We start from the raw sequence: 121896 nt of genomic DNA, 5'->3' as shown, positions 1-121896 counted from the left end.
GGGAAGGCAAGCAAATTAATTCAGTTGCTTTAACAGCAGCTATGTGGCATTGTGAGTTTGTGTTCAAGTCAGCTTCTGTTTGCCTTGATATATTTATCTTTGTGCTCTTTGAAATACGTGATGCTGAACTAATCTACATAGGAAGGTTATGTAATCTCCACGGCCCATGAAACTCCACTTTTAGAAAAAGTGATCACATAATTAACACTTACTATTTGTCTCATTGGTGGATTACTCCTTACTCTTCTTCCCTCTCATTAATCATTTCATCACCATTTGTGTCTCCTGAATTGGATTTTTTGATTGATCAAGACATCTCAGACCCCTGCATAGCACCTAGTTGTTTTCAAATCCTTCAAGGTGCCGCAGCTTGAAAAGAACTGTAGAAACCAGTCCATCAATCACTGTTGTAAAGTGCTCAAAGTGTCTCCCTGATTTGGCAACTCAACCTGTGTTTTAGGGAAAGACATGCCTTGGGAACAAAAGGTAAAAGATTCTCACCAACTTAGCCCACTCAGAGCGCAGGGAAGAATCAAGTGTACTATCCATTGCATTACCCAGTGATCCTCCTAGGAAAAAGAAGCGAAGGTGATTACTAGATTTTATAAAAATATGTCTCCATTTCCTTGTACTGGGTTTATTTTCTTCTCTCCCCATGCTCTGTTTTTGTTTTTCTGCCTTCCAGAGAGGCCTTCTCTCTACTTTACATCTTGCCATTCTCGCCACAATAAAACGAATTCCCTCTTTCTCTAGTTCCCTCTGTTACTCTCAAGGGTTTTCCTAGTGTAGTCTCCTACTGTACTGTACCATAGGCTAAATAATTGTTTGTTATTTTTTATAATGAGATGATGATGGCATTGTCTGGAGGCCCAACTTTTGTGAAACAAGGTGAGACTGGCTCAGGATAACACATTTGTGTCTTTTAAAGTGATTTTCTTCTAATATCCAAAGAGCTAAATATGACCAGAATAAAGAACTATTTGCCAACATACCATTTTTATTGGAGACTCAAAACATTAAAAAAAAATCAGAACTGAGCTTTGCCAGGAGAGGTCAGACTTGCCATAGGACAGACTTTCTGGGTTTCATGTGAAACGTCTACAGACAGAAGCATGTCCTATGTTCATGGCCTTTCTGGATGTAAACTGGAGTCTCTGACATAAACTACAGTGCTTTTCCAAGCTCACCTCTCTAGTCTGTGATGAACACTATCAAATACACTAAGTGAAACACCAAAGCTTAGAGGGTGCTGGGCAACAGAAAATGGTGTCAGTTGGTCCAGCATTTGGACCTTATATTGATGGTTCTCCCCGTCCTTGCCTCCTCCCTACTTCACCTTTGCTGCCCTTATGCTTGGTACCTCTCATTCTGGCTCTGCCCCTCTGGAAGATCCTCTCTGTATCCTCATCGCCTGATGGGTGGTGGCAATGTGTGCCCTGAGCCCTATGCTGAGGTGAGTGGTTTATTTCAGTGTTCTCAGCTTTTCCGCAGCTCAGTCCTCCCTCCTTCTCTGCAGCTTGGTCCTGGTTTCTTCTTGCCGACGTCTCCAAGCAGCAATGATGGCTTCATCGTCCATTTCTTCCTCTTCCTCTCTGTCAGTGCTTCTTCGATACTGGGACTGCCGTCCAGATGCAAACCTCCCTTCTTCTCTGTTTTCTGTCCTCTCTTTCTCTCCCTCTTCTTCAGACCTCATAAAGCTCTGGGTGAATTTCCTCTTGGCTCCAAATTCAGAGAAGTCTGACTTGGATGACTCTTCCACATCTTCCCAGTCCCTAGACCTGGCCCAATTTGGGCGCTGTGACTCTGGGGACTCTTCCCTTTCTGAGGGCTCTGGGGTCCGGCGGAAGAAGTAGGGCTCTGGGCTGCTCTCCTCTCGGGAACTTGAGGTCTCGCTGTACGTGGACCTGGAGAACTTGTGCATCTCTCTGCCCTCCCTGTTGGAGGAAGACGAGAACCGTGAAGTGCTTCTTATAGAGTTGCCATTTGCCTCGTGGTAGGAGGAGGTGTCCTGTTCCTCTGACTGGGATTTGGAAAACTTATAACTGGAGGATTTAGACTCTGTCTCCCTGAGCAGGGACGATCTGGAGTACTTCCCCCTGGAACTTCCAGACCAGTCACTTTGGAAAGGAGGTTTTTCCTCTGTCCTGAGGCCACTGAGCCACTTATTAATACTGCTATCCATCTCTTTGCCAACTCTGCTGTCACTTGCGTAGTGATCACAGATAGCCAGGGAGGAGGATGTGTCTGTTTCAGGTTTCTGGGAATTACTGCGGGAAGAATATCGGAAGCTCCCTATGGCATTGTCAGTGTCCTCATCCCCATCACCTACACCATCATCCTCATCTTCCTTGACCTTCTTCTTCTTGAAGAGGGAGCTGCGTTTGTTGTCTGAGGCCAGCTTTTCCATTTTGTACTCAGACATCTTCTCCCTAAGCTCCATCTGCATCTCCTTTTCCTTCCGGCCAAGTTCCTTTAGGTCCACATTGTCAGCAAAGAGGCTGTAGATGGGCTTGCTGGTCCCCCTCACTTTGCTCCTGGAAGTTTCAGCGGGCGAGCTCAGTGTGGTGTTGCAGGACAGCACAGACTGCATGTCAGAGCTGAGTCTTGCCTGGCTCTGAGGCAACAGGCAGCCACCCAAGGAGGAGCTGCTCTGTCCACTGAGCATGGAGACTTGGTCATCCACCAGGCAACTGGCCGCTGGTACTGCCTTCATGCCTGCAACAGACGGGGAGCGGGACAACAGCAGCATTTCATTTTGCTTCTGAGCAAGGGTCTCGCTGACTACGTTGGCAATCCAGGTCTGGATACTGGCAATAGAAATGGTGTCTCCAGGCCCCACTGGCAGGTTAGGCAGGGGTGTGGTGGGATTGGAGGTTGAACACCCCGCTATGTTGCTTGCAGCCTGAGACAGGTGGGAGCGGTGGCTCTGGGTGCTCAGTACTGACGCGGTGTCCCCATCAGCACTGACTGAGGGGGCTGCAGACCAGAACGCAGACAGGGGAATGCTCCCGCTGGCTGTGGAGCTGTCCGCCTCCCAGCTTGCCATAGACTGGCTCTCCTCCAGCGTCTGCCGGCTTCTCTCCAGCAGCTCCAGCCTCCGTTGCCTCTTCTTAGCCAAGGCCGAGTCCTCCCCCTTGCTGAGCTCCACCACCTCCTCCCTGTTCTCACTGCCCACCTTCTTCTGGTGTTTCAGCTTCCAGGCCTGGTAGGCTGTCAGGCTGACATCCGAGGGATTATTCTTCTCCCCCACTGCCTCCTCTGCACCGGGCTCACTGCTGCTGTCTCCTGCTTCCAAGTCTTTCTTGTGAAATCCAAATTGGATTCTCTTGATCTTCCATCTTTCCAGGGCAGTGAGCTTGTCCTTGTTCCTGCTGCAGAAGTTGTAGAAGGAGCTGGCCTCAGAGCCCAAGCTCTCCTCGTCATCCTCCCGCACCCTGCTCCCTGCCTCTGAGCTCCTGTCCGCGGCCTCCTCTCTCTTGCTCTTGGCATGGTACCGCCGGGATGCCTCCTTCTCAATCTCCAGCAGCCTCTCGTTCCACGCGTCCCAGGTGCTATCCGAGGACATCGAGTCTGAGCGGCGCCTCCCGCTGTGGTCCGGCCGGTTCAGCTCCAGCTGCTGCTTCAGGACCCAGATGTCGTGGCTGCTCACGCTCTCCCAGGCGCTGCTCTCGCTCAGGGTGCGCCGCCGCCTCCCTACGGAGGAGCCAGCGTCGCTCTCCTCCTCCTCTTCCTCCTCCCTTCCCCACCTCCGGTGCCCTTCTGCTTGGTACCTCTCGTTTCGGCTCTGCCACTCCTGGATGATCCTCTCCACGTCCTCGTCCTCGTCCTCGAGCTGCTCCCCACCCTGGCCAGAGGAGGCTGAGCGCTGGCCACCTCCACCCTGGGGGACCTTGCCCGAGGGGAGGCCCTGCCCCTTCTTCCACTCCTCGTACAGTTTCTCCTCCTCCTCGTTGTCAATGAGGGTGAGGGGCTTGGAGGCCTGGCTGGCTTTCCCCAGGGAGGAGCCACTCAGGTGGCTGGCGCTGTCGTCCTCCTCCTCCACCGTCAGGGCGTGCACTCTGGCCCCGAGCGTGCTCCCCATGCCCTCGCCCTCCTCAGCCTCAGCTGATCCCCCCTCCCTGCCATAGTCCTCTTCTCTCTCCTCCATCAGCTTCTCGTTGAGCTCCCGCAGCTGCTTCAGGAAGCCGTCGTTGGGGTAGATGGCCCGCTTCTTACGCACAGTCATCAACGCCTCCAGGATGGCCATGTTGTGGAAGATCATCAGGTAGGCGACCACTAGAACTGCTGACCGGCTGATGCCCATTTCGCTGCTGACCAGGACTTTCCCTGGAAAGAAAACACAAGAGAAAATGATGTGATGACAGTGGCTTCCTTGTAGCGTTCTTGTTTGTTTTCTTTGGTAAGTGCGTTTTAATGTGCTGCACTTAAGGTGTTTACTTTGCCTCTGATGTTCATGGCGGTTCAAGACACAGGAGGGCTCAGCATCACTGACCCCATATTACAGATGGGGTCATCACATCTGTATGACACCACAGTCCCCACTGGCCCTGTATTAGAAACACTGGAGTGCATTTCTACTTTCTTCTCACAAACTGAGCATCAGAGGGAAGAGAAATAGAGGAACAGGGGGAAGGGTGATAAAGCAGAAAAGGAATGAGAGGCTAAGATAAATGAATCACAGAGAAATAGAATCTCGGTGTCGGGAAGCATCATAAGTCACATCCTAAACTTGAGAATTCCCTTTACAACATCCCTGATGCTGGATCACCTGTCATACCTGTCATCCAGCCACTGCTGAGTGCTTCCAGTGACGGGGAGTTCATTAGCTCACATGGGCACATAGACACAAGTCAATGCATTTTTGGATCACTCTAGTGATTCAAAATTTATTTCATATGTTAGGGAAAAGTATAAAATTCTGTAACAAGCATCTAATATTCCTGCTCTGACATTATAAAGTCAACAATGAATACATTGTATGAAACAGGGCCTTTATACAAAAATCCTTAAGAAGATTGCTATCATATTCTTCCATATATATATTTATTTATTTTCCTGGCTATTCTGAGTCCTTCAAACATTATTTGAACATCTTCTCATGTTCTCTTACTATTCTAGCTACTTTCTTCCAGGTCAAAACTTGAATTTATCAGGATTTTTTTTTCTTTTTCTTTTTTCTTTTTGTTTTCTTTCTTTCTTTCTTTCTTTCTTTCTTTCTTTCTTTCTTTCTTTCTTTCTTTCTTTCTTTCTTTCTTTCTTTCTTTCTTTTTTCCTTTTTTTTTTTTTAGGAGTTTTTATTGAGGATGGAGCAAGATATTTCAGGTTTGGACTGACTCACTCACACAGAGTAGAGTGGGCCCTTCCCCACCCTTGTTTGGGTCATTGGGGCTTTACTGATGCCATACAAGCTTGCAATATGGGTAGATATGCCACACGGTGAACTCAAGTTATCTTTTACATCCGTCAGCTGAAACTTGTAAAACGTTTTTTAAAAACTCCAATTAAGTCATGTTCTTTTTAATGTGCAGTCATTTTTAAACTTAAGGATAATTTCACAAATTCCTACTAACATCTTTTGGTGGGTGTCTGTTTTTATAGCCTACAGGAGCTTTTGCAAGTCTTGACTCTACCATTCAACAGATCAGTTACCTGCTTCTAGCCTCCCTTTGGGCTTTGCATCCTTCATGAACGTGACAAATATGCCTCCTATGCCTTCCTCATAATAGCTGTTTAAAATGCAGACTGGGACCACTGGAGACCTTCCTCCCTGCTCTCATCAGTCTAACTTGCCAACAGTCTTTGGGGATGTTTGCTAAATCAGTTAAAAATCCTCTCTAACAATATGAGAGGGGAGGTGACTTCTTATTATATCTTTGCGGCAGTTAAGGTCATGTCTTTGTCACACAGGAGGTCAGGGACAGAAAATTCAGAGGACTTGAGGCCCAGTAATGATGAAAGGTGTTACTGCCAAGAGCCAGCAGCCACTAGAGGGAGGTAAATCAGCAGAGTCAAAGCCACAGGCCAGGACGTGGTGGCTCATATGTGTAATCCCAGCAGTTTGGGAGGACAAGTTGGAGGATCGCTTGAGGCTAGGAGTTTGAGACCGGCCTGGCAACATAGCGAAACCTCATCTCTGAAAAACAAAAACAAAAAACCATGGCAAGCGCCTGTAGTCTCAGCTACTTGGGAGGCTGAGGTGGGAGGATCACATGAGCCCAGGAGGTTGAGAGTGCAGTGAGTGGTGATTGTCCCACTGCATTCCAGCTCAGGCAACAGAATGAGACCCTGTCTCAAAAAGAAACAAACAAGGGTGTGGTGGCTCACATCTGTAATCGCAGCACTTTGGGAGGCCGAGGTGGGTGGATCACTTGAGGCCAGGAGTTCAAGACCAGCCTGACCAACATGACAAAACCCTGCCTCTATTAAAAGTACAAAAATTAGCCGGGCGTGGTGGTGGGTGCCTGTAATTCCAGCTATTCGGGAGGCTGAGGCAGGAGTATCACTTAAACCCAGGAGGCAAAGGCTGCAGTGAGCTGAGATCGCACGACTCCACTCCAGCCTGGGCAACAGACTGAGACTCTGTCTCCAAAACAAAACAAACAAACAAACAAAAAAACAAACAAACAAACAAAACAAGCAAAAGCCTTATATGGAGCATCTACAGAAGCATTTGTCTTTTTTCTCCTCTCACCCTCAGCTCAGGGCTTAGCTGTCCCTTACAAGGACCTCCCCTTCACCATCTGACCAGGCTACCATATACTGTGACTAGTCTCAAAGTCTCACTGGTTTTCTTTGGAGGTGGAATCACCAGACCAGCTTACTTCAGGACGCTTCAGGACATGACCAGCCAGTCTTCTTCACAGGGGCATCAAATACTACTTAGACTCAGTCTGGTGGAGACCAGGTTGGGGGGGCCACGTTTTTCCTGCTATTTTCCTAGCACACTGGGACTCCTCCGAGGAGCCTAAAGGGCAGCCAGAAGGACAAGAGAGAGGCTGGGTGGAGGAGACTCAGGGATTTTTACCCACTTCATCCAGAGCAGCAACAGGATTTTCTGTCTTCTCTGTTAGAGGTAGGCTGATGCTGTATAGATTCTTCTCTGCACAACTCTAGGGGGGCTCTTCACATCGAAATAAAAATATCAAAGTATACTTGGGTTATGGTGAAAATTTTCCAACAGTAAAATGGTTTGAGGAAGGTAGTGTTTTTCTAATTTGCAGAGTTACCATTTTGATTACCAGCAGGGCTGATTGTGAAGAGGGTCCCTGTTTTAAAAATTTGAAAAGTACAGGCCGGGCACGGTGGCTCACACTTGTAATCCCAGCACCATGGAAGGCCGAGGTGGTGGATCACTTGAAGTCAGGAGTTTGAGACTGGCCTGGCCAACATGGTGAAACCTTGTCAATACTAAAAATACAAAAATTAGCTGAGCAGTAGTGGCACGTGCCTGCAATTGCAGCTGATCAGGAGGCTGAGGCATGAGAATCGCTTGAATCTGGGAGGCGGAGGTAGTGAGCCAAGATCACATCACTGCACTCCATCCTAGGTGACAGAGTGAGACTCTGTCTCAAAAAAAGGCCTTTCAAAAAAAAAATTTTTTTTTTAAGAGTACAGCTACTGGGGAAGAGCGTCAGACTTGAGCAAGACTGGATTTGGATTCTCTACACTCTCAGTATGCCTTTATATGGCAGGCAATTGTACTATACTCTCCCAATTCAAAATTCCCTCTTTCCTCAGAACGTACCCCTCTCCACACCTGTATTTGCCCAGAAGCCACCCCTTGCCACTGTTGATGGAACTCGGGGTACACAAAAGGATCAGTATCTGACACATTCTCCAGGAAATTTGGAAATGGGACTGAGGCAGGAAATTAGCTAGTTTGATGTCAGGCCTGTGGACAGCCATTTGCTGTCTGAAGTAGAGAGAGAAAGAAGAGGGAAACCACGAGTCCTGAGATTGTCCAGTCCTTGTTCCAGGCCTGCCCGGCGTGCCAGGCTCCTGTCTTTGGCTTCTTTCCTGCATCTTCAGAATTAATGCCTTTGCTACTTGTAAGGGAGTTTGAGATGGTTTCCACCCACTAGCAACCAAGAGAATCTTGATTATTACACCGTGCACCATACAAAGTCAGCAGTTAATCTTCCATGGATCTCAACTTCCCAGCGTGTACAATGTAAATAACAACACCCCCTTATAGGCTCTTTGTGATTATCACGTAAAAAGCCGGCGCCAGGTGTTTCTTTCGCTGTTCTGGAGAACTGACTCCCAAGCATCCTAGAGTAGAGGAAACCACAGGACCTAAGGCTCAGGGAGTAATTATAGGGATGCCAAGACCTCTCTCCGGTGGAGTAGGAACGACCCACAAAAGCAACAAGCACAGCAACAATAAGGGCCTTTCGCTGCCTGGCAGGGAGAGTGAGGCTGAATAGGGAGGAGATGCCTGCAGGGCACACTGGCCCCTGCAAGGGATCTGGACACCCCGCGCTCAGACCTAGGCTCTCAGGCCGGGTGTAGCTGACAAGCTGGCTCCTGGCCAGCATGACCCAGCCCGCCTTGGGTATGCTGCAGGAGAAGGCCGCGCCTGGGTTGCACCAGCGACAGGAAACTTCCTGCGGAGCCCGCGAGGCTCCTGGCACCGACTCCGCCTCCACGTTTGGGCGCGTTCTTCCTCCCTCCATCCCCATCGCTGGCTATCGCTTCTGGGATGCGTTCCACATTCTGGGATCTGTCTCACCCGCCCTGGGATACTGCTGGGGACCGCCGGCTTGTGGCCGTGTCCACATGCTGGAGCTACCGCGCGCGTCCCCGCTCCGCCTCGAGGTCGGCCGGTGCGCGCCAGGGCCAGCGAGCAAGGTGGGACACACTCCCTAGGCCGCCGACGACCGACAGACCCTTTCAATCCCACATTGGTCAAATGTCCTACATTTTAAAAAGAACGAGTTGTTTTGGCCGGACGCGGTGGCTCATTGTAATCCCAGCACTTTTGGAGGCCGAGGCGGGCGGATCACCTGAGGTTGGGAGTTCGAGACCACTCTGGCCAACATGGCGAAATCCCGTCTCTACTACAAATACAAAAATTAGCTGGGCGTGGTAGCGGGCGTCTGTAATCCCAGCTACTCGGGATGCTAAGGCAGAAGACTCGCTTGAACCCAGGAGACAGAGGTTGCAGTGAGCCGTAGATGGCACCATTGCACTCCAGACCGGGCGACAAGAGTGAGACTCCGCCTCAAAAAAAAAAAAAAAAAAAAAAAAAAAGGAGTTTTTAAGCATTGAAAAGAGGAGAAAACTGAAAACTGTTTATATGTGTGTATGTATATATGTGTGTATATATGTATATGTGTATACGTGTGTATACATACACATACACACCTCGCTCTATATATATAATTTACACACACACACACAAACACATATATCAAATATGTGTATTTGGCCAGGCATGGTGGCTCACGCCTGTAATCTCAGCACTTTGGGAGGCCAAGGTGGGAGGATAGCTTGAGCCCAGGAGGTCAGGGCTATAGTGAGCACTCCAACAGCCTGGGCAACAGAGCTGCATCCTGTCTCTAAAAATAAAAAGTAAAAATAATAAAAAAAGAAAATATGTGTGCTTGTATTTTCCATTAGAAGTTACCTAACCTGGCCATTGGTGGTGACAGGAAATGCCCTTTCCAGGAAATTATTAACAGTATTACTATAGCAATGGCTATAATTTTTAAAGCATTTATTGTGCCAAGTGTTGTCCCAAGGGAGTTACTTCATATGCATTTTTAAAACGTTATTCCTCACAGCAACTTTAGGATTTGATATTTTTGTCTTTGTTCTCTATGTAAGGAAACTGCAGTTCCCAGGGCTAAAGGAAATGGCCCAAGGTCACGTTGTATATACAGTGTAGCAAATCCTGGACTCAAACCCAGGTTTCTGGACACCAAATTCTGAACTCTTCCCAGTCAGGCTGTCGGCCCCATTGCATGGGCTCTACTCCTCCTCCCTGAGATCTGTGACCTCTGCAGACTAGTCTCATGTTGCCTTTCACTTGGATATAGCAATAGCAGCCCCTCTCTATTAAAGCATATAAAGCACTACTCTCTACTTTTCCAACTGGGTCTGTTCTCCAAGGTGGAGGGAGGGAGTTTTCTAAAACATAAATCAGATCAAGGTGCTGCTCCAATTTCTTACCCTGGCTTTTAGCTTCCTGTTTGATGGGGGGCCCCTGCCACTCCAATCTTCATCCACCATGCTCATCCACACTGGCCTTTGATTCCTGAACACACCAAGCTTTCCACCTTTGGATCTTTGCACTACTAGTTCTCTTCTGCAGGAATGCTCTTCTTCCAGTTTTCCCATGGCTAGCTCTTTGTCACTTGGCTTAAATGTCCCATTGTCAGAAGGCCTCCTCCACCATGCTCTCCAAGGAGCTAGTCGGTTGTTCTAGCACATTGTCCTAGCTAGTCTCTGCCTCACGCTTATCACCATCTGACATTTTTCTCTCTTTTTTTCATTTTCTGTCCCCTTTTACAGTATAAGAGTCAAAGGCTGGAAGCCTGTATCTTTCACCACAGTGCCTAGAATGGTACTTGGTACATGCTAGGCACTCAGTAATTACTTACTGGATAAATGATTATCCTGTCTTTTCTCCTTTTCTTAGAGAAAAAGGCGTTCTTAAGACAGATACCCTCCAGACACGCCAACTAATCAGGTTTTCTTAACATTCCCCACGTTGCTCTTCCCCCTGTGGAATTCCAGCAGCCTGGAGCAGGCAGACCCCTCTCACCTCTGTAAGTGAGCAGCGCCTCATCGAGGAACTCAGCCGCCTTCCGGAAATGCTGGGAAATGTCCACCTCAGGAAAGTCATCCACCTCCACACCCAGGTACTGGATCTCCAGGCCAGTGTAGAATTCGGGGCCAGTGTAAACGCCAGTGCCATGTGCAGCATTCAGAATGTGGGTGATTCCCAGCCTCTTCAGCCTCCCCTTGTTCACAGCCACACTCCTGGGGGAAGAGGCAGGGACCTGTTTGCCAGAGTCGGAACTAGAAAGGTGTGTCACCACTGCCATGGCGAGCCTGCCTCAGCCGGTCTGGGGCCGCAGCTGGGCAAGTACCTCCTTTTCTGCCCTGGTTGTCTGGGGATCACTGCAAATACCATTATAGAAAGAGTCGATGACTTGGCCTCAGCAAAAGGGAGAAAAGACAGGGAGTTAGGCAAGGAAGGACGAGATGAAGAGGCCAACAAAGTGACGTGAAAGGAAACATTTGAATGATCCAGAGACTTGTAGTTTAAAACCCCATGCCTTGGGAATAGACATTCATCAAGGCACAAAAGTGGCAGGCACAAATAATAAAATTAAGTGTATTCTACATTGATGTGGCATGCTTGTAACTTTCAAAATCCTTTCACATGCATTAGTTCATGTTATCCTAACAACAAATTTAAGAAGTAGACAGGGACGCTAGTTTTATTCCCATTTGAAGATTATAAAACTCAATCTGAGAGCTCTTACAACTTTCCAAGATTGTGAAGGGAGTAAAAGACAACAAGAACTAGTGTTTTAGATTTCTAGTTCAGAGCTCTTTTTGCTGTAGCTGTATAAGTGCAGCTTCGTTTGAAGAGGCCCTGAGGACAGGTTGTCCAAGAAGGACCAAAAGCTTTTAGCTAAGGATACCTGGCGATGGCTGGGTTCTTAGTGACCATGAGATGAATGCTCCTGGATCTGAAGATCTATTTAAAGATCATGTAGGACTTGGTGCCCAGCACTGAGGATCAAGTTCTAGGCAACCGATGACTCCTTGGTGAAGATGAGACCCACTGTCCAATGCTGTTTTCCCTATTCCCTCCCCTGAGGCCAAACTTCCTCCTTTGCTTCTGGATATCCAGATAATTACATTGGGAAAACATCTCATTAAGTATTTGATGAATCGGCAAAATATTTGTTTCACTAATTAACCTAGTGGTAGCAATTATGCACTGGCATCTAAAGAAATAGGATGTGAGTGAGTTGTTTTTGTTCTGGAAGCCCCTGATAAACTTTTAGAAAATAATAGTTTTGGGATTATAAAAACAATGTCTACTTTAGGAAACCTGTACAAGTCAAAGGAAATCTAAAGAGAAAATAAAAACCACTTGTAAAAACATCTCCTAGAGAGAAACATTGTTATCATTTTCTCACATTTCCTTCTGTTGTCTATACAAAAACATGCACGCACATACACACACATCTATTGCTCAATTAGCAGCACACTTACTTACATGTCTTCTCTTGTAATCTAATTCTTTCTTACGGTATTGTGAACATTTTCCTACGTTGGTAATTACATATGCATGTCAATATTATTGTCAATGGCTCCTAGTGTTCGGTTCTGTGGTAGCTACAGATGTCATGAGATGGTGAAGTTGGCAAGACTCTGTGGCAGGAAAGGAGGCCCAGAGAAGGCCTTCTTGAGGGACAAGAGAGTCCTGGCAAGAGGGCAAAGGATAAGCAGTCATGGTGGCATCTTGCCTGGAGACCTCTGAATGCAGGTGAATGAAGGGGCCTTTCTCTGGACTGGGGCAGGGTAAGTGGCTAGGCAGCCTCATTGTGCTGGATGGACCTATGGGTGCCATTGGTGAAAGTTGGGGGAGTTTCGTCTGTCTCAGGCACTAACCAGAGGGGTAGGACAAAGGGTCATGAAGAGCAGTCAGACTCACTTCTCAGCTATGAAGACACTGGGCCAGACCTCATCCACCTCATTCCAGGGAGCCTCTTGGCGATCCTGAACCAGGGCCCGCTGTAGGTCTAGGACGCAGGGCGTATTATAGAGGCTGGTGTCGTCCATCTTCTCCCTGACGCGGTTGTACAGGTCCTCCACCAGCAGCTGTTCAGCAGACTCCAGCATGCCTGGACACTCTGCGTCTGCTCTGACCCCCCGTGGCTTGAGTTCTAGAGAAGACAGGCAGCATTCTCATCAGAGAGTTAGGAATATCACGGCCTTCCTTGTTCCTGGGGGGAACATGCTCTTGGCCAGTTTGCTGCCAAGATTTTGGCCATGAACTGAATGCCAGCAGGATCTCCCAGGAAGGATTTTAATTGGGCCCAGGGTACCTGCTGCAGTGGCCCAGACACTTGTAATCAGGGTCAGCAAGAGGACTGTATAGATGTGGGTAAAGGGGATCCAATTTCTTTTACTCCCTCCCATGCTTCTCAGAAGCTGGTCGATAATTTTTTAGACCAAGTTCCTTAAGTACTAGGTGTACTTTGATTCATACTTAATAACTCCCACAGTGCCCAGTACAAAGTGGATGCTCAGAAGTATTTACTGGCCAGGCGCAGTGGCTCACGTCTGTAACCCCAGTACTTTGGGAGGCCGAGGTGGGCGGATGACCTGAGGTCAGGAGTTCAAGACTAACCTGGCCAACATGGTGAAACACTGTCTCTACAAAAAATACAAAATTAGCCAAGCGTGGTCGTGAGCACCTATAATCCCAGCTACTTGGGAGGCTGAGGCAGGAGAATCACTTGAACCTGGGAAGTGGAGGTTGCAGTGAGCTGAGAGCGCGCCATTGCATTCCAGCCTGGTCAAAAAGAACAAACAACTCTGTCTCCAAAAAGAAAAAAACAAAAGGGTAGGAGTGTTTACCAAACGAGTGAATGGCATTCATTCATAGTATAATTCACTCTGTTAGTTTGACTCTTTTACATATGGATTGCAAATAACCCTGGGAAAAGTAAAACTTTCAGCAGTGATTTATGCAATATTACCTTCTAATATACATCTAATTTACTGATTTATTTCTTATTTTGTCTCCTTCCCCCTACTAGAATGTAAGGACCTATGATCCTCAGCCTCCCAGCCCACAGATAGGTAGCAAAGATCGGACATGAGCTCTCATTCTAATCTCAAAACGTGACTCAGGGCCTTTCTGACAACAGGTCCGAAAAGTTCAAACTCCAAATGAACTCAAATCCCAGTTCACTCACATCTGGGGTGAATCTTTATCTTCTTCTAATAATATATTTGCTCACAGTTTATCGAATTTGGGGAAATGTAAGATGTTTTCTTTCTTTAAGTTAGACAAAAATAAGAAAGAACAAAATCGTTCCTCTGATATGGTAGCCAAAAATACTGAATAGAGAGAGAGAGAGAGAAAAGAAGCTGGAAAGATGTGTCCTCTGTGTTCCCCATAGCCTCTTGCTGGCACCATCTCTTTCCCTAATGGGCAGTCTCTGGGTGGGGGCTGCAGAGAGAGTCCAGCCACATTTGGAAGGTAGACTTGGCCCAGCCCCTCATGGAATCTGCTCCTCCCAGGAGTCTGTAAGCAGGGCTTGTTGCTCATGGATTGCAAATCCTGGGAGCCTTGGGTTCTGCCTGGGGCTCAGGATTTCATTTCCCTCCTCTCTTCCCTCCTCTAACCCCCCTGAGGGGCCCCCACGTCCCTACATCAGGGCTCAGCTCTAAACGTTCTCTGATCTTCATTTCAAATGCAGAAAGAAGAAAACTCCTGCAATCCCAGAGCTCTATTTTGTTTAAAAATAGATGAAGTGTTCCTATTTTCTCCACTATGCAGTTTTCTCCCCTGGCTCTCCTGGGGTCTTTCATAGCAAATGCAGCCCCCTCTCCTTCCCTTGTCTACTTAGATGTCTTTCCCTTACTACATATAAAAAATGGGACTCCTGACACCTCATTAAAATACACAGTATTGTCTTCCTCGGCTATTTATCTAGCAGGTGTTGTTTCCATTTCTTTTCTTTTCAGTTTAAAAACCAGTGTCCCAGCCCTTCACCCCTGATGGCAACTCCTGTTTTCCCTAGGTCTCTGGTTCACACTTCAGCCTCTGTAGAGTTTGCCTCCCTCCCTGCATCAATTTCTTTCTATTACCTGACATTTCTTCAGCAGAAAGTAAAGCCCACACATTTCTCCCCTACACTCTTGGATGTGTGGCATATGCAGACTTTCATGAAAACGGAAGGTTTTCAACACACATTTTTACCCCTGTGATCACTAGTGAGCATGGCGGTGTTTTGAAATATCACCTGATACATTTTCGTTTCTCTCTAATATATTGTTTTTTCTCCCCCTACAGCCCTTCAGCCTCTAAGGCTAATGAAACTTAGATTTGATGCCCCCAGAGAAGGGAAGAATAAAGAGCCAGGATAAAAAAAGGCATTGCACATCTTTTGGTTTCAAACTAGACTGAATGTCTATAGCATTCCATAGACTTGAAAGTGAAGCTTTCAAAGAGAGAAAAAGTTTTTTATTTTTTTTTCTCCCCACAATTCCTAAAGCTGGACTTTTACTTATTAAGAACCAAAGCCTGGAAAATGATCCATAGAATGAAGCACAAAGCAGAGACGATGCAGAATGGAAAGTTAGGGAAACTTCCAACCACAAAAGAGGAAGAAAAGACTTTCCAGAGCTACGGTGGTGCTGGTAGCAATTCAGAGAGAACTGGACCAGGGTGAAGACACTGCCTGGGTTTGGGGACAAGATATGTTGGAGCAAGATATCTTGGGATAAGATATGTTGGAGCAAGATATCTTGGGATAAGATATGTTGGAGCAAGATATCTTGGGATAAGATATCTTGGAGCAAGATATCTTGGGATAAGATATCTTGGAGCAAGATATCTTGGGATAAGATATCTTGGAGCAAGATATCTTGGGATAAGATATCTTGGAGCAAGATATCTTGGGATAAGATATCTTGGAGCAAGATATCTTGGGATAAGATATCTTGGAGCAAGATATCTTGGGATAAGATATCTTGGAGCAAGATAACAGAGACCCTAGATATGGAAGAAAAAGAAAAACAAAATCCCCTCAAGCAGATGGGTCTTTGAGAAGATGGGGCCTCCTAGAATGCCCAGAACAGTCAGCAACAGCAAGTCAAATTTCTGGTTCTATGTGAAGTGTGCAAGAGGTCCAGATGTCCTTAGAGATCCTGGTGGAGACCCAAATGGGTCAGGGGACAAAGAAAGGACCAGAGTAAGAATGGACAAAGAGTAGCAGGTGATTCTCATAATGAAAGACCAAGGAAAGGATTGTGGCCACCAGCGGTGGTTGCAAGATTAAGTCCAAAGGCCAGCTGGGCCTTGCTTCATCAGTGTGCACCTTATCCCACTCCACCCCATCTCACCAGAGTTGTGAGGCTACCCAGGGAGAAGGGAGAAGAAAGGGGAAGAAAGAATTTGCAAAAGATTATTTACCTGAAATTGATTAGAAAAAAATTCATCTAATCTAGATAAGTACCTTTGAATGAAATATAATAATATGTTGTCTGCTTCAAAATTTTACTGTGTAAATATTAACATATTTAATATTGGGTGCTCCCCACCCAAGCCTTTCCCTCCTTCCCATGCACCCTTCAGTTTGAAGCATCTTTAAGCACTGGTAGAAGTGCAGGTCTAAGTCTGGGCTTCCTTGGAAGAGAACCCTCTGGATGCTTCTGGCCATTTCTTGGGCTCTCAGGTCTGTGCCTCTGCCATAAGCCACCTCAGGACCCCTGACATAACCAAAAATTGAGCAGGAGGCCCTAGGAACAGATTGGTGCTGACTCTCTGGTTGTCCCTGTTCACACTGATGCATAATTATTTCCACTTCCTTCCTATCAAAGTTGAGGAGGTGGAGTTGGCAGAACTACCTTCTGCAGATCTGCTCTTCCTAACGTGATGGGCAGCACCTGAGAGGCACATTGACCTCTTCCAATGGTCCCCCTCTAAGGGTCTCCAGATGACCACTGGACTTTGCTTCCACCCAGCTTTTGATTGCATTACCTTCATTGATGATCTGTTTGGCTGCAATGGCTGAGGAGAGGTGAATGGGTTCCATGAAAATGCTTTCTGTTTCTGCATCTGAGACCATCGAACACCTAAGGGAAGAGGATATTCATGTGAGATAAGCCTGCAGCATCTGAATTAAAGGTATTCTTTTAGATGAGAAACCTGGTTCTGATTTTAGCAACAAGTAGGAAACAACGAATGATCAAGGCAAAGCCTTCCTAAGTTTAAGGACCCAAGAATACAGAACACTGGGCATCCTGTGACTCAGATGCCCACCTGTTTTCAGATCACAGTTGGCACTGATGCTGTGTGATGTTTAATGACATGGTGGTCTATGTTGGGGAGGCAAGAGTGTATGTCTGTGCTTGGAGTAACCCACCCTGATGTGGTTTCACTTTCTTGGATGTCCTGCTGCTCATGTAAAAAATTTTGTCTCCTTTTCCTCTGCTATCAATCTATAGGATGTCCTTAATTGTGCCTCTGCCAGTCTTCTGCTGGACTGCTGGACTGAATAGGTTGCCGCCACTCTTTCTGTTCCCTCTGTTCTCCATTCCTTCTCCCAGTTTGTAAGGGAATGGGCTAATGATGAAGGACTGGCATAGCACCAAGTGAAATGCCAAAGATGAACTCAAATGCACAGGTACTGATTCTGAGCACATGAAATCAAGAGTCAGGCTGAGCCCAGGGATGCAAAGAAAGTAACTTGGGTAAATGTCAAGGCAATTTCCCAAAAATAATTCAGTGCAGTTGTCAAAAGAGACCTTTAGGAACGTGGAGAGTCTAGAGCAGAGACAAGACTTGGGACTGCACTATGGTGGTGGGGATGGGACCACCTCGTAGTTCACTAGTAAACACCTTTCTAGCGAGTTGTCCTGTTTTTCAGGTGTTCAGATGAGCTTTGGGTCATTTTCTTTTGTCTGCTTAGTCTTTCCTTTAGGCCTAGAGAGGGAGGATTTAATGGATACCATTTGTGAGTGCCTTCTATGAATTTAATTCTGACAAACCCTCCACAAATGTATTATTTTTATTCCTGCATTACAGATGAGAAAACTGTGGCTCAGAAAGATTAAGAAAATTGTCCAAGGCAGTAAGTAAATGGCAGAGCTAAGTTGAGAACATAGGGGAGTCCTGCTGTAGGTCAAGTATTCTCTACACAATACACAGATACCATTTAGATTAGAACAGGGAGGTGGATTGGTTGGTGGAAGCAACCCCAGCTGGATTCCCAGACTCAATGCAGACTTTGACAGCTAAGAAATGCTTATTGGAAGCCTAGATGCATGGATGAATTACGCTGAGTAAAGTTGAGTTGAGCAGAATCCAGATGAGCTGGACAAAGCTGACTTGAGCTGAGACAAGTTGAGATTGAATTAAGTTGAACTGATTAGCAGAACAATTCTCTCGTGCATCCACAGCACGAGTCCACCCTAGGGAGAATGGTGTACTCAGTGTCAGCAAGGCCAATGCTCTTGCCAGGAGAAAGAAGTAGGCTGGAACTCTACCCAGGACATGGCCAGAACTGCCTATGCCACCTCAAGGACAGCATGATGTGGCATCGTCATTCATAGTATCTGAGAGTTTTCTGATAGCAGTTGTTCCGGCTTATTCCTATTTGAGCACCAAGTACTCCTGTGACCAAAAATGCATTTTCAAATATGCATGACTGGGGAATGGAAGTGGATTAAGGGTGAGCTTTGTTCACTAGAGGCTGCATGGGCAGGTCTGGCCATATCCTGAGTAGATTCACAGGCTACTCCTTACTCCTGGCAAGGTTATTTCCTTCTCCATGGCCTGGCTGACACTGGGCACAGCATTCTCCTGAAGTTAGACAACAATTTGTGGATGGTTACTACAAAATAATTGTTCTGCTAATCAACTCATTTTTTTATATTTCAATAGGTTTTTGGGGAACAGGTGGTGTCTGGTTACATGGACATGCTCTTTAGTGGTGATTTCTGAGAGTTTCGTGCACCGATCACCAGAGCAGTGTACACTGCATCCAATGTGTAATTTTCTATCCCTCACCCCCTCCCATCCTTCCCCCCAAGTCCCCAAAGTCCTTTGTATCATTCTTATGCCTTTGCCTCCTCATACCTTAGTCCCTACTTATAAGTGAAAACATACAATATTTGGTTTTCCATTCCTGAGTTACTTCACTTACAATAATGGTCTCCAATTCTATCCAGGTTGCTGCAAATGTCATTATTTTAGATCATTTTTTGCCTGAGTATTATTCCATAGCATATATATGTGTGTGTGTGTGTGTATATATATGTATGTATATGTGTATGTGTGTATGTGTGTGTATGTGTGTGTATATATATGAACCACATGTTCTTTATCCACTTGTCAATCGATGGGCATTTGGGCTGGTTCCATGTTTTCACAATTGCGAATTGTGCTGCTATAAACATACGCATGCAAGTCTTTTTCACATAATGACTTCTTTTCCTCTGGGTAGATAGTCAGGAGTGGGATTGCTACCAAATGGTAGATCTACTTTAGTTCTTAAGGAACCTCCCTACTGTTTTCAATAGTGGTTGTACTAGTTTACATTCCCACAAGCAGTGTAAAGTGTTCCCTTTATACCACATCCATGCCAACATCTACTATCTTTTGATTTTTAAATTATGGCCATTCTTGCAGGAGTCAGGTAGTATCACGTTGTGGTTTGATTTGCATTTCCCCGATAATTAGTGATGTTGAGCATTTTTAAATATGTTTGTTGTTAACTACAGTGTATCTTCTTTTGAGAATTGTCTATTCATGTCCTTAACCCACTTTTTGACGGAATTATTTTTTTTTTTTTTCCTTGTTGATTTGTTTGAGTTCCTTGTAAAATCTGGATATTAGCCCTTTGTTGGATGCATGGTTTGCAAAGATTTTCTCCCACTCTGTGGGTTGTCTGTTGACTCTGCTGATTATTTCTTTTGCTGTGCAGAAGCTTTTTAGTTTAATTAAGTCCCATTTATTTATCTTTGTTTTTGTTGCATTTGCTTTTGGGTTATTGATCATGAAGTCTTTGCCTAAGCCAATGCCTAGAAGGGTTTTTCTGATGTAATCTTCTAGAATTTTTATGGTTTCAAGTCTTAGATTTAAGTCTTTGATCCATCTTGAGTTAAATTTTGTATAAGGTGAGAGATGAGGATCCAGTTTCATTCTTCTACATGTAGCTTGCCAACTGTCCCAGCACCATTTGTTGAATATGGTGTCCTTTCCCCACTTTATGTTCTTATTTGCTGTGTTGAAGGTCAGTTGGCTGTAAGTATTTGACTTTATTTCTGGGTTCTCTATTCTGTTCCATTGGTCTATGTGCCTATTTTTATACCAGTACCATGCTGTTTTGGTGACTATAGTCTTATAATATAGTTTGAAGTCAGGTAATGTGATACCTCCAGATTTGTTCTTTTTGCTTAGTTTTGCTCTGGCTATGTAGGCTCTTTTTTGGTTCCATATTAATTTTAGAATTTTTTTTTCCAGTTCTGTGAAGAATGATGATGGTATTTTGATGGGAATTTCACTGAATTTGTAGATTGGTTTTGGCAGTATGCTCATTTTTCACAATATTGATTCTACCCATCCATGCGCATGGGATGTGTTTCCATTGGTTTGTGTCATGTATGATTTCTTTCAACAGTGTTTTGTAACTTTACTTGTAGAGGTCTTTCACCTTCTTGGTAAGGCATCTTCCTAAGCATTTTTTTTTCCAGCTATTTAAAAAACGGTTGAGTTCTTGATTTGATTCTCAGCTTGTTCGCTGTTGGCGTATAGCAGTGCTACTGATTTGTGTACATTGATTTTGTATCCTGAAACTTTACCGAATTCATTTATCAGATGTAGGAGCTTTTTGGATGAATCTTTAGGTTTTTCTAGGTATATGACCATATAATCAGTGAACAGTGACAGTTTGACTTCTTCTTTACAGATTTGCATTCCCTTATTTCTTTCTTTTGTCTGATTGCTCTGACTGGGACTTCCAGTACTATGTTGAATAGAAGAGGTGAAAGTGGGCATCTTTGTCTTGTTCCAGTTCTCAGGGGGGGATGCTTTCAACTTTTCCTTGCTTAGTATAATGTTGGTTGTGGGTTTGTCATAGATGACTTTTATTACCTTAAGGTATGTCCCCTCTATGCCAATTTTGCTGAGGGTTTTAAGCATAAAGCAATGCTGAATTTTGTTAAATGCCTTTTCTGCATCTATTGAGATGATCATGTGATTTTTGTTTTTAATTCTGTTTATGCGGTGTATCACATTTATTGACTTGCAGATGTTAAACCATCCCTGCATCCCTGGTATAAAAGCTACTTAATCATGGTGGATTATCTTTTTAATATGCTGTTGGATTCAGTTAGATAGTATTTTGTTGAGGATTTTTGCCTCTATGTTCATCAGAGATGTTGGTCTGTAGTTTTCCTTTTTTGTTATGTCCTTTCCTGGTTTTGATATTTAGAGTGATACTGGCTTCATAGAATGATATAAGGAGGATTCCCTCTATCTTTTGGGATAGTTTCAATAAGATTAGTACCAATTCTTCTTTGAATGTTTGGTAGAATTTAGCTGTGAACCCATTTGGGCCTGTACTTTTTATGTGTGTATGTGCAATGTTTTAATTACCAGTTTAATCTTGCTGCTTGTTATTGGTCTGTTTCAGAGTTTCTATCTCTTCCTAGTTTAATCTAGGAGGGCTTTGTATTTCCAGGAATTTATCCATCTCCTCTAAGTTTTCTAGTTAGTACATGTAAGGGTGTTCATAGTAGCCTTGAACAATCTTTTGTATTTCTGTGGTATCGGTTGTACTATCTCCCATTTCATTCTAATTGAGTTTATTTGGCCCTTCTCTCTTCTTTTCTTGGTTAACCTCACTAATGATCTATCAATTTTGGTTTATCTTTTCAAATAACCAGTTTTTTGTTGCATTTATGTTTTGTATTTTTGTTTGTTGGTTGGTTTCAATTTCATTTAGTTCTGCTCTGGTCTTTGTTATTTCTTTTCTTCTGCTGGGTTTGGATTTGGTTTGTCTTGTTTCTCTAGTTCCTTAAGGTGTGACGTTTGATTGTCTATTTGTACTCATTCAGACTTGTTGATGAAGGCATTCATTGCTATGAACTATCCTCTTAGCCCTGCTTTTGCTGTATCCTAGAGGCTTTGATAGGTTGTGTTACTATTATCATTCACTTCAAGTAATTTTTAAATTTTCATCTTGATTTCATTGTTGACCCAACGATCATTCAGGAACAGGTTATTTAATTTGCATGTATTTGCATGGTTCTGAGGGTTCCTTTTGGAGTTGATTTCCAACTTCATTCCGCTGTGGTCTGAGAAAGTACTTGATATAATTTCAATTTTCTTAAATTTGTTGATACTTGTTTTGTGGCCTATCATACAGTCTATCTTTGTGAATGTTCCATGTGTTGATGAATAAAATGTATATTCTGCAGTTGGTGGGTAGAATGTTCTGAAAATATCTAAGTCCATTTGATCTAGGGTATAGTTTAAGTGCATTGTTTCTTTGTTGACTTTCTGTCTTCATGATCTGTCTAGGGCTGTCAGTGGAGTACTGAAGTTCCCCACTATTATTGTGTTGCAGTCTATCTCATTTCTTAGGTCTATTAGTAATTGTTTTATAAACTTGGGAGTGCCAGTGTCAGGTGCATATATATTTAGGATTGTGATATTTTTCTGTTGGACTAGTTATTTTATCATTATATAATGTCCCTCTTTGTCTTTTTCAACTGTTGTTGTTTTAAGGTCTGTTTTGTCTGATATAAGAATAGCTACTGCTGCTTGCTTTTGGTGTCCAGTTGCATGGAACATCTTTTTCCACTCCTTTGCCTTAAGTTTATGTGAGTCCTTATGTGTTACATGAGTCTCCTGAAGACAGAAGATACTTGGTTGGTGAATTCTTATCCATTCTGCCATTCTCTGTCTTTTAAGTGGAGCATTTAGGTCAGTTACATTCAACGTTCCTGTTGAGATGTGAGATACTATTCTATTCATCATGCTGATTGCTGCCCGAATACCTTTTTTTTTAATTGTGTTATTGTGTTATAGGCCTTGTGAGATTTATGCTTTAAATAAGTTCATTTTGGTGTATTTTGAGGTTTTGTTTCAAGATTTAGAACCCCTTATAACAGTTCTTATAGTGCTGGCTTGGTAGTGGCAAATTATCTCAGCATTTGTTTGTCTGAAAAATACTATCTCTCCTTCATTTATGAAGCTTAGTTTTGCTGGATACAAAATTCTTGTCTAATAATTATTTTATTTAAGGACATTAAAGATAGGAACCCTATCCATTCTAGATTGTAGTGTTTCAGCTGAGAAATCTGCTGTTACTCTCATAGATTTTCCTTTATAATTTATTTGATGCTTTTGCCTCACATCTCTTAATATTCTTTCCTTTGTCTTGACTTTAGATAACCAGATGACTATATACCTAGATGATAATCTTTTTGCAATGAATTTCCTGGGAGTTCTTTGAGCTTCTTGTATTTGAATGTCTAGATCTCTAGCAAGGCCAGGGAAGTTCTCCTTGATTATTCCCTCAAATAAGCTTTCCAAACTTTTAGATTTCTCTTCTTCCTCAGGAACGCCAATTATTCTCAGGTTTGGTCATTTAACATAACTCTAAACTTCTTGGAGGCTTTGTTCATCTTTCAAAAATTCTTTTTTCTTTGTCTTTGTTGGATTGGGTTAATTTGAAAACCTTGTGTTAGGAAACATAAAGGAAGAGAGCAATGGAGAGAAAGCAACTCAATGGCCAAACAGGTTTATTCACAGGAATAAGCCTGCAAGGTGTCTCAGTCAGGAGTCTGGTTGAGACCCTGATAGCTTAAAGCTGAGGTTTTTATAATAAAGTTTCTGCAGGAGAGGGGTTGGGGAAGTGCTGGCAGGTTGGAACTGTAAGGGGCTGGGGAAGGATGTGGTAAGGGCCAGTCAGACTTTGTTGTGGTCAGGGTTGTTATGCTCTGTTAAAGGTATGGGTGAGGTTGACATTTACTTTGCTTCTGGGAACACTGTCACCAAGGCAGAAAACACAATCATCAAGGTAGAAAAATGGCATCACTATTGTTAATTCTCTCACCTTGTCTTTGAGCCCTTAAGGTCTTTCTTCTACTTGTTTGATTCTATTGTTGAAATATTCCAGTGTATTTTGTATTTCCCTAGGTGTGTCTTTCATTTCCAGAAGTTGTGATTTTTTTTTTTTTTTATTGATGCTATCTATTTTTTCTGGAGTTTGTTTTGTTCATATCTTGTATTATTTTTAAAATTTCTTTAAGTTGATTTTCACCTTTCTCTGGTGCCTCCTTGAGTTGTTTAATAATCGACCCTCTGAATTCTTTTTCTGGCAATACAGAGATTTCTTCTTGGTTTGGATTCATTTCTGGTGAGCTAATGTGATCTTTTGGGGGTGTTAAAGAACTTTGCTTTGTCATATCGCCAGAATTGTTTTTCTGGTTCCTTCTCATTTGGCTAGACTATGTCAGAGGAAAGACCTGGAGCTCAAGGGCTACTATTCAAGATTCTTTTGTCTCATGTGATGCTCTCTTGATGTGGTGCTCTCCTCCTTCCACTAGAGATGGGGCTTCCTGAGAGCTGGACTACAGTGACTGTTATTGCTCTTCTGGGTCTAGCCACCCAGTGGAGCTACCAGGGCTTCAGGTTTGTACTGGGGAGTGTCTACAAAGAATCCTGTAATGTGATCCGCCTTCCAGTCTCTCAGTCATGGATACCAGTACCTGCTCCGGTTGAGGTAGCAGAGGAGTGAAATGGACTCTGTGAGGGTCCTTGGTTATAGTTTTGTTTAGTGCACTGGTTTTCTCAAATGCTGGTTATGGTAGCAGTAAAGTTGTCATGTGTACAGACTCAGGACCTCTGGTTAGCCAGGATGTTACAGGTGGTAGAATTAGCTGTTGTTTTCTCCTTTCTTGGAGCAGCATTGTTCTTTTATGAGTTGTTGTAATGGCTTGAGCTGGTTGACCTCCAGCCAGGAGGTGGCACCTTCAGGAAAGCAACAGCTGCAGGGGGGAAACAAACTTGTCCTAAGGTCTCCTGGATAAATATTCAGGTTTCTCAGGTGAAGGGTGAGGCCATAGAGCTTTCAAGAAATTATGTCTTTTGTCTTTGGCTACCAGGGCATGTGGAGAAAGACCATAAAGTGGGGGTAGGTTTAGGTGTGTCTGAGCTCAGACTCTCCTCAGACGGGGCTTGCTGTGGCTGCTGTCGGGGTGTGGTTCTTAGACCAATGGAATTATGTTCCCAGGGGGATTGTGGTTGCCTCCGCTGCATCATACAGGTTGCCAGGGAAGTGGGGGTAAACCTGGCAGTGGGCACCTCACCCAGTTCCCACACAGCCAGCAAGGCCAGTCTCATTTTCACTATGCCCCACCAACAGCACTGAGTTTATATTTAGGCAGCCGGTAAGCAGGGATGAGATTTTGCCCCAGGCTACAAACCTCCCTAAGGAAAAAGCAAGCAGAGCTTTTAGGCCCCGCCACTATTCCCCTGTGGTGGCTTCTGTGCTCTTGTTTGCACTTCCTGTTTGCCATTCCCCCATCCCCATTCTGCCTTGGATAATTTACACTTGTTTGAAATTATTACAAAGTTCAGCTGGAAGTTTCCTTTTCCCTGTGGTCCTTCCCCAATACCCCTGGCTGCCCTCCCCAAGGACGCCTGTGAGATAAAGTCAAAAATGGCTTCCCTGGGGACTGGGAGTGTTTACAGGGCTCTTCCTGCTGCTGCTTCTACTTTTATGTTTCTCAGCTCTCTAAATTCATTTCACCTCTAGGAATGGTTGAATCCTTCTCCTGTGATCTGGATTTTCAGGTTCTTCAGTGAGGATGTGTGTTTGGAGGCAGACTTTCCCCCTCTCACTCTTTGGGCATTCACAGTTTTTTGGCTATCTCACGATGTTTGCAGCAGCAAACTGCTTCTTTGAAAGGGTCTGTGAATCGTTTCAGTTTTCCTGGTATGTTCCTGTGGCAGTTCTTGGAGCAAAGGTTCATGATGTGAGTCTCTACATGCTGTTCTGTTCATCCAAGTGGGAGCTGCAAGTTAGTCCTGCCTCCTATCTGCCTTTCTTTTCCCCCATAACTCTAATCGACTCAATTTAATTCAGTTCCAAATTATCTTGGACGTTAAAACTAGAGAGGTCTTTAGAGATCTCATTGCTTGGTGAAGATAGTAGAGTTTTACGATAGCAGTTGTGTTGGCTCATTTCCATTCTAGCACCAAGTACTTTCTGTGACCAAAAGATGCATTTTCAAATAAGCATTACTGGAGAGTGGGGGTGGATTAAGGGTAAAGTTCGTGGGATATTATCTTTGGATGTTAAAACTAGAGAGATCTTTGGAATCTCATTACTTGGTGAAGATAGTAAAGACTTAAACACCTAGTTGGGGTGGCAGTGAGCTCTATAAAGGTACAGATTAGGTGGATTAGGTGGTCTTATTTACCTGTGTCTCTAGCAGATGGAAGGTGATCAGTCAGGGTTTGATGACTGACTGAGTGGCTGTACAGACAGATGGGCAGATGGATGAAGAGCTGGATGTCTGGATGAATGGATGGACTATGATAAGGCTGAGTCAGGTGTCCACTTACCACCTGGGGGATCAAACCTGATGATTTCCAAGGCCCTGTGGTCTCTGGCCCCTTCCTCCTCTTCAACCTCAACTTGCACTGGGTTCTCTTTGGCTCACCCTTTCCAGTACACTGGTCTTCTTTTGGCTGTCATTCTTACCAAGTTCCTCTCTGCCTACAGACTTTGTAGAAGTCCATTTCTGCAGCCTGATGGTTAGTCCTCTCCTGCTTCCCCCATTTTTCAGATTTTAGTTCAATCATCCCTTCTTTAGGGAAGTCTTCCTTGATCTTGCACCATACATCTGTTTTTATGGCACTTCTATCAGATGCAATTTTACACTTATTTATGAAATCATTTGATAAATATTGGTCTCCTATACTAGATCATACCCTCTATGAGGGCAAGGACCATGACTGGGTATTTTGTTGACCATTGTGTTCCTAGCACCTAGGAGAATGTCTGGCAAACAGTAAATGTTTAATAGATAAATTCTGACTCACTGACTAAATTTGTCTTCAACAGTACTATGTTTAAGGGAATGTGGCAGTTACAACAATCAGCAATAAGATCTATCAAGTGTTTGCTGCATGCTCATCATTTTACTGGGACACCAGTAACAAGCCTCAAGGCAAAAGCAGGATCTTGGCTGTGTCCTCTCCATGCCTACTCTCTGCCCTTCAGAGGCCAAGATGTATATAATATCTGAGGCCTATGTTAGTAATTAGCAATTTTTTCTTATGGTAGAGTAATGGTCACCCCAGATCTGTGGTACTCCTTGCATAGAGAGGTGGGGTCTATGTCTACTGCCCTAGAATCTGGGTAGTCTCTGTGACTGCTCTGAACAATAGAATATGGTAGAAGTGATAACTGGTCAGTTTTTTGAGCCTATGTCTTGAGGGAAGCTTCCCTTCTCTGGGTCTTGGCACTCTCTCTGGGAACTCCTGAGCTGCCTTATAAGAAGTCCGACTACCCCCAGAACACCAAGCTAGAAAGGCCACTAATCAACAGTCCCTGCTGAGCTCTCAGCCAACAGCCAACCATGTAAATGATCCTCTTAGAAATGGACCTTGCAGCCCATCAGGCCACTCCAGCTGATGCCATATGAAACAGATAAACTGCCCAGTCAAGTCCTGTCCAAATTCCTGACCCACAAAAAGGGGAGCAAAATAAAATTATTGTCTTTAGTCATTAAGTTTTGGGATAATTTGTTAAGTCCCAGTAGATCACAGGAACAGTGCTATTCCAAGGGCCAAGAAGCAAGTTTTAAGCAAATGCGTAGGCACTCTTCTCCTCAATAGTGATACACAACCTAATAAATATCAGTGACTGAGCCAAATATTTTGTGGATGGGAAGCAACAACAAAATCATGCCAATATGGGAGAGCAAACCCTGCCTCTATACCAGACCTGGTGGACATTCTGAGCTGCAGGGGTTCAGGACAGCTAGCTTTCATATATCAACATTTCATAAAACTAGAATCAAAGCCCCAGATTTGACATAAATGTGAGCAGTCATATTTTCCATTTCAATAATATTTATTAAGGGAGTTTCATTATTTTTCAGTAATTAACACTATACTCATTAATAAAACATTAATCATTTTATTTATTGAGGGTCAGTATTATGTAAAATGAGGTTTGGGGCAAAACCAAACCAAACAGATCCATGCTGAGAATTATTGTATTACTGTAGGGATTACAAGGGCTTCTTACTTGCACAGCACCACATTTCTTCTACTTGGTCAGTTTTCTTTGTTCCTTTACATCCCAAAGAGGCTTTCTCACATTGTAATCAGTATTCCAAGCAACTGACACAGACTGAAAGTAGACATAGGAGGTGCCCTCACCTGTCAGGTGTGCAGAAAGGCCTTGCAAGGAACTCAGCAGGTGGGATTGCCAGGATCCTGGCCTGGGATTATCCATCCGGGAGCCCTCCATCCTGCCATTTTCCCTAAACAACGTTGACTTTAAATTGTGAGCATTTGGTTTTAAATAACAAATACTGAGAATCAAGAATCCGTCCTAAATATACCTACACTCTGAGACTGTGGGTTTGATAGGTGAAATTTTGAAAAGAGAAATCACTGTGAAACATCTTTCCTTTTTATGGGTGGTGAAGATTGAAGTTCGGCTAATGAGTCGGCAAGCCTGAGAAATCATACGTGAAGAGCCTACCCGGTACGCTCTTGAGAAGCTGGCAGCTTTGTAATTGAGAAAAGAGAGGGGATTCAGAACAGATTTCCTCCCCAGCCCCACAATGTTTCTCTCTTTGGCTGCTGTTGCTAAAATGTGAGCAACTTTCACCTCTGCTCCGTATTACCCAGTGTGGAATGTAGGATGTAGATTACAAATGCTTTTATGAGTCAGCCGCTGTGAGGGGAGATGTAAACCTAATAGTCATAAAACTGTTTGCCACAGACACAATTTATTAAGTCTAATAAAGAAAGGTGTGGCGGCAATACCTAAAACGGGTGCTTGTTTTCCACAGAGAAGGAGGACTGCAGAAACAGAAAAGAAGAAGGAGGGAGAGACCTGAACAACTGGCCCTGTTTATATTTGCAAGGTCAGTGAGATGGCAGCCCTAGAGGTTTTGATTTATGACTATGTCTGTGTCCCAACCGGCATACCTGAGATGGAGTGAGATGACACTCACACCCTGATTAGAAAGCAGTGAGGGCTGGCTGTTCAAGAAAGACAGGCGGGGAAAGAAAGGATCTAGGATCAATACATACCTCATCATAGGATCAGGAAGCAGCTGCTAAAAAGCCTTGAGGCTGAATTGAAAGAGGAACAATAAAGGGGAGTTTGATGGACTTCCTAACCAAGAGCAGGAGAGTGGTGCAGCTTGCTTTAGACCTGCACTTTTCAAAATTGCAGACTGACCAATCTGTGTATCATAAAATCAATTCAATGGGTTGTGCTCAGCATCTGGGACAGAAAGAAAAAAGGAAACAGAAAAAGGAAGGAAGGAAGGAAGGAAAGAAGGAAGGAAGGGAGGGAAGGAAGGAAGGAAAAGAGGAAGAAAGGGAGGGAGGGGAAAGAAAGGGAATAGCACCACCCATTGTAAGGATAAGTGTAGTTTTGTGAACTTTTTAAAATTTATATATACATGTATGTATCTCTGAGTTGAGCTGTAAATGGTATTGTCATACTGCAGATTGCAGTCAGCAAAATTTGAAAGCCATTGCTTTAAACTAGTTGCCTGATATCCAGACATGGAATGCAGTGGAACTGGGGTCCTTCAGTCACGACTTCCCTATAGCTGATCACTTCCTGTCAAGGAGTCCCTCAGAAGTGAAATGGAGGTAGAGGCCCAGGAGGAGGCGTCTTTCTTGATTTGGCTTTTGCAAAAAAGGACAAGGTTTCTGTAAGTGTTCAGTGACTTCAGAGAAAATGACCACGCACAGGCAAAATTCAGGCTCTAAGGAAGAAAAGAAGTCAGTAAACTAAAGAAAATCAATTTTTAGAAAGCCGCTTCCAACAGGCTTAGTGAAAGAGCCGAGGTGGAGAAATTTTCACTGAAAAGGACATGTAAAGGAGAAAGGATGGACAGGAGGAGCCATTTCCCAAAGAAACACGATGAAAACACCGAGAAATTACACTTCATGCCCCTATCTCCTACCCTACACATCACAGATGCTTGCTCACCACAGGAAGGGAAAGGAGAGCACAGTTAAGGAAATTCACTGAAGGTCAAGGGAACCATTGCCACCGTGAGAGGAAGCCTGATCAGGCCTTACCAAACAGTTCTAAAAAACTGCAAAGTCTCGAAAAGTTCAGCTCTAAAAGCCAAAGCAAGAAATGGATTTTGACTTGGAAAGATATAAAGTAAAGTCGAAAAACATTCTTCAAATCAAGAACAAGGGAATGATAAAAATGTCTTTACTCCTTTAGTTGGAAAGGAAGAGAAAACTGATGATAATAGCTAAGAAGGAAGAGACGGGGCAGAGGTTGGTTTGCATTACAAGCACACTTACTTCTTAGGCTGTATTTATTTAGGTGACTGCGAAGGTCTGGCAGAGACTATAGGTAAGGGAGAGGTCCCCACCAAGCTGCCCCACAGACAGGAGGTTTTAAATTTTAGTGTCAACTCATGAATCACTTAGGGAAATTTGCCTAGCTATGAGATGGATGAATCTCTAACCGCCCATTTTCTTCCAGAGAGTGACTCATAGTGGCTAGGTTTGAATTTAAGCTGTTTGAAGTTAGTGCCTAACTCAGGCAAAAATGAAGATTTGATACCCCATTCATTGTCTACACCCCTTTCTCAGGTTCTTAATTCACCCTAGCATGAGATTTACAGATGAGACTTGAAATGTTAAGACTCCCTGCCAGGACAGCAAACAGGCTACATCCCTGCTAATTTTGGTTGGTTGCTAGTGACTGTTTGGAGCACTGGGTGAAGTTTTGCAAGACTCTGTTCTAGTTCCACAGGAAAGAGTAGAATTATGTTTGCTAGGGGCTGGATATAGGGCTGTAGTGAGTTAAACGATGGTCCTCCAAAATGGTATATCTTCCAAAACCTGGGAATGTAATCTTTTTTGGAAAAAGGATCATTGCAGGCATAATTAAGTTAAAGCTTTTGAGATGAGATAACCTTAAATTAGGATTGACTCTAAAGCCAGTGGCAAGTGTCCTTAGAAGAGAAGAGAATACAGAGCAGAAGGCCTTTTGAAGACTGGAATTATGCTGCCACAATGCAAGAAATGCCCGTAGCCAACAGAAACGAGCAAGAGACAAGGAAGGAGTCTTCCTTAGAGTCTTCGGAGGCTGTGTGGCTCTGTCACCACCTTGATTTCAGACTTCTGGCTTCCAAAATGTGAGAAAATAAATTTCTCTTGTTTCTAAGCTGCCCAGTTTGCAGTAATTTGCTGTGGCAGCCCTAGGAAACTAGTATAAGGACTAAGAGTCTGTTGGTGAGGTATTTGCTGACTTGGTGCATAATTTAACTTAAAGACTTGAAATTTAACTTAAAGACTTGAAATTTAACTTAAAGACTCAAACCTTTACCTGAAGTCATAAAACCAGAAGGATGGAATTTCAGGCACTTATCAAGTACAAGGAGGACTATTCAGGACGGGGACAAATATCAGTAAGTGATACTCTGCTTCTTAGAATACAGGATTTGCTCATAGCAGAATTAGAGAAGCATGATGTCTTAACCAGTGTGTGTGGGACTCTGGCTAAATAAAAATTTCTTGACATGATGAGTTACTGAAAAAATTTTGTTGTCAGATATCTTTCTCTGGAAGGAAAAAGGAAGAGAACCACCACTTATCAAATATCTAGTATACCTTTATATATGTTATATTATTTATTCTCTACTACTGAGTAAAACTGGTATTCGGATTTTTTTGATTACGTAATTTAAGCAAGCTTTCAAGGGTTTATAAGTAGGAGGGCAGATCTGACCTCAATTTTGGTCTCCACTACACCACTTAATTTCTTTCCACAGTACCATACTGCCTCCTAAAAGAGGGTTTTATTTATTATATATATATACTTTTTAAAAAACAGCTTTATTATTGATATACAAAATGCACAAATTTAAAATATATAAACTGGTAAGATTTGACATATGTATACATCTGTGAAGCGATCACTACACTCAAGATCACATCATCCCTTGTGCCCCTTTTTAAGCTCTCCCTCTCACCCCCTCCCTGCCCTATGCCCCCCAGGCAACCATTAAACTGCTTTCTGCCACTATAGAGATGTATTTGCATTTTCTAGAGTTTTATGTAAATGGAATAATATAGTGTGTACCCTTTTTTTGTCTGACTTTCAAGCAGTGCAATTACTTTGAGATTCATCCATGTTGTTGTATGAATCAATAGCTCATTTCGTTTCATTGCTGTATAGTATTTCTACGTATAAACATAACACAATGTGTTTATCCATTCACTTGTCAATGGACATCTAGGGTGTTTTTAGTTTTTTGGCTATTACAAATAAACCTGCTATGAACATTCATGTACAAATCTTTGCATAGGCATAGGGTTTTGTTTTGTTTTGTTTTGAGACAGACTCTTACTCTGTTGCCTAGGCTGAAGTGCAGTGGTGCAATCTTGGTTCACTGTAACCTCCACCTCTCTGGTTCAAGCGATTCTTTTGCCTCAGGCTAAGTTGCTGGGCTTACAGGTGCCCACCCACCACACCCAGCTAATTATTGTATTTTTAGTTAAGATGGGGTTTCACTCTGTTGGCCAGGCTGGCCTCAAACTCCTGACCTCAGGGGATCCACTTGCCTCAGCCTCCTAAAGTGCTGGGATTACAGACGTGAGCCACTGCGCCTGGGAGACATAGGCTTTCATTTTTCTTGAGTATATACCTAGGAGTAGAATGACAGGATCATGTAGATATAGGTGTGCATGTTTAGGTAGATGTATGTTTAATTTTATAAGAAACTGAAAAACTGTGAAATGGCTGGACTATTTTACATTCCCACCAGCAGTATAAGATTGTCCCAAGTACTCCACATTTTCCACCAACATTTGGTATGGTCAATCTTTTTAATTTCAGATATTTTAATAGGTATGTAATGGTAACTCATTGTGGTTTTAATTTGTGTGTCCCTAATGATTAAGGATTTTGAGTATTTTTTTCATGAGCTTATTTGCTATCCACGTATCTTTTTTGGTGACTATGTATTCAAATCATTTGTCTGCTTTTTAATTGAGTTGTTTGTTTCCTTATTAGTAGGTTGTGGAAGTTTTAAAAAATACATTCTAGATAGAAGTTCTTTATCAGATACGTAATTTACAAATATTTTCTCCAAGTCTGAGGTTCTGTTTTCATTTTTAAAAAACACTGTAGATTCATTCATCTGAACTGGTTTAGGTGTGGTTCTGTGTAGTAAAGTGGGATTGATTGGATGATAGCTCCAAAGCCTGTGCAATTGTAATAGTTTAGAGTTCAGATTTTACGAGGACATTGTGGGAAGAGATAGCCCATGAAATGTCACCATGTCACCACATGTTTGCCTTCCTTGAAAATTTCTGAAAAAGGCTAGATGATTTGGGGTAAGTTTCTAGAAATCAATTGCTGAATAGTAGACACAAACCTAGAAGGGCATTAAAACCAATAGGATTCAGCAGCAGTCACTGCAAATCCAGATGACATTTGCTCTGGATGCAGGGCCATGTTTTAAGGAAGTTCAGTCCATTGCACAGGACAGTGGGTCTTTCAGGTTGAGCCTGTTTTTGCCCAGTAAGGGAGACTGGCTGCTGGAAGGGCTAAGAACTGAATGCCTTTGCTTCAATGCTTTTGTCTTGTGGTAGGCTAAGGTGGTGTAAAATTGGGAAACCAGCAGAATTAGTCTTCCCTGCCTCCTATTTCCCCTTTCGGTGACTCCCTTCACCCCTTCCCGCTTTGTGTCATATTTATTATTTGCCTTCCTCAGTCAACAATCTGAGAAGCTCAATCACTCCAAAGTGATAGGCAGTTAATAAAATACATATTCCCTAGGGCAATGCTATGGTTTGTCTTCACCAAAACTCATGTTGAGGCTTGGTCTCCAATGGGGTGGCATTGGAAGGCAGTGTTTCAAGAGGTGATTAAGTTGTTAGGAGAGATAAATGTTTTTCTCACCGGAGTGAGTTCTTGCTCTTGGGTGACTGGGTTAGTTACCAGGAGAGGGAGTTGTTGTAAAGTGAGGCTGCCTCTTGCATTTGGTCTCTTTTGCACATGCCTGCTCTCCTCTCTCACATGCACTCATGCCATGTGACGCCATCTGCCATGTTATGAGCCAGCATGAGGCCCTTGCCAAATGTGGCCACTTGATGTTGGACTTTCCAGCCTCCAGAGCTATGAGCCAAATAAACCTCTATTCTTTGTACATTACTCAGTCTCAGGTATTCTGTTATAGCAATGGAAAACAGGCCAAGACAGGCAGTTTTTAAAATAAATATATATGCCAGACTTTATTTATCTAGCCTACTGCTAATTGGACGGTTCATCATGTTGTTTGTACATCTTATATTCTTAATGACTATTAGTTGCTAAACATTATAGTATTTATCTTCTGGTGCACATATGTAGTTGTTTTTGTTAAGTATTTATGAAGAGTGAGCCTGCTGGATCAGAGGACAACCATATGTTTAGCTTTAGTAGATACTGCAAAATAGTTCCAAAAGGTTGTACTAATTTACACTCTCACCAGCAATGAATGGGAGTTTTGATTGCTTCACATCTTCATATTTGCTATTGTTGCTCTTTAGTTTGAGATACTCTGGTGAGTCTGTAGTAGTATTGAATTGTGCTTTTAATTTGAATCTCTATTTTTTAATTTTTTAACTGATCTCTATCTTTATTCTTCTATGTTCAGATAGCATGTTCTACATCATTTCAATCACTAAACATTTGTTGATATATGTATGGCCCAGTATATGATCTATTTTGGTAAATGCTCCATGTGTACATGACAAGAATATATATCGTGTAGTTGTTGGGTGCATGTTCTATAAATGCTAATTAGGTTAATTTTGTTTATTCCTTGATCCAACTACTCTTGATAATTTTTTGATATTCTTATTAAAAATTGTTCTTTTGATTTTTTAAAATTTTATAAGTTGCTGAGATAGTTTTTAAAAATATACATAGAGTTGAGGGAGATTGTGGCTTTTAATTTTTCATTCAGTTCTGTCAGTTTTTCGCCTTATATATTTTGAGGCTGTGTTATTAAACATAGAAATTGAAAATTATTTAATCTTTTTGGTGAATTGAACCTTTGATCATTATGAAATGTCTCTTTCCGTCTCTTTGTATCTAGTAATAATTACTTTAAAATCTGCTTCACCGGCTTGTTTTTGCTTACTTTACGGTATCACCTTGGTACTTCTCTGATGGGGTGATGAAGTCTATGGTGCCTCCCCTTGAAACTTCATGGGCATTTGTGACAGCAGAGGACAGCAGAAGTGGTGTTATGTAACTCCTGAGGCTAGCTCATGAAAATTAATACACATCTATCTTATTCTCTTGGATGCAACTCTTGGAATTTAGCTACCATGCTTAGAGAAAGCCCAAAGTAGCCCACGTGGAAGGAACATCTTAGGTTTTCTGGCCAAAAGCCCAGGTAAATTTCAACATAAACTGCTAAACGTGAAGATGCCTCAGTGAGTCACCTCAGCCTTAAGTGATCTTCAGTCTTCAAATCTTTCTAGCTGAGGCCTTGGACATCCTCAAGCAAAGACAGGCTAACCCCACTGTGCCTCATCTAGGCTCCTGATTATGAACATAATGAAATGGTATTTTATGTCACTAGAATTTGAAGTTATGAGCAGCAGTAACTGGAAGAGTGTAGTATAATTTCTTTTATTCTTTGTTAACTTCCGTATATCGTTATTTTATTTTGTTTTATTTTATTTTTTGAGACAGGGCCTCACTTTGTCACCCAGGCTGGAATGCAGTGGCATGGTTATAACTCACTGCAGCCTTGAATTCCTGGGCTCAAGCAATCCTGTTGCCTCAGCTTCCTGAGTAGCTGAGGCTACAGGCACGGGCAACCATGCCTGGCTAATTTTTTAAAAAATGCTTGGGCAGGCGCAGTGGCTCACACCTGTAATCCCAGCACTTTGGGAGCTGAGGCAGACGGATCACGAGGTCAAGAGATTGAGACTATCCTGACTAACGTGGTGAAACCCCGTCTCTACTAAAAATACAAAAATTAGCTGGGTGGGGTGGTGTGTGCCTGTAGTCCCAGCTACTTTGGAGGCTGAGGCAAGAGACTCACTTGAACCCTGGAGGCAAAGGTTGCAGTGAGCCGAGATCACACCACTACACTCCAGCCTCGCGACAGAGCAAGACTCTGTCTCAAAAAAAAAAAAAAAAGTTTGCAGAGACAGGGTCTCACTATGTTGCCTAGTCTGGTCTCAAACTCCTGGCCTCAAGTAATCATCCTACCTCAGCCTCCCAAAGTGCTAGAATTATAGGCATGAGCTACCATGACAAGCCTATATCCTTATTTTTAAGGTGTGTCTCTGGTAAGCGCTATGTAGCCTTTTTAAAAAATTGAGTCTGACAATCTTTGTCTTTTAGTTGGAGTATTTAGTCTATTTAAATTTAATGTAGTTATTCATGTATTTGAGCTTAAATCTACCATTCTACTATTTTCTTATTTATTATTCTTTTTCTTTCTTTTTTTTTAACCTATAGTTTCTTATGGAAAAAGTTGTTCTTTTTCTGTATTCTTTTTCTCTACTTTCTTTTCTTCTTTTGGAATGATTATATTTTATTATTTTATCTTCCCTTCATTAGCTTGTTAGCTATACATTCTATTGCAAAACTTTCTAACAATTACACTACAAATTACAACATGCATCCTGGACTCTCCACCCATATTTACAGTTTCAGACAACCTACCAAGATAACTAACATTAAACTGAGGCAAAAAGGCAAATGAATGAATCAGGATTGAAAACTGTATCTAGGAAATAATTTTGAGTGTGGTTAGTAACACATGAGTTGTCTAATCTACATAGATCATAAACCTATTGAGTTTTTGAAAGGGTAGTATTTTCAAAGAAATCAGGAACTTCCAAAAGCTTTTGGGCAGCATAAGCCTTAAAACAGCCCCAGAGTCACCAAATTTTCATAAACAGGACACAGTCTGCAAAAGCTATACAGCCTTCAAGGAAGACATATCTTCAACGTGGTTATGGAGGATAATGGACAAGCAAGACAACTAGGAAGGCAGAGCTAGAGGTCAAAGAGAACAACAGACAAGGGTATTCCTCTCAGAGAGACAAATCAAGGTCAAATGTAGGAGGTTTCCTCACATCCTGGGTCAACATATTCGTTATTCATATGACTGCAGTATTTCCTCTTCCTCCTTTTATAAAGTGGTAGCTGTTTTTGGCAGTTATCCTGATCCAACCATAAGGTGTTGCATTCAGGCCTGAGGGAGAGAATGCACACCCATTGGAGAACCTAGCCTGGAACTACGTATGCAGCAGTTGGTAAGTGGGATTTTGAGTTGTCTCACTTGGGAGGCAGTAAACATGTTCTATAGGTGGGGAAAAAAGGTAACATGGATTGATTGACTAGAGGAGTACATTGTGGCTGAGACTGCTACTGTCAACACACTCATTTCCTCATTTTCTTGGGCTCAGGGACCTTATTTCCCATCCTTCCTTGCAAGAAAGCATGGCCTTGCTGAGTTCTAGACAATGGAATATGAGTGAAAATGAAGTGGCCATTTTCAGGTCTGGACCAAAAAACCTCCTGGGAAATTCTCCATGCTCATCTCCATTTTATGTGGATACTGATGAGCATTGTGACTTTAGAAGCCATGTTTAACGTGGTGAACCTTCAAGATAAAAGGAGTCTTAGTTCTTGAATCACTGCTCAGGTACTTGTTTTGGAATTTATTTGAGCAAGAAAGAAATGTCCTTTAGATATAATAGCTAACATTACCCTTAGCAATACATGAAACTGTCACCTATCCCAACCACACACGAAGCGACCTCTGCCTTATTGGGGGGTATATAAGAGAGGAGGACATATGTTAAATCTCTCAATCCTGACAGTTTTCCTAAGTGAGACCATAATGCTGAATTTTCTTTTTTTTTCTTTTCTTTTTTTTTTTTTTTTTTGAGATGGAGTCTCACTCCTCTGTCACCCAGGCTGAAGTTCCGTGGCGCGATATCGGCTCACTGAAACCTCTGCCTCCCGGGTTCAAGTGATACACCTGCCTCAGCCTCCCGAGTAGCTGAGATTACAGGCACCTACCACCACACCTGGCTAAGTTTTGTATTTTTAGTAGAGATGGGGTTTCACTATATTGGCCAGGCTTTGGGCTCAATCTCCTGACCTCGTGATCCTCCCGCCTTGGACTCCCGACATAATGCTGAATTTTAAAGGAGAAGTGTCTAAGCTCCATTTGGGCGAAGTGCGCTGGCCCATGAGTGCTGAGCACCTGCCCTTGTTCCCATCTTACTCTACTGGGGAAGCCTTTTGAACCACAGGAGGGAGGAGCCAGCAAGACCCCAAGAGAATTGAAGAGAAGTGAAGTCAAGCAGAATGATAAATTATTAGAGGGGAAGTTAATTTCAGATGTTTTAGTTAGTTATTTCCAACTAAAGGCTCAATCATTTAAGTTATTCTTCACGCCAATTTGGTGACAGAGATATAATTAAAAGTCAGGTCTCCTGTTACGATTTATGACAAAAGAAAATGGACAGGCACACACAGTATTGTTTTAGCAGGCAATTAAGCATGATATTTCTTTAATGTCTCTGGTTTGTCTTAAAACGTTATGCACATTTTTTTCATTCTACATGATAACATAATGTCAGAGATTTTAATGTAAAAGAAAGCTTCAAATTACTTGTGGTAAAAAGAGGACTCTCCAGGAAGATGCCTCATGCCCCTTGGCATCTTGCCACTTGCCCCAGGCATGCACATCTCCCAGTTTAAAAGACACAGCTTGATTATGGATAAAAAGTTATTTTAGTGCTAGGGAATGCTTCCATGGACTTCTCCTCTCCTGATCCCTTTTCTTATAGTCTATGGCCTGTCATCCCCATACCAAGCCCCAGTCCTAGTGAATCAAGCACTGCCAAATTCCTACTCATCCTTTGAGGTTCGGGTCCATCATCATCTCTTCCAGCCAAGCCTTCTATGACCTTCCAAGTCCAGTTGTTCCCTTCCCTAGTGTCTAGTCCACCACATACTAGATCCTGGACATATTAATACCTAGCACACACCTGCCACATTGCAATCAGTCTATTCGCATATTTACCTCTTCCAGAAAGTAGGACACATACAAGCACTCAATAATATTTGTTAAATGAGTGAACTGAGGTGATGGCTGCAGGCTCCCTGGAGCCAATGGCCCAACCTGTCCCCAGCCCCTCCCAGCTGTGGCTGTGAGGGTGGGAGATGAGTGGTCACTTACTGGCTAGGGGAGGGGCTCCGGAGGTAGTGGGCCTGCACCGCCCTCACGTTGGCTTCGTCCTCCTCACTTGGGACTACCTGCTCCTCCTCTGGGTCCTTGCTGGTCGCCATGACAATCTGCCAACCTCTGAAAGTTTGGCAAGAAAAAGGCAGTTAGGGAATTAGGTTCCAGAGGTTTTGTCGGGGGATTAGGTGTGTTGGTGATGTCACCTCAGTGGAACTAGGAATAGGAAGGTCCCAGTGGGCAAAGGACCAACAAGGAAAAACCAGTCAGACCTGGCCCAGCCACTGTTACCGGGACACCAAGAAGTGCACCCTACCATATTAGGAGCCCACCTTGAAGTGACAATATGAAGTGCCAGTGTGGCTCCTTCCACAGATGCCAGCAAGGGAGCAGGCAGAGGAGCTAGCAGGTTACCTGAACTCAGCTCAAGAAGTTGAAGAACAACGACTTCCCTGGACCAGCAAGATTTTTCAGTTAAAATTATAGGGTGTGCATACACACACCCCCCTCACCTATGCCCATGCGCACCCCTTTGTCTCTGCTGGGGAAGATGCAGCTGGCCTTCGGTGACTCTAACCAAGGCCACAGGAGGCAGGGCCTTTGGCTCAGGCGTCATCCTGGAGCCTATTAAGGAACATGAAGTATACCAGCAGCTGGTCCCAGCCATCATGGCTGTGCCCTGACACTCAGGGCAAAGCTGCTACTCCTTGTATTATAAGTCCTGGGCTCACCAGGACTGACGAGGGGAGAAGCACACTCACCTCTAACCTGCCTGGGTGTTCCCCACCAAGGGCTGAGGGACCCAGATGCAGTGACCGAAGCTGAAGTTCTGGCCAGTGAGACAGGAACCAACCACCTCCTCTCTCCAGGGCTTCTTCTCCTAGGGGCAGGACAGCTGTTAACAGGAAACCTTAGCCACCCTCTAAATTTAGCCTCTGGCCCCATAGGCTGGCAGATCTCTGGGAGGAAGGAATGCAGGCTCCAGACCCAGGCCCCAAAGCAGTCCTCACTTAACTCTTTCCCTCCTGGCTGATTCTTCAGACACTGACATTTAGCAGCAGAATTGGAAGACCATTTGTGCTTGGTAGATGGAGAACCTAAAAAACAGCTTTTCTCTGGGCTCTCTCTTCAAACTCTCTTGCCTGGGACCGCCTATTCAAAGTTCTTCCAGAAGAGAGTCTAAATCCAAAGATATAGAATAATAAAAAACTTACCACAGCCACATGTCAACCTCAGAGGCCTAAATAAAAGACCAGATATATAGAATGGAAAGGGTCCTCAACAGATAGATATTGGGAGAGCACTGTGGTACAATTAAAGAGTAGTCAGTGTTTGCGATCAGAATTATATTTCTTTTTCTTTTTTTTTAGACAGGGTCACACTCTGTTGCCCTGGTGAGAGTGCAGTGGTGCCATCACAGCTCACTGTAGCCTCAATCTCTTGGGGTCAGGTAATCTTCCCACCTCAGCCTCATGAGTAGCTGGGAGTACAGGCACATGCCACCACATTCAGATAATTTTTAAATTTTTTGTAGAGATGGGGTCTCACTATGTTGCCCAGGCTGATCTTGAACTCCTGGGCTGAAGCGATCCATCCACCTCACCCTCCCAAAGTGCTGGGATTACAGGTGTGAGCCACCGTGTCCCACCTACATTTCTTTTAATAGACATGTCTCTGGATGGTCAACTGGACAGTTGCCCTCACCCTCCATGTTTCCTCCCCTCTACTCACACCCCGAGGTGATGATGGGTTGGCCACCCTGGTGACATAAGAATTCTATGAGCTTCATAAATGTCAAATAAGGTATCTTACCCCACTACCCCCTCTACCATCACTATGATCAAAGCAAAGCCAAATAGCCCACACCTCTCATCCCACACATACTATAGTCATCTTTTCATCCATTTATCCATCCATTTACCCACTTACAAATATTCATTGATTACCTACTACATATGGCACTGTACTTGACCAAAGTTGGTAAGACATGTAGCTTAAAGTTGTCTTTCTTCCTAGTTAGGTGGAACGATGCCTGGTATATAGTATCATTTGAAATGGCTGAATGAATGAGCTCACTGTTTATTAGGAGGAATGAGACACAGACCAAAAATAACTCAAGCATAAGACAGAATGTAGTGTCCTAAAAGAGATCCAGAGTGCTGTGTGAGTTCAAAGGTGAGAAAGAGCCCTTCTGACTGAAGAAATCAGGAAAGACTTCATAGAAGCAGTGGTGATAAATGAGCTGGTTACTAAAGAACAAGTGAGATTATAATAGTAGATATAGTAGGGGAAGGGAATTACCGAGGGGGTGGAATTGGCAAAGTTTTGGGGGTAAGGAAGTATGAGTTCTGGGTATGAAAAGATGTCTAACTTGGTCAGAGCATAAATTACAAATTCTGGAAGGTAGACTGTGTTTGAGAACAAATGCTAGAATACCTTAAAAGCCAATTTGTTAGGTTCTGCAGAGTCAGTGATAGGACCGGAGCAGACAAGTAATAGCATCAGGGCTGTGTGTTAGGAAGAATAATTTGGCAAAGATATTATAAAATGTTGGGGCTGAACAATTATGACATATAATAAGATAATTTAACAAGGTGCCTGAGTGAAATGTAATAAACAGAAAACAACAAATTTTGTATGTTAACCAAACCTAGCAGTCAAAAGGATTGATAACAATAATTCATGTAGGATATTATGAATTCATAACACAAAGAAATGCTAGGGGAAATATTTGCAACGCTTATCACATCCAAAAGTTCCTTTCCCTAATATACAAAGAGCTGCTAGAAGTCAACAAGCTAAAGATCAACAACTCAATAGAAATATGGCCAAACGGCTGGACGTGGTGGCTCATACCTGTCATCCCAGCACTTTGGGAGGCTGAGGCAGGACTACTTGAGCCCAGGATTTCCAGACCAGCCTGGTCAATGTAGCAAGACTCTCTATATATTTTTAAAAATTTATTAAAAAAAGAAATATGGGCAAATGAGCTACCTAGTCTCTCTCTCTCTCTCTCTCTCTCTCTCTCTCTCTCTCTCTATATATATATATATATATATATGATGCACAACTATATTAAAATATTTTCAATTTCACTAATAATTTTTTTTTTTTTTTGAGATGGAGTTTTGCTCTGTTGCTCAGGCTGGAGTGCAGTGGCACCATCTTGGCTCACTGCAAGCTCTGCCTCCTGGCTTCACCATTCTCCTGCCTCAGTCTCCCAAGTAGCTGGGATTACAGGCTCCCACCACCATGCCCGGCTAATTTTTTGTATTTTTAGTAGAGGCAGGGTTTCATCGTGTTAGCCAGGATGGTCTTGATCTCCAGACCTTGTGATCTGCTCACCTCAGCCTCCCAAAGTGCTGGGATTACAGGCGTGAGCCACCATGCCTGGCCTAATTTCACTAATAATTTTTAAAAGTAAATTATATATACATGGTGAGAGGTGACAATGTGCTAATAGCCCTCGATCAGTCTTGGCGCCTCCTCGGCCTTGGTGTCCACTGTAGCCATGCTTGAGGAGCCCTTCAGTCTGCCGCTGCACTGTGGGAGCCCCTCTCTGGGCTGGCTGAGGCGGGAGCCGGCTCCCTCTGCTTGCTGGGAGGTGTGGAGAGGCGCTAGCGGGAACCCGGGCTGTGCACGGCGTTCACAGGCCAGTGCGAGTTCCCAGTGGGTGTGGGCTCAGTGGGCCGCACTGGGAGCGGTCAGCCAGCGCCCAGGCCCTGGGCAGTGAGCTGCTTAGCACCCGGGCCAGCAGCTGCAGAGCGTGCGCCCAGTCCCCCAGCACTGCCAGCCCCCCAGCTCGGAGCTCGAATTCTTGCAGGGCCTCAGTCGCCTCCCCAAGTGGCAGGGCTTGGGACCTGCAGCCCACCATACCAGAGCCCTCCCCCTGTCCCCGAGCTCCTGCGTGGCCTGAGCCTCCCTGATGGGCGCCATCCCCTGCTCTACAGCGCCTGATCCCATCAACCACCCAATGACTGAGGAGTGCCCCTGGCAGCCCAGACTGGGAGGCAAGCTCCGCCCATGGCCCCCAGGTGGGATCCACTAAGCGAAGCCAGCTGGGCTCCTGAGTCAGGTGGGGACTTAGAGAACTTTTATGTCTTGCTGGAGGGTTGTATATGCAATAATCAGCACTCTGTCTAGCTCAAGGTTTGTAAACACAGCAACCAGTGCTCTGTGTCTAGCTAATCTAGTGGGGACTTGGAGAACTAATGCATCTAAAGGATTATAAATGCACCAATCAGCACTCTCTGTCTAGTTCAAGGTTTGTAAATGCACCAATCAGTGCTCTGTGTCTAGCTAATCTAGTGGGGACTTGGAGAACTTTTGTGTCTAGCTAGAGGATTGTAAATGCACCAATCAGCACTCTGTCAAAGTGGGCCAATCAGCTCTCTGTAAAATGGACCAATCAGCTCTCTGTAAAATAGACCAATCAGCTGTCTGTAAAACGGACCAATCAGCAGGATGTGCGTGGGGTCCGATAAGGAAATAGAAGGAGGCTCCCCGAGCTAGCCGTGAAGACCTGCTGGGGTCCTTTTCAGCTGTGGGAAGTTTGTTCTTTCACTCTTGGCAATAAATCTTGCTGCTGTTCACTGTTTGGGTCTATGCTGCCTTTATGAGCTGTAACACTAACCGCAAAAGTCTACAGCTTCACTTCTGAAGCCAGCAAGGCCTCGAACCCACTGGAAGGAACAGACAACTCCAGATGCGCTGCCTTTAAGAACTGTAACACTCACTGCAAATGTCTGCAGCTTCCTTCCTTAAGTCAGCAAGACCACGAACCCATGAGAAGAAAGAAACCCTGGGCACATCTGAACATCTTAAGGAACAAACTCCGGACACACCTTCTTTAAGAACTGTAACACTCACCACCAGGGTCTGAGGCTTCATTCTTGAAGTCAGCGAGTCCAAGAATCCACCAATTCCGGATGCAATGGGATATCATGTTCACTTAGATTGGCGATGAGCAGAAAGTTTGATAACTGTGTCATAAATATTTGGTAGCTGTGTCAATGAGTGTGTGGGGAGATAGTCATCTTCATATGCTGCTAATAGGAATGTAGGCTGTAAAATTCTCATGGTAGCTACTTTAGCAATATCTATAAAAATTACAAATATGTATAACTTTTCAGTGAGTCATTTCAGCAATTTTACTTTTAAGAATTTATCTTACATGTATAATCACAACACGTGAAATATCGTACACATAATAGATATTGGTTGCAATCTTTTCATAATTGTGAAAGAGGAAGAAAAAATCTTAAAAGTAGTTTGGTTAAATAAATCATGTCACTCATATACAGTGAAATATCGCCATTTTAAATAGATGATGGTGGTTTTATACATACCAATACAAAAAGCTTTCTAAAACCTTTCATTAAATGAAAAATGAATAAATCATTGCAGAACAGTGTATATGGCGCACTATCATTTGCGCCTATTCTATCATATATCTAGAATATCTATGGAAGAAACCAGCAACAGCCGCTGCTCCTGGAGAATTATGGTCCCACACCACTGATCATTCTTTCAGTAGGGTGACCATCATCCCAATTTGCTTGGGACTGAGGGGGTTCCTTTTGGTTTGAAAACCAGGACAGTCCTAGGAAAACTGAGACGAGTTGGTCACGTGTCCCCAAGATGATCTTCTTTCACTTATGAACTTGCTACTTTCCCAATCAGGATATAAACTCTGAGGGGAGAGACTTCCTGTTTTCTTCATGACTATATCTCTAGTGCACTGTGGGGTGGAGGTTGTAGAAGAGGAGAGAAGTAGAGAAACAGATCACATTGTGTCTCGAAGTGTTTCAGCAAATATGGGCAACACCTTTCTTTTACTAGCTTGGAACCCTGCCCCTGAGGGCATTTCTCTTTTTATTATTTATTTCCTGTCAGTTATAAGGCCTACCCCTTTGTGAGCAGTCTAGGACTTTGTACACCTGCTAAGTAGGGAGAAGGCAGGGGAGGTGGCTGGTTTAAGGGAAACTCAATGGAAGTAGGGAAGACTCCTCTTGGGACCTTTGGAGTAGGTGATGCATGAGCCCAGCCCCAGCTCACCTGCCAATCTAGCTGAGGCTGGGCAGAAGTGGGTGGGAAGAGAGAAAACTGCAGGGACCTCCAGTTGGGCCAGGCCAGAGGCTGCCTTAACCAGACAGCTCAGTCCTGTCTGATGGCTGCCAGTGACAGGCTAGGTTTAGGGCAGAGAAGAAGCAAGACCATGGTGGGGAAGATGTGGCCTGTGCTGTGGATGCTCTGTGCAGGTGAGTAGGCCCCTTTTCTGTCCAGTGCCCAGGGGTGGGTGAGACGTGGGGACCTAGGGCTGAGGGAGAGGCTCTCCCAAAGCCTTCCCAGGAAGGGCCTCCAGCAACACAGCGGTGTTCCTGCTGGGCAGAATTACACATTCCGGGCCAGTGCCCAGAATCAGAATGGTTTTTATTTGCATATTAGTAAATAACATTCTAGCCTATTGCTGACGTGAAGAATTCAAAGTACTCTCAAGACCGTATTTTCTTATCCCAAATTAGATTATAGGATCAGACACAGAATTTGACAGTGGGGACAAAGTATTTGAAATCCGATTTGTCCTAGAAAATCCAGGGTGTGTGGATCTAGATACGTTCATTATCTAGTATATTAACGTTTGTGTTAAAATCAGAGAAAAAGACAGGAAACTGAGGCAGAAGAGACAGTGCAACTTATCCAGTATCATTCGCAGAGCAAGAGAAGATTCAAACCCTAAAAACAAACAACAAACTAGAAGGGTCTTTTCCAAAGGCCAAAGCTCCTTGCCGCTTCTGGGACCCTGGTCATTGAAAACTCTGGGACTCGGAGCATTTCCCTCTGGGAGGGAAACCTCCCAGAATAAAATCAGACATTCATGAGTATATGGTTGAATCCAAATCAAGTACTTAATAGCACAGTGTTGTGTGGGAACCTATGGAGTGTCTAAGATTTAGAATGGAAGTCTTGGCATTAAGGTTCCAACTATTTTGCTGGGCATCGGAAGGAAATAGAATGGAGAGAGGGAAGTTGAGAGATGCAGGGTTTGGGAAAGTTTAGGAATATCTTTGGTTTAGTGTATTTGGCCGTCACCTTGCAATTCAGACCCTGTTGAGGACTTCCAGAATCCAGCAGCAATGGGGAGGAGAAGAGCTATACAGGAAACTCAGGAGCACTAAGCCTCGGGAAGTGGAAACCCGGAGACTGGTTTAGAGCTCACTTTTTAGCATACACAGGAAAGCTCAGGGCCACGTGGCCTACAGCTCATCGTGGTTCTCCCAGGTCCTAGATACGCTCATCTCTCAACACCTGGCATTGGGGCTCTTGAGGGAAGGGCAGCCTGCTGCTGGGGAAGGGCTGGATCACATGGTTTGTAGGAAGATCTGGGTAAGATCATTAGCTCAGGCTGGCTCAAGTCCATCTGACTGAAGGCAGGAAGCCCCTCCTCATCCACCAAGATGGACTGGTTGGCTCATTCCTTTATCCGAACAACTCTTTACTGAGCACATAGTTTGTGCAGGCGCCATAGAAGTGAGGAGGCTGGAATGATTAGTCATAATTGGGCCTATCTCAGCCATCAGATTCAGGCAAGGAGGATGCTTCAGGGCCTGAGGGAGGGAGGCTGAAGGAAACACCCACCCTTCCCTGACTGGGCCAGTGATTCTCCCATCTTCTCCTGGTAAGCCAGAAGCTGCTCCACGCCTGCACCACCCCAACTCCCAACACATAGCCCCACACTTGTAGTCTGGCTGCAACCCATGCATGAATAAAAAGAAGAAAATTTGGCTTAGAAAAAAGATCTTAAAACGAAATGCTCACCCAGCTTGGAGGGAAAAATGGCCTTAACTCTGAATTGCCTGGAACAGGACATTTTGCTTCTTCCTATGAGAAGGCAGGTGGCCCCTGGGGAACGCACCCAGCAGAACAAGTCTTGGGAATGTTTTCAGACACACTGATGGAGTGTCTTCTACCTCTGCCCCATACCCCCCCACAGCCTGCCCAGCCGAGAATCATTTGCCCACCACCGTTTCTTCCTCCATATCTTACATTAAGAAGAAGAAGGGACCAGAGCAGTGGGGCAGGAAAAGCCAGGCTTGGTGGTCAACTCGAAGCATATAGACAGAGTTTACCAAATAGTGAAATAGCCATTGCCACTGCAGGTGAGCAAGGAAGACCTTCAAAGGTTGAACAAAAGCAACCAGGCAGTCCTCCCCACCATGCGTCATGAGAGGACACCACCACCTCCTTTGCGCAGGTAGCGGAGACCCAGGTAGGAGCAGGGACATTCGGAAAGGCTTCCTGGAGGAGGTGGAGCTTGAGTTGGGTTCCAGAGGACCTACTGGGCTTTTCTCTTCTTTCTCTTCCCATCTGACCTTTCCCAGGAATTGATTCTGCTAAGACCTGGGCAGGGAAGCACTGCACTGATGAACGGGTCCCAGGACTCAAGTGGTGTTCGAGGAAGCAGAAGCTATTCATAGGGTCCCATGCAGGGGGCACAAATGTAAGGTGGTGCTTTTAAACTAGAGAGTGTAAAACCGACTAAGAGTTGGTCTGCTTTTTTTTTTTTTTTCTGTGAGACAGTCTCGCTCTGTTGCCCAGGCTAGAGTGCAGTAGTGGTGTGATCTCAGCTCACTGCAACCTCCGTCCCCCAGGATCAAGAAATTCTCCTGCCTCAGTCTCCTGAGTAGCTGGGATTACAGGCTTGCACCACCATGCGTGGCTAATTTTTTGTATTTTTAGTAGAGACAGGGTTTCACTACGCTGACCAAACTGGTCTTGAACTCCTGACCTCGGTATCTGCCTGCCTCTACCTTCCAAAGTGCTAGGATTACAGGCTTGAGCCACTGTTGATCTGCTTTTTATGATTACCATGTGCTGACAATTCTAAACAGAGTCAGTGACACAACAGACCTCCATGCCTGGGAAACGCTCCACCCATCCCTCCTGACACTCCACTGCCATCCCAAGGGATCAAATGGGGCTGACCCCATTGCCTCTTAACTGACTATGGTATGGGCAAATGACTTCACCTTGCTAAAGTCTTCTTGCACAGTCTTCTAGTCTGAAATGGAGAGGGTGTAAAATTCACACTGTGCCCCAACAGGGCTATTACAGGTACTAAATGAGTTTGCACATGTAAAAATCTTAGAACAGTACCTGACACATAATAACCACTTAATAAATGCCAGTTATGAGTGCAGTTATTGTTATTACTGTGGGGAAATGTAAGTTACAGAAAATTAGTAGACTTTGGTGACCAATCACCTGAGAGCTCTGAGATGGCAGACACGTGCCAAGAAAGGGAGTCAGAGGTCACTGTGGACGAACCCTAAATTATCACCCAAAAAGCCGCCATGTGCTGCCCTCTCCACAAGGCTGTTAGAGAAAATGCTCCAATGTGTGCACAAAATCAAGGCACTTCCATTTCAGGATTTTTTTTCAGCCACCAGACTTCATGAAAGATTTGACGTGCTGCAATGTACCGCCGCATGAAAAGGGATACATAAAGAGGAAAGCTCCAGGAGAAAAAAGTCACTGAACAGCTCTGCTCAGAGACAGTGAAACCTTTGAAGACCCGATCTCTCTCACACACACACTTACTTACACACCCCACCTTCCTAGAATGAGAGAAAGCTTCCTTGTTTTTCTAAGTTAAATGAGAAAAACTCAGGAGAACTTTAACCTGGGAAAGGTGCCTGCCTGTCAGAGATGCAATCAGGATTAAAATGTCCTACTGTAGTCTCAGTCCCAGCCTCAATGGAGAAAGGATGTAATGAATGGTCCATTTAAGAGGGGTAAGTGTTCAGAAGAGGAAGAATAATAGTTTAGGCCAGTGGCTCTCAACCTTGGTTGCCCATCAGCCTAACGTGAAAATACAGATGCCCAGTCTCCCCCATACCTTCTGAGTCAGGATCCAGAGGGGCAGGGTCTGGGTTTTTCTTTGGTTGTTGAAAAGTTACCCAGGTGATTCTGATGTGCAGTCTAGGTGTAGACACACAAATTGGAACTTGAGGAAAAGTCGGTTTAATGAACAGTTGCCTCTAATACACTGCGTGTGACTTTCAGCTCCGTTTTGCGTCATCTGACTGCTTCTCTGAGTTACTGTCCAATTCCCTCAATTTAGGGGGCTCGATTGTATGCGTTCTCCCACATTAGTGTGCATACAAGTCATCTGAGGATCTTGTTAAAATGCAGATGCTTCAGTATGTCCAGGGTAGGACCTGAGATTCTGCATTTCTAATGAGCTCCCAGCGGATGATACTCCTGGTCCAGGGACCACAGAGTCTGAGAAGCAAGGCCCTAGGGAAGAATTGGTTCATAGGCACAGGTGTGATCCTCATCTTGCCTTTGCCCAGCAGAGTCCCTTCTCAGGGCTTTTTGGTAATACAATCATGCTGCCTATTGTGATGCTGGTCACCAGGAAGCCTGGGGAAAGTGTGCCTGGCCCAGCATGTACTTGTAATCCTGGCAGTGTTTGACCTGGCTAATCTCTCCCTCGTTCCTGAAACACTCTATTCTGTTGGTTCCCATGAGACTTCCTCTCCTTGTTCTCCTCCTACATCTCTGGACTTGATCTTTCCATGTCTCCTTAGCAGCCTCATTCTCCTCTGCCCTACCATGAAATGTCAGAGTCCCCCAGGCTCTCCTATTGTCACTCTACGTCCACCTCCACTTCCAAAGCTTTAGTTGCCACCCATTCCCAGCTGACTTATAAATTTCTGTCTTCAAACTCAACATCTCTCCTGAGCTATTGTCTCACAAGTCCAACAGCCCACATGACTTCTCAACCTAGATTTGCGGAACACTGCGAACTCTCAAACTGAAAACAAAACTCATGATCTTTGTCCCCAAACCTGGGTCCCCAAACCTCTCTCAATAAATGACAAACTGTCTATTCAGGAAGGAAAACCAGAAACCTAGCAGTTATCTGTTACATTTCCTATTGCTGTGTAATAAATCACTCCAACATTTAGTGACTTAAAATAATAGTAATCATTTATTTTGCTCTTAAATTAGCAATTTGGGTGGTGCTTGGCAGGGACAGCTTGTCTTTGCTTTATGCAGTATCAGCTGGGTTGGCTTAACCAGCATTGGAAGACCCACTTCCAAGATGATGCACTCACTGGCTAACAAACTGGTATATAGTCTAGTTCCTCTCTCCAGGGGCCTCTCCACAGACGAGCTTGTGCCTCCTCATAACGTGATGGCTGGATTTCAAGAGTAAACATCTAAAGAGACAAGAAGTTAAAGCTGCTGGTTTCTTAAGGCAAAGCCCAGGAACTGACCCAGCATCGCTTCTGTCATATTCTGTTGAGAAGCAGTCACAGAACCCAACTCAAGGGAGAGAATAAGAACACCTTTTCATGAGAACAGTTTAAAAGAATTTGGGTACCACATTTTAAAACCGCCACATCACCCTTGATCTCTTTGTCCCCCACCTACAAATTCAGATCATCACTTTGTGTGATGATTTTAGCTCTCCAGCATTTCTTCAGTCTGCCCGTTTTTCTCCATTTCCTCTGCCACCTCCTGCTCTACACTGCCTCGCCTAAGCTACTGCCACAGCTGCCTCGCTTGCCTCCTGAGTCTGTTTGCCCTTCTCCTAACTGCTCTCTACCCTGGAGCCAGAATGATCTTGTAAAATAAAATCATGACCATGTCACTACCTCTGCTTAAAGCCCTTCCATAACTTCCCATGACTGTTAGGATAAAGACTCAGATAAGGGTCAGGCCCAGCCCACATTTCTGGCTGCACTGGCCATGTATGGTGTGATTTGAGTTGCTTGTAGGAGGGTCTTGATGGGGGCAGGAAATCTGGCTGAAAGGGCGCATAGCAGGATTTGTCCTCAACTACTTGGATGAGACAAGGAAGCTGTTTTTATTTGTCCTGTATTTGGACAAGTTTACTTGGATTGATAGTGGGAGGCTAAAGGATATCATATGGGGAATCATATACCCCCAAAAACCTCCCTGGTGCCATAGCTACACACTGGCTTGTGTTAGTTTCTGAAACAGGCCTCGCCTTCTGCCACCCCCTGACCTCTGCACGATGCCCTTCCCTCACACCTCTTTTCCTATTTTCTCATGATTCACTCCTGCTTATGTTTCAATCTCAGCTCAAAAGGCCCTTCCTCAGGGTACCCTCTCTGTTATATCCTCCCATCAAATGCATGACACTTGTTACTGTGGTGGTTTTATATTTCTTTCTATGATTATTTATTTATTACACCGTCCCTGGAACAGTGAACGTGTGAGAGCAGGAACTGCATCTGTCACTGCCCCACGTTGTATTCCCGGAGTCTGGCATAGTGCCCAGGACACAGGCTCCCAGCAGCCATTTGCTGGATAGGTGTTAATGAATGAGTGCCGACCTTTCTGAACCTCCCCTGGCAGCAGGCTGGCTGGCTTCACCATTTCCTATCCTGCCTTTCCTGCTTTTCTTCCTCCTCCAGGCTGCCCCTGCTTGTCTCCAAGCTCCACGTTCCTAATCTCACTTGCTTCTCTCAGAATGGTCCTGCCTCACTTTCCTTTCCTGGGTTTGATAGATAAGAGGTGTTAGCTAGTTAGGGAGATGGATGAATCCACAGGTTAAGGTGACTTAGAGAAGGTCACTTAGTGTGTCTTCCCTGCCTCTCAGACATCACCTGCATTTTAGCAGGAGCTTCTGTGCCTTCTGTCAATGATGGAAGTTTCAGTATCCCAACAGCTGGTGTAGGACATAGTGGACTTGCGGGGAAGTTCAGTTGCCCCTCAAGCCACCCCAGGTTGGCAGCACTCAGGTTTGGCCCTCCATCGTCTTCTCTCTGCTTGCTCTGTGGGGCTTGTCTCTGTTCCCAGATCACCCTTTCTCCTCTCTGCCTGGGGCACCAACCGTCAGGCTTGGAACCCGCCTCCTTCCTGAGGTGTTTCCCTCTCCTCTCCTACCCAGTAACCTTTGGGCTGCTTCCTCCTTTTCTGCCCTGCTGAGTCAGGGATGCCATAAACACTGGGCATGGGCAGAACATGGCGACAGACAGACGCTTCCCATTAGGGCCATCACAAAGTTCACTGGGAGAGGAGCATAAAATGTTTATCCGTTGGCTAGAGCTCACGCCCTGCACCTGCCCACTGACATATCTGTCTGCACTTGGGGAGCAGGTGACACTTCCTGTGAGCAAAGCTGGCTTTCCACCTGTGCCCTGGCCCTTCGCCTCCTCTCAGGTCCCCTCCCAGGCTAAGGTCTTGCTCCATCTGGTGTCTCCTGCACTTTCAGTCTCTTCCTTGCTGGGAGCACCTTCTCTATAACCTACAAACCCACCCCTGTCTCTCCATCTTCAATCCCAGAGGGGCTAAAGAAATCTGCTCAGGATCCTCTGTGCCCCTCTGGTCTCAGCTTTCTCGTCGTCCAGTGTTAGGTGAGCTCCTGACAAAATAGGCTGCCCTCACTGTCTCTACTTCTTCACCTCCTAGTTGGCTTTATTGTTAAAAGAGGGATGTATGTTTGTTACAGAGCATTTGGGAAAGGAAAGTACACATAGAAGAAATCTCAGATTGCTCCATGATCTCAGAAGCCACAGATAACTGTTATTAGTACTGTATTTTGGTATATTTTCTTCTAGAAATATTCTCTGTCTCTCTGTCTGTGATTGTGTGGGATTGGGACACTGTTGTATGTACAGTTTTGCATCCTGCTTTGTTCCCTTATATATGCAGTCCTGCACCGTGAATTGAATCCCTTGGGAGCTATGTCAAGTTCTACCTCCTCCATAAGCCTTCCATTAAATATCTTTTCCTGGTTTTAACTCAGCTCCTCCCCTCTCCCCCTACACGCCTCATTCTCTTAACACTTGCACTTTAACACTTAATTAGGCTCTATTAGGATGCTGGCTGACAGTAACTTCTGACTGCTTCCTAAGTAGAGATTGTGCCACAGACTACTCAATCAACAAGACCTTATTAGGACCCAGCTCAGTGTAGACACGCGGGTCGAGCCGACGAGTGGTGGATATAAGAGAAGTCTGAGACTCAGACCCTGCTCCAAGGAGCCTGCCATCTGTTGAGTGAAGGAGCCTGATGCACAGCCCATATCAACATGAGAACTACATGTGCCTGGGACACATCTGCCCGAAGTGGCTCGGGAAAGCTAACCAGCAGGAAGGGCTGGGGTGGTCCTGGTGGGCTTCCAAGATGGAGTGTGGACATACCTCTGATCATTTTCCTGGTGCCTTGCACTAAACTAGGACATTAGGAGAATTTTATTGGATTGATCTGAATTTATAGATGCCTAAAGAATCATGTTGAATGAACGGTTCAACATTTATTGAGCCCTAAACCACCTCCCTCCCAGCCTCTCAATCTCTCCTCTCTCAGGGGCCAGTTTGAGAGCCTGCAGGGGCTGTTACCCCTGCCTATAAAGGAAGGACAAATCAACCTGTGTGTGCGAACTGCCTTCTTCTCCCTAGAGACCAGCACTTTCTCAACACCAGAGCATAGTACTTGGTCCTGGGGCTGGCTGGGTCCCTTCTGGCCTCCAGAATCTCCTCCCTAAGAACGTGGTTTCTCTGAGCAAATGGATTTTCCTAAGTGGAGGCATTAATGCCAATTTCCCAAGGGCTCACATAATGTGCTATGTATGCCTCAAGCCGCCGGTTCCATCAAGCATTTCATTATCTTCCAATGTATTACTTTCCATTTAGTTCTCAAGAGATCGTTTATTATCTTCTTAATAAACCTTAATTTTTTACAAGCAATCATTGAGACCTCAAGCTGGCTCCCCATACCGACCCCCTTAGGGAGGGGAAATAACCTCTCCCATTTCCAGCTGGGGTATCTTGCAGACTCCACTTCCCATCTCTGGGGCTCCTTTGGTCCTTTATTTTACTTTTGGTCAGTTTCCAGCAATTCATTGAATAGGTTCTTCCACCAAGTTTCTCTGGTTTTAAATCCTACCCATCCTGTAAGCTTAAATTCTTTATAACTCATTCATTTGCTGTCAGAAAGCACATATTGAGACCTTTTACGTGTTAGGCACTTTGCTGAGCTCTGGGGATATGAAGATGGAGAAAACACAGGGCAGTGGAGGAGAGAGACTTGACAACCTAGATTGCCTGTAGAGTCCTTTATGTCCCAGGGTAAAGGATGTGCACTTTATGTGAAGTCATTCAACCCTCTCACAACCTGGAGTTAGATAATATGATGACGCTCACTTTACAGTTGAGGAAACTGAAGCCCAGAGAAGTTAATTCAGTTGCGTAAAGTTACACAGTTAGGAAAAGTAAGAAAGAGGGTTCCAACCTGTATAGTTTGGCTCCAGCATTTGTGCTCTTGGCCATGCTGCTGTATTGTATAATAAAGTTTTACAAGAGAGAAGCACTAGGAGGCAGGAAGCCATGGGTAGTAGGTGACGCAAAGGACAGAGTTATCAATTCTTCTTGGGAAGGTTGAGGCATCTTCTTTAGGACAATGCATGTGCTATCACGCAAGAGATTGTTATGATTCCTTCCTTGCAAGTAAAGGCGCTTGCACTTCTAACTTGTATACCCCTGGAGGCTAACACATTGATACATTATTAGTTAGTAACACCTTACAGTAAATTAGCTTATAGGATGGATGCTCTTCTTGACCATCAGAAGAGCTCAGCCTTGACAAGGAGAGTAGGGGAGAGAGGATGGAAGAAAGAAAATGTCTACAGCATGACGGGCATAGGGCAAAGGGAGTGACTGGATGGGAGAGCCACAACTACTGGGAGGAGGGTGGGCTCTGGGCAACTGGAGACGTGATACTGAATGCCGACCTAGACAAGGAAGTAGAAAGCGAGGGAGCTGGAAGACTCTAAAAATGAGCTTCACTTCTCAACTTCCTCATCCCAGCTTAGATGTCCTACCTGGTGCTTTGGTCTCATTCACTGAGTAGGGATGCAAAGACCCCCGGAAGAGAAAATGAGGGAAGCAGCGCTAATAAGCATAAAGCCTGTGGAAAGAAGTAAAAGAAATTGGATTTATTCCAGATGGAAGTGAAAAAGCTGGTGATTGCAAACATCAGAAGCCTCTAAACTTACAATGGGAAATTATTAAAAAGTCCAGCCAAATGTCTTCATTGCCAGTAATGTCAGAACAAGAGGCTATTGACTGAATGGGTGGAAAGGATTTAGGCTAACTATGAAGGATTCCCAAGATGGCTGTTGGCATAAAGTTTTTAAACACGGAATAACTTCTCGTCTCAAATTATGGAAAATGTAAGTGTGCCTCAGGGCATGGGATGAGCTTTTTAAGATCCTTCTCAGGTTTACAAATAACTTTGAAAGAGTGCTCCATATTTGTGCAAGTTTTTTTTTTTTTTGAGACGGAGTCTCGCTCTGTCACCCAGGCTGCGGTGCAGTGGCACGATCTTGGCTCAATGCAACCTCCACCTCCTGGGTTCAAGCAATTCTCCTCCCTCAGTCTCCTGAGTAAGAACTACAGGCGCACGCTGCCATGCCTGGCTAATTTTTGTAGTTTAGTAGAGACGGGGTTTCACCTTGTTGCTCAGGCTGGTCTCCAATTCCTGAGCTCAGGCGATTCGCCTGCCTTGGCCTCCCAAAGTGCTGGGATTACAGGAGTGAGCCACCACACCCGGCTGTTTTTTTTTTTCTTTATGAGCTCTTTCTTATTCATTCATTTCTGTTTCTTCCTTCACAGGTCTAATAACATAAAATGGATTTTAACTCTCTGTTATAATGATCTCTAAAATTGATCTATTCTTTAGTTATTATCATTAGCAATTACTATTCTTTTTTGACAGCTCACCCATGGTGATGGTGAGTGCTGCCTCTTGTGATTAACTTCTACCAAGGATGCACCTCCACAGCAGAGTATGAGATAAGGAAGCAGAAGTGGCTCAATATGAAAAATATAAGTAATAGTAACCATCATTTATTGATTATGAGTTAGGAACTATTCTAAACAAAGTACCCATTTCATGTCACTTAATTCTCACACAACCCATTTCTCAAAGGAAAACTCTGTGGCACAGAGAGCTTAAGGAAACTGCTCATGGTTATACGTGTAGTAAAGAAAGGAACCAGAGTTCCAACGGAAGCATTCTTGTTCTAGGACCTGTGCATTCAAATTCTATGCCATGCTGCCTCCTGAAATGGCCATGGAGAAGTTGTGCGATACAGAGCGGTACACGCTCCAGGATTAAAGTATCGAAGGGATGTTTCTGAACCAGAAGAAAGGGAGAGCTGGGAGACAGAAAGAATAAGTGGTAGGATTGGATGATGGGAGTGTATTGCCCTCCTGGGAAGGGGATGTTCAGAGAATCTGAATACAGCCAATTCGGCCATTCCATTTGGCGGAGTCTCGCCTCTCACAAGGATGCGAGGCTCCTGAGAACTGTCAGGTGCTAGAGAATAGTGGGTGTTGTTTCTATGCAGTTGCCAGCCCTAGTTCTTTTCCTATATAAAGGTCACATTGAATTCTCTTCTATGAGCAAATACTGTACTTAGCATTCGGTTAAGAGGATCTAAGTGTATGTGTGGAGGTAGTCTATGTCCATTAACTTTGCCAGGGTAAGAAGATGGCTTTGTGGGCATCTATCTTATCTCCCTGAGTAGAGCAGGGGGCTGGTTTTATATGCTAGGCACATATTAAATACTTGTTGGTTGACTGAAGAAAGCAGAAGAGTTTCTGTGACAAGATTGAGGGGTGTGATGTGGTCAAGGAACAAAATAGGAAATAGATTCTGTTGACAGCCAAGGAAAACACCATCCCCCGGTCCCTGCAGGCAACAATTAGCACTTTTCCCTGACTGTTGAGCAGCAGCTCTATACCCTCACTAGGGCTGCCTCTATCTGAGGACTTGCCAGCAGCTCTGCCATTTGCTAGCTGTCACATCTAGATAGAGCAAAGGGTTTAACCTTCTGGAACCTCAATTATGTCACCAGTAAAATAGGGAAAATACAAATGTCTGTCATTAAAGAGAGTATGAAAATAAATGAGAGACTATCTGTAAAATACCTGTATGGTGCCTGTACCATTGAGATGTACTTAATATAACATGAGATTAACAGTAATTGAGAACACTCAATAGAGTGACTCATTTTTCATTCACTGATGGTTGACTTAACATCCCTTTAATCTTGAGTGAGCAGGTAATTAGACACTCCATCGTCTAAAGGAATGACTTAGTGGGTTGGTTCTCTTTGATTCAAAAGTGAGAATTGTTACTATCAGATAGAATGTGCTTGAGTTTGGGGGACCAACGGTGCATGGGCCATTTAGGTTCTGCCAGTGGCAGAAGTCCCTTAATGTGTAGTCTGTGGCCAGGGTGATAGACAAGAACAGAATCAGTGTAAAGGTCATGGAGAGGCTTGAGAGTGGTCACCCTGAGGACAAAGCTCCAGGGAAAATGCCCTGGTCCAGGCAAGGACAGAAGAGGTGAGGTAAAGATAGGTGGCAGTTACCATGACGACACCAGGCACATGAGGAATGATATCTAGATGGGCTGTCTGCTATAGCTGGGAGCTGGGCAGATGGCAATAGAGGGCTCCATTCAAGCAAATAACCTTTTGATGAAGGGTGACTTGTTAGTAATGATGACAAATGTGTTTTCTTTTCTTTTCTTTCTTTCTTTCTTTTTTTTTTTTTTTTTTTTTGGAAGTGGAGTCTTGCTCTGTCACCCAGGTTGGAGTGCAGTGGTGCAATCTCAGCTCACTGCAGCCTCTACCTCCCAGGTTCAAGCGATTCTCCTGCCTCAGCCTCCCGAGTAGCTGGGACTACAGGCGTGCACCACCACAGTCGGCTAATTTTTTGTATTTTTAGTAGAGGCAAGGTTTTACCATGTTGGCCAGCCTGGTCTTGAACTCCTGACCTCAGGTTGTCCCTCTACCTCGGCCTCGCAAAGTGCTGGGATTACAGGCACCAGCCACTGTGCCTGGCCAGCGACAGTTTTCTGATAGATGAAGGTGGTGGAAAGACCACCAGTCACATGGAGGGTCATTTGATAAGTCCTGGCCACTTTGGAATCACCTTCTGGAACAACATCAGTGACTCAGGAAGCCAGCATTTGAATGAATTTTCAGGGGCTTCTGGCACTGGCGTCACCATGAGGAAAATATGCAAATACCAGAGGGGTAACCTGTCTTTTGACATCTTCCTGTCTCTCTCACTCCCAATATCCAATAATACCTGATATAGAAGCTCACCCCAGGCGCTCACATGGCCCTCACTGCACAGTGCACATTCTGGGAGGGTGGCTGACTTTCACCTTATGAAATACTGCATACTGAAGTATGAACAACCCAAATGCTTCACTGTTCCCCAGGAGCGATTTGCATTTTGAAAGAGAAGTGTGTTAATCCAGTTAGAATTTGACTGGATAGTGGAGTCTTCCAGCTGGGGGGTCTTCAGCAGGACATTTGCCTTCTTTATGCTGCACCATCATCATGGGAACACTCAGAAAGAACTTGCTCACCCTTCTGCCACCAAATCTACCAGCCCACTTGCATCTTTAGCCACATCCTGTTACAGTGGGTGGACAGCCTGGGATCCCTTCTAAGGTCTGTCCTCCCATAGCACCATACCCCCAGCCCCATTTGCCCTACAAGGACATCATTTCTGTCCCCATTGTCTCTTGGCTCATTCTGATCATCAACAAACAGTGTAAATGTATTTTTAAAATCATCATACACATATTTTGGAAAAAAGGGCATAAACTCCTCTTGACCCTATAGCCTCCTTTAGCTGCTACAGTCCCCCTGCTCTCTCCACTTTCCAGCAAACACTGTCTGCTTCCTCTTGTCCCATCAGCTCTTGAACTCACTCCTTTCAGGCTCTATCCCCACCACTCCACTGCATCCACTCATGCCAAGGTCACCTCCGTGTGGCCACATCCAGTGACCATATCTCTGCCCTCAGCTCCCTGGTTGAGCATGTCAGCAGCATTTGAGTAGCTGACCTCCTTTGCTTTCAAGAAACTTTTTCTGCTCTTGGTTCTCTTCCTATCTCCCTAGCCAGATTTTCCTACTTCTCCCTTACTGATTCCTCCTAATTTCCTCCATCATGAAGCACAGGAGTGTCCCAGGGTTCAGTCCCACATGTCTTTCCTATCTTCATGCACTTCTTTGGTGATCCTCAACATCCTCTGACCTTAAATGATGGAGAGCCGGTGACTCTCAAAGTTGTATCTCCATTACGTGCCTCTGTGGCACTCCAGACTCACATAATTGCCTCACTGCCACCTCCACCAGGGTGCCTAAGGAGCATCTCAAACTTTGCAAGTCCTCAAACAAACTCCTGATCTGCCCCCTGAAACTTCTTCCTTCCCTAACTGTTGTCATTTCAGTAAATGACAATTCTATTCTTCCAGTTGCTCAGGCCAAATCCTTCTATCTATTCCTGACTCCTGTTTTCCTCTAACACGCCAAATCTAGCCTGCAGTCAAATCCCATTGGTCCTACCTTCTAAATACATTCCAATTTGGATCACTTCTCACCACCTCCACCACCATCACCTGTGTCTAAGACGTTAGCCCTCATCTGGACTATTGAAGTCAACTCTTGCATGATTTCCCTGCTTCCATTCTTGTTCCCCACCACACTCTGATCTGTTCACCCCACATCAGCCAGAATGATCTTTTAAAAATGTATGTCAGGCCAGGCATGGTGGCTCATGTCTGCAATCCCAGCACTTTGGGAGGCCAAGGTGGGCAGATCACCTGAGGTCAGGAGTTCAAGACCAGCCTGGCCAACATGGCGAAAACTCATCTCTATGAAAAATACAAAATTAGCTGGGCATGGTGGTGCATGCCTGTAATCCCAGCTACTCAGGAGGAGGCTGAGGCAGGAGAATCACTTGAACCTGGCAGGAGGAGGCGATTCAAGATCGGACCACTGCACTCCAGCCTGGGCAACAGAGCGAGACTCTGTCTCAAAAAAAAAAAAAAAAAAAAAAAGCACATCAAATATATTTCCTCTGCCTAAATCTCTCCAGGGCATTTTCACTTCATTCAGAGCAAAATACAAAGTCCTAAATAAGGGCTACATTGCTCTATGCAATCCGAGACCCTCCACCCCCCGCAATTTTTCCACTTCATCTCTCCTCCTCACTCACTTCCCTACCACTACACCAGTTCCCTTGCTGTTCCTTGTGCATGGACTAAGCTGACTCCTGCCTCCCTGCCTGACCCTTGGTTAGCCTCTGCCTGGAAAGTTCTCACCACTGGGATCCAGATGGCTCTCTGTGCCAAGCATCTATTCTGTATAACAAACCACCCTGAAACTCAGTGCTTAAAACAATAACAATTTTTATTTTACTCTTGAGTCTTCAATTTGGGCAGGGATCTGCAGGGCAGCTCAGCTCTGCACCCCATGGCATCAGATCCAACAGCTGGGTGGCTGGGTTTGCTCACTGCCATATCTGGGAGTTGAAGTTGGCTGTCCCAAAGGACCTCAGTTGGTGTCCCAGAAAGACACTTGTCTTTCCATGTGGCTGCTTACCTTCCTTCAGAATGTTGATGGTTTTCCAGGGTGAGCATTGCAAGGGACCAGGTGAAATGAATGGCCTCTTACGAGTTGGCCTCAGTGTCACATAGGATCCCTTACACTGGAGTCACAGGCACACCTGGGCTCACAGACCCCACCTCCTGAGGGAAGAGAGGCAATATCACGTGGCAAGAGTATGCGTGATAAAAGATGCTAGTGTGGTCACATTCTTTTCCCTTACTTTGTTCCGATAAACTTATATGAAATAAACTCCTGTGAGAATAGGGCCCATCTCTTTACCTTGATATAATCTTATTCATAAAATTCTTCACCACATACAAATGTTCCATAAATACTTGTTAAATAAGAGAATACATCATCATCACAAGCAAAATGATGGCAGGTAATGTTTATGGAGAGTTTTCTATGTGCCAGGGGCTAATAAAAATACTTACCCATAGTATCTCCATTAATTTCCCCAATAACTCAAGGAAATAAGTGTTAGAGCTCCTGTTTTATTGAGGAGAAAACTGAGGCTCAGAGAAGTTGACACAGCTGGTAAGAGGTAAGGCTGAGTGAGGTTCAGGGCCAGGCAATTCATGATGCTGTGGGGTGGAGTTAGGTGGACCGAGGCACATGTGTTTGTCCTCATCACAGTCTTGGAGGAGAAGCTGGTTGCCAGGGCCAAGGTGGCCAAGGTGGCCGTAGCTGTGGCTGGAGGTGCAAGGACAGCCCTGGGCATTCCCTCAGTGGTCCAGTGAGCAGTGAGTGGGTATGTCTGTCCATGTCCTTTACTTTTCCCTTCCACTGCCTATTTTCTTTCCAGTCAGGGTGACTGTCAATGCCATCTCTGTGGAAACTTCGCAGAATGTTCTCCGGGCTTTGCACGGAAAGAGTGTCACCCTGCCCTGCACCTACCACACTTCCACCTCCAGTCGAGAGGGACTTATTCAGTGGGATAAGCTTCTCATCACTCATACGGTAAGCATGCTTTACAAGTTCAGACATCGTGGGAATGATTATCACCTGACCAGGACCTCTTAGAAGGCAAGCGCTATGAAGTCTTTCCGTAAATGATAGAATAAACACTAGCACCCAGGCTGGGGTGGGCGGGGAGGGAGCAGTGAATGTTGGACTCATGGAGGGCCAGAGTATGTCACCTTTATTTTGAAAATGTCACCTGCCCCTAGAATACCTTTCTGGTGGCCAATCTCAAATTACCTAAATTGTATCATGTGAGTCAGTCACTCTTTTTGATTAGCATAGCCCTTGCTCTGAGGCCAAATTTTATTTTATGGGTTTTATTTTCCTGTTTGGATTCTTTTGGGAAGTGTGGAGGAGTTTTGTTTTATTTTCTATTTCTATTTTTAAATAGATAATATAATCTCATAATTTGAAAATCAAAACCTCATAAAAAGTGTGCATTGAGAAGGCTCATTCCCATCCCTGCTTCTTCTGTCTCACCCACCCTGTTCCCACACCCTCATCCTCTATCCTCCGCTCTCCTCCATTCCCAGGCAGGGCATATACAAGCATGAATATATGTTTTTATGGATGCATTTGCATATATGAATATGTATATTTACATGTACTACACACATACTGTTTTGCATTCGACTCAATACATCTTGGGGTCTTTGTGTATATGAGTATATTTATCTATCTCATTTTTCAACATTGCATAAGGCATTTCAATTTATGAAGGTACTATATGTATCATGAATGGACATTTGGTTTGTTTCTTATATTTTGCTGCTACAAATAATGCTGCATAAATATAAATACCCTTATATGTACCTCTCTCTATATATACATATGTATAATAAATTATTAAAACTCTGGGTCAAAGGGTATGTGAATTAAACATTTTGATAAATAACATCAAATTGTTCTCATTAAATGTCTCCCAATCTTTATTTTCACCACCAACAGTGAGGGCACCTATTTCTCCAACACAGAGCATTCTCAAAGTGTTTGCTATTTGCCAGTCTGAGAAGTGAAAAAGCATCTCATTCATCATCAAATTAGCATTTCTTTAATTTTAGGAAGTAGAGCATCTATTCATAAGTTTAAAAGTGATGTCTCCTTTTAAAACGCAAACGTGCCTGGCAGAGATAAGCATTAGGTCCCCAACCTTAGAGTGGGAAGACTTAGCTCTTTCCCTAACAGGAAATAAGGGGTGGCCTAGAACAGTCAAGGCCTCAAGCAGCAGGACGGATGGGGAAAGAGAGCAAGTCTTGGTCAGATGCATCAAGGGACCATGATGGGCCACAGCCACCTGTCCCGACTGCACCCAGAGTACCAGGGTAAAATCCCAGAGAGGAGAGCTGCTGCCTTTAGCTTATAGGAGCAAAAGGGCACCTTCTCTTGCCATCACATGTATTTAGCAGGCCAGACATGAGGTCTCTGCCTGACAGTTTTCTGGGTGTTAAGGTAGACACTAAAGTTATTTTATTGACTGCTGGGTCGCTTACTTCCAGAAGGATTTCAGGCAATTGCCTTGAGACGCTACAAGAGTACAGAGAAAGGGTTTAAATACAGCCCCTCAAGGAGATTATTGTGACAGGTCCTAGCAGGTCTTCTAGCTTGGGGGAGATCCAGGGAGGAAGCCTTAGGATATCTATGATGGGAGGAGGGTTAGTGGGCAGAGGGTCTGGTCAGAGCCAGTCAGGGTCAGAAAAGAGCAGAGCTGGGAAAGACCAGTATCTGTGGACTGATCCACAGCCTGAGACACCTTTGCATCTCCCATCTTGTTTCTCCCTCACTTCTCAGCTAAGCTTCCTGAAAGAGCTGTCTGCCTCAACCAGGTCTATTGCCTGTGGTTGGGCAGATTGCACCCTGCACAGGGGATGTGCTTCATTAGCCAAGCCATGTATCCCAGCACAGGTTGTAGAGCCCCTTATTCTAATTTGCACAAAGCACACTGCATGCACAGACATCAGACTTGATGTCAGGTCTCCACGTTCTCTCTGTCCATCATGGTCTCACTTCTATACCTAATGCTCTACAGAAATCAACAGCAACCTCTCTTTTTGCTCAATTCAGTACACTTCATTCGGTCATCTTACTTCATCTCTCATTAGCATTTCACACCGGCAGCCACTTTCCAACCTTAGAGTCTTCTCGTCTTGACTTTCTGGCAGTCTTGTCTTGGCTTTTCCTCTTAGCTCTCTGACCTCTCCTTGACCCTTTGAATGAAGTAACTTGGAGACTTGCCATTTCTCTACTTATTTATCCCGGGTGGCTTAATCTAGCCCATGTCTCAGTGAACATCGACATGTCATTGGCTCCCAAACCTTCATCCCCATTTGCACTAAACTGACCCATCTGGCTCTTACTGACTCCTCCACCTAGATGGATCTGCCATCGACACTCCAGACACCCCACATGTAAAAAGAACACATCGTTTATTCGTAAAACATTCCCTTCCTTTGTGTTTCCTCTCTTGGAAATGACATCACCAAATATCCAAGCCAAAAAACTCTCACCCTGGAGGTCTGCCGTTCCCTAACCTTGTCCATCGGATCCTCTCTTAGTTTCATGGTCTCACTGGTGCCCCCCGTTTCATACTCCTCAAATTCATTTTATTCTTTCCATCTGCATTGCCGCAATCTTATCTGAGGACCCATCAGTTTTTACCTGAATTGTTAAACTGATTTCTTAAATGGTCCCTTTTCTCCTTCCAAGTCACTTTCCATCCCGTGGTGAGAGCTGACTTCCTAAATACATGGCTCTCTAGTACTTCAGGGTAGATGCAAACTGTTTAGTCTGATATACACGGTGTCTGACACCTGGCATTGTAGCCTCTCCGGACTTCAGGCTCTGGAGCCAGAATGCCCGGTTTAAACCTCAGCCCTGTCATTTACTTAAACATGTGAACTTGGGGGAGGCATTTAACTTCTTGGTGCCTTGGCTTCCTCATTTGTAAAATGAGTATAATCATATACCTACTTCATGGGTGTTGTGAAGATTCCATGAGATAATATACACCAAGTGCATAGACTAGTACCTAGCACATAGCATACACTCAATAAATAGCAGCTATAATCTTTATTGCCACCTGCCCAAGCTCACCCTCTTACCAGTCCCTCACTCACACACCTACTTCCATTCATACTGAACGACTGGGGTTGATATGTTGCTTCCCACATCTAGTTCTTTCTCTGTGGTTCTTCCTTTGCCTGAAATGCCCAACCCTACTCCAACATTTACTCTCCCAATACCCCAGCCCTTTGCCTGGCTAAATTCTTAGTTGTTTTTAGGATTCAAGGCAACTGTCACCTATCTGAGGAGGCCTCCCCTGACTTCCCAGTCTGGAAGTGATACTTTCTTCTGGGGTCATAGAGATAATCATAAGATGTTGTAACATTTGGTTGCCTATCACTTCCATTACTCTTTGAGTGCAGAATTTGTGAATTATCATCTTTGAATGTCAGACACCTAGTAGATGCTCAGTTATAATATGGCTGGCACTTCTAGAAACTTAACATGTCACACAATGCCCTGTCTGCTTTGTATATACTACTACTTTAATTCTCACTGCAGTCCTGTGAGGCAGGTGTTATTGTCATCATCTCCATTTTGTAGAAGAGTTAACAGAATCACAGGTCAAGCATTTTGCTCAAGGTCATCCAATTAGTACATGGCAGAATGCGGATTTGAATTGAAGCAGTCTGGCTTGAAAGTCTGTGATTTTAGCCATTACCACATACAATTTGATAAATGATGAGTTTATCAATCAATCAGTACATTCCAAAGGCAAGAGTCAAGTAAATAAAGTGGGTTTGGCAGCCAAGGCTGGTTGCCCAGCAAGACACCTGGTACATGGAAGTGGTCAGTAAATACTGGTAGACTGAATGAATGAGGATAGGCTATGGAGAAAATGGAATGGATAAGAGAGATGCTGGAGATTACAAGAGGTGAAAGCGCTGGGATCCCGGATGGACCCATTTACCCACATGTGTACTGCGGTATGAACTGCCTAACTTCTTTCAATATTTTCATTTTAAAAATAAATTTAAAAAAATATATATAATAAAAGAAATTCACAAATTAGCAGCATGTATGCGAGCTATTTGTTCTGAGGGGTTGACATGTCTGTGCTTCTGGGTCGTGGAAACTGGGGGATGAGGGTAGTCAGGGCAGGCTGGAAGCACCAGGTAAGGGCCTTTGGGTGAAGACCTAGTGCCATTTCTTCTCTCTCCCAGGAAAGGGTGGTCATCTGGCAGTTCTCAAACAAAGACTACATCTATGGTGAGCTTTATAAGAATCGGGTGAACATATCCAGCAATGTTGAGCAGTCCGATGCTTCCATCACCATCGATCAGCTGACCATGGCTGACAACGGCACCTACGAGTGCTCCGTCTCGCTGATGTCAGACCTGGACGGCACCACCAAGTCACGCGTCCGCCTCTTGGTCCTCAGTGAGTGTCTCCAGTCTTTCAGGAGTTGCAGGAAGAGGGTGGGGTGGTAGCAGCACAGGGAGAAGAGCCCTGGTGATGAGACAAAGCCAGAGGCAGCAACAAGGAACTAAGATTCCTCCCCTCGTCCAGGCTATCTCCAGCAGAGGGACCGTTCCTCCCTTTGCAACTAAACACTATTCTGAGTTCTCCGCCAATGGCCAACAGTTCTTGACGACAGAGAAGGCTGATTTGGAGTGGTCCCTTGCTCTGTCAGTGGCCTTTCCCCCACACCAACTCCTCTTTTTCATGCCATACTTATTACAAAGATAAAGGAAAATCTTAAATCCTATTGCAAAGACTCATTGTGCCTTAATTGGATTCACATCGTGATTCTCTTATATCTTTCCCTGCCATAACTTTGGCTACCCAGCAGAAATTCTTCATGCCACCATCTGCTCACCACTATCCCTCAACACATACTCCATCAATCAGGTTCTACTCTCTTTGAAATGTGTCCCGAGATAACATTCTTTTCATAGGAATGACTTATTATTGGAATTCATAGTTTGGGAAGGATCTGAAAGATCATCTACTTTAATATCCTCATTTTGTAGATGAGGCCCAGAGAAAGGAAGCAACTGACTCAAAGTCAAATTGTTATTGGAAAATAACTGTTATTTAATGAGCACTTAGTCTATGTCCAATATAAGAAATGGCACCACTGCTGAGAGGTAGCAATGCTTTAAACCAAAACAAAGATCTTTTTTCCTTCTTCCTTTTACATACTTGATTGCATTTTATTTTTAATTAATGTTTAATTTAAATTAAATTTATTTTAAAATTTAGTTTAATTAATAATTAAGATATTTTAATTGCCATAAGGTGGTAGCCTGACATTTTGAAAGCATTATAGTGAGTCAAACTATACAACTGTGCAAACTAGCATTGTATAAAGAATAACTAAGATCTCCTTCCACCCTACCCCCTAGAGAGGTAGCCAATGGCAACACAGGTAGGTATTCCATATTTTCCTCATGTCCTTTCAACACACACACATTCTTGCATACTTTTTTCTTTTCCTTTCTTTCCTTTAAAAAAATGGAATCAGGCTGGGTGCGGTGGCTCAAGCCTGTAATCCCAGCACTTTGGGAGGCCAAGACGGGCGGATCACAAGGTCAGGAGATCGAGACCATCCTGGCTAACCCGGTGAAACCCCGTCTCTACTAATAATACAAAAAACTAGCTGGGCGAGGTGGCGGGCGCCTGTAGTCCCAGCTGCTTGGGAGGCTGAGGCAGGCGAATGGCGTAAACCCGGGAGGCGGAGCTTGCAGTGAGCTGAGATCCGGCCACTGCATTCCAGCCTGGGCAACAGAGCGAGACTCTGTCTCACAAAAAAAAAAAAAAAAAAAAAAAAAAAAAAAAAGGAATCATATTATAAAGATCACTGCGTTTTTTCTTTCTAGCCATGTTTCATGCACATTTATCCAGACGGGCACATGCAGATCTACTGATTAACAGCATACATTCCATCACCGTGGAGGTACCATGATTTATTCAAGTGTTCCATACTGATGAATATTCAGGCCGTTAACTTTTTTTTTGTATGAACAATACTACAATAGACACCCCCCATACACACATGTACATATGTATGTTAGGGGTCTCTTAAAGAACTCTCATTTCTTTTGGGCAATGGAAGTATTAATGCACACTTCCCCGAAATCCTCCACATAAGCATTATGTAAATGCTGATCCCCTGACTCCCAACCAGAGCCAGAAAGATACAAATTTAACCTGAGATTATGGAACTCGGTGAAACCAATGTTTTACTTTTTTAAAACAGAAGAAGGGTCGGGTGCGGTGGCTCACACCTGTAATCCCAGCACTTTAGGAGGCCGAGGCAGAGATCAGCCTGAGCAACATAGCCAGACCTCCTTTCTACAAAAAAAAAAAAAATAAAAAAAATTGAGGTGGAGGATTTCTTGAGTTGGGGAGGTCGAGGCTGCAATGAGCTGTGATCCAGCCACTGCTCTCCCACCTGGCTGACAGAGACCGGCCTCAAAACAAACAAGCGAGCAAGCAGGCAAGCAAACAAAAAACATAGAGAAGAGACAGCCCATTTTTTAATGCACTCTAATAAACAAGTTTAAATTATATACATATAAACATACATAAATTAAAACATATATAAACACACACACACACGTTTTCTTTCCTAATGGCTTTGCAGCTAGGCTATTTTAAGGCAGCCGGCCCACTCGGGCTGGATGATCTCAGTAAACCGAGGTGAGCAGGAAGCTCCGAGCCGGGCAGCCCCTCAGCCCGCGCCTCGGGGCAGCACGCGTGGTTTCAGTCTCGGTCTCAGCTGGGAAAACTGGGGCTCTGGGACCCGGGACCCGGTGCCGCCGAGCGAGATCGGCGGTCTCCCCGGCCTCTGGCGCCCCCTGATGTCTGTAGCGGGTCGCAGGCCTCGGAGAGGCCTTGGCACGGGACTGGTTCCCTTTCCCCTCTCTCGCTATCACTGCTCCTCTAGTAAATATTCAGGTAACATCTGCATTTTGCTGGGGAGGTAAGACTGAGACTGCACCGAGTCCCCCGTAGTCTCACGGTCCCCACATGTGTGGAAGGACGATTTGATCTGTTAAAGATCTGTTTGATCGGAGGTCCTACCTGTTTTCCATGGTGGAAGGCTGAGGAGAGAGACCTTAGTGAGGGATCTGGACAGACCTTAGTGAGGGAGGGATCTGCTTAGTGAGCAGCGGTTCCCGGGTGAGGCCAGAGGGTTTAGGGGCTGAGAACTGACACATTCCGCCCTAAGGTTGATCTCTCTGGGAGTGGCTGGTCACTTCTTTGCCATTGTCTGTACCTCTGCCTCTGGAGAGAATTAAGGATTTGCTTTCAGCAGTTTTCCCTTAGCAAATGGTGGTTTCAGCAAAGCCGTAACAGTTTTTGGATGCATTCAGATGCCTTTGAGTGCTCTGTAGATGCCAGTAGGCGTCAGTTACTTTTACTTTTCTTCCTTTTTTGTCTTTTATCCCACCGAAACCCGGTTGTAGAAAGGCTCTACTGTCAGTCATGCACACTTGGTGTGACTTTGGGGACACTTGGGACTCCTCAGGTGGGACTGGTGTTTTGCCTGCTCTCCAGTTGTGGAATAAAGCCTTTGCTTCCTATTCAAGGCACTCCTGGGAAAAGGCTGAATGGTTTGGATGCGTGGAGAGGGATACTCCCGCACCGCTGAAAAGCTCGAGAAAGCTTGGCTCAGCAAGCCCATCCTAGGGGTCCTCTGGGAAGTGGTGTTCACCTTCTCTTGTTCCCCTGGGACCTGCTTGTTGGCTGCTGGTAAAAGTGGTCCTTAGGCTGCAGCCTCCCCCTCCCCACACTGCTCCAGTCCCAGGGTCTGGTCCAGGATAAATGAGGCCTGGCCTTGAACTTGGGACCTCTTATGTTTAGGAACCATTCAAGGGAAAGTGAGAATCAGGGAGGGTCTCTAATTTCCCTCATGCTCGCCCCACACCTGGCCAGCCCTCACTACGGCAGCAGAAGATATTGGGCACACCCAGCAATAGCCTGGCTGTTTCCAAGAGGAAATACTGTGGCTGCTGGGCTAGAGGGGAGTGGTGTGTGTGGAAGGGTTTCTCTCAGCAGCTGCCGGGTGGGGCTGAGATCAGAATGCACTCCTGATGCTCAGTGACCATGCACCTGGATTATAGAGTGGGCAGCACTGTTCATTGGGCAAGCAAGCCGTCCAAGGGCATGTGAAAAGAAAGACTCAGAGGGGACAGGCTTGCCACCTAGGGATTCCAGGAGCAACCCTCTCCACGGTGTGTCCTCCCCTTCTCACCTCCAAGGACACAACCTGAAGTCTCAAGCGTGCTTCATGCTGCTTCTTGCCTCTGAGCCTTTGCACATGCTCTGCACTCTACCTGGAGTACCATCACCTCTTTCTCCGACCACCACTCCCACCTCCACCACTGGCCCTGTTTACTGTCATGCTTCCTTTAGGCCACAGCTGATCTTGAGATTGGGACTGTGTTTAGGCCTTATCCACCCCAGCAGCCTTGCCTCCTGCCTGGTCATTGTTCAGCTACTTGTCTTTTGCCCCCACTACATTCCTTGACCCACTCACTGTGTCCTCCAAGTGCCCAGCACTGTCAGACACACAGTAGGCACCCAGTGAGGTTTGTAGAATGAACGCAGCTCCACAATGCTATCTTGACAATGCTGAGTGAAAGGTGTAGGGTTAAGCTTCCCAGAAATCCAGGGAATTGAGTTGGGGTTGTGAGATGAGGGTGGCTGCCGTTCTGGGTAACCTCCAGTCTATGGGCTTCCCTCTCCTATCTCTGTGCTCTCTGCCTGCTCGAGTTCCCTCAGTCCTCATCTTTCACCCTGCACATAACTTTACCACTGCCTGTGGGTCCTCCCATCATCCTGTGCTCATGGCAACTGCCCGTTATCAGCAAAGCACAGGAAGAGGATGGTGCCGAACCCAGAGAGAACATTACTAAGAAGTTAGAGTGGAAGGCTTCAGAGATCACTTAGTCCACGGGTAGACAAACTAGGACCAAATCCAGCCCACAGACTGTTTTTACATTTCTAACATACTATTTAAAGAGAAAAAGCAGCAGCAACAAAGGCAATATGTAGTCTGCAAGGCCCAAAATATTGCCACCTGGCCCAGTACAGAACAGGTTTGTTGTCCACTAATTTTATAGAATGGAACACTGAGGTCGAGGGGAATTGAGGATTTTCCCAAAATGGCACAGATGAATCAGTGGCAGAAGGAGTTCATATAGGCTGGTGGAGAGTGCACAGGATCTGGAGTTAGAAGAGCTGTGTTCTAGTCCCAGCTCTGCCAGGATCCATGAGCAAGTGTCCTCTCTGGGCCTCAATGTCCCCATCTTTCTTTCTTTCTTTATCTTTTTTCTTTTCTTTTCTTTTTTTTGAGATGGAATTTTGCTCTTGTTGTCCAAGCTGGAGTGCTATGGCATGATCTCAGCTCACTGCAACCTCCAGCTCCCAGATTCAAGCAATTCTCCTGCTTCAGCCTCCTGAGTAACTGGGATTATAGGTGCGTGCCACCATGGCCAGCTAATGTTTTGTATTTTTAGTAGAGATGGGGTTTCACCATGTTGACCAGGCTGGTCTCGAACTCCTGACCTCAGGGGATCCACCTACCTCGGCCTCCCAAAGTTCTAGTATTACAGGCGTGAGCCACCTCGCCTGGCTGGAACATCCCCATCTTTCTAACAGCCATGTTCCGCTATCTTTAAAATCCCAGGACTGTAAACTAGAGCACACATGAAACCATGCCTTGGAAAGCTACTGCAGGCACACGATGCTTCCCAGCATATGTACCACTCTTCTGTGATGGTGACAGACCACTGAGGGCATATTGGGGTAAACTGGTTTTACAGCGTTCCATCTCACTACTCAACTACGGAGTTTTCTGCCTGTGAACAAACAAGGCAGTATGTGTGCGTGGGGGGTGGGGGGGTGGGGGGTGGGGCGGGTGGCTGTCACCAAGCCCCACCCGCCTCATGCCTTCTCTTTCATCTCTCCTCCATGTAGTGCCACCCTCCAAACCAGAGTGCGGCATCAAGGGAGAGACCATCATTGGGAACGACATCCAGCTGACCTGCCAATCAAAGGAGGGCTCACCAACCCCTCAGTACAGCTGGAAGAGGTACAACATCCTGAATCAGGAGCAGCCCCTAGCCCAGCCAGGTAAGGGGGCAGTGGGGAGGGCGGGCTACCCACGTCAAGGTGCAGCATGTGCAGCTGATTGGCTAGGGGCTGCAACTTGGGTTGACCAGTCAGAGCCCCCTGAAGGCCGCTTGCTTCCCTACCCCACCCCTATCCCCATATCCCCACTTCTCTAAGCACTGGTTTCTTGTTTTTAGACGAAGTCTTGCCTGGTCGCCCAGGCTGGAGTGCAGTTGGCATGATCTTGGCTCACTGCAACCTCCTCCTCCCAGGTTCAAGCGATTCTCCTGCCTCAGCCTGCCAAGTAGCTAGGATTACAGGTGCCCACCACTATGCCTGGCTAATTTTTTGTATTTTTAGTAGAGACAGGATTTCACCATGTTGGCCAGGCTGGTGACTCCTGACCTCAGGTGATCCACCCGCCTCAGCCTCCCAAAGTGCTGAGATTACAGGTGTGAGCCACCGCGCCCGGCCAGCACTGGTTTCTTATAATAATACCTACCTCATAGGTTCTGGCAAGAAACAAAAATGATTCATGTAAAGCATGTAGTGGAAGCCGTGGTAAATGCTAACTTGTTTTCTTTGTTCCGCATTCCTCAGTTCTCTTGGATGAACGTGCCCTGATATGCACTTTGTGTGAAAGCATGGGTAGGATTTTAATTTGATTGTGTCCTGAAGTATACATTTGAGACCCCAAGTCTAACTCAGCGGGTCCACCCAAAGGTGGGAAATTTAACTTTCCCATTCCTTATCCAGGCGGGTCCATCTCAGCGGTCACGGACCCCCACTGCCCCAAACACATCACCCTTTAATGGCTCCACCCAACTACAGCACCATATTGCTGTGAGGGTCCTTAGGGGAGGAGATGGTGGATTCAGCTATAGTTGCCAGGAGACCAGTTTTGTACTGGGCAGCTTGGTATTTGACCTTTCAGTCAGGAAACTAACTGAAAAAAAAAAAAAAAAAAAAAGAAAGAGCTATATAAAAATCCTACTGTCCTTTCCACATCCGTAACCAATGGGTGTGGAAGTACCCTGGTGGAGTCCCAGGGTGCCTAGTGCCCACCCCTGCTCCTGAGGATCAAGAAAGACAAGGCTTCCTGGGTGCAGTGGCTCATGCCTATAATCCCAGCACTTTGGGAGGCTGAGGCAGGAGGATCACATGAGGCTAGGAGTTCAAGACCAGCCTGGGCAACATTGTGAGACCCCTGTCTCTACAAAAATTTTTTTAAAAATTAGCTGGGTGTGGCAGGACTCACCCTTTAGTCCCAGCTACTCAGAAGGCTGAGGTGGGAGGATCGCTTGAGCCCTGGAGGTCGAGGCTGCAGTGAGCCATAATCACACCACTGCACTCCAGCCTTGGTGACAGAGCAAGACCCTGTCTTAAAATAAAATAAAATAAAAAATTTTAAAAAGAAAGACAAGGCCTGAAAGGTGTCAAGCAGATTTCGCTTCTGGGAGGTCTTTCAGTTGAGTGTAGGTGGAAAAGGAGGCCAGAGGTGGAAAGCAAAGCCAGCGGGGCACACAGCTCTTCTGAGAAGATGAGGTGCCCAGGGGTGGGGGTGAGGACTGGGGGAAGAATATCTGGTGTCCTGGATAAGCCCAGCTGAACAGATGCACACACTGGGGGTGCACTCAATCCAGGATGAGTTTTATCACTCGTTTGGGGGCAAATCGACTTCTTAAAAAAGTTAGTAGAATCCATTCGACCTAACTTAAAATAGGTCAGTGTAACGTAGATTTTCAACAAGCTTCCAGTTGTGTTTACGTATTTCCGGTTGGCAACTTTTTATCGAGTGTGTCTGGAATTTTTGTTGAAACCACCTGGCAGCTCTCCCAGGGCCCCGTGGCCTCCTCTCTCTGGTCTGTGAATAGCCTAGTGACTCCAGTCATGGTCATAGTAGGTCTGCTGTGGACACTGGTAGTGTCTGATCTTCTTTCCAGCAAAGTGTGTATAGGAGCACCCAAAGCTGAAGGTTACAGGTGGCAAATGCTATAATAGCTTTATACCCAGTGGTGATGTAACACAGAAGATGCATAAGATCAAAGAAGGGTTCTCCAAGGAGTGGGTATTGGAGTCGACAGTGGTTAAGAGCATGCCATGTGCTTTACTCCTGGCTCGGACACTTGTTAGCTGTATGACCTTGGCAAGTGACTCAGCTTCTTTGTGCCTTAGGTTCTATGTCTGTGAAATGGGCACAATGCTAGTGTTTACTTCATAGGGTTGTGAAGTTTAAATAAAAGTAGATGTAAAGCACCGAGACCAGTGCCTGGTAGGTAGTAAGCACTCATTTAATGCTAAGTATTATTAGCTGTTGTCTGAGTTGGGTCCTCAAGGATGAGGAGGCTTGGCATGGAGAAAAGGAAGGAATCATGACTGTCTGGTGTGGCTGAGGGGCAGATTGCATGTGTAGGTGTAGGAATGGTGGGAGATACTCTTGTTAAGAAACACAGTGATGAGAAATCACAAAGAGCCTGTGCGTCACACTAGGGAGGTTAGTCTTTGCCCTGTAAGCCACAGGTACCTTCTGAGGAGCCTCACAAAGGGACACCGCAGCTGCAGTTCTCTCCTGCCTCCACCGGGAGACTCCTCTGGTTGTTAGAAGCCAAAACTTAGCTCTTTCATTATCCAAAGGGGAGAATCCTGAGGACAGGAAAGGAGGTGAAAAGAGAATTGCTTCTTTAATTTGTGAAAGCTTTATCCTGTCTCTAGTTAAGATTTGCTGAGTCAGAATGGGGACCTGGGGGTGACAGAAAAGAATATGGTTAATGTCCATAACAACACGCCCTTGCATCTGGAGACATTGTGGGGTGAGGGCAGAGTTCTCAAAGCCTTTGTTTCCACCCCGCTTCGCAGAGCCTTGGAGACGCTGCCAATTCTGGCCAGGTGCAGTGGCTCATGCCTGTAATCCCAGCACTTTGAGAAGGTGAGGTGGGTGGATCGCTTGAGTACAGGAGTTCGAGACCAGCCTGGGCAACATGAAACCCTGTCTCTACCAAAAATACAAAAATACAAAAATTAGCCTGGCATGGTGGTGTATGCCTGTAGTCCCAGCTACCTGGGAGGCTGAGGTGGGAAGATCCTTGGGCCTGGAAGGCAGAGGTTGCAGTGAGCCGAGATGGTACCACTGCAGCCTGGGCACTAGAGCCAGATCTTGTCTTAAAAAAACAAAACAAACAAACAAACAAAAAATAAATGTTAAAAAAGAGAGTCTGCTAATTCTTCTTCCTCTGTGGGTCAGCCCAAATTATTTCTGGCTTTTAAAACATTTCGGTCCACCATGGATGATTTGCAGAGGAGGGTACCTCTGCCCTCCTACATCTGAAGACAATTTCCAACATTAGAGATTGGTTCTTTTGACTAAACCCTCAGTGGAAACAAGCTAGCAGTGAAAAGAACAGGAAATCTAGAATCAGGAAACAAGGATTTAAGTCCTGACTTCTCCACTTTGGAGCTGTGAGTCACTCACAGCCTCTCTGACCCTTCGTACTGCCCTTTGAAAAACACTGGGATTCCCCAAAAGCTGTGAAGAGGATGAGAGGAGATCCCACGTGTAATAGCTCTGAACAGACTTTGTAAGCTGTGTCCCAGGAAGCTGAGTTTCATGCGCTGAAGAAACAGGAATTTGGATATCAAGGAAGTCGGGGAGGGGGTAGTTCTGGGGCCTGGAGCACTTAAGGGGAGGAGGTTGCGAAGGGTGGGGACCAGTCCTGGGAGGATCGTGAGGGCCCTGTGTGAGACAGAGGTGGCAGCAAAGGCTTGCCGACAAGCTATGGGATTGGGTAGGGGTTGTGGGGGGATGCAGAAAAGTTAGATCTTGTCAACGTGATATTAGCGTCTTGGTGAGACCGGAGGTTCTCTTAAGGGGAATCTCACCACAGCTGGAGCTGGGGAAGGTGGGAAGCGTGTGACCGTCCTGTGCATTCCGCTTTCTGACCACAAGGTGTCGCCACTGCAGCGGAAACATTAGTTTTCTCCGGATTTCGGAAATTACTAGTCCTGTTTCGAAGGGAAAGGGGCTTGGGAACCCCAACTCAGAATCAAAGAAGGTCCTGTGGCACAAGACCTGCACTGGTTCATCCCAGCAGCTTCCAATGCACACCGTTTGCATCAGGGAACTGGGGGAGGATAGCGCTGACTCATTGGACTAGGAAACCCCCTGTTCCCCACTCTCAACAAGACCTAGAGCTCAAACCTGCAGTCTGACAACTAAAAAGGTCCTGACTGTCTGCAGTGTGCTGCTTACACTAAACCCAGAGTCTGAGCTTCACACTCTAAAATGGTAGGGATCTGTTACGAGCTCTAGACCTCCTAAGCATGCCCAGGACCAAAGAGCATTTCCTAAAGTGTGTTCCTTCAAGATGCCTCTTAAAAATAACAAATCCAATTCATTTGGAAAATGAGAGCATGAATACCATACCCCGCTGTCAGAGGTTCCCAGTGCTCAACAGCATTGTAGGAACTGTGAAAGTGCTGCCCTTAGAAAGCTTACTTAACCCTAACTCAGTGATTCCTATTGCTCTTTCAGGGACCCCTCCATGCCGCATATTAATATCACATGTAAACAATGTTCCAGAAAACATACTGAGGCGTGGAATTCTAGGATAGAAGGGGGCACATTTTATGAAGAATGAGCATCCAGAGAGTAGTGTCCTGGGGTTCAAGGGAATAATTTGAAGAAAGTACAAGCGAAAAGACTTGAAAGAAAATAGCACCAAATCAAAGTGTTATTTCTAGGTGATGGAATTATGAGTGATTTTTATTTGTTCTCTCTTCTTTAAAGAGGCTTTCCTTGGCCCTTTGGATGAGATTAAAACCCCTTGCCATAAGCTCAGATGGTACCTCCATCTTGAACTGTAACCACCATCGTTTCATGTCTGTCTTTTTTGGGAGACTGGAAACACCAAGCGGACAGGGACCCTCTTCATCTCGTTTATAGCTGTGATCAGCAGCTAAAGATTTTCTGTATTGAACTGAATTGAAATAATAGTTTTATATCATTTATAAATTATTATAAGGAGCATACATTACTTTCATAATACAAAATTTCATTTTATTTTTTATTTTTTTGAGATGGAATCTTGCTTTGTTGCCCAGGCTGGAGTGCAGTGGTGTGATCTCAGCTCACTGTAACCTCCACCTCCCAGCTTCAAGCGATTCTTTTGCCTCAGCCTCCCAGGTAGCTGGGACTAGAGGCACGCACCACCATGCCTGGCTAATTTTTATATTTTTAGTAGAGACGGGGTTTCACTGTGTTGGCCAGGCTGGTCCTGAACTCCTGACCTCAAGTGATCTGCCCACCTCGGCCTCCCGAAGTGCTGGGATTACAGGCGTGACCCACTGTGCTAGGCCACAAATTTTAAAAAGAAAATTAGCAATGGCTCCAGGGAGTTCTAGACCTGAAACAGGATTTTTGTTCCTGTTTTATCATTTCTTAATTTTGTGACCTTGAGCACTTCACTTAACTTCTTTAAGCCTCCAGTTAACTCCGTGAATTGGAGATGGAAATATTGAGGGTTGCTGGAAGGATGAGAGGACATCACATTTGAGGATGTGTACTGAGCAGCACATCTGGAGAAGGAAAATCTTGAGGTGCAATCTTGCAAGAAAGTGACGATGGGGAGGAGAGAGGGCTGCTCCCCTGGTTTTGCCCCTAGCACCAAGTGGCAAGAGACAAAGTTGGTATGATTGACAGGGCCAGATCTGTGACCTGAAGCTTAGACTTGTTACTGAGGATTACGGGCAGCCCCTGAAATGTCTGAACACAGCAGTGACAGGATCTTATTTACAATTTAGAGCGTCTCCTAGGAATGGCATGTAACCACCTGGTGGCAGCAGGGATCAGGCAAGCCTGGCTCTGCAGCAAAATTAGAGGATGCAGGTCTCCAACTCCTCTCAAAACAGCCGTTATAACAAAGCATCTTGGATGGTAGGACATATACATATGCCCAAGCACAAAGCTCTTGCTTTCAAGATGAAGAAATTCATAGGATGATAGATTGAGGGGAAAGGTCTTCCATGAGACATTCTGGTCCATTCTCTTGGATTCCGGAGGATCAGGTGTTTTCACTCCCACTTTCCAGAAGCCTAGAGCTCAAAGAAGTTAAACGGCTTGCTCAAGTGGCGGCAGATGCAGAGGAAGAGTCTAGACAGTCTGCCTTTGTCCCACCCCAACAGCACACACATTCAGCACCCCCCATACCACACATGCAACACACATCACACATCACACACTCACCACACACACCACACACATTACACGCACCACACACCACACATCACACACTCACCGCACACCACACACACTACACACGCCACCACACACTACACACATCACACACCACACACACTATACACGCCACACACACACCACACACATTACACACCACACACACTAAACACACCACACACACCACACCAACACATCACACACCACACACACTACACACACCACACACACACCATGCACCACACACACTAAACACACCACACACCACACACATCACACACCACACACTACACACACCACACACCACACACACCACACACACTACACACACCACACACACACATCACACACCACACGCACTAAACACAACACACATCACACACATCACACACACTGCACATGCTGCCACATACCACATCACATGCACCACACACACTACACATGCCACACACCACATACAACATACACCATATGCACCATACACATTACACGCACCACACATATCACACACTCATCACACACACCACATGCATCACACATGCTACATACACCATACACACACCCCTCACATACCATACACTATACACAACACACACACTGCCACCCATACCACACACATATACTACCCAGACACCCCAGAACACCATACACCACACACACACACCATACGCACACCACACACATCACACACACCACACACACACCACACACCAGACACATCACACACTCACCATACCACACACACTACACACACCACACACATCACACACACGACACACTACACACACCAGACACTACACACTCTACACATACACACTACACACACCACACACACTGTCCGCACACCACACATATACCTCCCACACTCTACACACATTCACATACCACAGACCACATTCACCACCCCTCTATCACACACACCCCAGAAACACACACAACACACACTACACACACACAGCACACAGACTCCTTATACATACACCACACACTACACACACACACCACTCTCATAGTGCACAGCACACCATACACCACCCACTCACCACATACACATCTCATACCACACACACTCCTTATGCCACATACACACACCACACATCACACTCCCACCACACACACTATACACACCACACATCACACTCCCACCACACACACTATACACACCACATATCACACTCCCACCACACACTATACACACCACACATCGCACACACTATACACACACCACACATCACACTCCCATCACACACACTATACACACACCACACATCACACTCCCATCACACACACTATACACACACCACACATCACACTCCCATCACACACACTATACACACACCACACATCACACTCCCACCACACACACTATACACACCACATATCACACTCCCACCACACACACTATACACACCACACATCGCACACACTATACACACACCACACATCACACTCCCATCACACACACTATACACACACCACACATCACACTCCAACCACACACTACACACACCACACATCACACTCCCACCACACACTACACACACCACACATCACACTCCCACCACACACTACACACACCACACATCACACTCCCATCACACACACTATACACACCACACATCACACTCCTGATGCCACATACACACACAACACATCACACTCCCACTACACACACTATACACACCACACATCACACTCCCATCACACACACTATACACACACCATACATCACACTCCCATCACACACCATACACACCACACATCACACTCCCACCACACACACGATACACACACCACACATCACACTCCCACCAAACACACTATACACACACCACACATCACACTCCCATCACACACACTATACACACACCATACATCACACTCCCATCACACACCATACACACCACACATCACACTCCCACCACACACACGATACACACACCACACATCACACTCCCACCAAACACACTATACACACACCACACATCACACTCCCATCACACACACTATACACACACCACACATCACACTCCCACCACACACACGATACACACACACCACACATCACACTCCCATCACCACACACACCATACATCACAATCGCATTACACACACTACACACACACCACACATCACACTCCCATCACACACCACACATCACACATCACACTCCCATCACACACACTCCTTATGCCACATGCACACACCACACACATACTCCCACCACACACAGACTATACACACACACTACACATATTTCACACACACCACATACCATACACACTACTCTCATAGAGCAAAGCACACACATACTGCACGCCACTGACACACCACACAAACACTGACACACCACACACACACACTGACACACCACACACAGCACATAACATACACACACACCCCACACACTTCTCTCATGGCAGAAATCCAGAGATCAGAGCTTTTGATTTCCAAAGTAATAATATCTTCTGATTAGAAAGCATTTTCATGTAATACCTAATGTGTATTATGTTTCCTGAGCACTTACTACATATTAGGTATTCTGTTGTGGGCTTATATTTATTATTAGTACCTCATTTTATGCTCGCAAGTACCCTGTGAGGCAGGTACGATTGTTTCTGATTTTAGTTGAGGAAATGGAGGTTGAATGAAGCTGAGTTTCTTGCTAAAGACAAATTAATAAGTGGCAGAGCCAGGTGTCAAACCCAGGGTGCCTGAGTGAATTCTAAGCACTTCACATTGTGGGCCCTGCCTGGTTTAATCATCCTGCAGCCCTGGAGGTGGAGATGGGGGTCTGGCCTGGAGAAGCTCAGTGGCAGAGTTTGTGCCTCCCTAAAAGTCCAGACCTCCCGTTCCTGGCTGTCTCCACTCCACTGTGGTGCCTCTCTTCACCCTGACTCTTCTTCCCCTGCAGCCTCAGGCCAGCCTGTCTCCCTGAAGAATATCTCCACAGACACATCGGGTTACTACATCTGTACCTCCAGCAATGAGGCAGGGATCCAGTTCTGCAACATCACAGTGGCCGCCAGATCTCGTAAGAGCAGTTTGGGGAGGGAGGGCTGACAGAGGCCACAAGATCACTGGTGGTGGTCCAGAGACCACCGTGAGGAGGAATAGGGGAGCCTCTCCAGGGCCACGCACCTGCAGGGTAGCTGTGGTGACCTAGGCAGGATGGACTCTGTGCCAGGCACCTCTCACTCTGAGGCCGGTCCAGTTCCACTGGTGTTTGGAAGTGGAACCTAGGACTGACTTCTAGGACTGAGAGGCTTCGTCAGTCCCACCTGCCTAGAAGTCACTCAGTGTGCATGAAGGAAGTACCCAGGGCAGCTGCCGCAGAGTCTGGACCACGTCCTTCTGGGGTGAGACATCACGTCTGGCTTAACGAGCTGGCTGGGCTGACACCTGAGGACTTTTGCAGAGCCAGGGTAGCCCGAAGAGTGTTAAGATGTGAAGTGGTCTATATGTCTCTGTCTGCACCTCCATCCTGAAGAGTATTCCTGGGCCATAGCTGGTCACATTCCTCCAAGACCACGCCTTTCATGGAGTGTTACCAGAAGCCGGCAGCTGCTGCTCCCCTGGCTGGGAGGAGGCCCGGAGCTAGCTTAGAAGCTTAGCTAGTGCAGCTGCTCTGTTTTCTTGCAGCCTCCATGAACGTGGCCCTGTATGCGGGCATTGCGGTGGGCGTGGTTGCAGCCCTCATTATCATTGGCATCATCATCTACTGCTGCTGCTGCCAGGGGAAGGACAGCACCGAAGACAAGGAGGATGCGAGGCCGTGAGTGTCTGGGCTGGTAGCCTGTAGGAAGGGTCTGGGGAGACTGGAAATATGCATCCCAATTCCTCACAGCCTCTTCTACTTGCAGCCCCCATTTTGTGCAGTATATCACCCCCACTTTGTGCTGACAAAACAATGACCTGCCCAACCCATAAAATGTGCATTGCAGCCCCAGGACCTGCCTCCCAGGCCTGTGGTTTTCCAGTCTAGGAGCTCAGGGCAGGGCTTCCTGCGGCATGACTAGAGCCAAGTGTGACCTGGAGCCCCTGTCACGGGGCCAGTTCCTCCTGGGCTGGTAGAGCCAGCCTGTTCCTGTAACCCCCTCAGCTCATGCATGGAACAAGTGTGTGACACCTTTACTCTCAGCCCAGCCTTTCAGCCCAGTGTCCTCTGCAGCTGGTAGGTGGGGAGGAGGTCTGGAGGCTGCTCATGAGGACCACCTCCCTTGTGGGTCCACCTGAGAGCAAATCCTTCCCCTCTGTCCCCTGCTGTCCTACAGGAATCGGGCAGCCTATGAGGAGCCGTCAGAGCAGCTGAGAGAACTTTCCAGAGAGAGGGAGGAGGAGGACGACGACAGGCAAGAAGAGCAGAGGAGCACGGGGCGTGAATCCCCAGACCACCTCAGCCAGTGACTGGGGGCGGCAGCAGAGGGCGGCGGAGGAAGGGTTAGGGGTTCATTCTCCCACTTCCGGGCCTCCCTTCTCCTCTCTAAGCCCTGTTCTACTGTCCCTCCATCCCAGACATTGATGGGGACATTTCTTCCCCAGTGTCAGCTGTGGAGAATATGGCTGGCCTGGTAATGGGGTCCCTGTGACTGACCCTGCTGACCTCGCTGTCCTGTGAAATAACCCCTCCCGGCTGTGACACCTGGTGCAGGGCCTGGCCCTCATTGGAGACCAGGCTGCAGCCTCTACTTCCCTTGTAGTTGGCAGGAGCTCCTGGAAGCATAGCACTGAGCATGGGACACTCCCGCTCAGAACTCTCCAGGGAGGCGATGCCAGCCTCGGGTGGTGGGGGCTGCCCTGCTCACCTGTGTGCCCAGCACCTGGAGGGGCACCGGGCAGAGGGTTTGCATTCCACACATTTTTGTTGAGTGAATAAAAGAATAAGTGAGTATGCTTGGGACCCTGCATTGGCCTGGCCTCCAGCTCCCACTCCCTTTCCTGCCTCACTTCCCATAGCTGCCAGTATGTTCCAAACCCTCCTGGGAAGGCCACCTCCCACCCCTGCTGCACAGGCCCTGGGGAGCTTTTGCCCACACACTTTCCATCTCTGCCTGTCAATATCCTACCTGTCCCTCCAGGCCCATCTCAGATCACAAGGATTTCTCTAACCCTATCCTAATTGTCCACATATGTGGAAACAATCCTGTTACTTTGTCCCATATCCAATCATGGGCCACAAGACACAGTCCTCTGAGCGAGTGCCTCTCGCTGCATTAGAGTGCCAGTTCCTTGAGGCAGGGCCTGGGCCTCATGGCTTTTGCTTTCCTTGAAGCCCCAGCAGCCAGCGCCCATCCTAGTGGGCACTTAAGCTTAATTGGGGAAACTGCTTTGATCGGTTGGGCCTTCCCTTCTTTGGTCTCCCTGAGATGATTTTAGACACAAGGATGACTCCCACCCAAACCCACATATTCATTCAGTGAGTTAAATATGAATTGATTTAAAGTGAACACACACAAGGGAGCTTGCTTGCAGATGGTCTGAGTTCTTGTGTCTTGGTAATTCCTCTCCAAGCCAGAATAATTGGTATGTCTCCCCAAACCACATGGGGTTCCTGGTTGTTCCTGCATCCTGATACCTCAGCCCTGGCCCTGCCTAGCCCACTCGGGCTCTGGTTTTCTGGTGGGGCTGTCCTGATGCCCTCCCACAGCCTCCCTCTGTTTGTCGAGCATTTCTTCTACTCTTGAGAGCTCAGGCAGCGTTAGGGCTGCTCAGGTCTCATGGCCCAGTGGCTGGTCTTGCCCAACTGCAGTTTACTATTGCTGCCTTTTCTGGATGATCAGAAAAGCAATTCCATAAATCTATTGTCTACTTGCGATTTTTAAAAAAATGTATATTTGTATATATATTGTTAAATCCTTTGCTTCATTCCAAATGCTTTCAGTAATAATAAAATGTGGGTGGAAATTCTTATTTCTTTTTTAATGTAGATTTTGTTTGCAGCAAGATAAAGCTTGGGTCTCATGGGTCATCTCTACTCACCATAGCACTCTTCTGCTTCCTAGGGGAGGCGAGACAAGGTAACGGGGTTGAGAATCCTGGGGTCCCTCTGCTTGTGGCCGCAGTAGGGTCAGACAGTGCCTCTAGTGACTGCTGGGAATAGGACAGATTCCTGTCTGCTAGTGGAGGTATATTCCAGGAGCCTGCAGTGTCAGGACCCCAGGAGGCCTGGGCGTCAGTCCACATGCTTGACGGAAGATGGTGGAGATGCTCTAGCCAGTGCTGCTCCCTATGATCCCCCTCCTGAGAAAGGGGCGGGGTAGTCCTCTTGTTCTGTCACAGAGAACTGTGATGCTTCCTCTTCCAAAGCAATTTGGCTCCACTGTCGGCTTTTGGCTTTGACATTGACTCTCCTGAGAGACATTCAAGGTCTGTTCCTTGGTGTCCTTTCCTGTGCTCCCTCCTGTCCCAGCACTTGTCACACAGTACTGTGTGCCTATTACACCTGTATACAATTCTGTCTCTGCCTCGCCCTGTAAGATTTGTGAGGATAGGAACTGTAGCTTCCTTATGGCCTCGCATGTGTTGACCCTTGACAAAGGTTTGTTAAATGAATAACATTTGGTATCACAGTATCTTGCCCAAGGATATGGATATCTCCTAGCTCTCTAGATACTCTGAGGTGCCTTCTAATCCTCACGGTGCAAGGTTCCACATGCATATTCTTGAGGGAGCCACGGAAGTGGAGGCGGCCATCTTCCCCCAGGTTTGACTTGACTTCTCTCTGCCCCTCAAAGGACTCTGAAGGTTCACCTACCTTAGCTTCAGGCTTAGGGAAGAAAAGGAGGGAAATCGAGACCCACTGCATTAATTCAACAACAAATATTTTGTGAGCATCTACTTCATGCCAAGCAGGGTGCTGGTTGCAGAGTATATATAAAAGTCACTAAGACACTATTATTCAGGAGGAGCTAAAATCTAATGGAGGTCACAGACATAGAAACATAATGATATGAGCAAGAGAAGGGGCTACAGGAACACAGAGGAGGGCCTGAGTAACTCAGCCTAAGGGGGTTCAGGAAAGCTTCAGTGAGGAGGTTGCATTTGGGCTGCATCTTGAAGAAAAATGAGGAGTTTTACAAGTGGAAAAGGGCTGGTGCTGACATTTCTTCTGTTCTCCAATGGAGGTTTCTGTTACTTGAATGTCAAATCACATTATCACTCAGTAAGACTATGGTTTCCTGCTGAATTTATTTCAGTCCACAGACTCTGGGAATTAGACTGTTGTAGGTTCTTCTACAATCAAAATTACTCCAGCAATACGGTCTCCTTAGAATGTCAGGCATCCCTTCCCAAATTATGGTTTCCAGCTGCTGGTTCAAAGACTGTGGTGTTTTAGAAGAGAGACAAAGGCTACCCATTAATTGAAGGAAGATTGTGTACTAAACCCTTATTGGGCACTTGAGGCAGTTTTTTTCGTATAATCCCCACTCGCAGTTTCAAATACTTGGGCATATGCCAATGTTAGGTGTCCATGTTGTCACCTAAGGAGGGACTCTGGCTGCCCAGAGAGGAACCCAGGAACTAATATACAGTTTGGTTAAGTAGCCACTCTTCAGGGTCTTGTTATTTATTTATTTATTTATTTTTAATTTTACTTTAAGTTCTGGGATACACGTGCAGGACATGCAGGTTTGTTACATAGGTATACATGTGCCACGGCGCACCTCTCAACCCGTTATCTAGGTTTTAGCCCCACATGCATTAGATATTTGTCCTAATGCTCTCCCTCCCAAAAAGTCTTGTTCTGAAGCTGCTTTTGTGACACAGTGACAGGACCTCAGCTCTCAAATGCAGAGCCGCATTAACCAAGCTCACAGTGCCTGATGTGCCATGCTTATAGCAGCAGCACTTGCTCTGGGCCAGACACTGTTCTAGACCTTTTCCATAGAACATCTCATAATCTTCACACTATGAGATAAGTGCTATTATTATTCTCATTTTACAGATGAGGAAGCTGAGACACAGTGAATTTAAGCAATTTGGATCAACACAGAATGTCAATTTGCTATTTATAGCTGTCAAGTAGACCAGCCTTTCTGTCCACCTGACCCAGGGCATCTCACACCATGGGCACTATGCCCTCAGTTTCTTACTGGGCATGGAATCAGAACAAGAGAAGTCGGCTACCATCAAGGAGCTCTCATCCTCGATGGCAGTCTGTGTAAGTAGGTGTCATATCCCCTGTGGAAATTCTGGAACATTCTCTGGTCTTGGCCCCATCCCTGGATATTCTGGCTTGGGGCCTGGGGCATCTGCAGAAGTGATCCTATTGGTAAGTCTGGTCCAATGGGGAGGGCCTCTCTGGGGACGCTTGGCTATTGAGTTTGCTCACCGAGACTGCCTCTCCTCAGGTAGGTTTCCAGGAAGACCCAGCCTGGTTTCTGTCTGTGATGGTTCTTTGTCTGCACTTCCTCAGCTCACCGTGTCATCCCTTCCTACAACCTTTTTTCTCATGCATACACTACCTTTATATTTGCTAAAACTTTCCTCCAGCTCCAAATAACTCTGTTAGGTCTGGGAACCGGTCTTTGCTCTTGAGGGGATACTGAATATTTCTGCTCGGATCTAGGATTTTAAAATTTATCTCTAAAGGCAATCTTAATTTCCCTGATTTCCATGTTGTTGAGTAAATTTTTTGTTTCAAGTAAGATGAGCTAAACTGCTATAAAAGTGGACTAAAAAGCTATAATGGCTCAAATACAATAGAAGTTTCTTTCTCACACAGGTAACAGCTTTTGAGACAGACTCAGGGGCCCAGTCTTCTGTTTATCTCCAACTGTTTACATTAGTGGGTCTTCTACCCTCAAGGGCCTGGAAATTGTCTGCAATTAGCCAGCAGAGAGGAAGGAGAGCACAGCAAAGGTGCAAATGCTTCCTCAGACTTGATCCAGAAGTGACCACCCTGATTGTGCCCACATGCCATTGGCCAGCACTAGTCACAAGGCCCCACATTGTGCAGGGAAGGCAAGGAAATGCAAACTTGTGACCTTATTATATGTGCTCAGGAAGAAAAAAACTGGCTATTGGCTTCTGTCACAGTTGCCTCTTCCTAAGTTCCACATACCCTCTCCATTTTACAGATGAGGAAACTGAGGCTCAGAAGCAGAAACTCATTGGAGGCAGTATTACTAGTAGGTAATGGAGTGAAGATCAGACTCAATTCTGTCTAATTCTGAAGACCTTGCTCTTTCTACTTGAAAACATTTTCTCTTGATCCAGTGTATGAACAGGATGATGGAATGGGGGACATGTGGGAGTGGAGACAGTTAAGGTTTTTTTGTTTTAAATTTGTAAAATTTGTATATGGCAGTTGTTACTTATAATACAGGCATCTCAGGTATAACACTATATATGCATTTCTGAAAAACTTGCATTCTTCAAAATCACATGCTAAAACTAATAGGACATACAGGAAAGTTATGATTAGAGAAAGACCACATAAAACCAATGGAACTTTGAAAACCAATGGGCCTTTGTAACCAGATCACTTTCAAAACATTAACAACCCTTGTGAAAATACAAGTGATGTTAAATCTTGGTGCTAAATCTGTTAGAACCAAGTATCACAGTCAGTCAGCCTTAATGTGGGCACTCATTTCTACAGAGACCTACTCACCACAGTTAAAAAACTATCCATTGATCCGCTTGTCTATCTTTTTGCCAATACTGCACTGTCTTGATGAGTGCATTTTTCATTTTTCATTGTAGAGTCCCCTTGATTATTTAAGATTGTTTTGACGAGCCTAGATCCTTCGCTTTTCCACATAAATTTAAGAATCAGCTTTTACATTTATAAAATACATGCTCACGATTTTGATTGGGATTGCATTCAATCAATAGATCAAGTTGGGGAAAACTGACATCTTAATATTGAGTATTCAAATTTATGAAAATGACATATCTTTTCTATTAATTAGGTCTCTTTCATTTCTCTCAGATGTAATTTTTAGCTTTCGCTGTAAAGGTTTTGCAAGTATTTTGTTAAATTTAAAAGTTTTATATTTTTGATACTATTATAAATGATATTGGTTTTTAAATTTCTATCAGTTTTGATGAATTTATTTTGAAGCTCTGTTATTGGGCACACACATTTAAAATAGCCATGTCTTCCTATTGAATTGGCTTTTGTCAATGGAGAAATAATCCTATTGATCTCTGGTAAATTAATGTGACGACATTTTTATGCCTATTGTCTTTATGGTACTTTTTTCATTATTTTATATTCAACCTATCTCTCTTATGATATTTAAAGTGGATCTTTGTGTTAAAAATCCATTCTGACAATCTCTGCCTTTTAAATTGAAGGATTTAAGTCATTTATTCTTAATTATTGATAAGGTTTTTAAAAGTCTACCATTTTTCCGTTTGTTGTTCTATGTTTTGTTTTGAGTTTTTGCAGTTACAATTCCCTTTTCTCTCCCTATTTTGAGTTAATAAAATATTTTAAAACATTCCAATTAAATTTTATATTGGATTAGTAATAATACATTTCAAAGTATCTCTGACATATATATGTAGAGAGTATACACTTTAACAAATTATTAGTTATGCTTTAGTTTTTCTCTCAGGAAAATGGGACTTGATATATTAATCTCACACAGGTTCCACTGAGAGGCTAGAGAAGATCTGTCTGGCTGAAAGGTAGCTGCTGTAGCTCATATAGAGAGCCTGTGAAAACAGGTCCCTGATCTCTCTCAGCAAAACCTGCCCTCCCTGTCTTGCCCAACAAAAAATAAAGAAAGAAAAAAAGAAAAATTATGGGAAAATCCTCCACTTAGATCTCAGTATTACTCCTAAAGTCATTGCCATTTTTATGGGATGGGAAATTCACCCAGAGTTGCAGAGGAACAATCATGTATTGGGACAAAGAGAAAGAAGGAGACAGGAAAGTGATGTTGGGCTAGTCTAAGGAGCCACCAAAGTGAAGGCTGTAATTTCTAGACTCATTTTGGTGTTTCTGACCCTGATTGGTATGGCAGGGCCTAAAGGTCCTTCTGATCCTAGACAGCCAAGATTGTCCCCTCTGCCTTGCCAGGGACAACACAGCTCCATAGTTGCTCCTCTTCCCTTTATGAGGAGAGTGCCCATCCAGATTTTCAACCTTACTCTCTTGGAAAGTCATTCCCCACGATGATTAGAAGCTGCTGTTCAAGTGTCTGGGAAGATAAGCCAATGAGTTGAGGTATATGAAGGTCAACAGCCATTGTGTCTTAGCTGTAGAGCAGAGAGGTGACCAACTCAAACTGAGGTCTAAGTGGCTTTGATCACCAGATGCCAAGGAAAGTGATTCAAGGGCAACATGCCTGACCCATTGAACTTGTCTCCCTTCTACTTCCTTAGCTTTAAGGCAGGAGAAATTGAAGATAAGAAATTGGGAGAAGGCAATTGATACCTACTCAATAAAATTCAATAGAGACAAACTAACTTGAAATATTGCAAAAATTTTCTTGTCCGCTCCTGGAACTCCTCCTTTTTATTATTTGAATAGTGACACATCTACTTCTAGCAGCCAGATCTCTTAACTCTTCTTTTGTATTTTCCATTACTGTATTCCTTCCTAATGCCTTTTGGGGAGTGTTCCCTGACCCAATCTTCTAGCTCACTAATTCTGGGATAGAGCCTGGCTTAGTTTAGGTTTCTGTGAAAGCAGAGCCTCAGATCACGATGCCTGTCTTACTCAGGAGATGATCCCATAGCAATAGCCCACTCCATAACACAGATTTTGTTGACTTATTTTCTATCCCACTTTCCTTGTTCCGTCACTTCTGCTTCCTGGGCAACTAGGGCTCATTTTACTAGGGGCCCTCTGAGAAACTGTAGAATGTGCCTCAGGATTGTAGCACTGAAGGGAGGAGCAGCTGGGGCATTTATCTACCACTTCCATCCCATAGGTATCTACTGGCTAAGGGATGTTTCTGGGGCTTTCACCTCCCCCACACTTCCCAGCTGCCCTTCCCATAGGTTGGTAAAAATCTCCTGAGGGAATAAAGGAGAGTGTAGCATGCACTTGAGTAGGTGCAGAGGCATCATGTGTGGACCTATCCATTATAGCTGAACTACAAGCAGGTGACAAAGGGGATGAGGTGTAGGGACCACAAGCACTTGCCCAGGCCCTCAGGGTGGACAGTCTCCAGACTTCCCCACCTCAGGGAGACCCTGACCCTGGGAGCCTGTTTATACCTCAGTTTCAGGCACTGTCCCTCTTCAGAAGCCTTAGCTTCTGATTGCAGTCACTCGGCCTCAAGTGTGAGCTGGAGGGAGTCCCTCTCTTGTTATCTTCTCTGGCGAGGCACCCTCTTTGAAGCTTGCAGCTGATTCCTGTAGAGCTGGGCTGCAGCAGCCCCTCTTCTCTTTACCAGCAGTAACTGGACAGGGAATGATTTGCTCAGAGCAATACAATGAAAATAAAAGAGCCCCTGAATGAAAGTTTTTCCCAACCTGAGAGTCCTCCTAGACGTCACTTTCTTTTCAAGTCAACTAGTGGCCAGTTTTGAAGATATTATCCCATTAGCATCTCTTCTATGAGTCTTCCTCCTCACCATTCTCCTTTCTGTTGCAGCATTGTTCTGAGGCATAGAGACCTAGCCTCATCTGCTTATATATTCCTGGTTTGGAGCAAACCTTGTTTTCTGCCCATTGGTAGCCCTTCAAGCCAGCTTTATGCAAAACCAGGGAAGTGGCCTCTTCATGGGCAAGTGTCTAAATTAAGCATTTCAACCTTCATAAAAGGATGTCACTCTAACCTCACTCCACCCTTCTTGGCTGGCTTAAATTTAAGAATATTTGCACTTAAATCCTGAGAATATTTGCATCCCAGAAATTTCAAGAGATTGTAAGTTTGGACTTACTGCTGATGGATACATTTCAAAACTTCCAATAAAAGAAATAATACTTACAGAGAGTTGTACAAAGTATAGAATATTCTTTACTTTGTCCTTGTCTCAAGCCAAGCCATCGGATCTGCATCTTCGGTTGGAATCACCTTGAGTCCCTCTGAAATTCTTTTACATAACTACTTTAGCGTTATTCCACTGGGCATCATTGTAGGAAATTGTTAGAAGCAATATTAGGTCTCTCATTTTTGTATTTATCGTTAGAGTTTTGTTGACACTGCTCACTACATTGTAGATTACTTGTTGATGAAAATCCACCAGATAATTTTCTCTCAGGTCTGCTTACTAGGAAGATTTTTGCTGCTCAGTTTTTTTTTTTTTTTCCACGATCTTGGCTCACTGAAACCTCCGCCTCCTGGGTTCAAGTGATTCTCCTGCCTCAGCCTCCCAAGTAGCTGGGATTACAGGCGTCTGCCACCATGCCCAGCTAATTTTTGTATTTTCAGTAGAGACGAGGTTTCGCCATGTTGGCCAGCCTGGTCTCGAACTCCTGACCTCAGGTGATCTGCCTGCCTTGGCCTCGCAAAGTGCTGGGATTACAGGCATGAGCCACCGCACCCGGCCTCTTTTTTTTTTTTTTTCTATTCCCATTAGGTCTTAAGTTTTTGCTACTCATAAGCAAGTCTGCTATAGACACATTGTGTTAAGGACACCATGAATTATATACAACTTGTGCTTTCCTTATTGCAATGATTGCTAGGAAGTTCAGAGTCAAACTTATGTATGTCAAGGAACTGTTTAGAATTTTTCCAAATGGAGTTGGTGAACTAACTTTGTCCATGATTTCATCTCTCTCTCCTTTTTTGCCCTCATTTTATCTTCACAGTGACTTTGCCTTTATTTAGTTCTCATCTTTTATGTATTTGTGGAATCCACCTTAAGTCCTCTTGAAAACAAGACGGGATTGAGTAGCAGTGAATACGAATAATAAAAACAGCTGTGGGGAGTGAGGTATAAGCGCCTGGAGTTGGAGGTTGGGGAGGGGAGAGTTTTGGCTGATTCAGCTCCTCGGGAGTCACAGGCCTGGATGAGGGGCATGACATGGAGGACATACCCTGGGTGAGGGTGTGCGGTGAGAAAGCAGCCGAGGACGGGTTCCGAGGACAGCTTTATAACAGATGGAGGAGATGACAGTGAAAGGCCTGCAGCAAGGCTGGAAGAAAGCCCGAGAGAGGACGGGCTGGGAAGCAGGAGAATATAGGTTCTTCCCTTTTAAAATATTTTAAACAAGCCCATCATGTTTCTATTCTGCCCTTTTCCTCATAAAATCAACAAGAGGAACTGCACAGTTGAAAGACTTAATTGAGCATAGTTTATTTGGCTTGGCAGGCTTCTATGGTTTTTTTTTTTTTTCCTCTCCTGAACTAAAAAAAAAAAAAAAAAAAAAGGCTACCCACGGAGAGAGAAGCTTTTCTGTTTCCACCTAAAGTTCACTTCCCACATTCCCAGCAGCCTTGGCAGACCCCTGTCAGTGTGGTCTATGGCGAAAGTAAGCGAGCCTTCCAGCACTTTCAGTCTGAGAGCACGCCCTGATCCACCAGCGGACCCCCCAGGGAGCCAGGGCCCAGCCTCTTCAAGCTCCTGTGGCCGAAGGTGACGTCAAAACCCACTGCGCGCCTTCAGAGCAGCAGCGAGGCGGAAGTGGATTTCTGTAGAGAGGCACCTGGACGCATAATTTAGTCTACTTTCACTGCCTCCCCCACTTGGCAATCAAAACCGGAGATGCTTTTGAGCTTTCTTTTGTGCTGCCCGGAGAGGAGATGGGCTTATTGTGCCAATGGGCAATTATTTCATATCGCTCGACAGAGCACAGGCTGCAGATGTCTTGGAGGAGGAGCTTTGCAAGGTGGATTCAAAGCGTTTCGTCTCACCAGGCATCCAGGAAGAGGCTTCAAACACCCTGCGGGAATACTTAGTGAGCAGCTTTCTAGACACATCAGCCTCACAACTAGTCAGTCTCCCTGTCTCAGTATCTTGTGGTGTGCATATACCTCTAGAGGTTGTCTAGGGTGGGGACAGTGTATTAGAGGAACATGAACAATCAGGTGAGGAAATGAAAGAAGAATTGAATTTTATAAAGCATATTCAAAGTTATGACCCCTTTTAATCTTCACAGCCACATTATCAGCCAGGCATTATTCATCTCAGTTTACAGATGAGGAAACCAAGGCGCGGGATATTAAAGTGACTTGTCAAGGATCATGCAGCTGGTTCGTGACAAAGATAGAGCCCAAACTCAGGTCTAACTATTTTAGTTCTGGACTGTCTTACAGATTTTTTTTTCCCCAGAAAGAGATTGAGAACCCTTAAATAAAGATGTTAGTTGCTTAAGTACAATTCTTCATACCATGAGCCTTAGTCTCTCCCTTCAGGAACAATCTATATGGTTTATCAGCTCAGGGCAGCCTTCCTCCTCTCCCAGCATGTTACTTTCATCTTCTTGTTCCGATTTTTCTCTAACTGGCTTTCATTGTCTTTTTTTATGAAACTAAAAACATCCTGCAGTTCCTTTGAACCTGCTCCATGACAGAGGAGAGCTCTGTGGCTTGGCCGGGGAACAGTTAAGCAGAGCAGAGAAACAATGCCACTAACAAATATCGCCCAAGGTCCCGTTAATAAGGGTTGTTCTCCAGACCAGACAGGACCAAAGGGCAGGGTTGCACTTACGTTATTTCTGCTCCCTTAACTTCTCTATCAGTTTGATGCCATGGAAATAATCGAGGAAGACCTGAAAACCAGGTGCTCTGGCTTTGTGTGACTTTGAACAGTGGCAAGGTCTCTGGAGTTTTTTCCCTCTTATTGATAAGAGAATGAGTCAGGAAGAGGTTCAAGATCCTCTTCTAGCACCAACAGTCATCTGTATGGAAGAAACCAGCATTTTCACCTCTGCTTTTGACTTATCACTGGGGTTGACCTGCAATTTATGAATATGGCAAATGGGAATATGGGGAAAATCATATGAAAGAATAGTCTATTCTTTTAGAGATGATCTTTCAGCCTGAATCAGGAGAATAATGTCATTTCTTTTTCCATTACTTTCTGAGGAAGGAAAATATGTTCACTCTTGTATCTCCAGTGCCTAAAACAGTACTTGGACATAGCGTGTGTTCAACAAATATTACTTGAATTAATGAATTAATAAAATAAACTTAAATATCAAAGAAATCCAATATTTCTTAAATTTCAAAACTGTAATTAATATTTGAAAATCTTTGTGTTTTTATCCATGTGCTAAGTACATGTCTGTGATACTCCATGGTCCCCATACCCACCCTCCAATTGAGTTTCCATAGAACCTGAGGTCTCTTTGGCAATTCAGATCTTGCTAGAATTTAAGGCTGTGTTAGTTAACAAAAATATAATAACTTGAAACATGAGGAAAAGCCTCATCAGAGATACGAACAGACAATGCACAGGAAAAGAAGTGAGAATTACACTTAACCCTGGGAAAAGATGCTCAACATCTTTCACTTACAAGTGTAAATTGAAACTACACTAAGATACCGTTTCCCACCAGTAAGATTGGCAAAAATCCAAAATTTGGACCACATACTTTATTGGTGAGGCTAGGGTGAAACAAACACTCTTCTACATTGCTGGTAGGAATAAAAAATGGCATCATCACGATGGAGGGGAATAGGGGGAAATTTAGCAAAATTATATGTGCATCTACCATTTGACTCAGCAATCATACTGAAATTTATCTTTTAAAAATCTAGATTTTAGAACACTATCCCAAAGCCACAATAGCAAAAATATGACAAGGTGTACGTATAAGGTACTGTTACAGCATTATTTGTAATAACAAAAGACTGGTGACAATCAGAATCGATAGCACAATAGTTAAATAAACAATGCTTCAGGCACATAATGATACACTGCAGTGTAAAATGGGGATTATCTCTATACAGTAAGTGATCTCTAGGGTATATTGTTAAATGAAAAAAGCAAAGTGAAGAAAAATATGTGTAGTAAGCTACCATTTACATATGAAAGAAAGAGTAGAACCTATCTACCTATCTCTGTAGGTATGCATTTGCTTACATTATAAAAACCAATAAGGGAATAAAAAATATTTTTAAATAGCTGTATAGAAGAGGAGAGGGAGGAATATATTTTATCTTTGAATATTCCAAATATTTGTCTTTAGAAACATAAATTATTTTTTAAATTATAAAACAAAATTAAATAAAAACATAATTCCCCAAAGCAAAAATAAAATAAGTGATTATATTTGTGTAGCCAGTAAACACCATTATGAAACAAAGAGAAATGATCTCAAATGACTTTATTTTATTTTATATTTTTTCATGTCAGATGGGTAATGTGGCCTTGCTGTAACAAGGTTAAAGGGGGCACATCTCACACATGCACATGCAAACTCAATCATCACACTTAAGCTACAAAAGCAGCCTCAAATGATTTTTTTTTTTTGAGACTGTGTCTCTGATCTTGGCTCACTGCAGACTCCCCCTTCTGGGCTCAAGCAATCGTTCCACCTCGGCCTTCCAAATAGCTTAAACCACAGGTACGTGCCACCACGCTCAGCTAAATTTTTAACTTTTTGTAGACACAATGTCTCACTATATTGCCCAGGCTGGTCTCGAACTCCTGGTCTCAAATGATCTTCCTGCCTTGGCCTCCCGAAGTACTTGGATTACAGGAATGAGCCACCATGCCCAGCCTTCAAATGACTTTAAAACAGCAATTTGGCCATATATTACCATTGAGATCAAGCCTAAGGACAAAAAGACAACAAACACAAAACAAAACCTTGAACTGTTCTCAGTAGTCATATTGTTGGTGGTAGAGTTGGTATTGCTATTTTGAGACTGCCGTGTTGTAGGTTAAAGAAAAGTGATGATTTGGTTTCATTGAGAACTATATATTTTTGGTGTGGTTGAAAGGAGATACAGATTGGTGAGTTTAAGTCAGAACCTGTAGACCTGTATTTCATTTGGAATATCTGTATGAAATCATGACATGTTTGATCTTAAAAACATATTTTCTAGTTCTGCCTACTGAAGAAACACAGACAGAGTTTCTGACTGTAGTCAGGGATCCCCAAGACCAAACTCAGGTTCAGTGATTCTCTAGAAAAACTGGCAGAACTCAGCAAATCTGTTGTACTCATGGTTATAGTCCATTACAATGAAAAGATACAAATTAAAATCAGCAATGGAAAAAGGCACATAGGGTAGATTGCAAGAAAGACAAGATACAAGCTTCAATTTTTCCCATCCCAGTGGAGTCATATGGACAGCCTTAATTTTTCCCAGCAATGATGTGTAGCAGCACATGCAAGGTAGTGCCAACTACAGAAGACTTTTTTTTTTCTTTTAAATCTGGGGTTAGTAATGTGGGCATGAATTTCCAAAGGTCAACAGATACTGCATGGCCCAAGGCATCTAACAAAAATCACATTAATAGCATAGACTGCCTGGTATGGCCCAAGGTCCTATAGAAACAGACATTCTTATCAGGAAAGATACCCCAAGGCCTTCGAAGTTATCTCCCAGGAGTTGGTCAAGGGCCAAACTTTCTTTGGAATGTACAGGGTTTGGGCAACCCATCCTTGCTGAGTTAATCCTTTGCTGCAAACTGACAGCAAGGCACCACTAGTACACAGATTGTGGTAAATACCATTGCTGACAAACAAAAATAGGTCTTTTTGGAGAAATGGCTGAATCCAGGTCTAAGGAAGGAAATGTACAAGGTGAGCCTACAATATATTCAACTCAAACAACTCAACAGGAAAAAAACAAATAACTTCATTAAGTTATTTGTGAGCAAAGGATGTGAGTAGACATTTCTCAAAAGAAAACATAAAAATAGTCAACAGGTACATGAAGAAAATGTCCAACATCACTAACAATCAGAGAAGTATAGATCAAAACCACAATGAGTTATCATTGTACCCCAGTTAGAATGGCTATTAAAAAGGAAAAGTATCAAGAGAATAAGGAAGTTATCAAAGAGTATTAGAATTGTATCACTAGGACTCAGACGTCAATCTAAATAAGTTTCCACTGGCCAAAAGACAGGATAACTTGAGCAATGATAATAAAGATAATTATTACAGTAAAAACTTTAAAAATCACATATCCATTTTTATAATGATACTAAAATGACCACAACAACTCATTGGTCCCCTTTGGAAGATGCTAGGAATAACCCACATTATTAATTTAAAAATGGGTAAATAAAATATTTGTTCTCATTTTCTTAAATGATTAGAAAAACCAGATATTTGATATGGTGTGGAGGTAGAGGGGCTTCTCGTTGCAAAAGTATTTCCACTGAAAAGAAAAAGAAAAAGAATGGGATAGAATTATAGTATCAATATGTTTCAAAACCTGCTGAAGTAGTGGATTTGGGCAATGATCATCACCCCCAAAAAAGAAAACAACAGAGACTGTCCCTCCTATTAGAAGTACAAACACCACCTGTGAAGGCCTGAGGTGGGGGAAAAATGTGACCAAGTATGTAGATGTAATTGCCAGTTCATAAGTGATAAAGGCCAGAGGAAAACATGTTAAGTGATCTATTAGGGCAGCCATGCAGTCAGCAAAATCCAGACTATGGGAAACTACAGTATAACTATGGAAAACTATAGAGCTTGTTTTATCACAAAAAGTTTTAAGTTTGCAGAAAATAAAGGGGGAACCTACAGAATAAAAAAGACATATCAATAAATTAGAATATATGATACTTATTTGCATCTCAATCCAAACTATCAAAGTGTAAAACAAAAAGCAAAACCAAAATCATTTCTAAGACAAGTGAAAAAATGTGAAGACTGACTACTGAATAATATTCAGACATTATTATAAATTGATTTTAGGTGTGTACTGAGATTGCCTGATTTTTTGGGGTTTGTTTTTGTTCTTTTTAGTGCTTATCTTTCAGAGACACAGATTGAAATCCTTATAAATTAAAATAATATGTTTGAAATTTGTTTCAAAATAATCTGGTGGGAGGTATAGGGAATGGGTGGGGGTATAGGTGAAAAAATATTTGCCATACTTGTATTGATAGCTGTTTAATCAGGGTGAGAAGTACACTAGATTCTTTATATGTTTTCTCTACTTTTTTATGTTTGAAATTTTCTATAATAAAAAGTTAAACCAACAAAAACAACAATAAAAACAAAAGCCCTGTATCAAATAACAAGATGGCCCCAGCATTTTGATTGAAAAAAAAAGAATAATAGGTAATCTCCCTTCCTTCCTTTCTTCCTTCCTTCCTTTCTTCCTTCCTTCCTTCCTTCCTTCCTTCCTTCCTTCCTTCCTTCCTTCCTTCCTTCCTTCCTTCCTTCCTTCCTTCCTTCCTTCCTTCCTTCCTTCCTTCCTCCCTCCCTCCCTTCCTTCCTTCTTTCTTTCCTTCCACACATATTTATCCATTATCTACTCTGTTCCAGGCAATGTAAAAATAGCAATGAACAACTATAGTAACCAAAACAGCATGGTATTGGTATAAAAATAGACACATAGAAAAATGGAACAGAATGGAGAACTGAGAAATAAAGCCACATATTTACAGCCAACTGACCTTTTACAAAACCAACAAGAACTTACACTGGAGAAAGGATACTCTCTTCAATAAATGGTGCTGGTAAAATTTGCCACATGCAGAAGAATGAAACTGGACTCCTAGCTCTCACCATATACAAAAATCAATTCAAAATGGATTAAAGACTTAAACATAAGACCTGAAACTATAAAAATACTAGAAGAAAACCTAGAGTAAACTCTAGGACGTTGGTCTGGGCAAAGAATTTATGACTAAGACCTCAAAAGCACAGGCAACAAAACCAAAAATAGACAAATGGGACCTAATTAAACTGAAAACTTTCTGCCTAGAAAAATAAATAATAAACAGTGAAGGGGGTTGAATGGGAGAAAATATTTGCAAACAATTCATCTGACAGGGTACTAATATCCAGAACATACAAGGAACTCAAACAACTCAATAGAAAAAACAACTCCATTAAAAAGCGAGCAAAGAATGTGAATAGATATTTCTCAGAATAAGACATGCAAATGCTCAATAGGTATATGAAAAACATTCAACAGCACTATCAGAGAAATGCAAATCAAAACCTCAATGAGATATCATCACACCCCATACCCCTTTTTATACTGGCTACTATTAAAATGACAAAAAATAATGAATGTTGCTGAGTATGTGGATAAAAGGGAACTCTTATACATTGTTGGTGGGAATGTAAATTAGTACGGCCACTATGGAAAACAGCATGGAGATTTCTCAGAAAACTAAAAATAGATTAATCTGGCAATCCCACTACTGGGTACCTACCCAAAGGAAAATAAATCAATATATCAAAGAGATACCTGCACTCACATGTTTATTGCAGCACTATTTACAATAGCAAAGATATGGTATTAACCTAAGTGTCCATCAACAGACGAACGGATAAAGAAAATGAGGTATATATACATGATGGAGTACTATTTGGCCTTCAAAAAGAATGAAAGCATGTCATGTACAGCAACACTGATGGAACTGGAAGTCATTACCTTAAGTGAAATAAACCAGACACAAAAAGACAAATATCACATATTCTCACTTAAATGTGAGCGCTAAAATATTTGATTATGTGGAGACAGAGAAGAGAAAGAGAACAGAAAGGGTGAGATGGGGGTAGGGGAAGGTTGAAGAGAAGTGGGCTAAAGCACACAAGTGTACAGTTACATAGAAATAATAAATTTAATGTTTGATAGCAGTGTAGGGAGATTATAGTTAATCAAAATGTATTATACTCAGGTGATGGACACCCTAAATACCTTGACTTGATAACTACACATTATATATATGTAATAAAATTTCACATGTATGCCATAAATTTGTCCAAATTAAAAAAAAAAAAGCAGTGAACAAAGAGAAAGAAAAATTTCTTTTCCCCGTGGTGGGAAAAGGTAATCCTAAATAAAATGAATGAGTAAAACAAAGTATGTCCAATGCTTATAACTACAATGGTGAATAATAAATCAGGCCAGGGGGCTACAGAATGTGGATAACTACTATTTTGAAGAAGGGGTTAAGACCTCACTGAGAAGGTGACATTTGGGTCAACACCTGAGGAAGGTGAGGAGAGAGGTATGCAGATATCTACAGGAAGAGCAATCTGGGCAGATGAACCACCTAGGGCAAAGGCCTTGAGGCAGAAGTGTGCTTGGAGTATTTAAGGAAGAGCAAGGAGGACAGCGTGGCTGCAGCAGAGGGAGCAGAGGTGAGTGTGGGAAGCAAGGTCAGGGAGGTAGTGCAGGATCTTAGTGGCTACAGAAAGGACTTTGACTTTGAACTTAGACATGACTTAAGATGAAGAACCAGTATAGGTTTGTTTGTTTTTAAGCAACTTTATTGAAGTATGCATTAATTTCCTGGAGCCACCAAATAAATTGCCATCAATGTGTGGCTTAAAACAGTAGAAATTTATTCTTTCACAGTTCTGGCAGCAAGAAGTCTGAAACTGGGATATCTGGAAGCTGAGCTCTGGGGAACTATAAAATTTTGAGGAAGGGAGATAATGAAAGAGCAGCTAAGACTGAGGAGCAACCAATAAGGCAAGAGAGAACCAAGAGGACATGTGGTCCTAGAAGCCAAGTGAAGAAACTGTTTCAACTCTGTCTACAAAATATTGCTTATAGGTCAATTAAGTTGAGGACTGAGACTTGGACCATTTGATTTAGCAATGTGGAAGTCACTGGTGGCCTTGATAAGAGTAATTACAGTTGAGTGACATGGACAAATGCCTGATTGAGTTCAAGAGACAATGGGAGGAGAGAAATTGAGGACAGGAAGAAAAGATAATTCTTTTGAGAAGCTTTGCTCTAAAAGGGAGCCAATAATGAAGCAGTAGACAGAGAGGGGCTCAAGGGTTATTTTTATTTTTAATGAGAAATCTAATTGCACCGTGATGGGAATGATCCAATTGGGAGGGAACCATTAGTGATGCCAAAGGGGAGAACTGCTGGTTCAACACTCTGAGTCTAGGATTAGATTTAGAGAAGGGGAGAGTTATTGGCCTTAAGAGGAGCACCAACAAGTTATTCATTCTAACAGGCAGGGTTGGGGGTGGAGTAGGGGGCACAGCATGTGGTGGTCAGAGCTTACAGAAGTTCTCTTCTGAATAATTCTTCCTCAGTGAAGTGTGAAGCTAAAAGTGAGGATTGGAAGGAAATGTTGGCATTTTAAGGAAAGAAGAGAAGGTATGAAAGGGTCATCTAAAAAAGAAGAGTTAGCGAGTGAGTGGAATAGGAAAAGAAAAGCTTGACTGGAGAGACAGTGGATGAGGCAAATGCAGTAGTGTTAAGGGTCTCCTTGAGGGTGGTGGTCATGAATTCACAGTGAGACCAGGTAGCATGGCAGTGTGCTTGTCTTCAGCATTATTCAGATGTGTAGGTGTTGGTGTGAAGTAGGCAGAGAGTTGTGTTTAGCAAGGCTTTAGATTGTGCCACACAATTGTTTAGTAAGGGAAGTGGGAATGTATACCAGGGAGTGATCATAACACTTGATTGTGGACTTCGAACATGGTAAGGGTCAAAGTGTGAACAAAAGCATTGTATGACACAGGAAAAAATATGATTAAATTAATGGGTTGTAGGTCCCATTAAACCTACAAGTTCAAAAATAGGAGAATTGTTTAACTTGGGGTGACAATGTGTGAGCTAAAAAATGGAGGTGGTGAGCAGAGAGTATAATGTTGAAATGGAAGATATGGAGTTGTGTTACTGGTATATGTCTAAGAAAGTGGACAGTAGAGGCAGCGTGAAGGGCAAATTCCGGTGGAGAGGATGTCAAAGAACCAAGACGTCTGATCCATGAGAAGATCATCTCATGAAGACTGAACTCTCCAAGAACTAAGGCAGAAGTAGTATTGGAGAGTGTGACAAAGCTCAGAGCTAAAATAATCAAAGAAGGAGTGGGAGTGATCTGGTGGAGTAGATGACAGCAACAATGAGGAAGAGTGGTGACATAACTTGTCAACCTCACCTTCCCCTGAAGTAAGTCATAAGACCCTCATGTGAGAGGTGCCCTTCCTGTATCCGGAGGAAAAGGAAAGGAACATCCTTATCTCTGAAGATCAAGAGATGCCAAAAAGCATATGAACAGGCAGGCCTCACTAAGTTTCTCTCAGTGCATTACCATTAGACCATACCAATTCATCCTATCATATTTCTCCATGACTATCCATTCTTTACCAAATCTACGATAAAAACACTCAGGTTTAATTGTTTACTCTAGTCTTTATTTCCTTATCAAGGCTCGTATGTCATATAGAACTTATAAATGTGTATGCTTTTCTCTTGCTAATCTGTTTTTGTTACAGGGTCTCGGCCATGAACCTAAGATGGGTAGAAGGAGAGATATCCCCCAACACCTCACATAAACAGTTCCATTTTTTTCAAAGAGGGAATAAAGAATATATGACTGTATGCTTGATTGTTATAGTTCTGTAGGTGTATAATACTTTGGAAAAATGCCCAACAACTGGCCACATTGATTTCCTGGGGAAAGGAATTAAGTACATGGGGACAATGGTGTCATCCCTAGGGGTTACTGTGTATCCCTGGCAACTTTTGAATTTGAGCTACATACATGCAATGCTAATTAAAAATAGTAATAGTGATATTAATTTAAAAGGATGTCTTTTTGTTTTCAAGTTGGGCAGACAAAATATGCATACACTTCTTATTATAAAATGGAAAGTGTTTAGTGTCCTAAGAGAGGCAGAGATGAGATTGTATTCCAGGCTTGGCTAGAATGTCAGGGCTGGTGGAAATTTAGGTACAAGTGTGAGATTGTATTCTATTTAAATATACTTCAGTGAAACTGGAATGAATGCCCCAGTCTCCAAGTTCAGGTCATGTTCAGCAGTGCTTTAGCCTCCAAGAAGTTTTTTGGTTAAAAAACAGGTGCCAGAAAATTTGTAAAGTTCTATAAAGGCGCTACTAGCATCTGGCAAAAGTCAAGGGTTTAATATTACTAGTTAAAAGCTTTTTAAACACTCATCACCCTCTTTTGTGACCTGTTCTAATGTTAAAGTAGCGGTGCTTAACACCATTGTGTGCCAGCGGGAGACAGAAAATGCATGTTATTTTTAGTAAAGTCTAGTGCAAATGGTGGATGCTCTTTGGACTCTGCTGGCAGATTTGATTCTTAGCTCCTGGAAAGCCAAATATATTTAAATTGCCATCCTTGTCTGTCATCTCAACGAGTGAAATGAACTTTTCCAGTTCTTCAAACTGTGATGTGGCGGGTGAATAAAAACCCCAAGGTGGCATCCAACTAGGACTGGATTGAAAGTTTCTTTCTTTTTTCTTTTTCTTTTTTTTTTTTTTTTAAAGCTAAGTAAGGACACAGAGTTTCAGCTCAGCAGCTGATAAAGACATCTGATTTACTGGGAAAGCACACAGAACTCTTCCACCTTTATTTTCAAAAACGGGAAAAGTCTCAGGCAACTCTTTAACTCTAGCTCTTTCCAAATCAACTAGTACAAACTGTCTTAAAGATTAAGATACTCTAACTTGAGAGAAGGAAAACTCTATATTTCAATATTGTACTGCCCAAGTCACCAAAAAGCTTCTCATAAAATTTCTCTTTATTATTAATTAAAGAGACAGGGTCTTACTATGTTGCCCAGACTGGACTCGGACTCCTGGACTCAAGCAATCCTCCTGAGTAGCTGGGACTACAGGTGAGCACCACTTTTCTTTCTTGAATCTATTAATACGGTAAATGACATTTATAGATTTTTGAATGCTAAATCATCTTGCTCTCCTGAAGAAACTCAACTTGGACATGACTTTTTTAATATACGGAAAGACTATATTCCTTGAAAGTTTAGAATTCAGCTGTTAAACTGTGTGGCTTTGGCATTTTATTCTTTAGAATACTTTAAACTGTTGTTTCAATTTCTCTGTTTCAGGAAATATAATATAGGCTTTCTTTCTTCCTGAGACACTTCCAGTGAATTGTATTTTTCTGGGAATTTGTTTCCGATTCATCCAAGTTCCCAAATTTATTGGTATGGAAAGTTCATATTATTATTTTATTTTATGTTCTTAACCCCTGCTGGTCTGAAATTAATGTCCCCTTTTGGAACATAATGTTGTTTGTGCCTTCCCTCTTTTTACTTGGTTTATCTCATCAGAGTTTTATCTATTTTAATATTTTTCAAAAAGCCAACTTGGGCTTTGTTGAACCTATTATGTCTTTTCTATTTCATTGATGCTTTCTTTTTATTATCACCTTCCTTCTATATTTAATGGGCTTATTCTTTTTCTAACTTCTTAAGTTAGTATTTAATTGTTGACTTTTCAGCCCTTCTTTACTTGTAATATAAGTGTCTTCTCAATATTTCTATATTCTAATATGTAGTGTTTGATTATTATGCAGCTGTTATGAAGAATTTTTACTATCATTTAGTCATAAGAAGGCTTTAGCATCCATTATTTCTTTTAGATGTACAGGTTTTAAATGTTATAAAAAATTTATATTGATAGATGAATAGTGGAGAAAGAACATGACTGTATGTCAATTTCTTGAAATGTATTGAGATTTAATTTATGGTTTGGTCCATTATCAGTTTTTGAAAAAGTTCCATGTCTGTTTGAAATGAATGTGATTGACAAATTGTCCATTAGATCAAATGTGTTAGTTTAAAATTTCAAATATTCCATATATTTACTGGGTTTTGGTATGCCTGACTTATCAATAATAGACTTGTGTTTAAATCTTTTGGCATGATGATGGATTTGTCTGTTTTTCCTTATATTCTATTAGTTTTCACTTTGCATTTGTTGAAATTATTATAATAGGTGTATAAAAGGAAAAGATCATTGAATTAACCAGGAAATATAAAAATGTTGAGTATTTTATTTTTCCTGGTTAATGCAATTATTCTTATACTAAGCACTCTTATTTGGTATTAATATAATTATGACAGGATTGGTATTTCTCTGTCTATTTTTAAACTTTTACTTTAGGTTCAGTATACGTATTTTTTATTCTTTTTCTTTTTTCTTTTTTTTTTTTTAAGACCGACTCTTGCACTGTCGCCCAGGCTGGAGTGCAGTGGCGCTATCTCAGCTCACTGCAACCTCTGCCTCACATGTTCAAGTGATTCTCTTTGTCTCAGCCTCCTAAGTAGCTGGGATTATAGGCACCCGCTACTACGCCTGGCTCATTTTTTTGTATTTTTAGTAGAGACGGGTTTCACTATGTTGGCCAGGCTGGTCTCAAACTCCTGACCTTGTGATCCTCCTGCCTCGGACTCCCAAAGTGTTGGGATTACAGGCGTGAGCCACTGCGCCCAGCCTATCCTTTTTTCATCTTTCTGTAGCAATTTGCTTCAGGTGTAAATCCTATAAGCAGCCTATTACTGAAGTTTTAAAAACTCAGAATGGCAAACTTTTAACTGGTGAGTTTAGTCCATTTATATTTATTGCAAGCATTGATATGTTGCATTAGATTTTACCATTTTACTTTATACTATTTTCCTTGTTCCCCAACCCCATGTTTTTCTTTTTTTTCCCTTGCCTCCAGAGGTATGAGTTAATTTTATTGTTATTGATTGCATTTTTCCTTATTCCAAATGTTTTCTATTGCTTTGGAATTATTTACTTTATTTATATTCTGTTAATGGCTACCTCTGAAATTTTGCCACACCTATTTGACTAAATAATATCAAGTGTAAAATAATATATTAATCTCTTAATAAACCATTCTAATAACAGAATACCTTAATTTCATTTAACTCTCCTTCAGACTTACATGTTATTACAGAGCCAGTATTTTAGTCCCATCCTTTTATAACCTCACAAGTTAAAAAATATACTAATAATTACAATTTTTATAAAACAATATTTGTCTAGATTTGCACATGTTTGCCATTTTATATCCTTGCTATCTCATCATGCACTGTCCTTCTAGGATAATTTCAGAAGTCCTTTATTATTAGTTCAATTGGTGGCAACAGATTTTCATAAATGTATTTATTTGGTCCTCTTTTTTCAAAGATAGTTTACTGGGTACCCAATTCTAGTTTGATAATTATTTTCTCTCAACATTTTGGAGATATTATTTCACATCTCCTGACTGACTTTACTGCTGCCAGAGTTTCCTGTCATTGTCCGTTTGTAGGTGATATTTTTCTGTGGCTGCTTTCGAAGTCTACTCTGGTGTTAATGAATTTTCCCTTCAATATCTTTGGGATAGGTTTTAATATTTATCTTGAGGATTCATGTTTTTCATTATTTCTTACAATTTTCAGCTATTATCTCTTTAAATATAGCGTCTCATCCATCTCTCTATTCTTAAACCTCATCTTTTTCCTTCATATCTCTTAACATCTCTTTCTTATTTTCCATTCCATTGTCTCTTTTTTCTACATTTCTTCAGAACTATCTTCCAACACAGTAATTTTCTTTTCAGCTGTGATTAGCTTGCCATCATGGGTTTTTTCACTTCAAATTCTAATTTGTTTTATTTCTGGAAGTTCCTTTTGTTTCTTGTTCTTCAAATACACTTGTTTGCTCTTCTTTGTGAATAAGTCTTTTATGTAAACATTTCATGCATATCTCTTTTATTTTCTACGTCTGACAATTTCAGTATCTGCAGGTCTTGAGTGGGTAACTATTATTTGCTGATTCTACTCTCACAGTGTGTCACCTTTTTTAAGGCTTTGTTTAATGAGCTTACTGCTTGATTTTAATCTGTAGGAATCTTGGGAAACTAAAATGGACATTTCTTAAGAGAGGATTGTTACCTGTTTCTGACAGTGTCCAAGGGTTGCCACCAACCTGATACAATTTCACCTCCCTGAGAGGCAGAAGTCTGAGGCTTAGGCTCTCTACTTTGCTGCTGGCCCTAGGCTCAGACAAATGATAGCAGTGCTATTTGCACCTACCCCCGACTCCCAGGCCATCCATACCCAACTTCTCAGCTTCCTTAAAATTCCTTCAGTCCATCTACAGGGGTCAAAATGAGGCAGACATGCTTAGAGTGATGACCTCTCCCTCAAAAGAGGTCTACTTGAACTATTTGTACTGCTTCTAGGAGCACAACTCCCATATCCTCTTTAATCTCATTGTCATGAGTGAAGAGTCACAGAAACTCACTCCTAGTCTGCTAACAATCGTAACCTTAACATCACTATCTTCTTTGACTCCACCAGGACCAACTTTCCTATGTCTTTTATCTTTGTTTATATCAGTTACCACAAGAATCACCAGACTCCTAAGTCACTGCTCATCTCCCACACCCAAATCTCCCTAACGTTCTGTACATCTCTACTGCAGCCTCTTCTCCTAACCAATCCCTGAACCCTTCTATCATGCCCTCTACAACGTATGGTTCATTATCAGCAAAACTGCTTTAATTTCAACCATTTTTCTTTATTTTCTTTTTTCTCTCTTTTCTTTTTTTTGTTGTTGTTGCTGTTGTTGTTGAGACAAAGACTCACTTTATCGCCCAGGCTGAGTGCAGTGGTGCAATCTCAGCTCATTGTAGCCTCAATCTCCCAGGCTCAAGTGATCCTCCCACCTTAGTCTCCCCAGTAACTGGGACTACAGGCACATGCCACCATGCCCGGCTAATTTATGTATTTTTTGTGGAGATGGAGTTTTTTTCCATGTTGCCCAAGCTGGTCTTGAACTCTTGAGCTCAAGTGATCCGCCTGCCTCAGACTCCCAAAGTGCTGGGATTACTGGCATGAGCCACCGTGGCCAGCCTCAAGCATTTTTCTGATTTCTCCCTTCACTTGCTTGCTAAAAGTGAAATCTGGCTCTTTCCTGAGAGCAGTATTCCCTCGAAGCCTTCTCAAGTACTGGCTGTTTTTCTTTCTCATACCCCTGTTACCACTGGGCCTGGAGGTGAGATAGTGCCTCCTTGTTTCTCACTGTTACTTTCTATCTTCCTTCTCCCTAAAACTCTCAGCTTTTTCATGTCATCAGATTTTAACACCTATCACCCTCATTTTGATGTCACCTGTCAACCCCTGGGTTGACCCCACATCCACCCTCCATTTTCTCAATAATTTTGGCTTCTGGGATACTACCACTCTCTCCAAGTCTTAATTACTGGTAATTTCAATGTACCTGGAGATGATTCTTCCAACATCCTGACCTCTCATTTCTTTAAAAAAAAAAGTTTTTATTTCCATAGGTTATTGGGAGAAGGTGGTGTTTGGTTACATGAGTAAATTCTTTAGTGCTGATCTGTGAGATTTTGGTGCACCCATTACCCGAGCAATATACAGTGTACACAATTTGTAGTCTTTAGTCTATCACCTCCTTCCCACCCTTTCCCCCTGAGTCCCCAAAGTCCATTGTGTCATTCTTATGCCTTTGCATCCTCATAGCTTAGTTCCCACTTGTTAGTGAGAACATATGATGTTTGGTTTTCCATTCCTGAGTTACTTTACTTAGAATAATAGTCTCCAATCTCATCCAGGTTGCTGCAAATGCCATTATTAATTCATTCCTTTTTATGGCTGAGTAGTATTCCATTGTATACATATATACACCAGAGTTTCTTTATCCACTCATTGATTATAGGCATTTGGGTTGGTTCCACATTTTTGCAATTGTGAAATTATGCTGCTATAAACATGTGTGTGCAAGTATCTTTTTGTATAATGACTTCTTTTCCTCTGGGTAGAAACCCAGTAATGGGATTGCTGGATCAAATGGTAGTTCTACTTTTAGTTCTTTAAGGAATCTCCACACAGTTTTCCATAGTGGTTGTACTAGTTTACATTTTCACCAGCAGTGTAGAAGTGTTCCCTGTTCACTGCATCCACACCAACATCTATTTTTATTTTTTGATTATGGCCATTATGCTAATGTTTTGATTTGTATTTCCCTGATCATTAGTGATGTTGAGCATTTTTTCATGTATTTGTTGGCCATTTGTATATCTTCTTTTGAGAATTGTCTATCCATGTCCTTAGACCACTTTTTGATGGGATTTTTTTTTCTTGCTAATTTAAGTTTGTTGTAGATTCTGGAAATTAGTCCTTTGTCATATGTATAGATTGGGAAGATTTTCTCCCACTCTGTGTTTACTCTGCTGACTGTTCCTTTTGCCATGCGAAAGCTCTTTAGTTTAAGTCCCAGCTATTTATCTTTGTTTTTATTGCATTTGCTTTTGGGTTCTTGGTCATGAAATCCTTGCCTAAGCCAGTATCTAGAAGGGTTTTTCCAATGTACTCTTCTAGAATTTTTATAGTTTCAGGTCTTAGATTTAAGTCCTTGATCCATCTTGAGTTGATTTTTGTAAAAAGTGAGAGATGAGGATCCAGTTTCTTTCCCCAACATGTGGCTTGCCAATTATCCCAGCACCATTTGTTGAATAGGGTGTCCTTTTCCCACTTTACGTTTTTGTTTCCTTTGTCAAAGATCAGTTGGATGTAAGTATTTGGGTTTATTTCTGGATTCTCTATTCTGTTTCACTGCTGACTTCTCAGTTCCTTAAATACCTCTCCTCCAATGATCTTGTTCTTTACCTCCCTCAGGAACTCATTCATAAAACAATACCCAGATTATCTCATTATCAGTAACTGTGACGTTCTATAATCTTAATTTCATGCATTGCACTCTCTACCACCTCCTGTCTTTCTAGCTCACTCCCCCTGGTACCACAACATATCTATCTATCCTTCAGTCCTACCTCCAATCCATTGATCTAGTCATCTTGATACTTTATTCATCTTCCTACCCAGTCTATATTTTTTACTGAGGTAAAATAGACACATACAATTTACCATCTTTACCATTTTTAAGTGTACAGTTCAGTGGTAATAAATACATTTATATTCCTTTTGCTCCTTCATGTCCCCCATGCCCTTCCCCTTCCTGGCCTATGGTAACCACCAATCTACTATCTTCATCAGATCTGCTTTTTTAGCTTCCACATGAGTGGGAACATGCAGCATTTGTCTGTGCTTGGCTTATTTCATTTAATGGCCTCCAGTTCCATTCATGTTGCTGCAAATGACTTTTCATTCTTTTGCATGGCTGAATAATATTCCATTGTGTAGATATACCACTTCTTGTTTACTTATTTATCAGTTTGTGGCTATTTGGGTTGTATCCATTTTGGAGCTATTACAAGTAATGCTGCTATGAACATTTACATTCCTACCAGCAGTGTATGAGGGTTCCAATTTCTTTACATCCTTACCAACACTTATTTTCCTTTTCTTGATGATAGTCATCCTAGTGAGTGTGAAGCAGTATCTTTTGTTTTGATATGCCTATGCTAATGACTAATGACGTTGCACATCTTTTTGTATGCTTATGGGCCATTTGTATTTCTTCTTTGGAACAGATACTTGAAATATTTATTCAAATCTTTTGCCCATTTAGAAACTGGGTTGTCTTTTTTTGTTTCGATATATTCCAAATTATTTTTTCTTGTTTGTTCTGCTGGTGTCCTATTAAGGGACTGTTGCCTCATCTAAGGTCATGAAGATTTACACTTGTATTTTCTTCCTCTAACAGTTGTATAATTTTAGCTATTACATTAGGTCTTTAATCCATTTTGAACTAATTTTTGTGTTAGGTAGGGTCCTGTCTTAGTCCATTTGTACTGCTATAACAAAATACCTCAGACTGAATAATTTATAAAGAACTGAAATTTATTTCCCTTGGTTCTAGAGATTGGAAAATTCAAGATGAAGGTGGTGGCAGAATTGATATCTGGTGAGGGCTGCTCTCTGCTTCCAATATGCACCTTGTTGCTGCATCCTCTGTAGGGAACACTGTCCCCACATGGTGGAAGGGACAGAAGAACAAGAGTGTGCTTCCTTTAACCTCAAGCCTTTTTACAAGGGTGCTGATCCCATTCATGAAGGCTCTGCTCAAAGACCTCCAAAAGACTACACCTCTTAATACTGTAGCATTGGGGATTAAGTTTCAACATGAATTTTGAAGGGACATCATCATTCAAACCATAGCCTATCTAAATTCATTATTTTGCATGTGGATATCCAGTTGCCCTAGAACTATTTGTTTTAAAGACTATTCTTCCCTCCATTGAATGGTCTTGGCACAGATATATGAGTTTATTTCTGGAATAGATTCAATTCTATTCCAATGATTTACATACATCTCTCCTCATACTTAAGACCACTTTTACTAATGCACTGTAATTGTTTACGTCCCCCATTCAACTGTGAGTTCCTTGAGATCAGGAGCCACATCTTTATTCATCTTAGTATTTTTAACTCAGCATTTAACAGACTCTCAAAACATTTTCACTGAACAAATGAAACTAACCACTTAATTTTGAGGAAAAGAAAGGGAATGGAGTCTACAATAAAGTTGGTTCCCTTTCTCATGTAGTGCTTTACCTTATGAAGTGGCTTTGAAATTCTGACATCCCTTCTCCATTACTCAAACTGGCAACTATTGATTCTAACATGTAGTGAACACCCTCTCATATAGAAATATGGGCACCACAAAGTTTGCAATTGAGAAAAAGAGATAATGTCATGAACCAAAATAGCTGTAATTAAAAACAGTTAAATGTTGTAAGATAATACAAAGGAAATACTACTGGAGTTAGAGAGGGCAGAAACCACTGTCAACCAGGATATCCATGAGTATACCAATCACTCACCTAGTCTTCCTGAAGGGTAATTAATACTTCAAATTCAATGCCAAAGATTTTTTTTTTTTAAAGAGGAGACAGGGTTTGAATTTTACTAAAAATATAGTTTGGGGATTTTGAATTTCTTTGAAGAGAAAGACCAGCTGTTCTCTTAAAATAAATCCCTGGGGCCTATTGAATTGTTTTCATTTATTTGACATATACCTCAAAAGTATAACCAATACTATTGTTTAAATTAAAAAATTAACTTGAACAATTCACAGAGGACTGAATTCAGGTGACAGAGAACAAGACTTAGGCATCTGAAGTCATGAGTCTGAATATTTTAAGCCTTCCTTATCTTCTCCACCCAATTATTAATAAGGTGAGTTTTTCAAAGTTATTATTATTAGTTTTTTAGAGGCAGGGTCTTGCCCTGTTACCCAGGCTGGAGTGCAGTGGCATGATCACAGCTCAATGCAGCCTTGAACTCCTGGACTAAAGTGATCCTCCTACCACAGTCTCCCTAGTAGCTGGGACTACAGGCATGCACCACCATGCCTGGCTAACTTTTTAACTTGTTGTATAGCTGTGGTTGTGCTATTATGCCTCAGCTGGTCTCAAACTCCTGTCTTCAAGTGATCCTGCTGCCTCAGCCTCCCAAACTGGTGGGATTAAAGGTGTGAGGCACCACCCCTGGTCTAAGTTGATTTTTAAGAAAGACACAATGGTTTTAAAGCTTGGATATGAAGTTTTTAAAGAAAAATATACTACTAGAAAGTATAATATATAAATTGAGTCTATGAATTGTTCTTTTTCAAAGATCTGGTATCAGAAACAGATGAATGCGAGATGGAGGACAATATAGTGTATTAGGAACATGATCTATACAAAAGGTCGGCCAATTAAAAAAAAAAAAAGGAACATGGTCTTTGGAGTCAGACTGACTTGGAATAACAACGGTTCCTTCAGTTAGGAGCTATGTGACCTGAACATTTTTTGGTCTCTAAAATGTATCGCCTCCTTCAGAGTGGTAATAAGGGTTTAATTAAGATGACACATATAAAACATCCATAAGGTAGGTATTCAACAGTTAGTAAAGGAAAATATGGGTTACAAAACCAGAGGCCCAGGACAGTCATTCTCTGTAATCAGAGGGACCAGAGTTTGGGGTCAGACAGACTTAAATCAAATTGTTGCCTCTGCCAATGTCATGTGTGGTCTTGGCTTGTGGTTTCAAGCAAAAGGGGTTACCATACCTATTTTACTCATTCTAGGTTATATATTACCCCAAGTTGAGAATAATAAACCAGTTTAAGTCAGTCACAGAGTGAACACCTGACTCAATATAATACCTGCTTGCTTTGCGGTCCAACGGATGAGAAATTCATTCAATATCTAGCCATGTGATGTGATTTAGGGTAAATTACATAACCTTTCTAATTTTGCCTTCTCATCTTTCAAGTGACTCCTTTTGCCAAAGTAAGTATATTTCAAAAACTTTTTAAGGTAGCAAAACTCTGTGTTTGTTAAAGAATTTTCTTAGTTATTTGCAATAAAAACAGCCTGCAGGTCTATAGTGCAAGAATCCCATTTCATGACAGGAAGAAACAGATAAACACTATTTTAGAACACTTTCATAACAGACATTCAATACCTTTATTATCAGGGGAAATAATTATCAATCTATAACATTCCCAAAAGTACAACTCTAAAAATGTCAGTTTTGTTCGTATAGGACTCAAAACTTTAATGATATACCCATCATACAGCCAGGAAGCAGAACAATCCCTCAAGAAAAAAAGTACAAATGCCAAGATGCTCTCCAACCACAATTTTTTTAAATCTATGAAACAATTTCCTTACAAATTAAGTAGTTTTTATAGTAGTGACATTTATCATTGATGTGATCTGTTTAATATGACTGTAGTAAGAAGGAACTTGGGCCTGTTATCGTTTTCAGAAATTGAAAAGAGTACCATCATTAAGATAAGGAAGAGGAAGATTTGTATCCATCTTTTTGGGACATGTAAGATGAGAGTGAAGTGTCACAGTTGGAGAATTTGTGGATATTGCTGGAGGAATTGGAGATGCTCTCTAGCAAGCGGGTAATCCCTCTTCCCCGAACGCTGCTGTTTTGGCCAGAAATTTTCGCCCTAGATGGGTAGTCACCTGGGATATTGAAAATACGAGAAAAGAAATATAGCAATTTTATAATTTTATTACAAAGAGATGCCTCAATTAACTGACTCATCCTACTGTAGGCCTTTCACTAAGCCATAATTCAATGGATCAAGAATAGAAAAATGTTTTTGGTTTTAGCCCAAGAAACTTTTAATTGAAATTCTTTAGGCACCACTTGAAATTTCATGTCACGAGCTTTTAAAGTGTCTCACCCCACAAAAGGTATCATTAAAATCAAAACTATAAAGCTATTGCCGCTACAAGAAAAACAAGTTTTCTTTTAAATGCCCTAACAAATTCTGAGAAGTTACAATATATCCAAGTGACCCAAAAATGTACATAGCTAAACTGTTTAAGGTGCTAATGCCAAATAAAACCTTCAATTCAACAAGTGCCTTATATCCTAAAGCTAATTTAGATATCACTGTTTAAATACCACACCCTGGGATCTTAGTAATAGGCTCTAACATCCTTTAGGTGCATTTTTGTAAAATAGAAGGTGCTTACCAATGGGTGTGTTTGATCTTTGTTCCTGATTAGCAGAGTTGAAATGAGAGAATCCTGAACTCCCGACCCTCAGCTTCTGTAAGTAGCAGGAAAATACCAGGGGGAAAAATGTTTATTTCTTATCAATTATTGGATGGTCTGTCTTCAATTTCAAATAACTCTTTAAAAATGCAAACTAACACTCAAATACTTTTCCAATGTCTGATCAATTTTTGCTGCACAGAGGGGGAGAAAATAGGATAGACTTTGGAGGGAGATTAGGAATTCCAGGGTAAAAAAGGGTTTGCCTTTTTTTTTCTTTTTAAGTGAGATTATAGCACGCTTGCTGATAATGAATTAGAACAGAGTGCATCTCTGATGATATAGGAGGGGAAAATTACTGAAGCCACGTCCTTGAGTGGTAAGGGAAGGAAATCTAACATACACATGGACAGATTGGTTTTAGATAGGAACACAGAAAATTCATTCATTAAAATAGGAGTAAAGCAGAGGATATGGTAGATGCAGGTAGATGAGTCATAGGAATATGTAGAAAATTCTCCCAATTGTTTCTATTTTCTCAGAGAAGTAGGAGGCAAAGGCATCAGCTAGAGCAAAGGTAAGGGAAGAGATGATAAAATTTGAAGGAAAAAGGTAGTGAGAAGTAACTGTCTAGGAGAGTAGGAAATCGATCAGACTAGAGAAATGGGTATCTGTCAGTCAACATTAAAGGCCCCTTGAAGTTGGTGGTGATGAATAGTAAGATCGGTCAGCATGGTAGTTCCTTTCCAGGTGCATTTAGCTTCACAGGTATACGAGGAGAGTAGGTGAAGAGTTAGATGTAATCAGGGTTAGTATCTGTCAAGTATGATGAAAAAAAGAGGGCCAATGGAGTTGACAGTGCATGCAAGGCAGTGGAAAAGATAGGCCAAGGAATCTGAGTTGGGAAGGAAGAAGGTGAAGGGTAGAGACAAAGGTGGTAAAGGAGGAGACACAAGGCTACAGCATTACTAGCGTGAATGGTGCCCTGGAGTTGTGCAATGAAGTGGCCCTGTAAGGGAGTGTAAAACAGTGGAGGCATAAATGAATTGTATATCCCAGTAGAGACTAAATAATTGTTGGCACTGGGGTACTAGAAGATGGTGGTAGTCTGAGAGGGAGATGTTTGAAATTGAGATTATGAAGGAGGTACCACTGGGGTCCAGGATATGATTGTTTGGTAGAAGACAGGATTATTGAAGGAGAGGAAGTCGAACTGAGAGGTTAGGCAGCTGGAAGGACTATGTGTAGGGAAATTGAAATAAATAATTCTGATGGAAAAACCAGTTTTCTGGATCGGTGTTGCTCTAAGAACGAGGGGAACCAACTCAGGAGTCTACTGACTCCAAAAAGGGGCCACTTGGAGTCTGCTGACTCCAAACAGGTACTACATCTTGGATGGCAGGAAATTCAATGCCTAGGAATTTTGGGGAGACTGTATAAAGAAGTCTGGAAGCCACAATCAAGGACAACTACTTCAAATCTAGGCCCATGACACATGAAGAAGAAAAAGATGTCACCATTTGAAAAGGCTAATAGAGAAGCAGTGTCCTTAGAGGAGGGTCAAGTTTTAGTTACAACCAAGAAGGTAAATAGACTTTCCCCCAAAGAGACTGAAGATATCTGAAATTCTGCTGATAACTAAGGCTGAGAAAACCAACAGGAAGGTTTCTCAGGAGTTGGGGAGGGCTGGGAAATAGGACCAGCCAAATAAGATGAGTCTGGGAGATGAGAAAGAATCTTAAGAGTCCTAGGCTTCCTATAGTAACTGATGTAAACAATGAAAAGTCACGTTATTGAGATTAATTCTGATGATGTGAATACAGATGGCGGTGATGAAACTAAGGTAGGGTTTCTCAACCTGGGCACTAATGACATTTTAGGCTGGAAAATGCTTTGTTGTGGAAGGCTGTCCTGTACAGATAGAGTGCTTAACAGCATTCCTGGCCTTTATCCACTAAATGCCAGGGGCACCCCCTCCCCAGATGTGACAACCAAAAATGCCCCCAGGCGTTGTCAGATGTCCCATGGAGGACATGAAATGGAGTTGAGAACCACTGGGTAAAAGGTTTAAAGGGAGGGTAGAGAAGGGTCTTGCCTAGAGTACATATGGAGAGATCTGAAGTCCTTCATTTTTATTTTTAAATTATCACACAGTAAAACTTTTTTTTGGTGTACACATCTATGAAGTTTAACATTATGTACAGACTTGTGTAAACACCACAATCAGGATGCAGAGTCATTCTATCACCTCAAAAACCTCTCTCATGCTCAATCCCTTTATAGACACCCTGTTCCCACCACTCCTATCCCCTGGGAACCACTAATTTGTTCTTGTTATAGTTTTGTCTTCAAAAAAATGTCATATGAATGGAATCATACAGTATATTCTAAAGTACGTAATTTTGGAGACTGCTTCTTTTGTTCAGCATAATTAACTAGGATGAATCTAGTTGTTTTTATCAGTAGTTCTTGCCTTTGAGTTTCCTTTTCACTAAATGTTTATTGTAAAATAACAATATTTGTGTAATATCTATTAAGCTCTAAGGCAGGAAGGCCTTGGTACTGTCATATATTGCTGCATTTAATCCTAACAAATACTAGCCCCCATTATTGTTCTTGTTTAATAAATAAAAAATTAGTACAGAAAGTTCAAGTATTGTGCATAAAGTCACAAAGCTTGTATGTAGCAGAACCTAAAATAAAATTCAGGAATTCTGACCCTATAGCCCATACTCTTAACTGCTATGTACTTAGTGGTTTAGAAGCCTACTAATAAGTAAACAGCAGAGAGGGAAGGAAGGTGGTAAAAAAATTAGACAGCTTTTAATCAAATCCTAAATCAGGTCTTAAACATTTTTGAAGTAGATGTTCAGAATATTTATATTACTTACATTCAGATATTTAATTTTTGGAATACGTCTTTGGAAATGTTTTATATAAAGACTAAATACTGGTTTTAACTTTCTTAAAACTTTGTTAAATTGGTAGGAAATATACCAGAGAAAAAAGAATTTTACTAGACGCAACTGGATTAGGAACTTTTTGACATTCCATGAAGGACTTCAAAATAATGTTTAAGGGGAGGGAAAGAACCAAACAAAGGCTTGATCTTTTACAGCTGTTGGCCAGAATCACATTGAGTAGAACAGCTAAAGAGACCAGCAGCTCTTAAAAGTCAGGTTCTTACCTGGTAACGCCCTGCATCCAATACAACCATTTTGGGTGTCACACTATTGCTGGCCTCATAATCTTGTAGTGGTACGTGAGCCTCTGTGAGCTGGATTCCAAACAGAGTGGCCAGAGAATTACTGATGCAGTACCTTTAAAAGAAATAAAAATCTCACTATCAGAATCTAATTTAATTCACCTAAAAGTATTTGTATTTTAAAATCTCTAACAAAAAGAAAGCATCTGAGATACTGTTATAAACTGGGAAAAAAATAAATTTGGTGATTCAGAGAAGACATATAAATAAACAGCAATACATATAATAAAACAGGTTATTACTGGTGAGCAATCTTTTGATTACCAGATAAAATTTTAGGTTCATTTTAAGGGCATGGCAATGAAGATAAAGATTACTACGATTCCCAAACGTTTAAGGCAAGGAGAGGGAAGTGGCAGAAATAAGACAACAACCATAAACACTAATCTATCCTCTGAACTAATATCACCCACTGGGCTACCAGAGCACCCAGATTATCTGGGGCTCCAGGTACTTTCACTACAAAATGAGAACAAAAGACCTATGTGTTAGAGTACCCCAATAAGGGAGTGGTTCTGAAGGTTCACCCATATTGCTAGAAGAGGTGACATGGACAGAAAATAAAAGTAATATGATGTACAAAACCACCTTTATTTTTATTTTTTGTGAGTATATAGTAGGTGCATATATTTATGGACTACATAAGATGTTTTGATACAAGCATGCAATGTGTAGTAATCACATCATGGAAGATGGCATATCCATCCTGTCAAGTATTTATCATTTGTATTATAAACAATCCAATGATTCTTTTAGTTATTTTCAAATGTACAATTAAATTATTATTGACTATAGTCACTCTGTTGTGCTATCAAATACTAGGCCTAATTCATTCATTCAAACTACTTGTTTGTACCAATTAACAATCCTCACTTCCCCCTCACCCCTCTAGTACCCTTCCTAGCCTCTGGTAATCATTTCTTCTACCCTCTATTTCCATGAGTTCAATTGTTTTGATGTTTAGATTCCACAAATAAGTGAGCACATGCGATGATTATTTTCCTGTGCCTGGCTTATTTCACTTAACATAAAGACATCTAGTTCCATCTATGCTATTGCAAATAATTGCATTTCATTCTTTTGTATGGCTGAATAGTACTCCATTGTGTGTATGTACCACATTTGCTCTATCCATTCATCTGCTGATGGACACTTAGGTTGCTTCCAAATCTTGGCTATTGTAAACAATGCTGCAACAAACATGGGAGTGTAGATATTTCTTCAATGTGTTTCCTTTCTTTGGGGGATATACCCAGCAGCAGAAGTGCTGGATCATATGGTAGCTCTCTTTTTAGTTTTCTGGAGAACCTCCAAACTGTTCCCCATAGTGGTTGTATTGACTTACATCCCACCAACAGTGTATGAGGGTTCCCTTTTCTCCACATCTTCACCAGCATTTATTATTGCCTGTCTTTTGGATATAAGCCATTTTAAACCAGGGTGAGATAATATCTCACTGGAGTTTTGATTTGACCCCCTTTGTTTTAAAAGAGCATTGTGGAAACAGAGTTACCCCGACTGCCAAAGCAATAGCAAGCAAAATGGCACAGAATAATTTAATCAGAATACAGTATTATGAAGAAACTCCTTTCCCCAACTTACGCAATCTTCTTGCAAACAGCTAAAGCACAGAAGAGAGTATCATTTTCTTCATGCCACTTGCACCTGTATAAAAAAAAAAGGACTTTAATATTCTAACTGAAGTAGCACTGCTTAAAGGTTTTTATATGCCAGATTTCTATCTGAAATCTTTTAAAAAATGAGGTTACTTAAAGATTAAAACTTCAAATTTAACACAAAGATTTTTAAAAAACAGATTTTAATGCTACCTTCTCTGATACAAATTCGTGATACCACACAACCTACACATAACCATACAGTCAAATTTTACCTTGAAATAAAATGAGTGCTTCTGACACATCAGTGACATGCACTCATTCAACAAACATTTATTCAATGTACACTATTTGCTAGGCCTTGTGGTAGGCACTAGAAATACAGTATTGAAAAAACAGAAACTATTGTCCACACAAAACTTACTTTCCAGTGGGAAAGACAGATCAAGAAAGATATGCAAGCATAATACATAATAAATTAGAAAACTGGGAAAGCTCTAAGGAGAAAAAATAAAAAGGTGATATATACTATTCGGGAGGAACAACATTTTAGATAAAGTGTCAATGAAAGGTAACACTGAGAAGGTGGTGTTTCAATGGAGATCTCAGGAGGTCATGTTGGTGAGGTAATGACGGAAATAATTTGTGTAAGTCAATACAAAGTTACAAACACTAAAATAGCACACTTTCATGACAAGAGCTGCTATAAACTTGTGTATCTTTCCAATGAGTACACAGTCTATTAAGACTCAGAGCAGCTCTACTTGTACAATACAAAGCTTGCCTAAACTTAACAAAAGTCTTCATTTAAAATTATCAACACTTTAAATGGTAAAAGTGTAAAAAGTCCATTATTTGCACTGGATGAAAGTTATTTCATGCATGGATGAATGGAAGACTACTTAAAAATAAAATTAAGATTTTCCCACTGTTTTTCCAAAGAAAAGTGATCCAATAAATGTGGTAGTTCACAAAACTGTAACATGAAGCCTTAGGTTAAAACAATACACAAACTATGTACATATATACACATACTATGTACCGGCAAAAGATAAAAATTAAGAAAACAAAAAACCCCTAAACTGGCTGGGCACAGTACTCTATAAAATACTCTATCTTTCTACACAATCTTCTGTATCCTGTTAGAGCTATTAGTTTGCTTTTGTTCCCGGGATTATCTCATTCTTCTGGATTGTGAGTTGTGGTCTCCCCATTTTGTTCTTTTTCATGTTGCAGGCTTTTCTTGAATGCCTGATTATCCTTAATTGCGTTTTTAGATATGAGGCATAATCTGTGCTCACTGCAACCTCCACCTCCCAGGTTCAAGCGATTCTCATGCCTCAGCCTCTTGAGCAGCTGGGATTACAAGCATGTGCCACCACGCCTGGCTAATTTTTGTATTTTTAGTAGAGATAAGGTTTCACCATGTTAGCCAGGCTGGTCTCAAACTGCTGACCTCAGGGGATCCACCCACCTTGGCCTCCCATAGTGCTGGGATTATAGGCGTGAGCCACTGCGCCCAGCAGGCTTTCATTTCTCTGAGTCACTATTCAGGCCATTTTTTATCGGAAAGGTCTCCCTTTCAACCCAAATCTCTGCTCTAAGAAATTCTATCTTCACAAAAGAAACAAATAAAACATTTATTCCATATAGTATTTAATAGTTTTTAAACCCTTACAACACTTACGTGACTTCTTCTGCATAAGATTTTTCAAAACTTTTTGAAACTCTTTTGAAATTCTACCAGAATTTACCATACACAACTAGTATCTTCACACTAGAGTCTTTTTGGACAGGAGATTCTGAGGCCAAGGATGACTGTGTCACTCTTTCCCATATTTCCCACAGAAATTTTCCCATACAAGTGCCTTATGTACAAGAGCAGTTCCAATCCTGCTAAGTATGTAAAGCTCATTAAATTGGACTAAGAAAAACTATTTTAAAGTGATAAAGTATAAAACTGCATTTCTTAATACTACTGTTGCTGGGGTTTCTGGTTCAAGATGGTGAATTAAACACATGCACAAATTTATCTCTTCTTGGTCCCAAGACCCTGTGAAGATGACAGTCAAAGAATAAAAATGGTAGATGTCCACAATAAAGGAAAAAGGCAGCAAGAGGCCTCCATAGAAAAGATTTTAACAAATCTTTGGCAAATAAACAAAATAAATGGTAACTGATGAAGCTGGAAGAAGTCACAGTCTTCAGTTCTCAAGAGGCTAACAGCAGAAGAAGGTCTGCTTATCAGAACTCTGAAGAGGCTCTGGACTTGGGAGCATGTCTCTACTCACAGAACAGAAAGGGAAGACACGAGGCTGAACTTCTGTAAAAGGAATAGTCTACTTCCCTGACCCCCCATGCAAAAAAGTAAACTGTTCTTGGAAAACCAGGCAGCAAGAATGGCTGCTGGTACCCTAAAGCAAAGCCTTTCATATTCTAGCATTTAGGATTTTGACTCCAACTAAACATCTCTCTTGTCTGCTTTCCTTACAGGAAAGCCTCATGAGTTAACAATCCCCACTGAACAATATGGAACACTCAGCTTTGTAGCCTCATTTCTAAATATGAACACAATCAAGGATAATCAGGCATTCAAGAAAAGCCCACAACATGAAAAAGAACAAAACAGGGAGACCACAACTCACAATCCAGAAGAATGAGATAATCCAGGGAACAAAAGCAAACTAATAGCCCTCACAGGATATATAAGATTGTGTAGAAAGGCAGAGTACTTTATAGAGTGGTAAAGAAGACCAAATACTTCACATGGATTTATGAAATTATTACATCCA

The 121896-nt window shown here is 43.1% G+C and overlaps 3 protein-coding genes and 1 non-coding gene across 6 annotated transcripts in view; 1 reads left to right on the top strand and 3 right to left on the bottom strand.

Annotated features, from left to right (window-relative positions):
* Positions 1-977: 977 nt before the first annotated feature.
* Positions 978-40104, bottom strand: DUSP27 (dual specificity phosphatase 27, atypical). Its single transcript, XM_010371800.2, has 6 exons — positions 39984-40104; positions 39220-39345; positions 16742-16836; positions 12680-12911; positions 10769-10986; positions 978-4326 (listed from the first exon to the last, which is right to left on the bottom strand). Exons 2-6 carry the CDS (start codon positions 39327-39329, stop codon positions 1493-1495), a joined length of 3489 nt encoding a protein of 1162 aa, XP_010370102.2. The 5' UTR covers positions 39330-39345; positions 39984-40104; the 3' UTR covers positions 978-1492.
* A 5022-nt stretch (positions 40105-45126) lies between these two features.
* On the top strand, positions 45127-83909 carry GPA33 (glycoprotein A33). Its single transcript, XM_010371801.2, has 7 exons — positions 45127-45482; positions 61488-61642; positions 65869-66085; positions 71636-71791; positions 80914-81033; positions 81642-81774; positions 82274-83909. The coding sequence occupies exons 1-7, from the start codon at positions 45392-45394 to the stop codon at positions 82404-82406; spliced, it is 1005 nt and encodes a 334-aa protein (XP_010370103.1). The 5' UTR covers positions 45127-45391; the 3' UTR covers positions 82407-83909.
* Positions 83910-95203: 11294 nt separating this feature from the next.
* LOC115899483 lies at positions 95204-95304 on the bottom strand. Its single transcript, XR_004059182.1, has one exon. It is a non-coding gene; the product is annotated as a small nucleolar RNA U13 (small nucleolar RNA).
* A 17831-nt stretch (positions 95305-113135) lies between these two features.
* MAEL (maelstrom spermatogenic transposon silencer) overlaps positions 113136-121896 on the bottom strand; it is a 60178-nt gene continuing 51417 nt past the window's right edge. For all 3 annotated transcript variants that reach the window (XM_030936849.1, XM_010371803.2, XM_010371802.2), the window contains 4 exons: positions 119091-119153; positions 117411-117543; positions 114203-114278; positions 113136-113683 (listed from right to left, as the gene is read on the bottom strand). In XM_030936849.1, coding sequence (XP_030792709.1) covers positions 113496-113683; positions 114203-114278; positions 117411-117543; positions 119091-119153 — 460 coding nt within the window. In that variant the 3' untranslated portion in view covers positions 113136-113495. The remainder of the gene's footprint in view (positions 113684-114202; positions 114279-117410; positions 117544-119090; positions 119154-121896) is intronic.

The sequence above is a fragment of the Rhinopithecus roxellana genome, chromosome 8 (assembly GCF_007565055.1).
Source record: "Rhinopithecus roxellana isolate Shanxi Qingling chromosome 8, ASM756505v1, whole genome shotgun sequence".
Classification (NCBI taxonomy): Eukaryota; Metazoa; Chordata; class Mammalia; order Primates; family Cercopithecidae; genus Rhinopithecus; species Rhinopithecus roxellana.
Note: the sequence above shows the minus strand (reverse complement) of the source record. Positions and strands in the feature narration are given on the sequence as shown.

Coding starts and splice junctions, on each gene's coding strand:
- DUSP27 (XM_010371800.2), bottom strand. CDS start 39,329: ATGGCGACCAGCAAGGACCCAGAGGAGGAGCAGGTAGTCCCAAGTGAG. Junction 16,837..39,219: donor CGGAGCCCCTCCCCTAGCCA/GTAAGTGACCAC, acceptor CTCTTCCCTTAG/GTGTTCGATGGTCTCAGATG. Junction 10,987..12,679: donor AGTGTCTTCATAGCTGAGAA/GTGAGTCTGACT, acceptor CTCTTCCCCCAG/GAGTGTGGCTGTGAACAAGG.
- GPA33 (XM_010371801.2), top strand. CDS start 45,392: ATGGCTGCCAGTGACAGGCTAGGTTTAGGGCAGAGAAGAAGCAAGACC. Junction 81,034..81,641: donor CACAGTGGCCGCCAGATCTC/GTAAGAGCAGTT, acceptor GTTTTCTTGCAG/CCTCCATGAACGTGGCCCTG. Junction 81,775..82,273: donor GACAAGGAGGATGCGAGGCC/GTGAGTGTCTGG, acceptor GCTGTCCTACAG/GAATCGGGCAGCCTATGAGG.